This window comes from Manacus candei, unplaced genomic scaffold, assembly GCF_025592945.1.
Source record: "Manacus candei isolate 608988 ecotype Guabito, Panama unplaced genomic scaffold, ASM2559294v1 h1tg000027l, whole genome shotgun sequence".
Lineage (NCBI taxonomy): Eukaryota > Metazoa > Chordata > Aves > Passeriformes > Pipridae > Manacus > Manacus candei.
The window spans coordinates 1,811,741-1,955,919 of NW_026138075.1; the positions used below are offsets into that span (position 1 = coordinate 1,811,741).

General features: G+C 37.7%; 1 protein-coding gene across 1 annotated transcript; it reads left to right on the forward strand.

The window, feature by feature from the left end:
* Positions 1-38,281: 38,281 nt before the first annotated feature.
* On the forward strand, positions 38,282-113,971 carry KCNN2 (potassium calcium-activated channel subfamily N member 2). Its single transcript, XM_051789379.1, has 8 exons — positions 38,282-39,412; positions 39,564-39,659; positions 59,954-60,372; positions 87,213-87,354; positions 100,753-100,863; positions 103,305-103,432; positions 107,970-108,039; positions 109,769-113,971. The coding sequence occupies exons 1-8, from the start codon at positions 38,282-38,284 to the stop codon at positions 110,054-110,056; spliced, it is 2,385 nt and encodes a 794-aa protein (XP_051645339.1). The 3' UTR covers positions 110,057-113,971.
* Positions 113,972-144,179: the final 30,208 nt, after the last annotated feature.

Consider the following 144,179-nt stretch of genomic DNA (forward strand, 5'->3'; position numbering starts at 1 on the left):
GAAAAGGGATCATCTTAGCAAAGACAATCTTCTTAAGGTACATAAGTATTTCTGTATATTTATAAATTATCCTCTGAAAATACATTTCTGAAATAGATTAAAGGAAAAATATTTGCTGTTATTAAAAAAAAAAAGTAACTCCCAAAGATGGGATTTGATTTTGGTAGAAGAAAAGACATTTCAGACCCTGGAGCAGTAGTTTGGCTGGGTGTTCAAATATGAATTTCTAAATGACAGTGAATGAAATACTTTCCATAATGTTGTACTTGCAAAAATCCTCACTTGCATCAGGAACTCCAGGATTTTAGTTGTGTTTAATTTTGTACTAATGTTTAGGCATTCAGCTACAAATAAGCAAAGAAATAAATTCTAACATTCCTTCTACTTTCCTCCTTCAGAATGGACTTTTATAGGTTAGCATCATTGAAGTTTCACAGGAAGATGAAGTTATCCATCAATAGTTCAAATCTTTTAAATAGATAGCCTCTAGATATCAAGGGTGAGGCAAGATTTTCCTTGTGGGAAAGAGATGACCAGAACCTTCAGTTATCATTGTACCTGAGTGAGTGGAGCAAAGCAACATGAACTTATAGAAAATAAAATAAAATTTCTCTAATAGAAATGCTGTGAAAGCATCTATAATAGCACAGCAGAAGAAAGTAAGTAAAAAAATGCAGGTAAAGCTTTTTCTTTATCCAAAATGGGTTTATTTGGGGTTTTTTGTGTTAAAGAATAGCCTCTATAATTCACTTAAAAGGAATAATAAAAATTCTTTGATAGCTAGCTAGCTAACTAGCTAGCTAACTAGCTAACTAGCCAACTGGATAGAAATGCTTTTCTTTCTAATTAAGAAAACATTCTTGGTATAGAGGATAAATAACTTAAATATACAGGAAGACAGTATTAAGAATATGAGAAGATAGTTTTAGGTGACTGAAGAAGTGACATAGTGACACACAGATATGAAATACAGTTCACTTCTTAAATTAACACAAACTAAACTCACCACCTTGAAATTTTCACAGACTCAGAAGTTCAAGGTGGATGAGAGCCAGGCAGTACTCCTTTTTTTTCAAATATAGAATTAGTATTTAGTCACAATTTGGTTTAGAAATGTTTGTTTAAGCTGTTGTAGCACTTTGCAAAGTATTTGAAATTATTTGAAATTTTGAGTTATTTGAAATGCCAGGTACATGTAGTACCTATTCAAAATGGCTGAATTTTCGTAGATTCTTGTCACCGTGGGTTTATTTTTGTTGTTGTTTTCTTCCTTTTATGATTACTGTGGATGACAGACAGGGGATTGGGGAATTTCTGGACTACTTCTATCTTACCTTCTGTAACCAGTGACTAACACCTAGCATCTTCCTCTGGGTAAGAGACAGAAGAGGACCCTTTAGCATGTGAAACAGTGGGTTACATACTCCTTTCGATCAAAGAAACCTCAAGGTGCACACATGATATGTACCAGGACTCCCTCACTTTAGGATGAAAATTAATCTGTTTCATCTGCTTCCTACAGCTTTGAATTGCAGCATTCAGCACTGGAAGTACACAATACAGTGGTCTGGGTAAGAAGCTAAGGATTTTTTAGAAGAGGACGGCTGTAAATGTCCACCGCCTCCCTTATATCTGTTGTGCGTCTAGATCACAGTGGATTTCATTGAGAAATTTCCTAGCTGTAGAGTTTTGCAATAACATGGTTTTAGATTGGCTGTTTAAGCAGATAAATAGAAATTGATGAGAAGGTATTTCTGTGCAATTCTCTGTACTAAGAACCACATGTCTCTTGTGAAGCAAACCTGCTCTTCTATAAAGGCAAAAGGGTGGTTTCTTCTCTCTTCACTTTCCTCCTCCACTGTCCCCATATCACCCAAACTAGTCCCCTTACCATACTGTCAGATCTCATTGTAAGGCTGAGATTCAGCTCTGAGGGAGCTTCACTTCACAGTGTCTGGTCCAGGGGCCATGATCAGGGAGCCTGGTGTGCAGCTGATTCAACTGGGACCTCTGCTCTCAGTAGCTGTTACAATGCTCCCAAACCAAACTATTTCTCTCTCAGCTATTAATCCCATTAGACCTGGCAAAATGAACTAGCTGGAGTCTGTGTATCATGTATATGCTCTTCTCTCCCTTCTTCTGAAGGTGCTAAGTGGGAAAACTAGTTTCAGTTTCAGTGCCTCTGCAAAGCCCGCATGTGCTCACTGCCAGTACTGCAAATCCTTCAGTTTGGTATCCACGCTGCAGGCACATAAAGGGTGCAAACCCATAAGGTGTGGTAGAAGGACAACTCTGTTAACACTTGCTCCTTATGTTATTAGAAAGATCCTCTCCTCCTGCGGTGTATGTATTTCTCAGATAAAATACCTCTGAAGTAGGCTGCAAGGGCTGATGTGGATGAAAGGGACATTGCATGTGTCTTGACATCACTGTGAACGAGTTGTTGCTCTCCATCAGAGTTATCGTAAGGCCAAGAGGGTGTTTGTGACAATTAGATGCACAGAGGGCATGTGATACAGCAGAGCACCTGGGCACCCGGGCTGGGGCAGTGTTATGGCCCTGGGTGGCAATGCACTGCATTCAGCACTCCAGAGACCCCCCACTGCTGCCAGCAGCACCCCAGCTACACCGAGTCCTGATGTTACTGCCCAGTCTCACCCAGATTTGATTTTGTTTCAGTGCAGTTAGAGAATTGCATTGGTGTAATTGGAAGAACAAATTGAAATTGCCTAGGCAAACATCAAAAGTGTGCATAATCCCAAAGACCGAAATAACATGCATGACTGAGCAATGCATATAAACAGAATGCCAAACATATAAAATGTTCAATAAACTAGAAATTGACACTGCCTTTTTGCTATTAGGATTTCTTCTCTTGCTATCATTTTAAGACACTTTAATAACAAAAATAGGTCACACTGGTAACATTTTATACAAAAAGGGATAATACTGCAAAGTCTGACAGTGATCTGAAAAGGAAAGAGTTCCTTACAAGCCCTTTCTTCCTTCTTTACTCGACTGAATCTACTTTATTTTATTCTTATCTGAAAACCTAAAGTGCAAGCATAATCTAGAATCTCCAAAAAATTTTACTCTAGAAACCTTGCTTTCAATTTTTACGAATCAAAGTCCAGAGAAAAAATTTAAAAATTAGGGTTTTTACTGTTTACTGAAGTGATAAGCACTGTATCACCTACATATTCTTTCAAAGTCATTAATTTTTCATGAATATACCAAGTAAATTGCCAATCTTAGCATCTACTGGTATACTTGAAAGTGAAGTAAGGGAAGACAAGATCTGTTGGACATGCCATGGCAGTAAAAATATATTTTAGAAGCTTGTATGCATCAGCATTTCAATAACCATTTCCATGATGCGCCATTGCATTCCATAAATCCACTTATCACTGATAATCTTTTGTTAGGCAATTTCCATTTCAAAGAGTTGGTGTTAAATTTTCATCTCCGTCTTATTCCACCCCTGTATCCTTCACAGAAAACAGTTAAAGGATATTTATTTTGAAACAAAAGATGAAATCAACCAGTGCTATCTTGTGTAACACATTTCCATACACAAGCAGTCAGACAGACAAAAACTTACTCCGCATAATTCTTAAAAGACATAGTTTCATCTTTTTGAAAAATTACTTTATTTTCGTATGTTCAGAGTTCTGGAAGCAACTGAATGTTACGTAATGCACCAAAGAGTGTCCAATCTTCGCAGGCACCTCTGCTTGTGGGATAGATTTTGGTCTCATTTATTTTTACACTAGTGCATTCTGCTTTTCTCTGTGGAGTTTTCATTGGTTTAAATTTAGTGCCACATCCCAGAAGCAAACCCTAAAACCTCCACAGAACCTCACGATATCCTATAGTGATGCCTTTTTTCACAAGAAAAGCTATGTTTAAAAAAAGGATGTATGTGCTCAGCTTTCTTTAGAAGAAGATACTCGGAGGTTCTCTGCTCAGTTTCACCTTAGTCTGCAGGTTCTGAAACTTTTATCAGTCTTCAGCCACCAAACTTCTGTGCAGATAACATTCAGCAGTGTGGATCCCTCCTTTGCTTAAACGTCTTTGGGTACTTCTTGCATCAGTCCTTCAAAAATAATCAGAAAAGAAGCTGGTGGCCTTCTTTTCTCATCAAGCAGCTTGGTGCAAATAGTCTTTCTTTTATCCATGAAGTGATTTGACCTCACACCTCCTACCACTTTGCTTTGTAATTTGCTACATTACAGTGTACTCTCTGGTAGAACTGTTACAGTCATTCCTATGAAGCTGTTCCTTCCAATGCCCAGTCTACAGCAGATGCTCCATTTGCTGTAGAGTATCTCTGGAGTAATTGTTGGAATGGCAGTTCTGTGTATGTGAGTGCACAAACACAGAGTCATTGGGCTTGGATAGGTCTCTGAAATCTTTCTAAAAGGTGTGTTTAAATTTCAACTAATCCCCGCATTCCTGCTTGTACTCGGGTTGATATTCCTTCTGTTTAGACAATGGTTGTTTCAGCCTTTCCTACCTGAAGCTTTATTAGTGACTTATTCCACATAATCTTTGCTAACTCACTTAGCAGAGTTATTTAGCAATAAGGTTCTTCGTTACTCTTCTTCTTGTTGTTAGACATGTCTGTGAGAAACTGAGAGTGAGGCTTTGTTATGCTGGCTCTGAACAATAAGCAGTCAAAATACTCAAATCTTCCAAAACGTGGGGAAAGAGAGACAGCTCTCAAGAGAGTTTGTGTGTTGGCTGGGGACAGCTTGGGTAGCTTCTGCAGTGGTTTCTCTAGGTTAGATTTACCATATGTCATCTCCCTCCATTTTTCGTCCTGTGAGGCTTGTGCACTTGTGTCAGGTGGCATCATCTAATCTTGGCTCCGACTGGGTGGGAGACCCATGCCGACATGTGCTCTGGCTTGCAACAGTGACCCTTTACTTTGTTCCTCAGAGGGCAGCTGTTGCTGCTATAGCTGCTGCTGTCATTTCTCACTCAACTGACTATTGTGCTGCCACTCTGAAACATTTACCCTTGCTCCTTAAAGGGTCAATGTAACAACACACTGCAAGGTCAGATATGTGGATGGGACAATCTCCAAGATGCAGTGCCAAAGAACTTAAGTACTTCATGGTCTATTCACGGTCTAGTAATGTCAGAGCAAGTACCTCAGCAGACACAGGACAAGTCCACGTACACGTTCAGCTCATTTGATCCAGAATTTTATGAAAAGTTTACATTTTAAATAAAAACTCAGGTTTGGTTCTTTTCTTTATTTAGCATGTAGAAATGGAACACCTGATCCCTACAACAGCAATTCATCATGATGGTGTGATGTGGTTGATACGCAGACCATAGAGCAGAAAATGAGGGCCTACAGATTGAGGTGTCCAGTGGGAAAGTATAGTGCAAATGCTGATCAAAGCATCATTTGATGTGTTGGGTTTTTTTATTTACATGCTTGTTTGTTTTTAAGTAAATGAATTGCATTAAGACTAAGCAAAAGGAAGCAGCTGCTCTTTGTGTACCAATTCTTAAATGGTATTGACAAGTTACAGTAAAAGAGAGCTGAAGAATAGAGGAACATTTTGAAAGTCATGGTTTCGTTTTTCAGGAATGTTTTGCTTAGGAAAAACTATTTAATCCAGAAATTATTTACTTATTTTTACTGGTTGGAAGGGGTATTGTGGTATTAATACTTAGTACACACTGTTTGTTTTCTGTGAGTTGAATTCTGTCAATTGCAAGACAGTCTGTATTGAATTACCTCCAGACAGAGATTGAATTACCTTCAGTTAGGTAACTGGAATGAGTTTATCTGTTCATTTGAACCTACTTTCACATCAAGTCCACTAGAATGATAGAGAGTTCTTGGAACTATAAAGATGAGAACAGTTAGAGATGAGACTAGCATTTTGACTAGAACGATAGACATGAGGTTTAGTGGACATCTATTACATCTATTGGATTACAGAGGATCAAATACTGAAATGTGTATATGTGGCTCCTCAGTACCACTTCTTACTACTTGCACCATTGAGAGGATTGTAAACAGTTTTCCTGGCTTTGCCCATGTTCTTTCCCCTTTTTTTTTTTCCCCTGAGGATGTCTAAGTGGGCTAACTTTCAGTTTATTTCTGCTGCTTCTTAGACACCTTCTTCTGAAATCCACCAAGTGAAGGGTGCTTTTTTGCCTACTGAGTCTCTTAACTGGGAAAAATTACACCTAAAGTGTTTAGTGTTTAACTCTAGGGGTGCAGCCATCCTGTGTTGGGCACCGTCAACACACAACACAGAAATCACCCCAGCCCACGAGAATTGTTCAAGTATAACTTGAGGAAATGAGCTAATGCAACAAGCAGGAGAAAGGATATTAAAAAAACAGTAGAATAAAATTGGCTGGTAAAATAAACAATGGTCAAAGCACACCAGCTACTTTTTTGCAGAGCCTATAAATCACTGAACAATGGCTGGAGTGAGTTTAAAAGCATTTGAGGAAAAATAGTTACTGTTGCTGTGGTTTCTGAGCATTTGTGAAAGAATGGATTCCAATTGTATCTACCTCTTTTTCAATAATTCACAGGGTATTACAGTTCATGCCTATTTTATTTAAAAGGCATTTTATTTATTATTTTTGAACCAAATTCCTGATGGCCAAAGCAGCTACTATGTTTACAATTTGGAGGCATAGCTCTGCTGTCAAAAGCTCCAGTAAAAGTATCTGTATTGGAAAACTTTCTGTGAGCCAGTGGTGATTTCTTTCTTTTCTGAAAGAGGCATAACTCAAAACTGCTGTGACTTGTGAATTTGCTATACCTTCTCAAAACACATGGAAAAATTTCAACCTTCAAAAAGGTGGTCTTAAGTTAAACGAAAAAAGTGTTCACTCAGAGGCACAACATTGGAAATTTACCCCGATGAGTATAATGTGCCTCTGCTTCTTCTGGCACCTTCACTGAGAGTGGATTTTGGATGGATAAAGAGTCAGTATGCCCTTTGCTAACGGAAAATTATTATTTTTTTGTAACAAGAGGTATGATAAGAGGTACCATGAAGAACTGTCTTCCATCCCAAATATGCTAATGGTTCAGGACTTGGATGCAGAATACAACTCTCTAATTCCACATCCCATACTTCAATGAAATTGTCACTGTGTTTACTGAGATCTTCCACAATGTCAAGATGATGCCAAAATTTACTGTATACACTGTGTGTTTGATGTAATCAGTTCTCTCTGAACTGTGAGCCTAGTGGCAGGTACAATTCCTACCCCTCACTCCACCTGGGATTTTTATACCATGAACATTAGAAAACTGTAGTCCTGCCAATTTGCTATTATCACTAAGAACAAGACAATATTACTGGTCTTATATTTTTAAAATAGGACTGGTTTTTATCATTAAGCAACTGCTTTTGTCGTGTATTACTCCTAAATTACAACCAGTAGAAACTAGAACTCGAAGTAAAAGTATGATTTCCTGCTGTTTCCCTCCTGACACTTCATGTTCAGGTTCTTCTGAGCTTAAGTGGCTCTATTATCTTGACCACTTCTCTCATACACTCCTGTAGGTGCATTTCATCAGTTATGTGGAAAAAAATCCCTCTCATTTGATTATTTTTTTCCTAAATGGAAGATTATAATAATCAAAATACTTGAAAGCTACTATATACCCTATGGACAGAATCGTAACACAGGAAAGCAGAAGTATGCAGAAATGTTGAGGAATTACATATTTCAGCCTGAGGCTAAGTTTTATTAACTAACCTCTATCAACCTTAAATCTTCAGGCCAGATTATAATAGATATTGCAGCTGATAATCACCAAGGGAACAGTCTAAATTCTACCCCTCCTGCTTTTGCAGTGTATGAACTAATATTTGGGTATTCAGTAATCTTTTATGGGTTTTCTTGTCGTTAGTTTGGTAGGTTTTACTGTTGAATTCAATCTCAAGGGATCATGCGCTTATCAGTTTCCAAGGAGGTAGCAGGTGTAGTCTGTGGAGGATCTGCTATTATGCCATTAAAAACCCTGTATTTTTTTGTTACTGATGCAGTAATGTAATGAGACACAAGAGTCTTGCTTTTCTGTGACAACAATTTATCATTCTTCAGAGAGTATGTAGTTAAAACAAATATGTCTTTTCTCACACATGCACACCTCACAAGGGCCACATTCCCACCCTTTACTAGTATGTTTTATAGCAGCATGCCTCAGAGGATGACTTGAGACTTGTGGAGGGAGTTAAAAAACGTCATTTATAGGGAGGCTGTTGCAGATGTTATAACAATTTTTAAGCAATAAAAGGTGAATAAAATTTCCAGTGATTGTTTGCCTCTAGGATTCCTAAAATCTATGACATATGTGAAGTGTAAACATAGTGTTCTTGGTTTTCATATAGAGAGTCTGAAACACCGATTTTTTTATATGTAGTTTTATTTATATATTTTATCATATATTATATATAACTGTATTTTTAATTATATACATAGATATTTAATATGTATTTATTTTTGCTAATTGTATGAGAGACAAGAAAGGGGAGTGGCTTCTTGAAAAATATTGAACATCGGCAATCTCTTCCTTAGTGAATTGGAAAAAATTGAAAAAAACCCTTCCTGAGTCCTGGCTCTTTTCTTTCATTCTGGAAATATGTGGGACAATTTACTCGCTGAGCAATTTGGAAAAAAACCCCTGAATTTGTACATAAAAGTGCCCTTGGACTGGGAAGAAATCAAAGTCTTTTCATTTCACCCTCCTGTTTCTACCACAGTTGTGTGGCATAGCTCAGTAGAGTAGGTAACTTGAGAGAAACTCCTAACAACTAAATTAAACTCTGGTTCAAGTGCAGTCTCTACCAACTACCACTGAGTCCTGGACAGTTTCCCATGTTGCAGACAAATGCCATAACTTCTCCAGATGAATACATATGTGTATAAAATTAATCCTGGATCTACAGGAGTTTTCATTGTTGTCTGATGCAATTTGTGAGAGGACTTTAATTTAACTTATTTTGGAAAGTAAACTGAGACTTCTTGATCAGTAAGAAGAGAAAAACTCTGTTCTTTCTATAGGAAATAATAGCTATTGGAAATTTTCCATGTCTAGGCTAGTTAGGTGCCAGATTAGCCTTGCAGGAGCTGTAATGATTTGCAAATTTGATTGCTCTGTAACTCTGAATTACAAGTTGGAATTACAAGTGTATCCAACTTTAGCCTGATTTAATGTGTCACTACAGAAAAAAAAATAACAAAACCCAACCAACCAAAAAAACAAACTAACTAACAAAGCCCACAACCCCCCCCCCCAACACGTTTTACTTATTGCAGTAAATTAATTTCTAATAAACTGAGTGCTTTGTTCCATGAAAAGCAGGTAGCCCTGGAACAAAATCAGCAAACAATTTTTAAGTGCAGAGTGAAATAAATAAATAAAATGTGTGACTAACCAAGAATCAGTTCCCATAGTAACATTAACTGCTCGACAACCCTTAAACTGAGCATTCTACAGGATCTGTAAAGACGATGATGACTATTATTATTATGTTTTTGCAGCACTAAACTATTCTAGACCAAGATAGGAACTCCACTGTGCTGATCACATGAAAATATATGTAGTTCCTTAGTACACATAGAATTTTCCAAATTGAAGAAAAGATAGAGTTTGATGAGCAATAGTAGGGCTTCCTAGCTAGCCATATGCACAACATTATGAGCATTTGGCTAAACTTTTTTTTCTCTCTCTTTCCAGTCATAACTCCCTGTGCTCTCTTATAATGTCTTTCAGCTCTCACTGTGGCTGCAAGGGATCTACTTCTAAATTTTGACTCTGTCGTTCTGTCTCATGTGTTTTGCTACTGAAACTTGATGATTTTTAAAATACAAACAAAAATCCAGACAGCTATCTTGCAATTATCTTGGAAAAAGTCTTCTTTCCATGGGGTGCCTTCAGGCACCTTTGTGTTCTTGGTAGTTCTGGCAGCCTGTGGCAGGCTTTGGGCTGCACCACAGCTTTGACATCCTGGAATTAAATTTCTGGGTAAAAAACCAACTTGTACAAAATGAACAAACATAAAACCTACCAGGGCTTTTGAAACAGACTAGACTTCTGTGTACTTGTTGCTAAAATAAACCCCCAAAAACCCAAACAAACCAAACAAACCAACCAATTAAAGAAAAAAAAACAAAACAAAACAACAATTCCAGAGCTTAAATAAATATAGGCTCAGTCTGTAATCAGATAAAGCCAGATATCATATCAGCTTGAATTCTTTCCTCTTTATGGGGGAAAAAAAAAAGAAAAAAATTCAGCAGACTTTTGGTAGCTACTGAATGCACATATTGATGCTATTTTTAGTTGACTAGTGATTACAAGAAGGTTTTCTTTCTTATTTACTTATCTCACAGTTAAAGAATTCTATGTTTTAGGATCATCTTGGAATGAAAACCATAATAAAAAATGAAATGCCAAATATAAAACATGTTAACATACTACATGAGAATGGATATACATGTAAAACTGCTCAAAAGCCATGCAATTTCCCTCTAAGGTTTGATAATTTTCTCCTTCTTGGAGATTTCAAAAAGAAGCTCTAAGGACAGCATTGGTATCAAGTTAGGACTTGAGATTTGGTTTCCTTGTGTACAGTATATTTTCCATAAACCTTCAGCACTCTCTAGGGCACTTCTTGGAGCACTGTGGGAAGGAGTGTTTGTACACTGATGTGCTGTATCACCTAAATACCATAACTAAAGAGGATGAAATCTCCTTGTCCCCATTCTTTGCTACACTGCTGGAGAGCAGCATCTGGGAAGTGGGTTTACCTCCCTGGTTCTCCCTTTTAAACTAAAGTAGTATGGAGCTAGTAGTACAAGCTTAGAGTAATGAAAAGTAATGAGATACAAGCCGTGCACATCACTGCCATGTGCCCCCAGAAAACATTAAACATCCTCTTAAATATAACAAGCACAGAAGGTGGTCGTATGGCTTTTTAGCTTTAGGCTGGCAAAGACTGCTGTTATTTGTTCAATTAATCTTCAGATCCAGACTTCTGGCTATTTCAAACCCATTGTTTTCATGTTCACTGAAAGAAGGAGTTTGTATGCTGGAAAGTTTGGTCCATTGACTCTCATTTGTACTTAATGCAACATCTTTCAGCACTCATGTTAAGCAAAACCTTGTGTGCATGTGCATGGCTTCACAACAGCCTGTGGGGAAAAAGGAAAAGCAGAAAAATTAGTCTGCAACGTTTCACTAGTATGCTGCTGAAAGCTCCTCTAGGTGGTTATGTTTTCATAACTTGGATGGTAGAATTAAAACAGTTAAAAATTTATCAAGTCAAACTTAGATGTTCACTTCAGAAATGCACTGGATTAAAAAACTATTTTCCTTGGATTGTTTGCTACAATCTCTTTGCCAGAACTTAAAACAAATGGATGGAAACAATCTTTCCAGTGTTCATCATTGCCCGTAGGAAAATGAGAACCATATCAATGTTACCAAGTTGCTGAACTGTCTCTGAGAAGAAGGCAGAGGATGATTCCCACAGGTTCTGGATTAGAAACTGAATACTCACTTTGGGCAATAAGATTTTATACCATTGCAGCAATTGACTCAGTAAGCATCTGTCTCTGGTTACCATCCTGCTTTGATGGAAGCATGAGAAAATGCTGATTTTTCCAAGTTGTTATTCAGATATTGACTTTGATAAATTGGTAAATGATTTTCAGGTCTAGAAGCTTAATTTTCCCTCTGCATGCAATAGCAACAAACATACAAACAAAAAAATTAAATTTATTTTTTTTCAACTAGGAATGACTGAGCAATCCTTTATAATTTGCATGTTTCCAGTATTTTCCCTCTGAAACTTTTGAGGGAGCTTTCCCCTCTGTGGGAAACATCAACATTTTGTGATCTGAATTTGGAGCAGACATTAATTTGAAAATGCCAGTAAAATAGGGTGATTTCCTGCTAGCTCTGCTGAACACAGACTCATCATAGAATCATAAAATGGTTTGGGTTGGAAAGGACCTTAAGGAACAACTAGTTTCAACCCCCCTGCCAAGGGCAGGGATACATTCCACTACACCAGTTTTCCTCATGTAACTTTGCCTTAAAGCAATACAATTCCAGGGATGGGAGAACCATGACTTCTTTGGGCAACCCATTGCAGTGCCTCATCACCCTCATGGTAAAGAAATTCTTCCTAATACAAAATCTTTACCCTGATGCTTCTTTCTCCATTCTTTAAATTTGTTTGAATTAGATGCAGTTGTTTGTCAGGCCAGATTTGGAACAAAAACATGTGTGATATGTAAGTAGATTCTTGCTTGTAAGATTCAGATAGTGCTCCTTGTATTCTATGCAATGAGATGGTTTTAAAAACCATCCAAGGGAAACCCCCAAATACAAAGTCCCTAATTAAATCCTTTTTCTATAGCTCCTAGAAATAAATACCTGTCCCTTGACTTTATTCCTCCTCCAATTTATTTTGCTACATGCGTTGCCAATTTTGGGAATTCTCTAAACACGGACAAAGAACTAGGTTTAGAAAGGAGACATTGTTTATTCTGCACAGGGTGCAAGGTGGAAGTTTTCCACGAACCAAGCACGCCAAGGAGTAAAAAGCAAGAGAATTTACACATTGAATTCTACATAACCACCCCAATCTAATACATGGTTACAACTTACCTATTGCATAATTGTTTAGCTTGAGCAGCCTGATGTAATACATGTCACTGCACCTGTGGGGTACTCTTTGAGGGTCTCTGGTGGTCATTTGGGGAGGTGCCTCCTAGTCAGCTTTGAGTAAGTTAAGTTCAGGACACACAGAACCCAAGGCTAAGCGGCAAATAGGATGTGATCTGCAGCTGTGGCTGAAACAGTTGCCAAGAAGGACATAAAATACAAAAGCTTTCCATAAGCATTGAGCAACACCTGCTCTAACACACCTGAGTACACCTTTTTACATTTAAAGGAGGGGTTAAAGGTGAGAATGATACTATCGGGTTCATCTGCAACAGAGATCAAAGGAAGGGCCAGGGACATCGAATTCTGCTAAAAGACTCAGAACTTAAGGATACAGAGAATTCTACTTAAAATGCAGAGAATTCTGTTTAAAGACATCACATGCATCAGTTATTCATTGCTGTTACTCTCTTCATTTTGCAACATGCAAAATGTTTTGCTCTCTGTTTTGACAGCAATATCTGCAATGCACCATGTTCAGATGGTTTTGTGACCATGACACTGTATGAGTTTCGCGTTTTATATTAAATTGCAAAGTGATGGAGTAGTATCATATGACTGTTGCCAACAATGAAAAGATATTGCTTTATAGGCAACTGGATGGAAGGTTAATCTGGTGCTCTGACATGGATCTACTCAGACATTCTCCTTACAGAGAAATCCCAATGGAAGACTGAAAGATTTTTATAATTCGAAAAACATGTTTTTCACTGAAAACACTAGAAATGTTGTTCTTTTGAAATAAAGAAAACAAACCACCAAATTAGGGCACAACAGAAATAAAAAGGGTCTGTATAAGCCTTACAGTCTATTGCTGTCTTGCCAGCCAAATGCTGTTGTTGCTGGAACACCTTCCTCCTGAGATGGCACATGCGTTTGAGAAGGGCCTGGTAGAAGACAAAGCCCTCTCTTTTGCCCCCTGCTCTAGGGAGTTCTGCCCACCTCAATCTTCTTAAAGGAACATAAGGCAAGAGCACAACCAATACTGTCTGTGATGTGCAAAATGATCACACAGTTTTTTTGGGCTTTCCTTTTAATTTTGGGTATGGAGAGGGCCTGTGGCTGGAGGTGTTTATTCCACAATAGTAGTAACAGATCAAGCACTTAACTCTTATGCAGAAAAACTGCAACAGCTGTTTGTTTTTACATGGAATTCCTTTCATAAAATATGAAGAATATATTGGCATTTTAATTTCTACTGTGGTTGCAGACTGATGTAGGCAATAATTAATTAAAATATTCTACTTACTGAAAAGATAGAATCATAGAATCACAGAACAGTTTGGGTTGGAAGGGATCCTAAAGATCATCTAGTTTCAACCCTCCAGCCATGAACAGGAACACCTTTCACCAGATTGAGTTGCTCAAAGCTCCATCTAACCTGGCCTTAAACACTTCCAGGGATGGGTCATCTGCAGCTTCTCTGGGTAACTTGATCCAGTGCCTCACCACCCTCACAGTAAAGAATTTCTCCCTAAAGTCTTATCTAAACCTACTCTTAGTTTGAAACCATTCCCTCTTTTCCTGTCACAATATGCTCTTGTATAAGGTCCCTCTCCATCTTTCTTCTGGGCTCTCTTCAGGTAATGGAAGGCTGCTTTGGTAAAATATAAAAAAAGAAAAAAGAAAGAGACGAATTATGATCCAAAAGCAACTGTGCCTCCTGCTCATTACAAAGAGGGAGTATTTCCAAGGCAGCAAAAATGTCACTCAAGGACTCAAGGGTGTAGAAAATTAATGAAGAAAAGTTTTGGCAGAGAGATTTCAATTTTTACTTTAAACTGCTCAAGTGAGACATCAGTGTACAAAAACCCCAACTGTGAACAAAATTAATGCTTTGCAGCTATGCAAATTTTTACCATGCATAGGAGGATAATAATATGATAAAGTAATTACTCTGCATTGTAATACTGCCAGTGACTGTTGGATCAAAGACAATGAAAAAATCTGATGATGTGTATCACGTTGTGATAAGAATCTATTAATTATCATACACTTTTGTGTGCCAACATGTTCATAGATTATGCAGCTTGCAGGAGTTACAAAAGGCCTGGAACAGTGGTGTATATTCAGGATTTGGTTTCAAATTACTGAATAAGTTGTTGTCCAGAGTGTTAATCTATATTAGGAACTTTCTAAAGCAATTGTCACCTAGGCAATACCCTAGCAAACTGATTTAGAGGTCAAGAATGTCTGGTGCAAGGAGTTTTAATCTTTTCTTCCATGCTTGTACAGAACAACCTACCTGAGAGAAAGAGTGCATGGCACATGTCTGTTTCTTTTCTCCTTCTGTGGTTATGATCAGGAGACCTTCTATGGGGAAAATTCTGCAATGTGGGAAGAGTGAACTGGTCTCTTCTAGACATACAACCCATGAGGACCTCAAAGAGAAATATTTTTCTCTCTGCTTCTCACTTGCTTCACCTGTGGGCTTTGCCTCACTTTAGAAATATGCAGTGGTCTTAGAGGATTCCTGGAGAGGGATGTGCCTCTGGAGCAGCTACATCTTTGAAAATCTGCAGTGAAAACAAACTAGAACCTCACACGGACAACTTGAAACAGGTTTTGACATGTCACATGATAACTAAACTATTTCCACATTTTTATTAATTCATAGATGTATATGCTTTTACACCACAGTCCTGGATTGAGAAGATATATAGCAAGGTTGCTGCAACCAAGTTCTCCTCTTTGGGCAGTTGCAGTTTCCAGTGAGCTGTAGGCATAAAGGGACAGTTGTGCCATTAGTATCACCCTATCATCTTGATTTAGGGATCTGTTAAGTTTCTTTCATTTGGTATATTAGGACAATTTGGGATGTGCATGTAAGACCATGGTCCACTCAGGTTTTTTGAGGTAATTTGTCCTCTGGTATCTATTTCTTCAGAATTGTCTGGCATCTCCATGTTGAAGGCTGATTTCAGATGTGTGAATTAATTTTCTTTATTTTTAAATGCTTTTCTAAAGAAGTAAGATTTTATATTCAGCAGTAACTGGAGAAATTTCTGTATCTAGTATTGCTACGAAAGTCAGGGAGGATGACAAGCCTGAGATTTGAGAGAAGTTTGCCAGTAGTAAGCAGTATCATTCCCTCAGCCAAAGTATGGATCATTCTTGTAAATTGGGACCAGAACTTGTTCTCAGCAATGTTACATGATTCCCTATGGAGGAGGACAAAGAAAAAAAATATTATGAAGATAATTTTGTGATGATAGAAGGGAGAGAGGAGAATTTAGGTGTTTTTTTTACCAGATAGTTTACCTACACCATATTTAAAGTATTTGCAACTTAAAGCTTTTCTGCAGGACTAGGAGAGAAGAAAAAATGAATACACAGCTTTGTTTTCTGTGGGTAGCAGTCCAACTCTATTACTAGAACTAATTATAGTTGAAATAAACAAAAACCACTTGTTACTTTAAATTAGAAACATCAAAAAGAAAGAAATCTATTGTTCCGAGACATTGATGCATTTGGCTCAAGGGGTTATTGCCATCAGCAGACAAAAGCTGAAACATGGCATTGTGCTGTACTGCACGTTGTGCTCCAACAGGCATGTGAACACAATGCTGCTCACATCTGCATAACATGGCATTGGCAAAACACCAGTCCCAAAACACTGAGTACAGAGAACGATCTGTCTTTGTGTGCCTGTAAATGGAACTTAAAATTGTGTCACGTGTGCCATTAAATGGAACTTTCAATTATGTTTCTCCCACAGAGCAACTGATGAAAAAAAACATGGCTGGAACAGTACTGGATTTTAATATTTTTTTAATAAATCTTAATTAAAAGACAAACAATTATGGGTTTGGAGAAGGAATCTTCCCTCCGGTAATGTGTCAGGGAAACAACCACAAGGTAGGTCAGAAAACACAGGATTTTTTGTAGTGAAGCTGGAGAGGTCAGTGAGAGACAGCAGTATTGACTGTGGTAAGAATGACATGTAGATGAGGTCCACAGCAGGAAATGATCTAAGTTGGTGAGCCATTATATACATTGGACCAAGAATATGTCATGAGCTTTTCTAAAAATTGTTAAGTGCAGGAGATGAACACTCAGCTCTCATAGGCAGAACAAATAATATAGCTAGGAGAGACCTTTTGAGATTATCTAGTCCATCCTCAACCTCAGGAACTGTTCTTGAAAGTTTCCTAGTGAAAGTCTTTTACTCTAGAAGATGCTACATTTTTTCTTACATAATACATTCTTGACGCTAACCATCCACACCAGCAAAGATATCTAATCTATATGTAATTCAGGATTATTGTTTTTCTTCTACATCCAGGGGACACAAGGAAATATCTACTAATTTTCTCATTGAAGCGTAGTCCCGAAACTAAATAAATACCCCTGTAATCTCTGACTCCCCCAACCACCCTGCAGTTATTGTTTCCATTTGTTGTTAGACTCCACTGAAAGCTTTCCACTAATATAATAGAGTTTCTAAAGTGTGGAGCTTAAAGCAGAGTATTCCCATTAGTTAGGCTTTTATTCGTATGGGTTCCTTATTCAGTTTGACTACTGATAGTCCTATTAATACCTCAGATGATGCCATATTTAAAAAGTATGAGTTGTTAGAGCCTCTTTAACCTATGAGTCATTTTTTTTTCCCAGCTCCTTTCCTGCAAAGCTGCTGCATAGATATTCTTCAAGCTGAACTTCTGCAGTTGATTATCCCCAGAGAAAAATAATATTGTGCACAGATCATTTCCTTGGCTTGTCAAGATAATTTTGCATGCTCTCTTTCTGCCAAAGTGGGTGCAATCTTTTCCACTTCCAACACACACAAACATATTAAGTGCACGGTCTACTCAAGAGTTTGGAATCATTCATGTGAAAACCCATTTTATATATTTTTACAGTCTAATGGTGAAACTAAGAACTGACTTTGACTTTTCTAATCAGTTCTATATTTGGTTCATGGCAGCTCCCACCTGAACTGCATTTCTGCAGTACATTTATGGAAAGGTCAGGAGAGATAGTCAACCCCCCCCCCCTAAAGTAAGAGATATTGCGTGTAGTGTATTTTGTCTATCTACAAAGCATCCTAAGACTTTTTTAGCCCTTGAGGAGATTGCCTTTAGAGGGCAATGTATTTTCCCTTACTTGTAGCTTTTAGGTGAGAGAAACTGGTGTCAGCAATGCCAGAAGGGAGCCAGAAGGTTAAGACAATTTACTATATGACATCTTGAAGACTATTTCTTCCCAATTTTCTGTGATAGAAAGACAGTGTTGAAGAATGTTCTTTGGCACTCTGCTGGTTTTATATAAGCCTGATGAATGCAGCCTCCAGACACTTATCATGTAAAACTCAATTAGATATGCTCCAAGAAAGAGTTGGAAGAAAGAGATACACTGGGTTGTTGGTGAAAAATATATTTTGGGACATGGGAAGAGGTTATTCAGGTATACATCTCATCCCTAAGTAAGGATTGATCCCACAATAAAATCTCAGTAGAGTGTCTGCTTTCATACCTTCTTGGTAGTTGTATATTTTATGCTTTACCAATATAAATAACTTGTCAGTCTGCACTGGACTCCCTTAGTGTCTATCTGCTCTGCTATCATTTTCCTAGTTGAAAGCCACCAACAAGTTTCAAGGGCTTGGGCACTGAAGTTTTGAAACCAATACTGCTTAAAGCAAACTCCATGGAGTTGCAGGAGCCACTTGCATGTCCTTGCTTCAGGCCCAGGCATGTGTGCACCCATCCCTTTGCAGAGCACTGTTGTGACATAACTGCACCAGAAGGAACAATGGGCAGAAAGGGAGAATTGTGAGCCAGCATTTAAAGACAAGTGCTTCAAGATGCATTGAAAAGAGATGTAATAACTGCTTTTATTTGTGCCTGTCAGGGTAAAGAAATACTAGGAAAGGAGTATAGAGGGTATAAACAGTTTTTTTCCCCATTTTAACTGCATACGATAACTTGTGTTCTGTCTGTGTGCTGGGGCTGGAGTTTCTCTAGGAGACTTGTCACAGACAGGAGAGTTGAGATACCATTGGTTAAAGAAGCGCAGGAAAACTTATTTCTGAATAAATGCAATTCTTCACCTTGAGCTTGACTAGGGCATGCCAGAAAATGCAGAAGATATAAAAGATATCAGAAAGATAACAAAGTTATCCTTGCTCAGTCAAAGACATATAGAGAAGAGAAATTTCACCTCATCAGTGTCTGTCTTAGCAAAATTTCTCTAGCTAAATCACTTCAATGCAACAACCATTTCCATGCGTTGTAAATGTCTGCATTTCTAGCCTGTGTTATGCAGTTTTATTAACCAGTACTGCAATTTGTTTTTTCTAAATCACCACATAAATAAAATATTCAGCTGATGCTCCAACTTTTTAAATACTTCTCTCTGTTCATCAAGCTTCACTAAGTAAACATTTTCTTTGGCTTTCACATACTTATACATATGTGGTTGTAGTAGTGGCACACCTGTGACTAAACAGCAGAAGACACCAAAACTATACAGAAAAGAAAACAGGAAACAGACTTTACCAAATTGGTAGTGATAATAAAGTTCAACTATTACCAACAGGAAAAAAAGTGATTTCTACAGCTGATAATATAGTGTACATGTATAGTAAATTTCAGTAATTGTTAATATACATATTCAAGCTGGTATTATTATTTACTGAAAATTTTAAATGCATTTGCTGTAATTGTTCTATTAAAGAAAACAAACAAACTAACTAACAAACAACCTCACAAAATTCTCAGCTTGTTCTGGTCCAGTGAATTTTGTTCTCTCTAGAAATTGTGGCCTAGCTATTGTGATTGGAAGACAATGCTGGACTGAAACAGAAGGCTTGGAGAGCAGTGAGACCCAGGACATTTTAGCACTAACAAAGCCAGATAGTCTTGAGCTTGCTTCTTTCTGCTGCTCACCTTGAGACCCTAAGTACAAGAAACAATGCTGTGGGACATATCTGAACTTACTGGACAAACAATTTGTACTTCCCAGGTCAAAGTAATGTGCTCTCAACAATTAGCTTATCCAATTTGTGTCTATCACATTAACAGATCTACAACTCTCACAACTCTCATAAGGAAAAAAAAAAAGGCAGTTAGAAGGATGAATATTGCCAAATACACATAAATATTTAAAATTCAGCCCTGGGGATATTACATGAACAAAGACAGATCACTGCTGCTGTTAGCCATCTCATCTGAGTCCCATAAACACATTTTTACAAAACCCTAAAGCTTTTGTTAATGAATCACAAATAAGAGACCTCAGATGAACCATGGATGTTTTGTATTTTGTTTTTTATTAGGGACCAGTCACTGGGAAATGTAGGCAGACTAAATCACTAGAGCAAAATGGCAACAAAGGGAAGCACAAGATTGCAGCTGTATTTTGTTGCAGTGTTGATCATCATCATGGCCAGTCTTCGCGAATGGAGATTTGGGAAAGGTCATTACCCTTCGAGCCTGCCCAGTGGATTTTTTAGGTGAGACACAGTGTGCGCTGAACTGAGCCCACCCTTTAATCCTGAGGTTCATCTGCCGGGGTCGAGCGAGCTTGGACGGTGGCAGCGAGGTCCTCAGGACGTAGGTTTGTTTAGAGTGCCCTTCTCTTAGACGGATGGCCTTACAGGGCTGACGAGCTCCATCTGCCCGGGGGAGTTCCCTGACCGGGAATCCAACCCAGGCCACAGCGGTGAGAGCACTGCATCCTAACCACTAGACCACCAGGGGTCCCCTGCAGTGTTGATATATAGGACATATAGACACACAAGCTGAGAAGGATTTTTATACCCCCTCTTCTCCTTGTCCGTGATATTTTGCCATCAAGAAAACATAAGTATTCTCAAACACTGACTTTCATCTGGGAGGCCTCCAGGGATCTGTTCAGTGCTAATCTACAGGCCCTAACCCACAATCACTTTAGCTTTTGCCTCTACAGGTTTCCTACACTAGAAAATATTGGTCTTGTCTTTGCTGAGCAGCCAATACATAATCACAGAATATTCTGAGCTGGAAGGGACCCACAAAGATCAACAAGTCCAACTCTTAAGTGAATGGCCCATAAGAGATTAAACACACAACCTTGCATTATTATCACTATGCTTTAAACAACTGAACTAATCTCAGGGTCACTTAGACACAGAAATTAGATGTTACTACATCAGCCTCTTTGAGGCAGAATTCTGGTAGGCTTTTACACAACACACATTGTGTTCAAATTCTACAGATCTGGAGTTTTCATGAAATAGAACCACAGACATTGCTTTCTTCAATGCACAGTTGGAAGAGAAGGTGGAGGTGATGCTCTGGATGGTATAGGACAAGTATCAGAGTCTTGGACAGCAAGAATCCCTGTCTCACTGAATCCTGCATAGCTGTATAGTCATGTTCTTTATCTTTTTCTTTCTCGAAGACTCTATTCAGTGCCTTGGTAGGAGAGAGATACAGATAGCAAAATATTAGTTTGGGAAGGTTTCCAAAAGGTAGGAGATGAATTTCTAATCCCAAGATTATGATGTAGATGTAGATGCTGTTCCTGTTTCTGGCTGGCTTCTATACTGGTGTGTGTTCAGGAGAGGTTTCAGGCTCTGAACTGGAGACAGATGCTCACCTTTGCTTACTAACCTGGGGAGTAGGACACATAATGTATGTTTTTTTACACTTCTGTTTAGCTGTTAGCTAGTTCTTCTGGATCCTGTTTGGAAAACAGGATCTGCACAGGGACCCTAAATGGTTAAGGCTGGTTCACTTACCTGAAAGTTATGTTTTTGCAATGCTTAGAACTGTGACACCAGCGTGGCATCATGGTGTAGTATGCTAAATGTAACAGAGAGGCTAAAGACAATTCTGATAGGGATGTTATAGAGGGACTGATATTTCTCCTTACATCTGCTGCAGTTGCATAGGGCAGTTAATAAGCCCAAGACTTGCAAGCCTGCAATGACTTTGGAACCACTGCTTTTCATACATTTTCAAGGCATGATTCTTGAGATTGGATTATCAGTGCCTTCTGAAGCTCAAGAGTCTTTTTAAAGTAGCAAGTATATGTGTCAAGAACTAAGACAGCCAAATTTTAAAGACATTTCTAAAAAAAAATAGTAACTGCTTTAAAAGATACAGAAAAATTAGGTTCTTCAGCAAGGCACTTATGAGGAAGCATACTGATGAACTAAGCAAATGAACAAAAAGTATGCATATACATATGATGGCATAAAACCCCCTACCATACTCTGTTATCCAGATTTCAATTCAATTTATGAAGAAGAGATCTAGAAGAATTATTCAGTTCTCTGATGCCTCAGTAGTTTTCAATTACTCTTCCCCAACTTAAAATCAAAGATTTTGTAACTCATCTGCAAAGTACAAATATTGTGGGAAGCAGTTTTGAAGTAGAAAGATGTCTTTTTCACAATACTGCATGCTGCAAAAGCTGTAATAAATCTAAAATAGATTTTTTTTTTCTCTTTGGCTTAGCCACGTGAGGGAGTACAATAAAACAAAGGGAGTACAAAACAATGTCCTATATATTTACAGATTGATATAAATAGTCCAACTGCAAGTACTGAAGTTCAGTTTCTAGAGTTCCCCTTTATTATTCTTACATTTCCACAGCTACAAGGTAAGCACAACTATTTTTATGTAGATTTCTAATGCTGCTCCTGTTAGATGAAAAAGAATTCAAAGGAGAAAGTAATATATAAAGAGGATTTGACTTGTCTTTCATTAACTGAGTATCTCCACTACAGAGGTATTTCTCTTTTTATAAGATCAGCATTTCTCAACACTGTTCCTTATTTCCTCTTTTTCAATAATCCTTCTATATCTTCTCCTTTCATATAACTGAAATCTATATTGTCAGCTAAAACTCCTTCCTAAATTCATTTAAATGAATAACAGAGATAGAGTGCAATGGAATAGTAATTAAATCCTAAAATCTGAAACTTTTTTTTCTACTCATGATAAAAGAATGTTACGCACTTTTTGTAAAATGAAGAAAAATGTTGCATGAAAATAATTGACGGGCTGTCAATTAAAAAGTGACTCAAGGACCCTACTCCCTCCACCTCCACTGCATTGTTTTTTAATTAAGGCACTCCACAATTACATATGCTTATGTATAAAACTCAAGCTACTATAGACACACAGAGTGACAGGAAAAGGAATTAAAATTACACTGTACTAAAGAGAAGGAGAAACTTTTCTGTGTATCATGCTTGATGAAACTATCACTTTTGATAAAAACCTATTTATGTTTCACTTTGAAATCTAATTGCTCTGATTATCCAGCTCCCTCAGTCATGTGAATATTTGGCCTCCAAAGTCAGAAAAAAAAAGCTTTATAAGTATTTAGTTCTCCAGATTGTTTGCTGGGGGAGTCTCTTCTTTGCCCACTGAAAGGTCAACTAGCCATCTAGCGGGGTATTCCTGCCACATGCCTCACACCCTCACAACAGGCAAAAAAAAAATATGCTGTATTTTCTTGCAAAGTTTGTTTATATTTAGCTATCATTTCTCCTTGTTTTATTTATTTACAGTACGACCTTGGCTGAACAGCAGTAAGATTGTTAAGGGTGCTATGTATCCTCTTAGTACTTACAAAAATAATCTGAAAGTGTATAGGCACAGGAAAAAAACAACTCACTGTTAGAATTAATGGGTTTGAAATGCCTTGATGAAATTACTTGCTATTTTGCCTCAGTAAATGATTTAGTAAATTTTACTTCTGTGCTCTTGCCACAAAAATGTCTATCTTAATGCTTAAAAAAATTACATGGTTGGCTAAAACCCAGTAATGATTATTTACTGCAAAACCAACTTTATTTCAGGGTCTTGTACATTTCTACATTCTGAAGCTCCAAGTGTATTAAATGACCATTGCTAACACCATTGTATTGACTTCTTCAAAGAAATCCATTTTATTTTTAGATAGGGCCCCTCCTAAAGGGGAAGAAAAAAACCTGGTTCTTTCCCAAAATCAAATAAATCCAAGTGTGCATTAATTCTATCTTTTATTATAGTTCTAACTCAGTTTTGCAGTCCTAATGTCAGCTTTTACTAGTCTGTAGTGTCAATTATCTTCCCAGGAACCTTTGTACCATATAGGCCATTTGCCAGCTGTCTGATATTGATGTAGTCTTAAGCAATAGGCTATGTATTCCACAGTTAGCAATTGAACTATTTCATCTTGAAATGCATATATAAATATTGGCAGATGTTCTCTCCTTTATTTGTTTTCCCTATATCCTCTTTTACTGCAAAATCAATATAGAATATATATTCAAATTGTCCATCTGGATCTCTTCTTTATGGGGGACTTGGTGAAAGATGTAAGATCGGGACTCAAGGCTTTGAGGTCCTCCATCACATCTGCTACTTGATTATAAAGATGCTTTCACTTTCATTAGCCATATTCTCAAGTCACTTGGTTTTGGGGATACCCAGCACTAAAATCTTACATGTAATGATCAGCTAAGCACCCAGCTCATATCTATGTCTGCCCAGAAGTGGTCTTAAATATTTTTTCTACCTCTCTCTCACCATCATGGCCACCTTCACTGGACATTTTTGCAACACATTATGTATTTTCTCTCCTTCCCTCACTGCTCTTTTCAAAACAGAAGTGTTGTTACCTGTTCCCACTAATTCATTTATTAAATAATCTTAAGACCTAGAAGGGTCCCCTAGCCTGTGAGAGACCGTGCTACAGGTCTGCATGATAAAATTTTAAATCCCACAGAGCAGGACTCTAATTGCTAGAATATAGGGAAAGGTTTTTTCAATTATTCTTACTGTTGAAGAGAATAATTAAATAGCCATTGCAAAGCTCTGCAGACTAATGGCTGAGGAAGTCATCTGGGACTTGGAAATCTGAATTCCAGACCCTGTACTAATGAGTGTTTAAAGTTCATTCTAAGACTTTTATTTCAGAAAACCCCCCAGGTTAGTAGCTAAAGCATTGAGCTAAGAGATGTACATTAAAGCTTATCACTCAGAGGAAGATGACCCTATTTGTTCTTTGACTTGGCATGGGCTGAGCAGATAAAACATGGCACAGGCACCGCTGCATCCTCTTTGTCCTTCTTCTTCCTCCTCTCCATTTTTGCAGGGAGTGGTGATGAATACTGTGCCTCAGGAAACAATTTGGATCTAGGCTCTATCCTGGGTACTGCATGGTAGCATTTTACTTTCATGAAGTGCCATTGCCCCTCAGATGGCAGTTTCCTGCTGGTTATATCAGGTTCACATTGCTTCTCAGTTTCACAGCTAAGATGACTAACTCTTCCAATGCATTAGGTAAAGTTTCAAGTTGTAATTGGCAGGTAAAGGTTCTGGATTATATTGGTGGCTAGATACCCAAGAACTGTTATAATGCTGAGAAATACAGCATTTACAACTACTGCTGATGTGGGGCACAGCTTTTGAGCCTATAGTTCATGTTACAGAGGTTGATATGCTCTGTGGTATCAGAGTGGTGGGTATTCAGTTGTGAGCAGTTTCACTGGTTAACAATTTTAAGTATATATCATTTATGTTCTACTGTAACAGAGTTCATAATTTTTATGAAATTATTGTAAAGATATCCTCAGGGGAAAGACAATGTAAACCCCAATCAAGAAATTCATCTACTAGAAAATTTTCTGAAAGCAGGAACTTACAATATGCAAGCTACTCAAAACAGGCAAATCTTGGAGGGAGAAGGGTGATGTAGGATATATAATACTTGCTTAGTATAAGTGAGCACCTTTTCAAATTAATTTGTAAAATTAAGAAAATACTGTTACAAAGATAAGATTGTAAACTAATCCTAGTCTGAATTCTGTTCTAATAGTTTCTTCTTTTGCCAGTGGTACTGTGTGGTTCACTGACCCTTTAAAATTTCTCAGGTGTCAGGATTATTATTACATTTTCATCCCAGTTTGGTCATGCAGTTAGTGTTCAATTGGATCACTGGAAAAAACTGACTGGAGACATGCAATTAAGTGGCCAAAAATCACCTCTTAAAAACTTCACTTTGAGATATTCAGAGAATGGAGGGATTCAGAGAAAAACAAGAAAACGTAAAAGGATGTTTTAACTGAAGGTATAAAAATGCTGATATTCCCCTTGACTAAGAAAATAATTTTACTTAGAATATTGTAAAAATGGGATATTTACATCCATGATGGACTGGACATAGTATTGCAATAAATGTTATTCCTACATGCAGGAGCTGTAGGGAAAAAATGCAAGCAGTCAATTAATGTTTCTGCATTATTATTAGCTGTTTATTTAGAGATAAAGGCCTATTGTTGTTATACCTCTTAGAGTTCATCAGTGATCTCTTTCTTTCATGTTCTTTCAGTTAGTCAAAATGAACAGGATTCTCTTCAGTGAAATAGACATAAAGGGATAACTTTAGTAATGGAAATTTCTAGAATTATACAAAAAATTGTTATTAAGTAGCTCTATTCTTGGAGATTCCTAGAAAGCTATATTGCCAGGCAACTATACAAAGCTAAATTAAGGATTTGCTTTCTCTAAGAAGTAGACATAGTCTTATGCTTTGAATCTCCTTGCTTGTTTCATTCGTGAGCATGTTCATGCAATAACTGTATTCATGCAATCTCTTTACACCGAAATACAAGAGTAGTACAGCAGCTGGAAAAACTCAGTATTATTAAGCGGTTCTTTAAATTTGTCCTTGAAAGTTCTTCTCTTCTAACATGTCTTACTTGTGTCCCTTATAATATTGTTACTGAGAAAGTACTCTCTAATTTTCCAGTGCATCTGATTTTATTATTAAATGCCTGTTTTCTTATATTTTCCTTCTATCTGAATTAGCATAATTCCAGTTAATGTATCTTGTTTGTATTATTTTAGAAAAAGAAGTGCTCTTTACAGACAGAGGAATCACCTGAGTTTGCTTGCACTAGCACTGTGACACTATTTTCCTTAGCCTGGATTACTTGCACCTTTCTTCTGCCTAGTATTGAAAAATAAAAGCTTGTACTAGAATTAAGAAGGAGTACAAAATATGCTAGCACAAAAGTAATTGACTTAGTTTTCAGAATTGCTAAGCACCTGTTCCAATTGTCAGTTTGGCAAAGTGTATCAGCCAAAAAGTTCCAAAAGATCTGTCACACTGCCTCCAAGTGTTTGACATAACTTGCTGGGTGCCTGAGTCATATTCTTCACAGGTATAGAAGAAACAAATCTGTCTTCTTGACTGCACTGCTCTGTGATAAGTACATTTAGAAAAACTTGGACATTCATAAGCCTCCTGAAGAGTAAAGTGGGTTAATCTTGCTCATAGTATTTGCACATGCCTTAACAGGATAAAGGATGTTAGAGTGAGCTCATCATTACTAATAATTAGAGTTCTTTGCTTGGACTTTATAGATAAACTTGACAGCAAATGACATAAAAGCTAGGAACTTTAGGAAACTACTGCTTTAATGTAGCAATAAATGAACAATTTTTAATCTTCTTTTACAAAGTCACACTGCAGGTAGCTCAGTGAAAAGCTTTAGAACACTGTCACAAATAAAATGCATACAAAAGTAATAGGATGAAGAATAACAAGAATAACTTAGTAACTCTGAAGACACTGCAGTAGCCTTCTCTCAAATGCTGTGCTGGACATTCCCTTTCAAGAAGGGAAGTTCTAAAGGTAGCCAAGAAAGGGATAATTTCCATTGGCCAAGCATAGAAAACACTTGTGAAAGAAAAAACTACATGCACTTCTTATTTCTTAGCTTTTTTGAATGGTCTTCTCTTGTAAAACACACTGTTGTAAGAATAGTCCTTTTTAAATAAAAGAGCTTAAAAATAAAATACAACAGGAACAAAAGAAACAGGACCTGTGTCTTCTTTCTTTTACCAGATAAGTTAGCAGCGAGTAAATGAAACACTATAAATGGGATTATTCAAAATTTATAATGGGATTCTTTTTTCCTAAAATGTGAACTTTTGCAAATTACTGTCTTAGTAAGTCTGAGTTTTAAATAAGAGAGATTAGAAGGCAGATGGTGTATCAATTTAGATTTATAACTAGTGTTTCATATAAGAAACCTTGGAAGGGAGATCCAACCAATTATATCATAGCCATCACTGTCAAAACTACTACAGGGCACAGCTGAGACAACCAAAGCTCTGCCTACCCTGTCAGCCTGCTGCATAGTGCAAATGCACTGAAAAGGGGCTCCTACCAGCAGCAGAGCTATGTTGGTCCCTGGCTGGACTGATACAGCCACAATTATCAGCCTTCTGTTACCCACATCATTTAAAGTCAGAGTGGACGCATTCCCTAGTTTCCTACCCTTGTAAACACTCTCTTATTAGCTCCCATCAGGGAAAGGATAGTTGCCTAAAACTGGAGCCAGGGCACTGCCTTCTCCCCACAGATTACAAGGAGGGGAAGTCCTGGTGCTTACAGGCCTTATTTGCCTTCTGTATCTGAGCATGAGAGGCATGACACATCAGCCATCTCCTCCATGTGCTGAGGACCTAGATCAAGTCTGTAAAAATTACAAGATCTTCTCACTAGCAGGGCTGTTCTTTAAAGATCAAGTACCTTACATCAGCAAGACATTTTTTGTTGTTTGGGACTTAGGCCAAAATGGTATTTGTATTCTACATGGAGAAAATCTGTTCCCAGAATTTATCACTGGCTTTTAATTACTAGTATTCTTGCATTTTAAGAAAGTCTGTGATGGTAACACATGAAATATAGACAATTTCTTTTGTATGCATTTTGTATTTCTGGCCAAAACATCTCATCTTCTTCTTGTAATTACACTTTTCAATTCCTGTGTCTCAGATATTTTTTTTTAAACATCTGTTGTCACATCTATTTTGGAATTGCAGCTTTTTTTATCCCTCATTACTATTCTTTCCACCTTTCTGCCATAGTTCCAGTACTCCTTCACAGTGACTGCTGTCTTGTTTCCATTTCTAGCTCTGCTGCTATGAGTTACTTTTATATTACAGATCAGAGACCAATAAGCAATACTGATCCACTTGAGTGGCTTTTAGCTGCTTACAAACAAATCGTTTATGAGCATACTAGTGGGCATTTTCATGCAAGGTCACACTTTGCCTCTTAATAAACAGAAGTGACACTCTTCCCTCCAGTGTGCAACCACTTCTGTTGTGTTAGCACCTAACTTCCCCATCTGCTTGCAGCCCTGACGTCACATAAGTACACATGCAGGTGCAAACACACCGGCCGAGTTTGTGCCTACCATCCAGCAGCCACTGTTTTGCAAATGTAAATCACCACATTTCATTAGAAAATGACACCTGTAATTATACATCTTTTTATTAATGCTTCTGGTACATGATGTAGATTTATCATCCTCACCTAGAATCTGCAATTACACCTTTCACTGTCCACTAGGACAGTTTCCAAGAGTAAACACTTGAGCTATGTCTACAAAATATATGTTTACACCTGCAAAGAGATACTTTTGTAGAAAGACATGAGCAAACATTCACTGGCATACACATTTGGTCTGTGCAAATACTTGCCTGTAGAAATGACAGCATTACACTCGAAACAGTTGAATAAGGTTACCGGGGTAAAACTGTGAATAATTTATTTTTCAACAGAGTGATTAGGTAATTTATGTTCATATCAAAACAGATTTAGAAATTCTTTTTTATGTCTGATGAAACCAGAAACTGTCAATACATTAAACAAACAAACAAAAAAAGTGTTTAGTTTTTGCAATAAAGGGAAAATACATAATACAAAATTTCATAGTAGGTGCCATTATTGTCTCCCTTATTCAGTAATGCTATTGCTAGACTAAGTCACTGAGCACATTGCAAACTTTTAATCTTCTGGATCTGTCTGGGAGATCCAGTCCCACAGGACAGCACAAAGTGTTTTGAGCAGACATTCTTTTGCCACCCTTTTGGTATTTTTCTGCATTGGATACATAGCTACTCATCAGTGCAGGAGCAGAAAGGATAGTGTTCACCTTCAAGGCTTGGTTGCCAGACTTCAAGGGCATGAATGCATTCTGTGGTTTTTTTTTTGTTTAACATTAAATTTAATAATCTCAGAAGGAGATAGGCAAAACCTTCTGTTCTAATCCCATCATGCAGAGAAGGGAACATGAAAAGGGTGTGAAATGGGAGCACTGATTAATAGTTGATTGTTTGAGAAAGCAGAAATGGGCTTTGTTGATTTATTTTCGTGAATATACAAAGTCAAACCTTTTATAATGTGGCTTTTTTTTTTTTCATTAATGCCATTTCATTAATTTTTTCATTATAAATAAAGCTGTGGATATTTGCATCAAAAATATAGTCTTTTTCCTTTTTCTGTTATGCAAAACATGCTCATAAAGCGTAAATAATAAAAATATTTGTGAAGTTGAAAAAGAAATTGCCAAAGCTGAAGTTGCTTTCCAGAGTTAGTAAAGATCACATGCAGATACTTCAGATCATTTTAAACTAGCAGCCATGTAGCAGCTTCACGTCTTGGAATGACAGTCCTATCAGTTATGTAGCATGTGCATGTGAAGGGCAGCAGGACAAAAACTTATACAAACTGATAGATGTATGTAAGCTGAATGACAAGTGAGTATGATGGCATTGGCTTGTAGTGACACTTCCTTTTCTTACACATATAACAAGAGAGATGAAATGCTGAATTTAATATGCAAGACTAATCTGCATGACTAGGTTAGGGTTTTGTAAAGTATAAGCAATTCTTGAGTGTCAGAATAAACTTAGAGATTGTCAGATATTTCTAGCAAATACTATATGAGCCCCAAGACTTCAGGGCATTGCTGAAAGTAGCTTTAGGATCTGTGGTTCAAAGTGTGTGCTCCCCTGAGCATTCAAATGTTGTTACTGCACTGAAGCAGATGTAAAGTCTGATCATGAGAGTCTGTAGATGGCTAACTGGTTCCTGTGTCTTCTCCAAAGAGGACAGCACTAGTGAATATTTGCACATTGCTCTTGGAGAGATGTCTCTTAAAGGGCCTCACTGCACCTCCTAGGAGGGTATTCTGTTTCTACTCTGGTGACAATGACTGATTTTTGGCTAGATTCATGTATCTTGTGTACTCTCATTCTGAATGACCCAATGAATCACCTCAAATTTCATGGGTAGGCAATTGCAGGGGGAGGGATTGGTTGTTCCTTCCCTCAGCTACATTACAACTTTATTTTTAGGACCTGCTCTCTGAGATGGAATACGTGTGTGAGTTCATCCAGGATGGCAGAAAAGAAAATCACTTTTTCTTCCTTACTATGTTTATATGAAGAATAAACACCCACCCAGACACATTTAGCTTACATTTAAGAGGAGAACACAAGGACTGATGGTATTCAAAAGAAAATGATTATGCTCCTACCCCATAAGGAGAGCACTCTAAATACTAGAGTCATTGGTTAAGTGTTGGGCTTCCTCAGTTCATACTCCTGACTAGCTCAAGCTCTGCACACTGGGTTGCTAACCCCTGTAATCCACATGCTTGAACTCTGCAGTGGGGATAAAGTGCCTAGAAACCAGGCAGGTGGAGGTGCAGGTAGGTGTTGCTTCTCCAGCCTTCAGAAAACATGGCTTGCTGAATACTGGAATTCTGTCCTTGAAAAGAACTTTCGTTGCCAAGTAGTATATGACAATTTGATGACTTGTTGCTCTCAACACTGTCACCTGTATTGGTGTTTCCTGAGTCAGTACAGGAAGATCTCTTACCTATGTGCCTTGATCATTCTGCAGTAATGATCACAAATGGGAAAATATATTCCTACTATGCCCTGTGGGAGGTTCTCTTCTCCAGAGGATAGGCTTTTGTGGGACAGAAAAAATAGTTTTATGCAGACCAGCTTGAACACTCATATATTTTTGATATTATTGAATTAAATCTGAGAAAGAACTTTCAGGACAGATTTTATAACAGTTACAGCAGAGGTTTCATATTTAAGTGAGAAGACCTTTTCAATTTCAAACTTAGTTTTGATCTTCTGAAAATATGAAGAATCTAAAATGCTGGTCAGGGTAAAAAAAACAAAGTCCATATATTTCCCATTTTTGCATCAGACTACCCTAATGTAGAATATATTCTGAATGTGTGAAGATATGGAGAATAATAATTTTTTTTTATAGTAGTTTTTCTGTTGAGAAACAGTCTGGTTATCCTAACTGTTTAAAGCAGTCTACAGTGTTATACCTATTTTAGATGTCACTTTGCTAAAGCAAGAGCTACTAATCTCATATAAGGGGTTGTAGAGATGTCTTTTACCCATCCAGAAGGAATGAATTTCAATTATATAGAAAAGTTTCTGAATAGGGTAAGACTTTATGGGCTATGTGGAAAGTCTTAAGCCGTTTCTCCTTAAAGAGTTTTGATAATTAAAACTGCCTAGTCTTTTCCTCAAACACACAGTTAACTTTTGGTCGAGTAGTATGGAAATATAAAGGATGAAGTAGAGAAGAATTATACTTCAGAGAATGAAAATTTTATAAAACTTCCCAGCACTTCCTGGAAAATCACTTAAAATAGTTATTTGGTTTCTGAGTTGCAACCTGGAGCACAGGTTGCTTGAGTAACTCCCTACTTTGACAAATTCTTCCCTGTCTTCTACCACCTGACCCAGAGGTGGTGTCACATAACATAAGCATCCTGTTTCCTCTGCAGCAGAGAAGAGTGAGAAGGAGGGGTAATGTGAAGGGAAGAGGAGAAAAGAAAGTACTGCAGACAGGCCTGGTTAGAGAGGAAGGAGTGAGATAGTCTGTCAGTGCCTTCCCCTTTCCTCTTCCCAAACTTGTTTCTTCAATCAGCCATCTCATAAACTAGAAAAACAACCACACAAATACAATTCAGTGTATACTGACTAGGAAGTGGGACAGCAGGAAACATAAAACTGAATATTGGTTTTTATATTTTCCCTGCTTCCATTTGTTCTGCAAGTGCATAAACTTTCCAGACTTATTAGAGAGGTGATTTCTGCAAGCAGGACCACAACATACATTGACATTTGTGTGCATTATGAATGCATCCAAAAAGCCTTAGGTGTGATGATGACAGCAATAAATGAACAGACTTCTGTGACAACAGATTTGAATGTGCTGTGGAAATTGTAGAGTCTTTCAGGACTGCAGAAACAAATAAAAAAGCTCCCAGTAAACAAACCAAACAACCAACCTTACATTTTATACATTTCCAATTGGGAGGGCTGCTGACTGGAAAAATCTGCAAAGCATTTAAGATTTGAAAGCATGATACACACCAAATACTTGTCAACTCATAAAAGCAAAGTCTATCTTTCACATTTTGCCTAGTGAGGGACCTTGTTATTAAGTAATCAAGAATGAATTTTCCAAAGGCAACAATACTAGTCCAAATCTACAGTAACTCTGTTCTCATGAAAAAATGGAAGCACTGATGATAAAGTACCAATAAAAAAATCCTTTATTTTTAAAACATGGGTAAATGAAATTTAATTATTTAGAATCGATTGCTACATAAATCACAAATGACATATTTTACTGAGAGAAAAAGCACTGCTAATATCCTCAATCTGTGCACTACCAACTTTGCAAGGCGTGCAAAGTAATCTTTTTTTTCAATGTAAGCACTGTCTCACTGGATGCAATAAGTCAAAGTTCTTCAAATACTGCATTCTGCAAAGTTAAAAGTAAATTCTCACTCTTGATAATCCCCCACACACTCAAAGTCACTCTGTGCTTTTGCGTAGGCTGAAACAGAAAAAGCTGCATGATGTTAGCATTTCAGTAATTGTACTGAGTTAAAGTTCTGTTACAAAACTGCACCAATTGGTGAGAATAATAAAAAGCAGTCTGATTAAACATAATGTAAGAGTCACCTGTGGAGCACCTGTATCACCTGGTCAGAGTAGTATCAATATTGATGCAATTAGTTAGTAAGAAATTCTTTGTAGGTGGCAGTATCCCTTGATATGACAAAAAAGCAAAGGCAAGAAAGGAAGTCGTTAGGTCTGTGTGACCTTCAAGTACTATAAAAATATCCAGAAAAGATGGGAAAGTGAATTAAGCGAAGAAATAGTTTTACCAGGTATTTTGTGGACTGCATTCAGTATTTTCAACATGTATAATAACAATAAAAAAAAAAAAAAAAAAAAAAAGAAACCCTTCATTCCTTAATGCCCCTTGACTGGAGGAAATGCATGAGGCAATTCTTGATATTTCTGAAGCTGCACCCCTATGAATGAAGACACCCTCACTTTTGAAAACTTTGGTTACTGTTTTACAGCTGTCATCAAACCAGTGTCCTTAGGTTTTGTATCCTATACATCCCAGGTAATAGATGAAGGTTTTGAATTGGAGTGAACCTGCGTTTCCATAGGTGATATTTCTGGGGAAGCAGAAGAAAGTGTAGATTAGTCAAACTGTATAAAATCAAAAGTAGAAACAGTAAGGCAGGCATCCTCCTGACACATACCTGTACCATCTGCATGGAGTCATGGTATTTATTCTCCTTTCCCCACTACTGTGGAACATTATCAAAAGATCTTTGAAATGAGCACAGGTCCAGTAGGGGCGGGATTCCAGTTAGGGTATATAATTACACGACACCAGAAGTTGCTGGGCTGAATGTTAGAGGCATCTGGTGTGTAAAAGCCTTGTCAGATGGCACGGAGAAGGTAGTTTACACATGGGGCTCATATGGTTAGTTTCCATGCCCAGCATCTTGGCAGCTGTACGGCAGTCATTTGGTGTAGTCTCACTATGCATTTTTATTGCTGCATGGATACCCTTGAATGATCTTATGTTACCCTATTGCTGCTGGTGTTACCTCTGCTTTTATTAATGTGACTCTGCTTTAACTGAATGGTATCTTTCTGTGTATATATTAAGCTGTATACCTAATAGCTTTTTTTTGAACCGGTCAAGGCTTTTTCCTTTAATGTTATCTAAAAACTCTTAGGTCTAGTGCAGAATATGCTTTGAGAAAGGAATTTCCTTGACATTTTTTCCCTATTCCTTTTTTTCCTTTCTGTTACTATCTTTCTACATTTTTTTACCTTTTTATGAGTGCAGAATTCTCAGTTACCTTAACAGGAGTCTGGCATTAGTAGGGACAATAGGGTAACAGCAAAAGGAGCTTTCTAATATCTTTTATTGTAGCCCGTAGGTGCCGTATCTCCATTACGTGTTGCTGTGTGAGCTTTTCAAATGACTAGCCAATAGCTGTCACTTTAAATATTTCATAGTGATTTTTTTACTCTCAAAAATACAATTTTTCTTGTGCCTGTTGTGTTTCCTGTCCTGCTATTGGTAGTTTTGCTCAATACTGCTCAACGTTCTTGCAATTACTTCTTCTTGCAATTGCAATACTGTTCTTGCAATTAGAGTTTAGACAAAAAAAAAAATCTGTTTTTCAAATATCTCCAGTGAGCATAAAGAATCAAGTGAGATCTGCAGTAACTATCTCTCTCTTACTTTATATTAAGGTGTGCGTGCACATGCGTGTAGACACAGAAATGCTTATGTGTAAAACCAACCTTTCTGGCAAAGCAGAAGCAGGACCTATAATAATCAGTAAGAGCAGTTCCATCCAGCATACAGTGAGAAGATAGGACATAAAAGCAAAGCTCCCAACCCCAACCAGATAATGTTTCTTCCACGGGGGGTTCACTGTTACCAGTTTAGCATGATTTAGCAGTTCTGAGCTGCCACACTAATTAATTTGTGGTGCAAAAGAATGTAACAATTCAGCTCATGTGAAGAATAGATTTTATTTCTGAAAACAAATACACTCATTTTTTAAAGGAAACTTCAAAATTATGTTACAAGGGAAGATGTTAGAATAAATAGCACTTTTCTATTCTGTCCCATTAATCAGCATCACAGAGAGGAAGGTTTACTTCTTTAGCTCTGAAAATGCAAATTCTCAACAATTGTTAATTTATACCTTGAAATTGTGATGAGATATCCCAGGTTGCACAATGGAACTCAAGTAAAATCCAAGCTGATCAGTTTTATAACAAGCTGTGTGATGAGTATGACCTCTTGTGTTAAACATGGGAATATTCATTTGTTTATTCACAGAATGAAACAAGTAAGTAGATCGAATATCTAAAAGCTAGTAACAGCACTGCCCTTGTATTTCTACAAATAAACAGGACAGCAGCAGTAGAGGTATTAAAATTGGCACTTATGACTTTTACATATGAACGAGAAAAATAAATGCAATGATTTCCTCATATAGAACTAAGTTATCTTATATTTTAGTGTTCCAATACTTTAAAAAGATATTTTTTTCCTTCTTCAGAATTCTAATATAAGATTGTATGATCAGAATAGATGAAGTTACAGGACAGAGCCTTGGTGACTTCTAAATAAAACATGGAGATTTACAAATTTCTTAAAAAGCTTTCCACAGTAAACTAGTTCACAAGGACTTTACCTTCTGGTAAAGAGAAAGCTTAAAGGAAAGTATCTTTAAGCAAACATTAAGGACACAGTATGAACAGAAAAGGAAAAATGAAACTTAGGTCTACCTAATCTTTAACTAATTCACAGAACTCATATTTTGAAAGCATGCTTCAGCATCGTTTTTATGTACAGAGTGACAAAAGCCCGAGTTCCCTGAGATTTTAATTTTCTAAGATCCATGCACTTCATGTGTGTTTGAAAACACAGGCAAAATATAACCAATGAGATGGAATAACAATAGTGAGTTTTTTCAAACAAACAGTGCAGTATCTGAAGCTGTATTAAACAGCATGGTCATTCTTAAAAATAAAAGCACCTTTTTTGCTTGGTCATCGGTGCTGTGGGGAACTGAGTGCAATCAGAGCACCCAAATACACTTTAGTGCAATTTCAAAATTAAAGTGTTTTATCATTCATGCAATAAGGTGTGTGTAGATTTTTATTCAAAACTCTGTTATTAGACAAATTTTGAATTATCACAAGGCATTATGATGTTGTGTATCACAAATACTCCTTTTTATGGGTGCTTTTTCAAAATAACCTACACTATTTAAACATAGTCAAGTTTAAATTTTGGTCAGTCTCTAAATAATCTATCTATGTTGTAAAACCATGATATTTACTACACTAGTGAGAGTGGTGTGATTGTGTACGTGCTATGTGCGCTTGCTTTAAAAGGTACACTTTGATTAGGAATTAAGTCATTTAAGTTTCATAATACAGCATAGTTAAAAACTTTGTTAATGGCAGTGCCTCACTCATACTTCTAAACTACAAGTCACTCAAGGGTTTCAAAAGAAATTGAGTATCATGGGAGATACAGAAATTAGAAGGATCTTAGAAAAGCTTAGTTGGATTTAATCTTGAACATTACTGAGAAGTTAAAGACGTAAGAAAAACCTTCCATGCTATCAAATTTTGCAGCTAATTTTCAAGCTGTAAAGATAGTGCTGCCCAACTGTGCGTGGGGGGAAACAAACAAAACCAACAACAACAAAACCAAAACAAACAAAACCCCAAACCAAAACAAAAAAACCCACACAACTCCCCCCCCCCCAACACCACGCTGTTATCATCTGGCCTAGGTGACAGGCACAGCTGTAACACGCTTACCGTTCTACTCATTCTTCCCTTAAAAAAAATCTTCCCTTAAATAAACGCAGGAAAGAGACTTTACCTGGTGCAGACATTGCTCTGCCAAAGGGAGTTGCAAAAACGGATTATTCAGTGAGAGTCTAGGAGGAAAAGGAAGGGGAAGAGGCAAAATGTACTGCACCGACACTGCATGCCCGGGAACCGGAGCCGGAGGGCAACGCAGACAATCCGTGGCCCCGGTCCCGTTTCACGGGAGAGCTCCTACCGAGTCGCCGGAGCGGCTCTACAGCCCCAAACCACCCCCGGCCTCTCCCGGGCGCTGACAGTCCGGCGGCGGCTTTCCCTTCTCCCGCGGAGGGGAGAAGCAGCAGCCGGCCGAGGCCGTGTGTCTTTGGGACAGGCTCAGGATGTGCCGGGAAGGGTTTCCCGCTCCCCGCCGGGGCCGCGGCTCCTTCCAGCTCCGGCGGCGGCGCGTCTCGGTCGGCGGGAGCGGAGCGAGCCTGACGCTGTGTTTTGCAGGGCGGCGGCGGCTCTGCTGGACAGCTCCGGAGCGCGACGCGGCGCCCATGTTCCGGAGGCGGCGCAGATGTAAGCGGGGAGCCGGGGAGAGCCGCCGCGGAGCCCCTTTCCCGACGGGCGGGGGCGATCCCAGCAGCGAGCGCGCTCCCCAACCCGGGAAGCCTAGTGTTGCCCCGGCGCGGGCTGAGGCAGCCCTTTCCCGCGGGAAGGGGGACCCCCGCAGGAGGGGGGCGCGGGCAGCCCTTACCCGCGGGAAGCGGGATCCCCGTGGGAGGGGGGCGCGGGCAGCCCTTACCCACGAGAAGAGGGATCCCAGCGGGCGGGGGACGCGGGCAGCCCCTACCTGCGGGAAGCGGGATCCCCGCGGGCGGGGGGCGCGGGTAGCCCTTACCCACGAGAAGCGGGATCCCCGCGGGCGGGGGGCGCGGGATCCCCGCGGGCGGGGGGCGCGGGCAGCCCTTTCCCGCGGGAAGCGGGATCCCCGCGGGCGGGGGGGTCCCCGCGCCGCTCACGCGCGGCCGGTCCCGCCCCTGCAGGTGACGTGATGCCCGTTGTTTTGGTGCGCCCGACCAATCGGACACGCCGGCTGGATTCTACGGGAGCCGGGATGGGCCCGTCGTGGCGGCAGCAGGACGCTCCCCTGCCGACCATCACGCATTGCGCACGGTGCACCACCGCCCGGTCCTCCTGCGGCTTTAACGGCCCGCGAATGGACGCGCCGCGCCACTTCCCGGCGGGCTTCGGCCCCGACCAGCAGCAGCAGCAGCAGCGCCCGCCGGTGCCGGCGCCGCCGCACTGCCAGCAGCACGGCCAAGACAAGCAGAGCCTCCTCCAGCAGCAGCAGCAGCAACAGCAGCAGCAGAGCCCATGCCTCCAGTGCAACAACTGCGCCTACTACGGGGCTGCTGCGGCAGCCGCGGGGGATAACCTGCCCCTGCTGCTCCGCGCCTCCTCGCCCCTCTCCGGCGCCTTCCGGACGCACTCCTCGCCGCTCTCCTCCGCCGCGTCCTCCCGGCAGGGCAGCCAGCTGAACGTCAACGAGCTCACCCCCTCCAGCCATGCCGGCGCTCTCAGGCAGCCTCACCAGTATTCCCAGTACCACCAGTGCCATAGCCTGCAGCAGCAGCAGGCAGTCAGCCCCAGCAGCAGTGTCAGCAGCGGCAGCACCCACCACCACCACCACCATCATCACCACCACCATCACCAGCAGCAGCGCCGGGAGAGCAACCCCTTCACCGAAATAGCCATGAGCAGCTGCAGGTACAACGGCGGCGTCATGCGGCCCCTCAGCAACCTCAGTTCGTCCCGCAGGAACCTGCACGACCTGGACTCCGAGTCGCAGCCGCTGCAGCCGCCGCTCGCCAGCCCCGCTGCCGCCGCCACCGCCGGCAGCCCTGCCGCCCCGGAGATCGTGGTCTCCAAGCCCGAGCACAACAACTCCAACAACCTGGCGCTCTACAGCTCCGCCGGCCCCGGCCCCGGCCCGGGCAGCACCAACAACGGCGGAGGCAAGTCCAGCAAGAAGAAGAACCAGAACATCGGCTACAAGCTGGGGCACCGCCGAGCGCTCTTCGAGAAGCGCAAGCGCCTCAGCGACTACGCGCTCATCTTCGGCATGTTCGGCATCGTCGTCATGGTCATCGAGACTGAACTCTCCTGGGGCGCCTACACCAAGGTACCAGCCCTGGCGGCAGCGGGTCCCACCGCCCGACGGTGCGGACACCGTGGGACGGTGGGTGCCGCCGGTCCCCTCCCCGGGGTGGCCGTGGGGCGGACCGGCCCCAGCGCGTGGGTCTCTGAGGGACGGCGGTGTCTTTCTCTTGCAGGAGTCGCTGTATTCCCTTGCTCTGAAATGCCTTATTAGCCTGTCTACGATTATCCTGCTTGGGCTCATCATCGTGTACCATGCAAGGGAAATCCAGGTAAGGTTTCCTTGTGTGGATCAGGAAAAGTTCCGGGTTTAGATGGGGGTGTGAGGCAGTTTGTCCAGGAGTGCAGTGGTGGTAAGTACTGGGCATATCCCACTGGTTCAGAAAGCATAAGTAGTCTCTGCATGCCTGCCGAAGTTGGTGAATGGACCTCAGCCCTGGAGACAGGGCAAGATAAAGTGGGATACAAGCCAGGGAAACTCTGCTCGCTCCGAAGTTCTCCCTGCTAGGGACTGTTGCCTGCAGTTATACTATAGGATCACTTTGCCCTGAGGTTATAACATGCTTTCTAGGTGACGTGCCTGCTGTCTCCTGTAGCAGATGTACAGCAACAATCTTTTATTTCCCAATGACTCAATTTCGTGCTGTGCGTTTTCTCTCGACAGCATGGTGAATGGTTTTCACTGTGCAAGGTATGTAATCTTCACTGCACTGTCGCCGATATGAGGGTCTAGGAGAGTGTTTAAGAGGAGGGGGAAGACTGATGTTTGACTTGTTTTATTTAATGATGCAGAGTCTCTAGGAATGTGACCAAAGAAAAGTGTCAGGAAGGGTAGGGCTAAAGGTAAGAGGAACATAATGATTAAAGCTGTAAAATAAATCTTACAAATACTGTCACAGGTTCTGTCCAAGTGACTTAATTCTAATTTCAGTTTTATTTTTTTTTTGACCAAGACATTAAAATTTGGTATTTCAGCTCAACTGAAACATGCAACAGACAGATTTCAAAGTTTTAAAGAGAAAAATACCTTGTTATCTTTTGCTTTTTCAGTGGTTTTTCCAGTACTTTTTACAGTGCTTTTTACAGTGCTTTTGCTTTTTCGGATTAGAGATCCCTTGAGCTGAAAACTGAAATGTCAGATTTCAAGGGCAAAGAAGACTTTTACCCTGATTAATACTAATCAGTTAAAAAAAAAAAAGATAAATTAAGAATTGTATAGTACCCTGCTTCTGTGCAAATGAATGCTGTAATTTCAATGTGAAATGGTACCATAGTCCCCTACTTAGGGTAATGTTATAGAAGTATTATGTTGCCAGATCGGATCCTGTTGTGCAGACCTTGCACATGCAAAACTTCTTTTACTGGCTCAGAACCCAGTTTCTCTGCATTAATATCAAAGATATTGAAAACTGTTTAATGATATTGTACTCAGTAAGCAAGTGTTTTGAAGAGAGAGCGTATTTATAAACTACAGAAGTACTCATGAAGAGGTCTCTTCATCTATATAAAAATAAATAAGTAGCACTGCTGAAGTGTGGGAGCCTTCTCTGGTGTATCATCCCACAAGTGGTGCTTCAGGCATGAAGAGCAAAGCTGAAAACAATTCCTCTGTGAATGTTTGAATTAGTCTATGCATTTTCCAGAAACCTTAAATTGAAAATTTTATGGAAGATAACCAAATAGTTGTAGGTCCCTTTAAGCATCAGCATATACTAAGTAGTTACTTCAAGATTCAATTCATTGCTGTTTTTTTTCAGATAGAGTTACAAATTTTCATTATCTTATGAATTAGATCTCTTAGGGATCAGAAAGAAATAATAATAAAGAACTAAAGTTGTCATTCCGCTTTGTTTTTTTTTAACTGACTGTTTTAAAGAACTTCCTCATGTATGCAACTACATGAAAGGAGCTACACAATCATGTGACTTAATCATGATTAATGTAGTTTTCAGTGCTGCCTGACTGTATAGAACACAAGTATACCTGCCTGTAAAAGAGCAATACCCCATGTTTTAGAATGAGAGACACCAAAAACTGCAGTAGTCATGACAGGGCCTGAAGTGAGCTGCAACTTCAAGGGGTTCTGTCATTCGTGTTGAAAATGAAAGGAAGTTCTCTGTTTCGAGGAGCTTGTTAGAAGGAAAGCACATAGTACTTCCCTTAGCTATTAGATGTCTGCTCCGTTTTGAATTTACGCTTGGTCTGTTTTTCTGCATACACTTGACTTTTAAAAAATAAGGTGAAGAGTATGTAGAGCAAAAGCTACCTCCATCCGACAGTTGTAAAATTTATGTTACATTTGAGACCTGAAAAAAAGAAGTACCTTAAAAATACTTTGGCTTAGTGACTTATCTAATCTTCACCAGGCAAAAGAAAACAGTGGGTAAATCTGGTAATGTAATGTTTGTTAAATAACCTTTAAAGCTGACTGTTTTCTGAAGGCAGACATGCCTTTAGTTCAAGTAAACACCTTGCTATGTGCAGTAGAATGAATGAGGTTTGTAGAATAGAGCCCACAGATGGTTGGTTGTGTCCAGGAGGACTATTTGCACCAGCTATTTGTCAGTCCCATTCCAGTTCAAATATTCCTTTCTGATTATTGTCTTCTGATTATTGTCTGAAACATATTTAAGCATTTTTTGTGGTGTAAATAGGCAGGAATTCATTGAGAGAGGAGAATTTGTTCCATGGAAGAGAAGAAGATTGCTGTATTTTGCTTGTGGGTGTGGTGACTTTCATACTCTGGTAGAAGCAAACCAGTCTAAGCATAAGTAAAGTTTTCTACAAAGCATGAGGCAAAAAAAAAAATGCTAGGAAACAAAGAGCTGACACTTTAGTAATTATTTCTGATTGCTGGATGAATATAGAGAAACCTCTGGTGACCTCAAATGCTGGTGAGTGGAAATCAGCTTTTTCGTTCTTTTCAGGAGTCTGTGACCATGATTTATTGGTAGGGAGATCAAACAACCATACTGCAGAGATGTCCATGGACCAGTGCCCATAGCGGCGTAGCAGGTGGCTTTAGTCTTCCCATTGATACAACGTGGCTTGAACATTTTGCTTTGAAAACAGTGAGCCGGTCAGTTAAACCAGACTCCAGAGTTTGCCTGTCCCAGACCTGCTGCGCTTTTTAAAGACACTGGAAGGGAAGTTTATAAAGGCTTGCTAATATTCTTCCCAAGCCGACAGTGATATAGCGACGTGAGACAAGTGAGTTTTCTTCTTCGCCTTTTCCCGCGGTTGATGTGCGGTGCAGGAGCTGGAGCACTCCCAGTATCCCGGCGGTTTCCGCGCCGCCTGTTCAGCACCGCGGACAGCTCCGCGCGGAGCGCCCGGCCCGGGCGGCACATCCCTCCCTTTCTGCCTCTCCTTCAAAACCTGTTCGCTGCACAGTTCTGCTTATGGGCTCTCTGGAACGTACAGGGCTCTGCATCTGGCAGACTATAGTCTCCAGAAGGGTGGTAGCTGCAGTATTTAGACAACTGTAGGAATGTTGCATAGTCTTGTAAAATACTGTAAATGTTAAAATATTTTTATCAAATAGGTTTTCAGTGATAGCAGTGTACTATTCTGTATAGGTCTAACAATTTAATAAATGTAAGTTACTGTTAAGAATACAATAGAAGTCAGATGAAACCAGTTGGGTTCAAGGGCTAATTCATAGCTTACCTTACTGTTTCCAGAAGAGAGCATAAAATTACAAGCAAGTTTGCTTCACATCCTTCCCCCTTCTGGAAAAAAAATCCTAATGAGCAACAGCAACAGAGCTGAAATTCAAGATAGTGACAACCCCAAAATGTGTGTTCTCTTTTTGTTACGTTGTTGTCATGCCTATAATACTGTTAAAAACATCACCCCTGAAAGGTAATGAAATATGCATTGCTCTCACTCCAAGCTTGTATGGTTGTTGATTCAGTTCTTCAGAGGAAGTGCTTTGTGTTTGAAAGATCAATGGGAAAAATGTAATTATCCTAATGAAAAATCATCATTATCCCAGCCTAGAACAGGTATTTCTCTGACTGTTACTCCAGTTGAGAGTTTGAAGAGGTGAAGGACAGAAGAGCTAAAAAGACAACATGATCCAATTATCATAATAATTTTTGATGTATAAATTATCCAATTCATGCATAAACAGTTTGTTACTTAATAGTATTTTGCGTAATTAAAGCAGAGGCAGAATATAACATAATTAAAATTGTAAAATCTGTAGAACTTACTGTTCCATTCCACAGTTCTCTAGTGCAATATACTGTTAGATCCATACATAAAATTGAATTTAAGAAAGTTTAGGGTGGCAGTTCACATGGTAAAGCTACAGTTTTTCTACTTTTATTAAAAAATGGACCTCTTTACCTGTCTCTAGTACTGCTGGAGGTAGAAAAGCTTTTTAACTATGCACCCCTGAAGTTCCACTGGCGCTGTCTTATATTATTCAGAGCAAAAGATTAAAATCAAAATTCTGCAAGATTGCCAGTAGAAGGTCTTTAATGTCTTTTACTGAGCATTCCACCTAATAGTTATTGAGAGATGGTGGTCAGTGGAAGAATATATCTGGAACGCTTCTCTTTTAGTGCTGGATTGCTTAGTGTATCCCTTATGTAAATAAACATACCGCCTGTCCTGAATAATAGTAACCTGAGTAATGCTAACCTGTACTTTCTTGGACAGCATCTGAGCCTCTTTTCCTTCTCCCTAATGCAGATTTTGTCACTCATGCAGAACCATGATAGTTGTTGCTATTTGTTAGAAGTGAATAGAAATCAATAGAATTTTTTTTTAATGTCAGTTGAAATTTTTAACCACTTCTAAAATGTATTGCTAGTTCATACTTAGGTAGAATTCCTGTGGAAAGTCTTGCAAACTCCAAGGTTAAGGTTAAGCTATTGCTTTCACAGCAGAACCTCCCAGGGCTCCAGGGAGAGAGCACCTTCAATCCCTAGATGATTCTGAAGTGATGGGAAAACATGCTACTGATAGGTTTGGACACTCCCAGTCTTCATTACCTTTATAAAAAATTATCTCAGCTGAGAGCCCAAATGTCTTTCTGAAGAATCAGAGTCTTCTTCTCCCTGTGCCTGAAAACTTGTAAAAATGGAACAGGCAGTATCAGGTAACAGCTAAGAATGGTAATAAATACATATCTTGACCTGTTTATTGTGCACATAACCCCATAATGCATGATGGTATTAAACACTGTTTACAGGAGCTTCATTATCTTAGTAGCATCATTGGAAAGTTTTGCAGTAAAAATTTTGCACTCATGAACCAAAGTTAAGCTCCCTTACAGTTTCTTTTCATAAGAAGTTATGGATATTCTACATCTTATTAGCTGTCTTGCTGGCAATCTGTTGACTTTGTGCTAAGTCCAACTTACATTTGCTTAGGTATAGTGAAGCACCAGAGATTGCTCACACAGGCTGTAGATCTTCTGCTGCAGAAATGAATGAGTTAGAGCACAGAGAGCAAGTCTGGTGAAAAACTGGTGAAAACCAAGAAATAAACCTTAAGTGGTGTTTATCCTGATCTGAAGTCTTTTGAGAATTAGTGATTATTTTTTTTTCTATTTATTTTAATTGGTCTTGGATCAGGCAACAGCAAAACTCATTGCGTAGCAGTTGATCCAGGACACAGTAACTTTATGTACAGACTCAAAAATTCTCTTTTACCGATCAGGTTTACATTTCATATACGCCGTGAACAGCAGAAAATCATATAGGAATCCAAGGACACCATGTTTGTCAAATTAACACCATATCTGTCAAATTAACACTTCAGAGTTTTTGTGGAAATGCTTAGTTTTAATTCTGTTCAGTACATTTTTGATGTGTAGATCCTGTTGATGTAGGTGAACTTACAGCTGCCCAGTGTTTCTGAGATGTAGCACTTTAATGCATATGGCATGGAAGACAGGCTGGAAAATCCTTTAATAATGACCAACCTCAGAAGGGGCATTAAAGTTACATGTGTATTATACCTCCATTTCCAACAGGCTTCATTAGAACATAGGAGGCCAGTCACACTAAGTGATTGGCCTGGCCGTACCTAGCATTATCAATTCATATCTGGCATGGTTCTGAGCATTTTTTAATGAGACTGTTGGGAGTTTATCAAGACATAGTAGTGCACTATGAAGTGTGAGAAGGTGTGTTATTGCCCGTATTAGAGGAGAGAGAACATTTCTAACCAGAGGTAAGATTCTGGGTTTGTATAAATTGTATAGCTCAGGTGAAAGCAAAAGATACTGCTGTATACAATCTTGGAGGCATTCTGCATGCCCATCTTACTGTGAAAGTGTTGTCCATGCCAGATCTTTCAACTGTGAGGCCTTCAGATAAGAAAATTCTATCAGGTACTTGACTGCAGTTTTGTTTTGCCTGAGTTTTAAGTGAAAGTGTGCCAAAACTGACAAGTGTAAATTAATGCTTTTTGATTCTGGTTCTGGTTTGTATATGATCTACTAAATGAAGTATCTTGGGCTTTGAGTTTGATTTGAGACATACTTCTCATATGTTTTGAGCAAAGATCAGAACAGGAATGGCTGCTGTTTAAGACTTGGGGCAATTAAAAAGCTCTGTGGAAGCTTCTATGCAACTTCAATCAATCGTTTTCCCCCTTGATGATGAAAGTGTTGTTGTTACACTCCCTTACTAGAGGATGAAATACTACTCTGAGCCTATGAAGCTCCTTTTAAAATATGAATTGTCCGTAAAAGAAGAGTCTGTAATTGATCTTGTAATTAGCTTTCAGGTAAGCTGGATGTATTGGTCACTATAAAAAGTTTCCACAGCTCTGTTGTATGGAAAAGAGAAAAGTTACACATGATGAGAACACACACAAATAGGATTTAATATACCTTTTTTCATGCATGGGTTTTTTTGTTTGTTTATTTAATAACATAAAGTATGTTACATTGAAAAACATGAATGGAAAAAGTTCCATTCAAAAAATATGATATGAGAAATACCTATGTCTCAGTGTATTTTTGATTAGGTTGTGTAAAATTACTTTGTCCCATTATTTTAATGAAAGCCACATTAAGAAATTTCTTCTTATATCTGTTGAAAGGTCAGGAGAGACTGTCATGAGAACATGCTTTACAGCTTAGAAATAATTCTTTTGTAAATGGAGTGGTGAAACAGGAACATTTTATACTTTAAAAGGAACCCAGGCTTTTGCAAACTGAATTGTTCAGTTAATATCATACATATTTTCATAGTTGCAGGGTGTCACATATTTGTAACTTACCTTTTCCTCTTGAACAGTTTGTGCAAATGTGCTTTTTCATCTGTGTGAAAACAGTCCTTAATAAACATTGTTTTGTGTTGGCATTTTAAATGCTAAAGGGTGTGAATATTAGATACTTCATGAACGAGTGAAGAGAAGTGAGTTCAGAAAAGCAATGTGTGCATCTTCTAAGGTATTTCTTTATCTTTAATTTTGGTGGAGGCTGACAGATCTTTTGGAAGTAGATTCTTTTAGAGGAAATACTAAACCTTTTCATGACAAATGGAAACATCTCTGTTAATTCTATGTAAAGTAAAGTCAAAGGGTAAGCCTCAAATAACTTTATATTTTAAAGTCACTGTTCTTAGTCTTTTTAAGGGTAATGTGCTCTGGCATTTGGTTTTTTGTTTTGTTTTGTTTTCTGTAAAGAAACATATTAAAACAAAAACATTTTGTATCCAAATGGCATCTTCTAAACTTCTGTGCATGCTAATATTGTGCAGCTTTCCAGATGAATAGGGTAGAACTGGGTTCTGTGTTATGTACCTGACCAACAGCTATATATTGGATACACTGTTTATTGAATTCTAATTGAACACAGTCACGAAGTTACTGAAGGCTGCAGGAGCCATCAAGGTCAGAAGTAGAGAGTTAAAAGACTGTACATATGTGACTCTTAAGTATAATTTGTCTTGCAAAACCACTGCTTGTAAAAGAGCATATTTGAAATAAAAAATAATTGAAAAGTAAATATATATGAACTCATATCCACAGATATTGCCAGCTGTGGATAAAGAGCTTCCTGAGCTTTCTTATCTGTATTCTGCAATAAATATTGTTCCTGGTAGTATTTCAGAATGTAGCTGTGTATCTTCCATAAGCAGTTATATATCAGTTCTGTGGTTTGATGGGTAGATGTAAGATAGCCTGAAAAAAGGAAATGATTCTACAACAAATATTTATGTTCTAGTTTTCATTGTCAAAGGGAATTACCTGGACAAGTCCTCACATTTTTTCTGTCACTTAAATGATATTTTTACAAAAGGGAACACTGAGACCAAGAGTTCAAATGCTGTGGAAGTAATTTGGGGATGGCTTTGTAGCTAGATTTGGAGCTTAGGCTTGCCTATCTTCTAGTCTTATGTTCAGATCAGTCATTTGTCATGTAAATAAGACACTGTAATTGCCATCCAGCTATGCCTATAACTTTCAAGAATTATATGCCTGCTTTAGCGGATGTTCCAAAAATTGCAATGTAAAATGAATGCAGTGCTCCAGAAAGTGTTCTAATGAGATACTATTGGAAATCTTTATGAAGCCTTTTATCCCTGTTAAAGTTGCTTATTCCAGCTTTCATAGCTCTGCAGCTTCTGTAGGGAAAGGTGTATAGAGACATTCACACCTACTTCTACCCATGACCTCTCATGGTAGTGACTTTCACTAGAATAATACATTATGAAGCACTTTTTCATATTCAGTCATTTAACAAAACTGAGATCCATTCTAGGTAATGACTAATATATCTTGTTTTGTGAAGATTGTTATGCTTTTAAGAATATGATCTGTTGCAGCCAGAGAATGAGGCATGTCTTTAAAAATGAAAATAGCATAGTAACTTTGATTCAGTCTGCACCATTGCATCAAGAAAATCCACATACATAGAACTCTGATTTCAGTCTGGGAACCTGGAGAAATACTGAATGTCCAAGTGTGGCTAGACAGCATAAAATAAATTATCTCCTACCTAAACAAATAATAAAAATTACTAGAAATAATGATTCCCAAGCATTCACTGATAACATCTAAGTTTAATAAAGGATTCATCAAAATTGTTCTTACTTTTCTGATACAATAGTAATTACCATTTTTATGCCAGTCATACACAATTGAGCTGTATTTTGGCTTCAGAAAAGGATCTGTATTTGTGAGTATCTAGTGGGATTTTTAGACCATTTCAATTTAGAGCATCCTTATTATATGTTAAGAATTTGATCCTCAACACCCTTATTAATAAAATATTTTGTCAGGAAGACTTGAAAGCTCTTAAACAGACATTTATTTATGAATAAGCTAAGGATGCTGTTAACCCACTTTCCCTTTGCCCATTGAACTACTCTCTCCAGTAGCCATAAAATTCAGTCTTGGCCATGCAGCTACTACACCCAGATTGTAGTGAGTTCCTTTTATTGTAGACTCCTTTGTAGTATACTACCTATGAGCTGTGCTTGGGTTCTGCATAATGAATGGGCTGATACAACAGCAATTCTCGTCCAAATTAGAGTGTAGCTGTAAAGGTGCCCTGTGGCAGCTGCTGCAGAGCATAATCCTTATCCGAATGATATCAAAGGTAAGTGGCTTCACACTAAGGTCACCTGCTTATTTTGTCCTCATTCAGGTTTAGACTTCATGGTAAAAGCCAATAATTTGCATTCTGTTGTGATTTTCACATTATGATAGTTTAGAATAACTAGATCTTTATGCGTTAAGATAGGACAAGTGCTGGATCTGATGTATTGCCAGTTCAGTTTCAATATAGTTTCAAGACAGTTTAATGGCAAAATATGTAAAAAAGATATTGATAGAAGACTACCCATGGCTAGTCTGACTTTCAGATTTGGTTGTCAGATAGGAAAATGTTTGGTTCTCAATCTTTATGTGCAGCCATATATGAGTAGGCATTTGTCTACCTCCCACAACAGAATGGGATGCAATGGAGCAATTTAGCAGTTGCTAAATTGTCAGCTAGCAGACCATTCTTTTCCCTTATCATTTGGCACTTGGAAGGAAAATAAAAAAGATTCTTTTATATCAAGCCTTTGATCAGAGATGTCATCTCATCCAAAATTAATAATTCTTGTGTTTCACCAGTGACTTGTCTATGTATGTTGTGGCCGATAGCATCCTGTGTTAACTGCTGGACATCAGAATTTTTGCTGCTGTGGTCTGTCCTACTAAGCATGAGGGTTGTAAAACTAAAGCTTTCTAAAACATTTTGAATAGCAATTTTATGTTTAAATTGTGGATGATAAGGGGGTTGGCAGCAATCAGTGCAAACTTGTTTCATGTATCTAGTTTTCAGACATCTTAAAAAACCCAATAGCTTTGAGGATGGAGCATCTTTTACCTGATAGCTGCTGTAAACTCAACAGATTTGATGAAACTGTAATATTCAAATAATTAATGGGCAGCAAAAAGAACTTTGTGTGCTAAGACATATGCTAAGATTTTTTATTTTCCTGAGGAAGCAGCTGTAGTCATAATTAGTAGTGATCAAGTAAAACCATATTTAACCCATAAAGAAATACAGGTAAACACCTGTAAATATACTCATGCCTATGTTTATTAACCTGATGTTGAAAGCTGCCCTTTATAAAGATACTTTAACTTAATCTTTGAAGCAGTTTTTATCTGCTGTATGGTTTAGCCAGAAGCCCACTTTAGGCCTTCATTAATAAAAGGTATTACATCCATGGCTGCTTTGTTGCTGCCCCCTCACAATTTTACTTGCAAGGATGAATTACGGCGGCATTTCTTGCAGGAATCGTAGAATCATTTACGTTGAATAAGATTGAATGCCTCAGAACACTTGGCATTAGTGCATGACTATGTTTATCAGGATTTTTAAATACACGAGTACTTCTAACTCCATTCCACTTTTCCTTCTGCACAATATACTTTCCCTTATTTAAGTGGTCATGCTCTAGGACAACAAATATTTAGATTTTTGTATTTATGTATTGTTATGAACATACACTTAAATGAAGTTCCTGGTTAAACTGTTTCTGACACAGTAAGAACATTTTACAGGGATTTTATAATTCCTGTGATGCTGGTGTGTACTCACCGATTGTCATTCAAATAAAAATGTAATCAATTTAAAAAAAAAAATCAAACTTACTGAAGTACTCCTGAAGTATACTTGAAGTATTTATGTCACAAGTATACACTAAAGGAGAAACTGAGATTCTTGTGTATGTGATGTTTTGGTACCAGTCATTCCTTAAAAACAGGTTCCTTAGTTTGAAGCTTAGGCTTAGTACTGTTGTACTCCTTTGGCAGAATGAATGAACTAACTCATCTTATCTAGCCTCTCATCCAATGTTTCTTCCTTTAACTTCTGTTTCCCTTGCAAAAATATTGCCAATTCTTCAGAAAATACATCCTTCTTTTTAACTGGTTCCAGTGTTCTTAGGAGTAATGAAACCGAGCATCCCTGAAGAGAGTGAGAGGTTTCTCGCAGTGGCAGATGGCAACTGTTTTGGGAGATGGTGTTTCTTTGTGCAGTGATCTGTAGAACAAATTATTTTTAGTACTAAATGAAGAAAAACAAATCCTAAAGGAAAAATTGTAAAATAATTATTTAAAATTAATAGTATAAATATATTGGAATGTAGATGGTTCTCCCCAGTGAATTTTGTTTCTGCAAGAATATAGTATGAGAATTACTTTATTTCTGAGGTACTTGTAATGGAGAAAAACATAACACAGACCACTGTGTTTCTTAGTAAATACATTCTAAACATTAGTTCTGCAAAATAGCAGTTATTTTATAGGCAGATGTGCTATATTCTTTATATATGAAGTTTTGGAACTGCTGCTTCAGTGCAAAACTAAAATCATCCCTTATTTTGAAATCAGTGTTTTCATCCTCATGCTACCACGTTCAGTGTAGTAGTTGAAGCAGACCTAAAAGACTAGAAGAAATTTTTGAAGAGTTTTTTGCTGTTGTTGTTAGAGATTATTGTATTAGCATGGTTGTTTTTTCAGTGTGGTCATTTGTTTATATCTGTGAAAGTGGACCTAAGGAATGCATTTACTATTTCTTTGCAACCTTCCCTTTTAGGTGTAATAAATAGTTAATGTTCTGGTGCACTCTTTTAGCAGGGAAAGTGAGCCAGAGCAGGCCAGCAGAAGCAGAGGGTAGTGTGGGTTGGCAGCTGGTGGAAGCTGAACTCTCTGACAAGTTGTGGTGTGGTTAGGTTACATGCTGAAATGTTTCCTGAGGGCTGGCTACATCCCAATAACCTTGCTCAGTCCTTAGGTTCTTGCAGGGGTGTGTGGGGAGAGAAAGGGGGGCGGGGGGAAATAGGGAAAGCTGATATTGAAAACTAGGTATCTTTTCCATCCCATGGTCAATTGTAAGAAGTGGTCTAGTGAGTTGCTCTGGATCACTCAGTGTATTCTTTAGTAACTATATCTGTTACGTAGTAACATATATATTCTTTTTATTTTCTTTGTTATTTCTACTCTGCTTTTTAAATGACAGAATAATAAATAGTATGAAAAAGATGAATGCTATTTTAGTGAACTGGTCCCATTTTCCCAGTTTGTATGTTTATGCAGGAGAATTATCTTAAATCACAGAATCAGAGAGTCACAGAATAGTTAGGTTTGGAAGACACCTCTGGAGATTCCCCTGCCAAGGCAGGGTCACCTAGAGCATGTGACACAGGAACATGGAATGTCTCCAGAGAGGGAGACTCCTAGGCAGCTTGTTCCGGTGCTCTACCACCCCCAATGTAAAGTAATTCTTCCTCATGTTGAGGTGGAGCTTGCTGTGCTTTAGTTTATGGCTATTACTCCTTATCCCGTCACTAGGCACCACTGAAAAGACTCTGGCACCATCCTCTCAACATCCACCTCTGAGGCATGTATTGGTGAGATCCCCTCTCTTCTCCAGACTAAACAGGCCCAGCTCCCACAGTCTCTCCTCATAAGGGAGATGCACCAGACCCCTCATCATCTCTGTGGTCTCTGCTGGACCCTCTTCAATAGCTCCTTGTATTTCTTGAACTGTGAAGACCAGAATGGAACACAGTGTTCAGATGTGGCCTCACTAGGGCTGAGCAGAAAAGGAGGGTCACCTCCCTCAACCTGCTGGCCACACTGTTCCCGAAGCACCCCAAGATCCCATTGGCCCTTCTGGCTGCAAGGCCACACTGCCGCCTCTTGGTCACCTTGTCATCCACCAAGATTCCCATATCCTCCAGTTGGTCAGCCCCAAACCTGTACTGGTACTTGGGGTTATTTCTCCGTGGGTACAGGACCCTACACTTGCCTTTATTGAACTTCATTAGGTTTCTCTCCACCCAGCTCTCCAGCCTATCAAGGTCCTGCAGAATGGCAGCACAGCCTTCAGGTGTATCGCCACTCCCACCAGTTTTTTGTTCCTTCTCTGTTATTCTTCTTGCACTTAAGTTACATTCAGAGCTTTATTAAGTCGTGTTGCTTCTGTATCTGACTGGAGAACATTTTTGACTGTCAACCCCAGGCACAAAACGTTTGGGAACTGCTGATGCTGGATGGAAGCCTTCTATGTGTGGTAACTTAAGGAGCTTATTCTCATTGTATTTTAAGCAACTGGAGTGGGTAGGATCTGGTGTAATGAAATAGCTGTTAAATTAAGAGTATTTTAAAAATTAAGAAATATCTTTCATAGAAATTGACTGAGTAGAAACTCATGATCCAGTCAGTTTAACTGAGTTGCTTACTGGTTATTCTGCTGAATATCTCAAATGAATATAGTAACCACGAGTGGTGGACTTTTATTTATGGAGCTCCGATCTGTTTAAAGGTTAATAAAAATTCCTGTAACTAAATATCTCTCTGTTGATTACTGATCTGAGGAAGCTCAGCTGTGGTTATTCAAGCAGGAGTCCAAACTGAATTGTACTAGGAGATCATCCTGTGAAATACTTTTTTAATAATGAAAGTGAAAAAAAAGGTTTTATATTAATTTTGTTTACAATCAACTCTGTTAGTAATAGTGAGCTCATTATCTAATTACTTTGATTTTTTTTTTAATATAAGCTTGTGATGATTTCCTAGTTCAATCCATAATTATCTCACCTAGTTCAATCCATAATTATCTCAGGAGGTTCTTCTTCTCCATAGCATTTGAAAACAAATCCTGATATGTTGGAATGTCTTTTTCTTTTTCCCCCTTTCTAGTCCTTGGATTTCAGTTCTTAGTACTATTACTGGCATAGAAAGTTAATGGCATTTTCAGGAGCATCTCACCTTCTTTATGTCCCTGGAGCACATATATATACATGGACAGACCTGTATGAAATGAAATTACATACGTCCCAGCAATTGCTGAGTGCTGTAATGGTCTTTTGACATTTGTCAGGGGTGTAAGATCAAAGCGTGTAGTTGTTTGAGATGAAGAGTAGAGCTGAAAATCTGGCCAGTGCCGTTTAAGAATATTGAGGGATGCTTCTGAATACCTTTAGAGAGAAAAAGCTATAGAAAAAAGTACTGTCAGTATGTGGTTTAAACTAGAAGGGAAATATGGGTAGGCAGAATTTAACTGTGTGGGCTCATGCAGATTTTAACCCTTTGTTAGTTTATTTGATCATAAATTCTTTTCTTTCTAAAAGGTCTCCATTTTTTTATAATTTTCTGAGGGACAGAGACAGACAAATCTGTTAAGAGCATTGTTTAACACATATCTGTTTTTCGAAATGGTTAAGGTTATGTGTGACTTGTCAGAGTAACCAAGATGTGTAGTTCAGATGTATTTTAATGTGAAGGTTTTGGTAATGCACTTCTGAAAATACAGTTCACAAAGACTATAAATGCTCTGAGCCTCTTTTACATATCCCTTCCTGAGATGGCATTGTTTAAATGCAGTATTTGAGACAAGTGTTTTGAGCCTTTTTAGCCACCATAACACATTAACATGAAGTTTCCTTTACATGCATTGATGTACACAGTGTTTATAGCAAAATATTAATAATTCTGAAAAACTGATTTTGCAAAGAGATGCAAATTTAAATAAATATACTATGCAAATAATAATTTTTGTATTGAAACTACAAGACTTTTTCAATCTGCTGTTTAAATTGGCATGTTTATAGTCAGCAGGGGTATATGTGTTTTTATGCTAGTGTACCTGTAGAAGTAGTAGAGCAGTCTAGCTTCCTCATTTGAATGAATTAAGCATATTTCATTCAATAGATAGGTATATCCACAAGTTCTTGTTGATCAATTTCTAGTGACCTACTAGAAAGTTTGACTTCAACTCTAGGTGTGAGAAACATTCTGGCAAATACAAGGTAGCTAATCCCTCATGTAGTTTTGTCAAAAAAGATATTGTTTGCCTTCTGGGTTTTGTATGTAGAGGACATTTGATGCCTCATGACTTTACATATGTATTAAACCCACTAACATCTGTGATCTGTGGCATTGTATTCAGGATGAGGAGTACAGGAGCTGCCAGGAATTCCTGCAGGCTCTCCAAGGTCAAGCACAGGCCTTTAGGTAATTTTGCAGACTATTGGATTATGTGCCTTCTGATGATGTAAGAAAGTAATTTTCATCCTCTAGTTAGAGGCAACTGTGCTAAAGGCCTGAGATACCAATCTCCCATCATCATAGGGTCTTAAATAATTTTTACTTAATGGGGAGTTTTGGGACAATGACTTGGCTATTTGGAGTAGGGAGACAAAAGCAATATCTTCTTCCTCCTTGAGTACCATAATGGCTTTCTTTTAGTTGTGTAAATGGTATTTTGGGCACTCCAAACTATAGAAAAATGACTTCTCAAAAGTTTGGGTAAGTCAGCAGCCCCAGAGGGTATATTTTGCTACTCTAAATTGTAGTCCCATCAGTTCTTTTATAAGGTTTAAGTGACTCCAGTATTTGACAATTTTAAATTTTGATTCTTAAATTAAACAATTGCAACAATTTGCTTGTAAGTAACGTTGGTTCCATTTCTCCAAGGAATGCTTCCAGGACTACAGCTGATGCTGCTTTATCACTTTGTTGCTTCCTTTTTACTTCTGTACTAATGTATCCCCACAGTATTAGACCAGGGTAGCGCTACAGTTTTCAAACTTATTGTTTTACCTATAAAGGCTTTTTTAAAACAGGAAGATAAGCTTCCTTGTTCTTTGCATTCATTAACAACCTGTGGTAGCATGCTATGAAAGTTTTTATTTACTAATGATTTAGAAAATTAACTTCTCTCCTTTTGTTTCTGTCCTTCATGGAGTCTGATCTAATTTATCATTGAGTTCAATCTGTATACTTTGAATATGTTTCTCTTTTTTTTCTATGGTATTACATGAAAGGTACACATACCATATAAATATCTATGATATTATATTTATTTTATGCTTTTAATGTGTGGGATTACAAATATCAAGTTTATTTGAAGTTAAAGATTACATAAAATATGCATACATTACATGCATATATGCATACATAGATTACATGCATACATTACATGCATACATTACATAATTCCAAGTGAAAATAACTAGAATTTTTCATACAGAGTGCAGACTAAGTAAAGGGATATGAGAGTTCTGTATTTGAAGAACCTTGCAGTACACTGATGAAGTACTTGAATTAGATTTTAACACTGAAAAATTACACGAAATTTGAAAGCTATAAATTGGCATAACATCTTTAACCTTGACTGGAGTTTGTCCTTCTCTGTGCAGGACTCAAATGTATAGGAAAAGTTGTCTCACTCTTTTATTATGTTCTCTTTTTATTGCTAACATCGTACTCAATTCAAATGGGGAGTAGTATCTTGAAATTAATGCATGGTTATTATAACAGGATTAACTGAAAGCATCTAAGACTGTGTGTAAATAACCTTTAAATTGTGCTGTTCAGCTGTCCTTTCTCATTTCCATTCATTTATGTTCCTCACTTTCCAAACTAGAAGTACCTAGCCAAGGACACAGCCGCACACAAATACCTCTGTATCTTCCAAATTAAAAGGGAAACTTGCGTTTAGAAGATTGCATAATTGAAAGTATATAAAATGGACGTGAAATCCTGTACTAATTTCTGTGTCATTTTCTTATGTCTGAACTTAATTGTTATTCAGAGTGTGTGTTAGAGGCCCATACATGTTCTAGAGTGTTTGATATCCATCATAGTTTGAACTTAGATGCAAAGAATTGTAAGGAAATCTACCTCATAAATGTGATTTTGAAATATTAATATTTTCATGGAATAGAAATTTTTGTACTGGATCTGTGGTCCTTTGTAATTTCTGGTATTTTCTGCCTTTCATGTTTTCACCTCCTAAATCTCATTATATGACAGCTGAAGATATTATCACTTTAAAATACTATTTTCCTTAGAAGAAATTGGCTCAGCTAAGGTCAAGGGAGGTTGATAAAGATCTTCTGTGTCTGTAAGCATAACCTCTTCCACTGAGCACTGCAGAGAAACTTCTTTCTGTGTAGCATGTTGGGTTTCCTTCTCCTGACAGGTGAATATGTTATCAAGTATATATTCCATAATGACATCTCAAAGTTTTTAAAAAACTGAGTCATAAAATAACATTTTCTTCTGTGAAAATTGTAAGATCAAATTTTAATGCCTGTGTTTAACTCAACATTCTTCTATTCTCATCTTTTAAACTGAACCAGTACTGAAGGTATCATTTTTCTTGAATTGACTTTCTGCATATAGAATTCTTTTTTTAAATCTGTGAAGATGGTAAGTAAAAAGGGAGGAGAAAAGACCATCACCTTTTTCACCAGATTTTAAAACTTTTTAACTCTGCCAGTTTGACATGTATTTGATATGTATCTTAGAATTGAAATATTTAAATCTGTTGTTAATTTATTCTTTTCTCTGGAAACCCACACAGCATTTGAGACATTTGATATTCTCTCTCTTTTTCAGTCAAGCTGGTTTCAGTCAATCTGTATTCTGGGTGTTCTAAATACTTTGATCTCTTTGTAACTGATGTAGCACTTCTGTGATCTGACTGACAGAATTTATGGGCTAATTACAAGAATCAAATGCACTGGAGCCTTATAGTACTTTGAAAGTTTGGCCCTTAATACCAAATAGTGCATTTGCTAAGTGTAAATCAGCAGTGTTTTGGTAAGACAGACAAACATACATACATAAATCGGCCTTCCAGTGTCAATTCATCTATCTAGTATGCGAAGTTTGCGGAGAGACCAGAGGTGAAAGAAAGTATATGTGCTTATGTTGTATACATTGAATGTGTTTCTTTAGCTTAATTCAACACAGAGTGTCTTTGTCTTCAATAATATTGCAGTGAAAGTAGGAATTGTATCTTAAGTGTGGTGGCTTGACCTTGGCTAGACCCCCACCCAGCCACTCTTTTGCTCTCCCTTCTCAACAGGACAAGGAGAGAAAATAAGATGAAAAAGTTTGTGAATTGAAATAAAAATGGGGAGATCCCTTACCAATTACTGGCACTGGAAAAACAGTCGCAACTTGGGGGAAATTAATTTATTGACATTTAAAAGTAGAGTAAGATGGTGAGAAATAATGGCAAAAACTAAACCACGCTGCCCTGCCCCACTCTCTCCAAGATGAACATCTTCATTCCCAACTCCTTTATCTTCCCCTGCATGAGTACAGGGGTTATGGGGAATGGGAATCTGTCCATGACAGTTTCTCCTTGCCACTCCTTTCTCCTCATGCTTTTTGTGTGGTCCAGTGTGGGTCCTCTCCATGGTCTGCAGCCCTTCAGGGTAAATCTGCCCCAGCATGAATCCTCCATGGGCATCAGTTCTTGTAAGGAGAATCTTCTGCAGTGTGGGCTCTCTGCAGGTGAGGTGATAGTTCCTTTGGGAAATATCCACCTTGCTCTGGAGTGGTCCTCTCCATGGGCTTCAGGGAAATACCTCCTTCATCATGGTCACCTCCAAAGCCTGCAGGCTGCCTGGAGCGCCTCCTCCCTTTCTTCTCTGACCTTGGCATTTCCAGCATTGTTTCTCACACTTTTTGCTCTCACTCCTCACTGCCTGGGCAGCATTTTGCCCTTTCTTAAATATGCTTTCACAGAAGCACCACAAGCTTCAATGGTGAACTCAGCTATGTCCTGCAATGGGTACGTTGCAGAGCAGCCCCTGACCTCTTTTTGCTGACACCCAACCTGCAACCACCCCCAGTACCAAAATCTTGTCACTGACACTGACTGTAGTAAGATGGAGGGAAAGAACATAAAAAACAAGTCCACAAAGACATACATTTATTTTGGTTTGTTGTACTCCTTACTATGGTTAACTTCTTTATTTCTTTTGGTATCAGTTCCACTATGATAAAGTTAATTTAAGGTTATCACTACTCTAAACAATTTCAGTAGAGCAATTTTATGAAAAACAAACTAAATGTATAGTGAGGAGGATGTAGAGTGTGTTTTTGATCGCTAAAAAAGACATACAGAGAAATCAGACTTGTATTTTTAAATTCCTGAAAGATGGAAAGGGGCAGAGAGCAGTGCAGATGAGTGTCTTTTCCGCTGCGTATATAGTGTTTAGCATGCTGAAAGTACTTTTCTTCCATTAGGGAGTACATTGTGTTCTTTACCTTCTCACCCATCATTTTTAAATAATCTAATTTTAAAAATCCTGCAAAAGTATTTTTATTTCCTATTAACTATTTGCTGAACAGCCTTGTTTAGATTCTAACTGTAGTTGATGAGAAAGTCTTTTTCTGTCATTGAGATTGTATCTTCTTTTTACATATGGGTTATATTCCTTCCTAAAAAGTTACCTATTTGCAAGTTCTTGCATATCTCAACACTCTATTAGTGACAGGTGTTGTTTGATTAACTATTTATTTAGTAAATCATCAGGAACATAATTTACTAAACAGTGTGAAATGTTTAGAACCTTTATTCATGGATGGCAAGGTGAAGGCCTTGACTGTGCAACAACCAACATGTGCATTTAATTTTCAGCTAATGGTGGACATCACCCAGCTGCCTGGGCTACTCTGATATTTGCTGGACATTGCTTTTCATATTTTCACCATGAGATATCATTTTGAGTATTTGTGCACTTTCTGACATAGTTTTACACTTTACATGATTCACTATTGGTGCCTTGAAGACAGCTTGGATGGTTCTATAAAAGCTGTAATATCACCTTGGCTGAAATGTGGATATGCTGTTGTGCAGGCTTAACATTGTATCTTTGAAAGTATTTTTAATTTGTATTTTAGATATCCATTCTGAAAACACTTAAATAAGTCTCAGTTTTATGAACTTAGAGTAAACAATTGATTCTGAATGAACAAGGCTTAGTCCAGAATTTTATTTTATCAAAAATTACAATTAAACAAAATATGAAGAATTCTTAGTAAATAATATATGAAAATTTAGCATCACATGCAGTCTTAAAAATAGGTCTTGAAAAAAATTCTTTTTGTCTTAACCAGAGTTATCTTTCTCTTCATAGTGATGTAGTAATGTCATTTTCTGAAATGGCGTACTTTTTTCTTTTTTAGTGGTCATTGGCAGCTCTGAAAACTATGGTGTTTTAAAATGGAATTATAACAACTTTTGTTAATGATGTACTAAAGTCAACCTTATATTTTATTATTTCAGTTGTTCATGGTGGACAATGGAGCAGATGACTGGAGAATAGCCATGACTTATGAGCGTATTTTCTTTATCTGCTTGGAAATACTGGTGTGTGCTATACATCCCATACCTGGGAATTATACGTTCACATGGACAGCCCGGCTCGCCTTTTCTTACGCTCCATCCACAACAACAGCTGATGTGGATATTATTTTATCTATACCAATGTTCTTAAGACTATATCTTATTGCCAGAGTTATGCTTTTGCATAGCAAACTTTTCACTGATGCCTCATCTAGAAGCATTGGAGCATTAAATAAGATAAACTTCAATACCCGTTTTGTTATGAAGACTCTAATGACAATATGTCCAGGAACTGTACTGTTGGTTTTTAGTATCTCATTATGGATAATTGCTGCATGGACTGTCCGAGCTTGTGAAAGGTAAGGTTGTTTTGTTTGTTTAGTTCTTTCTGTCTGTATTTCTGTTTTTCCCTATTGTTTTGTCTCTTAAGTTTTGAATTCTTGGGACCTAAATATTTATTAGAATGGGGCTCTCTAGTCCTTCGTATTTTGAGTGGTGGGTGGTTTGTATTCTGTGACAGAGATTGTCAGGAGTGGTTTGCCTTTTAGTCTGAAGGCCTTCTGCAGAGAGGTTTGTGACCCACTGTTTACTGTAGAATTACAATTTGATTTCAGTGTTTTGATATAACTTAAAACAGTGGAGAGATATCATAAAATGTATTTAAGAGTAGTTGTTGATATTTTGCATTGATACCAATTTTCATTTATTTTGTTTGTAATATAAATCTAGTGAGGATAAAACACGGGGGTTGTAATTTGAGTTTTATTGTGCTGTTAAAAAAAACTTGCAAAATACTTTTGAGAGGTTGGCAAGATCAGTAAAGGAGAACAGGCAGAACACTTGCAGTAATATAACTCTTTCTTTCCTCCTCTGAAAATCAGAAAAAGTGCTTTTGAGAGTCAGACTTCTGTTCATTTCATCTAGTTTTCCAACCTCCCCTTTCCAGAGACTTCAGTGTAGGTGCAGAATAAATGGCTATCAGTGTTGACACCTTGAAATTGAGTTTCTCAAACACAGCTTTAACAAAAAAAGAAATGAGCTTCTGATTGCATAGAATTGCTTAGGAATATGAGATCAGTTAACTCTTAAGACAATTAGGATGATTCTCTATGGAAGATTTAATGCCTGGGACAGGTCCTGGATCCTGGAATGGATTTTCCTTACTGAAGCTGGAAGATCATCAACATATTTAAAGCATTTCTGCTGCTGGTTGTTGTCTGTTTTATTTTTCCTGTTCCTTTCCGTGTCTGCCCATTTTAGAAGCAGTTTAGGGGAGTTACTTGTGACAGCAAGCTGATTTAAATGAGCAGTTAAATTGCACACCAACTGTTCTGCTTTTGTTACTTTTGTAAATTACTTCTTGCATTACTTCTCAACTTGTTAAAAAGAAAAATATCTGATCTTATAAACCGAGTGTAGAAATCATGTTGTTGTAGTTTTATTGTTAAAATTGCCAGAATTGTGGAGTGTAGTTTGTTACAGTAGATGCTTTATGTCAATGTCTTTACATCATATTACAGCAAATCTAATAATTTAAGAGTATTCTGAAAACCCCATGTTAAGAATAACATAATTTCAAAACATTCCCCATGGTGCAGCAGAGGAGCACCCTAGATTTTGACTCAATCTATAGTAACTGTGTTTTAATAAGCACGTTCTTATTTCAGATGTAATTGACTTCTGCAAAGTATCTCCTCTTTGTCTCATATTCTTTGCTTCTGTTCCTGCCAGGTTTTTTTAATAGAATTACTGCTCAGGAATTCCCGAGTGTCTGCTCCGGCATTTCCCAGACTGTCACTTCTTAAGTGATTTTGAATAACTTAAGCATCCATTGCTATCACACTTATACATGTAACTGGTGGTGATAGTTTTTATTATTCAGCATTAAATAATTGTTGTGTTATTAACTTTTTAATACATGTGCATTCAAAATAAGCTTATAAAACTTGTGCCTCTCACAGGGAAAATTACTGAAAAATAACAACTTCTGTTTGATACACATTTGTAAAACATATTTATTTCTCTTATATAAGGATGGCTGGACAAGAAGGTGTAGTATATAAGTAATACTAAAAATAAAAGAAACAAAAACCACCTCACCCATTTTCCAGTCAGGGAGAGTGAAGGCAACACTCTCATAAAGTTTTGATTTTGTGTGTTTATTCGTATTTGGAAAGTGACACAATTCTGCATCACTGTGATCCTGGGAAGAAGGTTATTTATTTGGTCAGATAAACTGAACTCGGGGTTGCAAAAAGCTGAATTTTCTTCAACTCTCTGCTAAACTAGTAATGGATTTTCCACATTTTACTTTGCAGTTGCTGTTCTTGAAGTGACTGTAATGGTTTGGATGGTAGGCTGGATAGCTACAGACTCCTCTAAAACTGAAACAAAAAAACAACTGAAAGCAAGTTAAATATAGATGTGAGCATCAGATTAGTATGTCCCTAGCATAATTACCTTCTGTGAGTGGAGTCCAGTCCAAGGTTATTTTCCTTCACATTTAAAAAAAATGATTAATTTTATGTTTCAAAAACACAAAATGCGATGTATTTTCGCCTTGGGAATTAGATACTTATGTCATTCATGCTAGCTGCACAGCCAATTTTGCATGTTTTGACTCATATTTTTCCTCTGAGGGAAAAATGTTTGCGTTTACCAAATGAATGATACTGGCTGTGGATACCAGTTAATTGTTAGTCCATCAGAAACAGCTAAATCCATGGCCCATAGAGAAGTACCTTTTAAAAAAAAAGCTTTCAGAGGAAAACCCGAAACCCTGACACATTGGAATGCTCTTAACACTCTGCCAATTGAAACTAAACATCCCTTTTTTGCCTAGCTGGGGACAGATACAATAGCCATTTATCATGAGAAAGGACAAATATGGCCACTCAATCCTTTCTGTGCTGTGTAGAGATCATAGTCCTTAGAAGATGTCTCCCAAGATCTTAGTGGCTTTGATTTGCTCAGTAGTTAAAAGTTTAGTTTACAAAAATAAAGTACATTTTTTTTCAACTGCTCTTAAGTTGATCTTTTTCTTAGCTTTAAGTAGAGGTTTTTGGGTTTTTTTTTTTGCAATAGACTATTTTATGCACATAAAATTATCCTGAAAATAAATGTTATCATTGAAAGGAGTATTTACTGTTCCACTTGAGAATATATAGGAAAACATAATGAATTTTGATACATTTAACAGAAATTAGGAATTTGGTTTGATGAGGGATGATTTACATTAATGAAATCTGATGGTGTTAAATGTTTCTCTGCATCACTCTATCACCAAGCTTACCAACTTTCTATTGTATAGAAGCTTTACATAAAAGTTTACCCTTGTGATTTTAGCATTTCTTTGGTGTATTAAATCATTTAGCTGACCATCCAAATTGGAACAGGATGATGGTGATAATATTTAATAGGTTAAAGTATTGGAATTTTTTAATTTCAATAGAAAATTGAAATGTGACAATTGAATAGGAAAGATTCTCATTCTATTCCATGTTCTCAGTGAGGAGGGAAATTGAAGTAGGCAGTGCCCTTTACTGTGAAGTTGTGTGTGCTCAGCAAAAGCTGTTGCTGCTAAATGACAGCCTGATTTTGAGATTGCTCTTCTATTGAAAGTCAGGCTTTTCTTATTGCGGGCTGTCCTGGGAATAGGAAGGGAAATTTGGAAGCACTGATTTTCATAGTGAGGAAGGTAACATGAAAGAGCATCATTATCCATCTCTCTGAAGACAACCCTATAGAGACAGGTCATGGGTTGAGCCAGGCAAGTCGACTGCCTGAAAAAAGACTTCACTGCTTTAATGGTCATCTGACTGATCACTTGATATACACTGAACTAAGACAGGGCATGTGTCTTTCTCAGTGCCTTAATGTCTGTATTGTTAGCTCCCAGAATGCTAATTATAGCAAGTGACAGTTTGGGTTGGTGAGCAAGGTATTTTCCAGAACTTCAGTATAAGGTCATCCATGAGGGCAGAATGTGGTACAGATAATGGTGGTGGACAGCCAACTGAGTATAAGTGGGTTGCTAGGGCTGCAGAGTGATCTAGCTGAGGAAATCTCTAAAGAAAAGGTAGGGAAAGCATGAAATGTTGGATACACAGTGCCAGAAGCTCTTACTGGTTTATTGCTCAAATTTTTATGTCTGTTTTGAGGGGAAGATTACATTTCATAGGTTTTAATATCTACCTTCTTATTGCCAGCATCCATATATTGTTGTCTGTCATATAAGGGCTTCATAATGAAAATCTAAATTTTTTGTTAGATCTAACTCAATAGATTTTTGACTATGTTACTTTCATATATGAATTATAAGCCCTGCAAGCAACTTACTTTTAGCAGTCTCCCACACAGATCTTGTTGCTGAAAATAGCTCTGTGCGTGGTCATCAGTTGTTTATAGCAGTAGAAACAGAAAAGTTTGATTTCTTAAGAAAAAGAAAGTTAATATGTATAGCATTATGTCATTGAAAAAGCTGACAAATTTGCTTCACTCTTCTGTAGAACTGTCTCTGCTGTGAGAAGTGTACTGCTTTTCTAGGTGGAAGGTAGTTGCTCACGTTGATCTGTTATTTTTCCTGTGTGAAGGAAGAAAGAACCTTGTTTTCTGTATGCATGGCAATAATGTGCCCATGTATCAAGGCAGTATGAACTACATGTGCCCACGTTACACTGTTGTACATCCAGGCAGCTCATATCACATGCCCAGAGTTACTGTGGATTTGCAGCAGCAGAGCTGAAAACAGAACTGGATTTTCTTCTTCTGCAGAGAGCACGTTTTTGGCACCATCTTTGGTTCTATTTGCACCTCTCTCTAACTTCTGGCAGTGAAGTCGATTCAGATTGAGTGGTTTGTTTAGTCAGCATTTCTTTCTTCTGTCAGGTTATGCTGTGTATTCTTTCCTTGTTTTAACAAAAACAAACTCAAACAAACAAAAAAAAACACACAGAAAAAAAATCCATCAGTGTGTGAAGGTGAAATCCTTTTCTGCTTTTTGCTCATCCTCCTTTTCTACAAATAAATATCTATCTTATTTGTTGGAAATATGATGCCATCACAAAGTTTCCAGTAAGCAGGTCACACGTGACAACTGGGAGGCAAATGGTAAGAACTCATTTGATACAAGCAAGTGGATACACTGACACTTTCAGTTGTAATTCATTCAGGAAAAAATGTTTCTTAGCTATCTAATTTTCTCTCAATATTTATTTCAGTTCTTTGCTTGTCTTGAGGACCTTATCTGACATTGTACACTGCACACATACTCTCAAGGCCACACTCCTGTGGAAATTGCTTTTAGCATTCTCTGCAGTGCAATTATGAAGATTCTTTTTCTTCATTGAAAACAAAAAACAAAATAAACAAACAAACAAAACCCCCACCACCACCAAATAAAAACAACCCAAGCCTGGATATTTAATTTTAAACCTATTTTTAGCCTCAGAAGGTCAGAAACAATGACATATTATTTTTATTTTTTTTCAGTCTCATGACTGTCAACAGATCAAATAGTGTTTGTGTGTGGACAGTGCTGGCTGTTTATCATGGTTCTTTACCTTCACTTGGCTCTAGGCTCTCTAAAACTAAATGTGCTACTTGCAGTCGGGTTTCTCCAGTGGTGGCAAAAGTTAGCTGTTAAATATTCAAAACAACAGTGAGCAATGATGACCCATCATCATCCTGACTTGCACCTGTGCCATGAATGAATGGTTCTCTGCCTACAAGTTTTCATTCCTGGTTTTGCAAACTGAGTGTAGATTAACTGTAAATGTTAGGTTACTGTTTTATATTTAAGTCTCAAAGCAATTAATAACTAAAACCAGATGTAACAAAAACTGCATTTTTGTTGCAATTGTTATCAATATACATCAAATCTATTGTTTTTTCCAACAATGAAGGCAACAAGGGAGTCTGTCACAGAAGTTCTGCTGCTGCTTCAAGACAGAACAGTTTATGTACATTTAAGGGAGGAACCACAAGCACCTATTCTAATGCATGTAGAGTTTGATGGCTGTTCTTTTAAATTTATGTTTTACTTTCCTTTGGAGTAATGCTGTTTGTGTATTCTCAGCAAAATAATTTTGGGAGTATAAGTAAGCATGTACTCTTCAGGTTTGTTTGGGTTATTAAAATTAACCTTATTGATATGGAAAGTAGCAATAGCTTGTGCAATGTCAGTGGATATAGTCATTCTTTCACAAAAATGTATCAAGGTAGATTGGTGGGTCTCTAGTCCAAAAATAGCAGACCTAACTCTGAGGAAAATAGTGCAAAAGAAAAAAAGTTAAAAAACAAGTGAAAAAAATCTCCTTGCTTACTGAAAAAAAAGATTTTATATCTGTTTTTCAGGGTCATCTAACTAGACTAGGAAAACTTTTTTTAGGTTAAATTCCATCTTTTTTTTACAAAGGATTTATATGTACAATGGTTGTAGAGCAGAATGAAGTGGAAAAGCTCATGTAGAGTTCCAAGAATGGTGAACAAAGTAAGAACTATTTCTGTAAATAGAAAAGTCAGAAGAGAATGAAAATAGTTACAGAGGAGTACTTACCTGTTATTAAAGACAAAATTATTTCTTTTTTTATTAATCTTCAATCTATAAAACATAATTCAGGGAAGAATCTTTGTTCTGGTCAGTAAGAATGATTGTACACATTCCACATTCCTTCAGATAGGAAAGCAATTTATGGAGGTTTTTTTATCATTATTTCTTTACTGGATCCAAAGTTACATCCTCGGATCCTTGTATTTTTAAATGTGGTAGATAGTTTTATTCCCTAATTTTAATCAGCACTTTAAACTATTCAGAATATTTTACTTCAAAATGAGTCAGAGCTATTTCCCATAATACTTCAAAAGCAGTCCTTAGAAAAAAGGTCATATTGAAGCAAAAAACAATTTCTTGTCACTCAAAATATAATTTGTTGCTCCAATAGTTTAATGTGTTTGAAAAATGCGCCCTGAAATGTGGATTTAAGCTTTACTATTGATTTTCTTTTGCTTCTTGATCTGATGAGCAGGGCACAGTGAGAAGTTCAGTCCATGGTTGTCACTTCAGTGCTAATAAACAGCCAATGTGCTGACTGAACTCTGACCTTAATTATTGAAGAATTGCTTTTATTGGGAATTTACAATTCTATGCTAGAAATTCAAAACTATAAGGTCAATAACAGTATATAGATAGTGTTGAGGAATGGCACAGTTTAGGGGAATTAGAGGTTTTATGGAGGGAAATATAAGTAGGTGCTTTTCAATATTTTATATGTTCTTTATTTTCCTTTTCTGTGATCCTTACCTGCTTAACTTGTTGTCTCAAACATTCAGGTTTTGGGTTTTTTTGCTTGGGTAGTTTTTTTTCTTGAAGAGTTCGAAACTCTTTCTTGAAGGGTTCAAAATCAGCTTTAGTTTTTACTACAGCTGTTCTTGAGAAAGTAGGTGATTTGCAGCAAATTGGTAATAAATATTGCAGAGACATCACACTAGTGGCCAACCCATGCTTACAACTTTTGCATATAGTTAACACATATATGGGAAGTACAGCAGATCTTTACTAACTATAGAGCTTTACATATTTATAGGTTATTTTAGTTTTTATCTGGTAATTTGTACTGTTTTTTATGCAGAGCTGAAAAGCCTTATATAGGAACTACTTGTTCATATGATCCCAAACAGTGTCACCTTCAGTACAATTCAACTATGTACAAAAAACCATAATCCTTACGGAACCATTTGATATTTAAATCTGTGACAAAGTTTAACAGCAGTTACAGAGAGCTCTAACTTTTTATCATGCTGCAGACCAGTGACCAGTGAGGGAGAATGTCCCATCACTAGGGCATTATTGAGGATATATCCCTTCTTTGGTATTATTGAGGATATATCCCTTCTTTGGCATTAATGAGGATATCTTGAGGTGAGAAATGGCATCTTCTTTCTCTTAGTGGTAGTAGAAAAGGGCACAGTTCTGCCTGCATGACTTGATCTGTCTTGCTGAGTGTAAGAAATTAGTGCTGCAGGAAATAAGCACTACCAAACCGGAGTGATGTGTATGGCAAGGATTAGGGAGTCTTACCTTGACATGATACCCCCTGCAGTAGTCTGTGAGAGGGGCATGCTTGTCACATGCAACTGTCTCTGAAGAGTCAGGCCAAAGGTTGTGTCTATCACTTTTTTTTTCAGTTCCAAGAAACTCACCCTTAGTATTTGTATTTCTTTTTTAAGTGCTTTTGTATATTAAAAAAAGATTGTTAGTCAAAGGAGGAGTGTCAGAGTGGTAGAAGGAAGTACGTTTTGCCTTCTAAATTCATTGCAAGTGACAAGGCTCTTCCCTGTTTTGGCACAAAACCCCAGGAATTCTCATATCCTGATATTAGTATTTTGGAAAAACTTCAGTGATATTTCTGGACTGAAATCCAGACTCCTTTTCATTTTATTTATACTGATGGTCCTGGTTAAACCCCAGCTGGCAACTCAGCCTCCCAGAGCCATTTGCTCAATTTCCCCCAGTGGGATACCCTTCATTCAAACATTTGTAGTGTGTTTTAGACATTTGTATTTGGGCAGCTGAATCAGAAAAAATGCATTAGGGTTTTAAAAGGTGTTTGTTCTCCTTTTTCCTCCTCACTATCAGTGGGGTGCGTCTGTGTTCCTGGGATCTCACTGTTCTCAGTTGTGCAGTGCTCACTAAGAATGATTTTGGAGTTAGGGTCATGATGCATCACTTTCTTCATATTTTAACTGTGCAAGTGTTGGTGTGTATTATCACCTACATTTGTGTTTCTGAAAACCATGTTTTATACTAGTTCAGAGCTTATAGGCTGATCAATCAAGAACATTCCTCAATTAGAAAACAGAACGTGAATCTACTTGCAGTTGCTTTTCTCTAAAACTGATTGATATCCAGTATTTCTTTTTAAGCCTTGTTCTGTGGTAAATGAAATCCATGGGCAGAATTCCTATGGGTTTCTGCAAGAGTGGTTCACTGAATTGAAGTATATTAATGGAAAACTCAAGCTATCAGTGCAATGTGAATTGGACAAGCATCTTGGATTATTTAAGTTGCAAGCTCCTGTGTTGGGGGTTGTCTTTGAACTGTGTTTGCACGCTGCTTAGCACAGTGCTATCAAAGAATAGCACTTACATATATGATATTGCAGTACTAATGAATGTAATACTTTCTATTGAGGAAAAAAAGGAGCTAAACACTTCTGAAAGTTGGTGGCATTCAAATGAAGATGAATGCCTAGAGCAGTTCAAGAGGAACTGTTCAGTTTTGATCAATGCTGACCGTGCTGACAGCTCGTGCTGAGAACACTGCCCAGGCAGGAATCACGCCCTGCTAGCTGGCTTGTTTCCCCTGCCTACTCACTGCCCATGTGGAGCAGTTTGAGGTGAGAGCCTGTCAGGTCTCACTTGCAGAGAGGAAGATATGTTCATGTTAGTTTGGTGGTGGTGCCTTAAAGTCCACTACCTAGTAGGATCAATGGCCTTGTGCTGCTGTTAGGTGTGTGCACAGCACTGCGCTGCAGTCGTACATCAGGCTAAGCTGGAAAGGCCTGGCACTAAACAGAGGTCTCTGTACTGTGCTTTCCTGTAGGGTGTTTGTGACACGTGGCTTAAGTGCATCTTCTATTGCCAGGCTTGACAGCAAAAGAGACCAATCCCTAATCACTGGGAAGGTGCAATGAAGGTAAAAAGTACCGCAAATGTTCCAGAGTAGCAGCTACCTAAATAAGAACACACACAGTAATAGAGGGTGGCAGTGGCCTGGGGCTATAGCCTGGTTTGAAACCTGGTGCAGAATCTGTGGAAGCCCGTGGGCTTGCATTAGCTTAAAGACCTTCAGTGATGGGGCTAAAATGACTGGGTCCTGTCTGTGTAATCATGCAAATCATGACAAGTTGTTGGGATGAGCTTTGGGTACAAATTTAAGTATCAGTAATTAAGTGTCAGTAATTGTATAGAGCTCGGAAACAGGTTTTGCAATAGTGGGAAATAGGGGTGCATGATAGAAAAAAATCTGCAGCACTCTTACTGTCATGAATGTGCATGAAAATCAATGTTATCATCACCTCAGAATGTCTATCTGAGTGCACTTCTGTGTAAGAGAAAAGAAAAAGAGAGAGAAGAATATCTGCCAATAACTGTGAATAACATAGCTGTTTTTTTGAGGGGAAGGGTTGTTTGTTTTCAAAAGTTTTATTCAATCCATTAATTCACTAAATACTGATAACTTTGACTTGCAAAAGACTACTTAAAAGGTGAAAAATAGCAGTAAAAAACAGTGTATGCTGTCTTTGAAGCAATAAAACATATTGTGATACATAAACAAGAAATGGCAGAGTTATAAAATCTGTAGCTGTAGAACAGAAGATTTTTATTAATATTAATGTTAATGTAGTGTTCTATGATAAACTTGATTACCTGGAAGTGTGAACAAATTATTCACTTAATATAAAGTGAATGGAATTAATATTGTGTGTATGCCAGAACTGCAAGACTGTCTGTCCCTTGTCTTAGGAATGCAATGATGTATTTTTCACCAATGCTTATTTTGTTACAATAGTGTAATAAAGCAGGCCATAATAATGCTAAAGAATATTCTTAATAATTATAAACCTGAGTAGATACAAATGTAGTTCCACAGTATTTGTTTTGTCTCATTAGACTGGCTGCATTAAAAATATTTTGAGTTTTAGGCAACCTTGGCATCAAAGCAGAAAGGTTTTAAAAACCTAGGAATTGAGAGTTGTGTGTAAGACTGAATAAATGAATTTAATCTTTCAAAGATTGGGATTGTATATAAGATTGGGATATTAAAGTCTCTCTTTTCCAGACCCATCTCTGCAATTCAAGTGTTTTCACTTCCTACATTTGTGCTTCAATTTCCTTATCTGTAATGCTGTAGTCCCTCTTTTGGGGCAGATAATTCAGGCATCTTCAAAAGGAACTCTACAAGCAGGGTGTGTGCAGCTTGAAAGTGCAAAACAGATATTACTTACTAGTAAGTAAACCACCCAAAAGCTAAACTGAAATTTAGTGAATTACTAGAACAAATATTAGGACATTCACCATCCCATTAAGAAACCAAAGAGACTTTGCTGACCATGCAGGAGTGAGCTGGCAGTGAAGGTCTGGCCTCTGCAGCTCCCTTTGTACTGCTGCATTGCCACCTCTTGCCATGCTGCTGAGGTACTGAAGGTTGGAAGGTCCTCCCCGGCCCCAGTCAGACCAGCCAGCCTGACTGGCCTTCTATTTTGTTGTTGGGCGGGGTTTGTTTTGTTTTTGTTTGTTTGTTTGTTTGTTTTGTAGTTCTGGTTTTTTGTTGTTTGGTTTCGGTTGGTTGGTTGGTTGGTTTGGGAGTTTTTTTAGGGCTTTATACCTTTCATCATTGGGAATGATGAGCTACAGACCATACCTCTCAAGGAGAGGGGTAGTAGTTCCTTTTAGTTTAAGCAAAATTTAGTGAGTATTACCCAAGGCACTGCTCGGTTATGCATAGCCATTCTGGAACATGGTTAAACATTTGCATCTTGCTACTTGAGCACAGTAGCTGAACTGTGATTTTATTTCACCCTTGTATCTTTGGCTGTGTGTTCCATTATAGGATCAGAGGCAGACTAAGACATAAGGGACACAGTTTCAAAGTAATGTACTTCTATCTTTGTACAGCAGAGCAAACAGTTAAGCAGAGATGTGACTAAAAATCTTGAAAAGTTTGGGACTCAGCTATCAAAACCTGTATGATTGAACTGTAACTTGGTGATCTCATGCTCTATAAACTAGTTAGTTTGTGCCATGGAAATCCATGTTCTGGAATGGATACTGATTGGATAACTGGGTAAATTGTCAAGGAGTTAACAGTTCTGTGATATGGAAGTATTATTTTTCATAAGACTTTAACCAATGCCTAATTATTATCTTTAAAGTCTATGATCCTTTTAATAAATACGGGAGAGAGACCTAACAGGAGTGCTTTGTCTTTGCTTGCAGAAAGAGCTATGAGCCAGTAATGCTTTTCTGCCCATAGTTTCCTTTCTTTTAGCTGTCCCATGTGATCTGGATGTTTTTTAAATGAAATGAAACATCAAATAGTCAAAGTACATTGTTGCCTTAGCTGCTGTAAAAATATTTAACAGATGAATTTTTTTGAAGAAGGAAGAAACAATATCTTAGTCTCATTGCAACTTAATGCTGATTGAGGAGAGAAGAGGATTTTGACTGAGCATGTTTTCCTTTTCTGGCTTGTTTTCTACTGCTGTTGCCTCTCTCGTAGGTATAGGATAGATATAGGACATGAATTCTAGGGCCCCCTGGTGGTCTAGTGGTTAGGATGTGGCGCTCTCACCACTGCGGCCCGGGTTCAATTCCCAGTCAGGGGACTTCCCTGGGCAGATGGAGCTCATCAGCCCTGTAAGGCCATCCATCTAAGAGAAGGTCACTCTAAACAAACCTACGTCCTGAGGACCTCGCTGCCACCGTCCAAGCTCGCTCAGCCCCGGCAGATGAACCTCAGGATTAAAGGGTGGGCTCAGGTCAGCGCACACTGTGTCTCACCTAAAAAATCCACTGCACAGGCTTGAAGGGTAATGACCTTTCCCAAATCTTCGTTCACGAAGACTGGCCATGAAAGGACATGAATTCTAAAGGGAAGATGCTACTCCCTTGGTTAGCTCTGGCAAAAAGTATGGCAGAGCATGGAAGGTATTTTGGTTAATAATCAGTCATGTCAGAAGGATCATCAGCTTTGTTTTGAATTCAGTAGTTGGCTCTAGTACATCTGAGGGAGAAACTTAAACATGGGTTTGTAATACATTGGTACACCAACTGCTGGGCTTGCAGTGGGATAGGAGACTGTTGAGTTTACTCTGGTGCAGGTGCTGTTTGGAAAGTGCACCATCAAGCTTCAGTCTTACTTTTGGTGGGTAGAGGGATGACATTAATTTTTTTCCTGTGTCCTTCAGTCACTATGTTCTTTGTTGTTATTGAATAACCTAAATTTACCAGTTTGTAGACACTCTAGTTTAATTGGCCTGACCTGAGAATTGTCTGGAATGTTTTTCTTTCTGACCTTAGTATCGGTCCAGGGGCTGGACTACATGTTTTTGGGCATGCAATAGTACATGTGGGAAACAACTTTGCAAATTATTTATATTAAGTAATAGCCTTCTGATAAAAACAGTTTATCTTTCCACTACATTTCAGAAAGAAGATAGTGAATGTTCTCATTCCTTAGGTTAAAGGTGACCTCTTATTATTTCATAAAGAATGCAATGGATGTAACTGGCAAAGCTTCTCACAGTCTGAAATTAGAGATGTGACATTGCCTGAAATTGAACAGAGATTTCAGATCAAGTATTCATGCCCAAATATCTTTTCCTTTTAACTCTGTTTTTAGTCATTCATCTTTTCAGAAAATCATCATACACCTTCAGACTAATGAGCTTCTAAAATGTAAGCCCGACTGTTTAAACTTTGATGTTAAATTGCAGTCTTTCACAGCTGCTTTTTTTCCAAGGTTTTCAAAGGGAAATTATATGTTACATTTAGTTAATTCCCAAGCCTGCAAGCATTTAAAAAAGGTTATGCATGGTAATTCTTGATAATGCTGCTTTAAGACTGGTATTTGCTCCTTGCAAGCAGATCACATCGGTGTTGCCTTCCTCATTCTTTGTGTACTGGGAGGCAGAAGACCTGCTGACGCAATCAGTGTACCACAGCAGGACACTGTTGTCCTTTGGTGATTGTATTTCTGATGTCAAGGAGTGTGATATCACTTGATTTTTAGAAAATGAGTTCTAGCACAGATAATAGGCCAAGAAGCAGATGCTGTGTTCTGGTGTTCTAGTGTGTGCTGGAGACACAGTAATCTCTACTACACCTTCTATCAGTTCATTTTCATTTTTTTTGAAGGAAAATAAACATTTAGACTAGAATAATGTTAGCACAGTTTTAGTAGGAGCAACCCTAACACTTTGCTGTTATTGAGGTCAGTGGCAGTAGCATTCTTGATAGTATAGAACACTGAAGCAAATGTTTTAGTGTACCAACAAAAGTATGCTAAATATATGCAAATAATTTATAAAGTCATAAAAGCGTTAAACGATGCAAATTTTAGTGACAAATTGCATTATTTAGTGATATAGAAGATGTTCTGTTTGTTGGAAATAGAGAGCATGAAATAGAGAATCCGTCCTACAGATCTCTTGTGACCTTGACCAAAGTCATTTATGTCTATTTCATGCAGAGAATTATGTTTACTGCTGTTGTTTGATGTGATGTCCCTGTTCTGAATAACAAAATGGCTTGACCTTAGGGAGCAGAAAGTGTTATTAAACTCTATTCACAGTGCTGATGCTTTTATATTGTTTCAAATTATTGTACAGGTAGAGATACAATCTAGCTACACTCACTTTGAGGAACAAGGTGAGAGGTGTGAAAATAGAGGAAATGTTGTTATTTCTGCTTGCTTACATTTTTCTTTCATATGCTTTTGGGAAAGATATTCAAAAAACATAAGCCATTCCCTGCAGAGGTCTGTGTGGCTGTACCGCAGCTCCACACCTACTTCTTCAGTCATAACTCCAGAACCTAAAGGAGAAATTGACTGAAGCTGGATGGCATGGAAAACCAAGACTGTATATCTCATTATCCAGGGATTTTTAACCCATATACTTAGAATTCTTTCTCCTCTTTCCTTTTGGGGGACTCCTGACTGAGTTTCTGAAACTCAAAGGGTGCAATCTAAAGAAAACCAAGATTTTTTTCTTTTAAAGGTGAAAGATAATTTTACTTTTAGTCACATAATTTCTTGAGTTCTCTAAGAGGTAACACTCAAATGTAGTCAAACAAATAGAGGAAAACTTTTCAGTGTATGCATATGTACACACATATATATATATATCATATACTTGTTTATAAATTTTTACAATGAAACTTTTGTAGCTGCAAAGATATAATTTACGTATTAAGTGGCCTGTACTCCTCTAAAATGAGACAAACATCTTCAGTTCAGTGTCTAGTTTTATTCTTTGTTTTCCAAACCAAGCATTTTCTGCTGAGATCTCCGACGTCTTTATTCTTTAATGTCATGGATTTTTGCTAATAGAATAAGATGTCTTTGACCTGTAAGCTGGTTTCCATTACTCATTTAAAATGAGGGGGAAAATACCCAAAACAAATATACCCTTTTTGGTGTCTTTTGTGATGCTTTCAAACTGTAATTTCAGATACTGTTTATGAAGCAGAACAGGTGAAGCAGTTAAGATACCAGAAAAGTTCAAAAGTACCTGGTTCTAGCTCTCCAGTCCCATTTGGAGTTCTTAAAAATGCCTCAATTGGTTTGAGTTTCTGTTGTAAATGTGAAGTCCTGCAGAAAGCCTATTGTGCCAAATAAGTGAAAGGAGGAGGATTAATACTCCATAAGGGCAGCATTCTTCTTCCTAGAACTAGATCTGCTCACGTGTATTATACATCCCTGTGTTTATCACATCTGTGAACTCATCTCAGTTCTGGGGCCAAGAGAGCACTGTAAATTAGATTTCAAGTTTGTTTTACATTTCTTCTTGCTGTTTGTACTCCTTGTTGCAGTTCAGTACTAATTATGTTGACAGCCTTTATGAACCATTCCACAGTCTGAAAAAAGAGCAATTAGTTAAAATTAAATCTAGTTTTCATAGCAAGTTACAGACAGCAGGCCCAAATTCAAATGTTCCCATTCTACACATCCTTAGTTAAGCATGACCCTTGATTATGTGCTTGCCTGTCTAAATCTTGACCAAAGAACTGAGTTTAAGTGTGAAAGTCACATAGATAACTCACATAGATTCACATGGACTTTGCCAGTGGCTAAACAATAGGCAGTAGATAATTTCTGGTTTATTAAAGGATTTTTCCAACATGTTTAACATATCAATTCCAAGACACATTTCAAGTGTAGGTAGTGCAAAAGGTAAATTCAGTTACCACACTATCCAGACTTCTCCCCTCCATTGCAAAATAGAGTGACAATTTGTAACTGCTCTTCCTTGCTGAAAATGTCTTCTGCTCAGACTCCTTCAGAATTTCATTTTTTTCTTCAGTGCTTTATTGAAATCTATAGAAATGCAGTCATAAAGTTTTAACTGAAGGTTAAGATATTAGGCAACAAAATGGTTTTGGTAAAAATGAATTAGTCAGTAGAAAGTATCCTCTCCTGTTCATGGTCTTTAGAAAAAATACTACAAGTTTCTTTTTGTTTGGCAAATATTTGTCATTATAATCAGAATGATCCCTACTGAAACTATTCTGTTCTGAAAGCAAATAGCAAATAAACTAAAAATGCAAAATTATCAAAATCATAAACCTTGATTTAAATTTTTTTAATGACAGAATTGGGAAGAAAGTACAAGGTTCAGACTTCATGTAATCTCACATTCACATTATTACAGAATTTGATGATAACATGCCAAGACCTAAAGCAGAGTAAAGAAAACTGTAATTGCATTTAGCATATTTAACATATTATGGTGGAGGTCTCTTAAGCATTTTCTTTTTGGGTACATTTAGCTGGGCAATACATCTGTCTTCAAATGTGCCACTGCAGAGGTCAAGCAAATGAGAATGATATTCCTTTGTTATAATCACCAGAGTTAAGCATGACATGCGTACTATTTTTGAAAACCTTTCTGAAACAATGGTATTATCTTGCATTTGGCTTGAGAAACTTGTGACAGAAATCCATCCCATAGTTGATCTGTGTACACACTCCACTGTAAGATGTACGACAACACAGAGTCACAAAAATGTCTTCCACATCGATAGCCTTTCTCAATCACTGCAAATGAACATCTCTAGATTAATCACAATAATTTATCCCAAACTATTTTCCTAACCTTCTAATCGGTTTGATGAAAAGAAGAAAATTGAAAAAGGGAGAACCCGTTTTTTCCCTTAAATATTGATAACCTCATGCTGAAGTTTCATACGTAAAAAAATAAGTGGAAAATATTTGTGTTACAAGTGCTTTCCTTGTTTCATTTGCCATATGGCAATATATAGTTATTTTTTATACTTTATGTTTCATAACTTTAAATGTACTAACTGGGCCCAGTACTTCATTAATGAACAGTTAATGAGATTTGGTACAACTTGCAACTGACTCTCAAAAGTACACAGACTTTGCGTTTGGAATTATCTTTATAAATATTTGGTAAAATCTAGCTAGTTTCAAGCAGTGTGATTTAAAGAAGTTAAATTCTAAAAACAGTCTTTCCCTTTAATAAAGGAAATTAAAATATATTCAAGGAACAACTTCACTTTAGCTGATTTAAGTTAAGCATATGACTCCAGCAGTGTTCATGATACGGGGTGTGAGGCTACTCCAAATCTGAGGCAATCAATGAAATCTTTTGATTGACCTGACCACAGGCTTCTGCTCTGATTCAAACTTAGTAAATTCTGTCTAGATTTTAAAAAATCTTTTCTTATAAGCTGCTGTGCTATATAAACCAGCTTTATTCTCCAATTTATGCAGAATTTATGGTTTGATTAATCTGGTATTTTGTTATTTTATTTCCAAGGGAAAGGAAATTGGCATGGGCTTTTATTTTTTTTTTTTATTTTATTTTATTTTTGCCATCTGTTTCTAGTGTCCATTACATTAGAGAACATGCTTATGTTGATAAAATTGTTGATATCCTCATGAAAATTGGACTAATAGAAAAAGAGAGGAGGCTTTATGGCCATGAACTTGTACTTTGTTCCTTTTTGTACAAGGCAATACATCAGCTTCTGCTGTAGAAAACCAAGATATTTAAAAATAGTAATTTGCGTGATGATAAATGAAATTAGTTCTATAAGAGAAAAATAACTTGAGTGCTCAGTTTGTCAGAAAGTCTTCCTGAAGAATTCAGCATCATCTTTGCTGTATAATTTCCCCTCCTCCTTTTTTGTCCACCCACTAAAAGGCTAACTTTTACCTAATTCTGATGGTTTATGACAGAAAAAAAAAAAAAAGGTGGGCTTCATTTGAAGTGTATAATGATTAATTCTATTTCTAATTTCTAAAACTTCTATTTCTGAAGTTTTTCTTTAGCAAATTATTTAAATATCATTTGATTCTGATGATTTCAATTAAAAAAAAAACAAACCCAAACCAAAACAAACCCTAAATCTTTCCTCCTTCCATAGGAAGTTTATGTATAAAATAGTAACAGGGTATCTCCAGATGTGCAAAATGCAAAATGCAAGATAAGTGAAAATTTTAGGGGGGATAGAAGTACTTGCTAGCAAATATAATGAATGATTCACTGTAGACCTCATTAAGAAACACTTCGATTTTGAATGATTCATATTTCTATCATAACACAGCTTTAACCAGTGCTGTTGTATACTTTGAAAAATTAAAGCAAACCTTAAAAATAAAATTCCTTCTTATCGTATTGACAAATCTCAAAGATTAGCCTGTGTAAAAAATAGTGGCTACAGAAAGGAAATACACACGCCTATATATCTTAAATAAGACTAAAAGGTGCTGAAAAATAGTTTTCCCTCAAGCTTGCTTGTGTCACTTCAGTTTCCTTCTTTCATATTCATCTATTTTAATAGTATATTAAATGTGTATTTATAGTAACTTCTTTTGCAGAACCATTTTTGATAAAGATGATATACAGAACTACAGAAAGAACAGGTCTTGGATATTTCATTTTATTTCTAATAGTCAATGTGTTTGCAGTCTCTATCCTTTCTGGATTACTTGTTGAATTTTGCTTTGAAAGCAGAGTTAATGTTTACTCAAAAGAGTGTTTGTCAAGGACAAGTTCCCTTTACCAGCTCCTATCCTAAACCCTTCAGATAGTATCTCTCTCCACTGAATTAGAGTCATGCTCTCTCCATTTTGAATTTAATTTAGAGTTCAAGTAGCTTCAGAAATGTATTTTGAGATACTTTCACAGCCTGTATCCTAACAGGTGGAATAGTGAGATGAAAATGTTGTTGCACTTGAGAAGAACCTTAAAGCAAGTTTACTCCCCATGGTCAATGCTCTCTCATTAAGCTGCTAAAGAGACAAAAGGGTGTCAACAGCTCTTTATCCTGGGCCGTGTGGAAAGCCTGATCGATTGCTTGTTCACTAAAAATTTTTCCTTGTTGCTTCACATATGGATGCTGAGGCATTTAAGAGGCTATTTTGCTGCCTCAGGACATGTGGCTATATTTGGCAAAATGAAGAATTTTGGTGTTATGCAATTTTTGGATGTCTAATTTAAGAGATTTATTTTTAAACCTGCATGTCATTATAAAGGACTTTGAGTTCATTTGTTTTTAGTTGGAGCTTTGAGCATGCAGGCTAATCAGACCATGAAGTATGGAGCGGAAGGTGAAGACCACCAAAATAATGATAGGCTGTAACAAAGATCTTAACTTCATGCAGGGAGTCTGTCAGAGACCTATAAAAAATTAAAATGTGATATTTCATTTCCAAAAAATGAGGCCCCAAATGGTATGACAATAATGTATTTTGTGCTGTGGGCACTATGAACCTGGAGCAGAGTTCCACTTTGCATTGAAAAAGGTACTAGTGTGGTTTTTTTGTGAAGACTAAGAAGTCACATATGATGGAATTTGTGGAGCACATTGTAATATGTGCGCCAAAGTTTGTGAATAAAAGTTGTTCCGGACCATACTGTTTTGGTGCTGATTGGTAGTCCTGATCCAGCAGCTAACAACAACCACTAGAGCCTGAGTTTGCCTCTTAACATTTGAGCTATATGAAGAATTGAGCTGTGTGACCATGGAGTCTGGACATGTATATAGGAGTTGGAAAAGGCTAGAGAGGTGAGCTTTTAAAATCCAAAGGCAACCTCTTGAAACATGACAACTCTTTTTATTGTTGACAGCATGTTATCAAATGTAAATACCTGAGAAAAGCTGAATTCCTGAGCCTTCTGTATAGCCTGAAGAAGACAGATCTATCTGAAAGATGATCTGAATATAATAAAATGGTTTTGTCCAAATACTTAAAAATTAAGCAAAATTTTTGCACAAAGAGTGATTAATATATGATTTTTGAAATGGGAAGAATCAGTCATGTAACCTTCATGACAGCTGCTACTGTTAGTCATAGTTTTCATCTCTGAGAGACACAAAGATATTCATACTGGCCTTACTTTCAGTTCCATTTCTCTTGTGTACATTTTATTAAAATAAGCCACGTTTAGGCACAGTGAACCTGGTTGGTTTTCAAAACAGTCAAATTATATGTTTAAAAAAACTTGCTGCAGGCAAAGCTCATTCAGGTTTCTAGGAGTTAAGGATTGTTTAGGACTTTTTGTAGAGCTTTCTGAGATCTTTAGCATTATTCATTATTCTACTGAGTCACAACAAGCACGTTGGAAGTAAATATATGTTATAGTTAAGTTTAAATTCCCAAACAAACATTTCATTATGTTTCTACATGTTGAAGAGTAGAAGAATAACGTTATATGTTTTTTTGAGTTTGATAAGCTTATCAATTTTATTAGGATGCTTCTTGAGATAATTAACAATATTCATTCCAGAAAAGCTTTATTGAAATCTGAAATGTGAGATAAAGACAAAGTCAAAGTAAGAATTTTGAAATGGATAATCATGCAAATACTAAATGGGAACATTTTGAAAGATAATCTGTGGAAATAAAAAAAAAAACCAACAGACAAAAAAACCCCAAAACAAAACAACAAACAAACAAAAAAAACCAAAAAAACAAACCAAACCAAACTCAAAAAAACCCCAAAACACTACACCGGAACTCCTAGTCCCCCTGTTGTCAATTTTACTTCAGTTATGCCACTGCAGAAACAAAATAGCTTGCAACTGATGAAAAGAACACAGTAGGAAGTAAGAATATGCCTGTATTGGGGGATATATACAAAAGAGGGTGGGATGGGTTGAGGGTGCTGGTTGTATTTCTTAATTGAGGCAAGAAAAAATTCTCTTTAAACCAACTGTGTGAAAATTTCAATAAGACGTATTAATGTTTTCATGTAGTCTAAGACCTTCTGAAGCAGTAGTTATCACTTTATTCACAGGATTACTTTTTTGTACATTGATACTGAATTCTCCTTTCTTTGCCTTTATTCTTTTTAGTGGATTGCTGTCTGTAACAAATGTAAAGCTTTCCAAATTTCCCAATACTCATAGAATTGATTCCAAAGATTCTACCTAGCACTCAAACTATTGCTGAATGCAAGTTAAAAAAACTCCAAGAACATAAGGTACTTCTAAGAAACTTCAGCAACCTTGTGCTTGTAGCTGAATGGCTTCTTTTGGGAAGATGGGGTATCTTTCCATCTACTATGGCTGCAGACAGATATAAGGATTTAGCAGAACATCATCTCTCTACACACCAGGAAGACAAAGCAAGACCCTCACCAGTTGAGGACAAAGAATAGCTTGACATCCTTTGAAAAGATGGCAGTTAATTCCTTGTTTCACTACTGGTAGGTTACCCATTGCCCAAAGCACTGACAGGGGGGTATGGCAGCAGCTAGGAGTTTTAGTAATTTTGTCCTCCCCCTTATGTTTAAACTACAATTTATATTCAAGAATAATGATAAAATTTCTTAAAACATGCCATCTCACCCTTCTGATTTTGTGTGATTTCTCTCTTCTCTGTTCTCTTTTCTTTTAGATTATTTTTTCATCCATCTTACTAACATAGTAACTTATGCTAGTAATGTAATGATGCTTCATATTCCTTGGGGTTTTTTTAGCTTTCTATAAACAGCAAGCAAATACTTGTAGCAGAAAAATCATGAAGATTTTTGACCATGGTAGAAGCAATCCAGAGAGCTTACTCTCATCCATTACTTTTGGTTGGGTTCACAACTGCTACTGATGTGAGTCGATCTGTTTGAAATCCAGTAATTTTTTTGTGGCGTTCTGTACTTTCATGAAGCAGTTTTTGTGAAAAGAACATTTTTGCTCATGTTCATAAATATTTGGGGGACGTCAACAGATATTTCATAAAAAGACTGGGACAAGAGTGCATTTCTTCAAGCTGCCCTTCTGATCCTAAACCTGACAAGGCAGGCAAAAATTCTGCCATCATACTAGGAGTCAGTGCCACTGTTCTTTCCTAGTGCTGCTGAGGTTTTCTTTTTTTGTTGTTGTTGTTTTTTTTTGTTTTAAACAGGAGAAAGTAAAAAGAAATAAAAAGTCCTGTCTGTTATCATCACTGTATTAACAGCTAAAAAGCTGCCAGTTCCTGCCATATAACTAAGACTAAAGAGGCACTTAGTAATGGAATGGCCTGATATTGTGGGGGAGCTCTAATAGCTGATTAGGTCAATCAGTGTCTCAACAGCATCTTCACAAGTTTCTGGTGTAATGGACTGAGCCTGTTTCCAACTGTTACTAGTCTAAAAGTTTTTAAGGTTTGACAAAACAAAATTCAGCCTGGATTGCCATTCCAGTACAGGCCAGGAATTTCTTAATTATTATGGTAAAAGCAGGCCATTTTCTTTCCTACAAAAAGGGTCATCTTTTCAAATATTTTTTAGTTCTTTCCTTGACTTGTTCAAGAAAGCAAAAACAAAGATGGAAAGTAATCAGAGGCTGTCCATGGAGGCAAGACAAACTGAAATGAAGCTGCTAAGTGTGAATTGATGCATCAGTGGTCAAGCTTAATGTTGTACTTGATTTATTCTTATTCATCACTTTTTAAGATGAATGTGTTTTAGATGTCAAGATGTGAATGTTGGGATGATTGTGTGCAGCTAAAAAGATGATGTTTACCAAATTAAATGAAACAACATCACATACAAACATGGTTCTGGAAGGGAAGCAGTACTGAAAATCGTGATACCAATAGTGATACCAGAAGTAAAGGAGTACTGTCTGTTGCAGAAACTGAAATACTTCTTTGACAACCAAAGCCACTGCAGTATTGTCAGATGAGGAATATATTTATGTTTCTCTGAGATGAGTTGTAAAACTCCCACTCAATTTGGCATAAGAAGGAATCAAGCAATGCTATTTTTGCACAAATATAGTCATTCAGCTATTTTTGGTTTAAATTACAGTAGTGTCAGGACTTATATATGCTAGTTGGTGAGAACTGGATAGTGGTGTTTCACAGGATGATGATTACCTGGTGAGTAGTGTGGTCCAGCTGCAACACCACCTGAGTTAGTATATTTCTTATTAGAAAAGGAGTGTGATAAATAATTCTTATGCCTGTGTGACCACTTCAGCCAGTGGTTTTTCTGCTTTAGGGCAATATATCGATTTTCTAAATGACCCTTATTTCTGCTGCCATGTAAGGCTGTGTGTCTATAGCTGCAATTTTAACTAGCTCTTATCTTCAAGTGACTCACTGTATTTCTAGTGCAAGTTTTTATTGACTAAGAATAGTGGACTTTAACTATTTAAATCAATATAATTGTAGTGATTCTAGTTTTAAAAATCCAAATCTTAATAAAAATAAAAATCTTTATCAAATCTTCTGTTTTGGAATTTGTTTCAATTTCAGTGACAGATTTGCTTTCTGTCACTGAAAGAAAATCTTTGTTTCTTTTTCCTTGCTTCCTGAGCTTGGGTTTCCAATCTGTTCATAGTACAGTGCTTTCCTGTCAGATCTCAGAACTCTCAGATACAGAGTGAATGGATAGTTTAGGAAAACTACAGGTGAATTCTGAAATGTATTACATCCAAGCTGCCTTTCACAGTCCAGCTGGAATTTGGAGATGTAGTGGCATATGATGACTGGCAGTGAGTGAGACAGCTCTGCTCCAGCTGTTTGTGTGGATGCCTTTTCTCCTCACGATAGCATCCACTGCAACTGACTCTACTGGGGATAGTCTCAATAGTGAAGTGAAAGATACAGTGGTAGGAATTACTTTTCTCGGGTCTTCTGGTGACTTCAGTGCCACACATTAGAGCTGCAATTATAGAAACACATGGGAAAGTTTAACTTCTACTCTCTCCATTTTACTATTCCCTGTATAAATTGAGAAGTTCAGTCTTTAGTGATGGGATAACTTTGAAAGCAAGTAATTAAAGGCAGTGGATTGATTTCTTTCCCCCTCCTCAAAACAAACTTACATGCCTCCAGTTTTAATTTTTAGCCATTTCCATGACTGTACAAATAAGATGCTGTAATTAATACTTTCTGAAGAAATTGCTTTTCGTGCTTTGATATAGATGTAATCATTTTCTACCTGACTGTGGACACAGGGCAGCAGAAAACTCTCTTGTCTTTGCTTATTCAGGCTTAAATCCCAAGTGGTAGTAGTGCCTAGTGACGGAGCACTTGGAAATGTATGCTGGCACAGTTGTAATCTTATGAAAATCAGAACGATGTAAACATGCACCAGAATTTCTGATCACAGAGATTCAAAAATCATGACTGAAGTTGGAAAAATATACAAGACAAAAGTAAACTACCTTCCTGTAAATCTGGCAAAGAAATTATGGGATTCTCAGGAGAGTGACACCCTTTTAGATTGTCTCTATTTTGCTTATGGATTTTTAACTTGAGAAGACACCCCTCCAACTTTCCCTGTACAGTGCAAGAGAAAGTTTTTAGATTTTGTTGAAAGATTAAATTAGGCAAATTAGGTAATTTACATGCTTTGTCATGCTTGAGCAGTTGAGGCAACAGGGAGGGCACAAAGTACCCTTCGTTTCTTAGTCAAAGTCATTCATAAGTATTGCTGATGATTTTTAAAGTAAGCATGCAACATTTAATTGCTGAACTAGACCCTTAAAGTCACAACCAGGTGAAATATTCAGAGTAGGAAATCCAGCAGTCCTGAGCTAACAAGATGAAAACATTTGAACAGGTCTTTGAAGTGTGGTACCTAATATGGATGCAGATGGCTTTAACAAGCAGTTTATCTAGGAAACCTTAATTGTCTCTGTGTCTCCAATGAAACTTGAAAAACTTCTCATGTGCCTTTTAAAATTTAACCCTGTGTCACCTTTTTAAGAAGAATCTTTGTGTATGTTGGCTTGTATGTTTTCTGAAATGAGTAAAGGATCATAAGTGAATAAAGACTCCATTATCTTTTCCCTTTATTGTTCAAGGCTTAAGAGAGATGTTTTGGCATTCTTTGTGTGAAACTGGTATTTTTTTCTGGAACTCAGTGAGCTGTCTTTGAATGTTCTGTTTTCAGTCTTATTAAGATGTCCATAATTATCACTGTGTAGTGCTGAAATTTTGTAAGGATGTTAACTATTTGGACAAAATGTAGAAAAAGTCAAAAGCATTGCATTGCATTTTCATCATCACAGAAAAACCTGTTTTTTATCAGAAGTATGAAAATGGCTGGGTTCAAAATCCAAAGAGAGGCATTACATAAATGTATTATAAATATTTATGTGAGCATTTACTACTATTTAACTGAGTTGCTAGCCTTAGAAGAATGTTTTGTGGCTTTAGTGCCCTTCTGTGAAGCTCATCCAGACCCTATGGGTCATATCACTTGCATAATGCTCTGTAGGGAGTAGCATGATTAGATACATATGCTTTCTTCTTGCCTCCTGGATGAGATGACTGTGTTTTTCTCCCTGTATCCATATATTTCACAGCCATTATTCGCTAAGTTTGTTAAGTGGAGACTAAAATCCATAACATTGAATGCACACTGGAAAAAAAAAACAATGTCCGATTGTTTTTTGTTGTGCAGAGTGCTGTGATCATAAGCTATATCAAGTTTACTGTCAGTTTTTTTACTAGTCTTGTTGCTGTTGTGGTTGTCATTATTTGTGTCACTGTCATCTTTAGGAATCCAAACGTGGGCTTCTTCAACATTGTTCTAGGTTTTGTTTGAAGCAGAACAAAAAATCTTCAGAAGCTTGTATAAAGTATGTGAGAGACAACACTGATACCAAGAGAGATAAAAGTCCATGTGAAATATGGAACAGACTGGTTTGGAGTGATTGCTGTGGTCTATGGTAGTCGAAGAGTTCTTACGATTTGTGATTATCAGGGCATAGGTGGGACTTTGAAGACAGAGTTTTGCAGACATTTATAGTGAATATCTTACAAGTGATAGAATAAGGAATTTCTTGAGAGAGCCTGTGTGCTCGTTCTGCGTTCTTGCTCCGTCACAGAGACTGTGGTCCAGAAAGGAGGAAAACAAGCAATTATTTAAGTTGGGGAAAGCAGGTTGTTTACAGATTTGTGAACTAATTTGTTAATGACCCTCTGTGACCCACTGTAAGACATGGATTTAGGAACTGGGTAAAGTAATACCCTTGGGGAATCTAACAGCATGTAATTAACCTGAGGCTTCTCAGCAGCTGCAGGGGTGATTGCAACCTTGAGTCTGCAGTGGCTGCCACAGAGGTTCTCTGTGGGAAAGCTGCTCTGTCCAGGGAGCAAAATTCCACCTATCTTAGGCCGTTAGGCACTTTTCCTCCACAGAGTTAGTGGTGACAACAGGTTTTTAGACGTAAAATGTGTCCTTATATCTTCACAATCTATTAGGTATGTATGTTATGTGAAGACAAGGTTATTAATCTGAATTTAGTTTCAATATTGTAGTGGAATATGTTCATTTGTCGCTTCAAAGAAAACAAGACAACAAATGGCACATAATGAAATTTCACTTAATAGCTGACCTAACACAAAAGGGTGGCTTTGCTATATTTAAGGTAAAGATCTTTTGATGATGAGAAATATGATAGCATATTTTTCTATTTATCTTGAACATGTAGATGGCAAGGGTAGGCCATAGGTTGTCTAAGACAGCATTTATGTAATACCTCATGATTAGATTTTTGATCATAGACTTGCATTTAGGCCAAGGAGATGAAGATGTGCACTGCTGTCTGCTTGTGCTCATAGCCTTCTCTCACTTTCATAATTGCCTCAGACTGCTACTGTAGTAGACTGTTGTCTTATGCTACTGAAGAGTATTAGCAGGACCTGTACTCCCAATGAAGGCATTCTATTAAAAAATTAGATTTCAGCTTTTTTAATGATAGTAACCAAATCCTGAATTATAAACCATCACAAGTATCTCTACTGCTGATTCTATTTTTATAACTTCTGATTCTTTACTGCTGATGTAATTGCATTTGAGTTTTATTTAATTCCTTAGAGCTGCTTTTAAGAAGGAGATATAATACAAGAATGATCAGATGACAAGTTAATGCAATTTCTTTCTGGCAGCATGAAAGTTTAATAATTGTTTTCACGATGAAGAAATTGTTTTCTTCTTCTTTTCAGATACCACGATCAACAGGATGTTACTAGCAACTTCCTTGGGGCAATGTGGTTGATTTCAATAACTTTTCTATCCATTGGATATGGGGATATGGTACCTAATACATACTGTGGGAAAGGAGTCTGTTTACTTACTGGAATCATGGTGAGTGAATTTATTCATTGCATATGAGATTACATTTGCTGCAATTAATCCCACAACTTTTTGTAGTCAAAAAGAAACATTTATTTACTGTCTTGCAGAGTATAAATACTTACTCAGACCATTCCCATAGTCTTTCATTCCTGGTCATGGAATGGAGTTTTCTTCTTCTTTAGGTAAAATTTAACAGCTGCATAATGAAATACAGAGAAACAAATTCCACCCTGACTTAATTCATAGCTTCAGAAATCGCAGTAGATTCTTTCATTAAATGTTAAGGTATCATATCATCTTGATCATCTTTGGACATGTGTAATTGAACAAATACTAATAATGAATCTTCAGTTCTGACTTTCCTTTCTTAAAATTAAGTTATTTGTAAACAAAGAAACATGATGGTGGTGAAACTCCTAAAGCCTTTTGCTTGAGCATAGTTTTCTAATCAATTTCTTACAAGTCTTATACTATCCATAGCATTCCATTGCTGTAAGTGGATTTAAGTTGTGCAGTTTGCACCGTAAGAGGTTTTGCTACCATTGATATCATTCAGCAGTTAGACCATGCAAACTCAATATTTCATGTCAAGGTTTAATTTTTCGGTATTACTCTATTTGGTCAAAGTTAGGCAGGGAGTAAGCCAAAGTATTACAATGTCTGGGAAATTTACACATATCTGCAGTAAATTAGAAGTAAACAAGTTCAGGACTCTGCCACCTTTATTTATATCAACTTCTGTATAAATGTCCCTGTCAATGAGAGAGGCAGAATGATTGTCATGTAACACTGTATATAACAATAAGATACATACTTACATCTGAATTTTGTCTGTTGTAATTAATGCAGTTCCAATATCTACCTCTGTTAAAACACTTGTATTGGGATTATGGCTGACCACAGATGGTATCAAATCATTGCCCCTTTTGAACAGACGTTTTGGTAAAATTTTTTCTGTAAGTGTGTATTTTACGTCCAGAGACTAAAATAGACAAATGCATTTTCTTAATGTTTATAAAGATTTTTATTTAAATGCTTTTTAAAAAAAAAAACACCAAAGTGATTGGTTTCAGGTCTTTGACTTTATTGAGAAAGACTTGCAGTAAATTTTGCCAATGGTGGCAGATGCATATCTCCTTAAATACAGTTTACACTGCAGTTGGAAAGTACAGGCTGAAAGCAGAATGACTCAGAAGGCTTTTGTAAAGGCCGTTGGCTGAGCTCAAATCTGCCATCTTCTGGGGTATTTGGCTTTGCTTGTCTTTCTTAGATTTTGATGCCAGAGAGAATAAAATGTGCTCATAAGTTCATTAGGAAAAATATGGAGAAGCAGTGTATATTGCCACAGGGACATGCAGAATGGGGACAGAACCCTGTTATAAAGCTTTCCTTCTTCCCAGGCACTGTTAATTAAGAAGCAAATACTTGAAAGTACAGGTATAAGATCATTTTTTTCCACTAAAATTATTCAAGACTTTGCAGAATTTCATTATGAACAAGTATTACACAGAAATCTAGGATCTTTCAAAGCCCTGCAGAAGTGCAATGAGAATAGTAGTATTGGTAATAATCATCTATGGGTTTCACACAAATGCATTTCTGCTAGTGCAAATGGATAGTAGCAGCTGGACTGTTGTTTTAAATATCTGTGGATCAGCTTATGATTTTATTATGATGAAAACAAAGTAAAAATAAAATTAGAAAAACATAGTACATATTTTTGCAAATTTTATTCTATACACATGTGAATGAAGGACACAGAAGTTGAAATAATAAAATGGATTTTTCATTTCAGTTATGATAGCACTACTTGGATTCAGATTATTTCTGGCAGTTGCTTCCGTGAACAACTAAAGTACAAATTTATATATACTACTTTTTATACTATTTTCACACATGGCATTGCTTTTTCACAACTGATAGACCTGTAAAATGTATGGATGATACTCACTCACCTTTGTGTCTGTGATTGTTTTTTCTTAGTGATCATAAATTCTGCAGCTGCTTTGGATGCACAAAGTCTCCAGTCTGTCATGGTAATGAGTTTGGGATAAATACCTCCAGAGACAGATAGCATTCTTAACAAAAAAATGAGCCAAGTAGCTAGTATGTGATGATAGAGCCTCACCTCTAATTGCATTAATGTCTTCTTTGACAAAAAAATTATGGAGCAATAGGAAAAAGTCAGATGATAAAATTACTCGGGGGGGGGGTTGTTTGTTTTGTTTTGTTTTTATAAAGGATCTGAGAGATACAAAGTATGAAACAGTGAACATAATAATGAACTCTCTTCCAGCCTAACCTGCAATACCAAAAAGCTTATAGGTCTTCAATATCATTCTTTAAAACCAGCTACTCTTCTGAAACTTGTACAGTAACTAATTAATGTTTGTTGTGAAAAATATAAGATCCTAAAAGAACAAACCTAGTGATTTTTATTTCATAGGAGTGATTGATGGTCTAATTAAAAGATACATGAGGGTAACTGTTGAATGTATGTAGCAAAATGCAACTGTATATGTGATTTTAAGAAGAAAAGTGTAGTTCCCTAGAATCTGAAGTAGCAAATACATTGTTGGATTAGTGTAACCAATAAAAAATACCATTGAGTGTTTGCTTTTGGGTAAGGTCCCTGTTAAAAAGGATAGAAGGCAGAATAAATAGAAATACTTGTGAATACAGGAGTAGTTACACAGACCACTGAAGAGTTAATATTGGTTTCTCAGAACTGATGGCCCATGGAGGCCTTGCTTTGGAAAAGAAGAGCCCAGGTGCCCTGGCTGTCCTCCCACTTTGGCCTCAGGAATTGCTTTCTGTGCAATGTAAATGGAGGACTCAGGCTGAACTCTGCCTTGTACTTCAACCTGGGAAGTGGACTTTGTGCAGTTTGCTGGTGGCACCAGGTTGAACTGGCTTTTGGAACTGTAACTACTGCTCTCTTGAGGCACTGGTTCAAGTGGCAATCTTTGGAATTCTACAAATGTGCACTGCTGGTAAAAAATCTTTACACATATTCAGATTATACCAAAAGGAAAAATACTTTGAGAACTGTTGAGAGTAAGAGAGCAAAGAAGTCTGATTAATGTACTAGAAAAACGGGGGGAAAAAAGTCCTGTGAACAAAGAAGGCAAATAGTGAGAAAATATTGTCATGTTGAACAGTTTACTTTCTGATCTTGCAAAGCGGTTAAATATGTGAAATTTTCATGAAAATACTGGCACAGCACAATACAAAGATGGGTTAATGCAGAGATGCTTTACAGACAAGCAAGTGAGAGTGAACTGGATACCTCAGCTCGATTACCAATAAGTATTTTTCCAATGACACTTCACTAGGCAGCAGTAGTAGACAATGGCCCAGTTGGAATATAAATCAAATAGCACGTGTCCTCTGCCCTCTGTATACATTGGGTAGGTCTGCAAGGCTGTGATGGATGGATAGAAATATGGCTGCTCTCACTGTTGTTAGGACAGGATAGAGAGGGAGTGGTGAGACCCATGGCTGCACGTTGTGCAGCTCATTGGGGTTATGTCTGCCCACTGAAGACACTGTGCCTGGTGGTCAGTGCACACCCAGGTAGGTCTCTCAGATCCTCATCAGCAGGGGGATCTCAGCTACAGGTGGAGCAACTTTGCTTGTCCAGTTGCTAAGCACAACTGCTTGTATAGGCAGCACTTCCACCTTCTTAATGGCTTTTTGGAGTTAAGGCTGTGGAGTGCTTTGCAAAATTTTCCTTGCTTTATGAGGAGTATAATGAAATCAGCAAAAATTTAAAGATGGTCAGTAGAAATTGGGGAGGGGGGGGCAAGTGTGAGAGGATATGGAACAATACATAATTATGGCCTGTGAGATGGACAATTTTTATAGACCTTTGTAAGCTTTTATAGTTATGCAAGATAAAATAATGGCAATCCATTCTTCCAATTCCAGATAAAAGGATCTGTTGCAAGGTTTGAGAGGACATTTCTCCTTTTATACATACAGCATTATGTGGTGAGATGGTGCATTTAACTTATGATGCAAAGCTTAGGATGCAGAATCTTCCTGCAGAACCACCTGTAAACAGTTAGAAGCAGACCTGTAGGTCAAGCCTGTGTTGCTACAAATAAAATGAATGAGCTGCAATTGTCCTGTCACAGGGTGCACAAGTTGTTTTGATGAAGATTGCTTTAAATAAAATAGCTGTTATTTCAAAGTATCTGCCTTGCTAATGCTGAAATTACAGTTTAATTGCTTCTGTTATTGAAATGAACTTCAAAGAGATTGTTAGGCCTATGAAAGAAGCAAATAAATAAGGAAAGGTCCTTAAATTTATGCAGTAAAGGCAGACAAGATTAGAGTTTTTTTCTTGCAAAAATTTTAAGTCTCATCTTTTAACTACAGGATTTGAATACCACGAATGTAGATGAAGAATTCTTATTAGAGTAACTGTAATGCAGTCAATATGCACAGTCTGGATTTAGGGATAGTACTTTTTATTAGTTCTAAATTTTGAATCAAAAATTAATCAGATCTCATTTAAAATGTTCTAATGCTGTGAGTTTTAATGTCCATTCAAAGTATTTATTTAGTTCTAAACAATAACAGTTTCTTTCCTATGAATCATGAAAAAGTGGTGAGGATGAGGTGTTTCCTCTGTGAGAATAGGGGGCTCTTCATTTAAGGTTAAATGATGGTGTTTGTGTATACAGTTTTATTGCAGACAGCCTGATCTTACCAACAAATACAAAGAACTATCCAGAAGAGGAACATGGCACCTAGAGTGGCATAATTTTTAACTGTATGACTTTTGTAAGTAGCAAAATCTGAACTGTATCATCTTTGAAATTTACTAGTTACTAGACTGTAAGAAAAAGAGGGAAAGAAAAAAGGAGATTCTAACTGAATAGTTAACATGGTCTGCATGTCTTCTGGAATAAGTCCTGAAAAAGAGAAAAAGAAGGTAAACATCAGATTTTAGCAATCAAATATTTTTAATTATTTTATAGAACTTTCTATGGAGAATGTACAAAAAGTTCATAAATTATTTTGCATAATAATGCCTAAAACATTGTGCAGTTTTATGAAAACTTTTATTTACATTGTTTAATTGGCAAAACATAGTTGTTTGTGAAACACAGAAATGTATTTTGAATTACACTCTAAAAGCTGAAAAGGTATGATCAATTCCAGTCAAAACAATGTGGTGAATAGTTTTGTGGATGAGAAGAGTTTCAAAAATCTAGAACACTGCTCAATTTTTACTTCCCTGAAAATATAGAAAATATGAAAAGCTTTTCCTAGAAATTGATAGCATCTCAGTTCCACGTCTCAGATATATGTTAGAATTAATTTCAGTTAGTTTTGATAATTCAGTAATAAATATAAGTGACATCAGGCTTTAGAACAGATTGTGTTTATTCCTTCTAACATATTACAACCTACATAGACAGTGTGTTGTGCAGAAATTTATTATGGAAAAGAAAATTAATGATGCCTTAATTCTTAGGGATGAAGCTGTTAAAAGTTGGGCTGCTCAGACATTCTTCAGCTCCTCTACTATTATTGTTCCAGCACAACAAATTGTAAAAATAGAAACTTTTGTGACGAAAAGTGTTGTTTGGGATTATTTTATGTCCATGGCTTGTTGGAATGAAATTTTTAACTGAAGTAAAGAAAAATAAAGTATTAAAATTGAGTTGAGAAGCTCCAAAACGTGATCCCTAAAGTAGTGGTCATTAGGGCGGTGTTCTGAAATGTGAGAGGATGGCAGAGACTCTGCCTCTGTTTGAGTAAACAAAATCTCCTGAAAGTTTTAACCCTCATTTAGAATTAGAAAAATTAAAGGAAAAAAACTTCCTCAGAAGGTCTTTAATTTGTACCAGTAGAGCAGGGAAGTTTCTGAGCTGTCAGAGGACAAGGGAACTGTTTCACTTAGATCTAGCTATGGATGCATTTCAGCAAATTCAAAGGCAGCTAGTTCCTGGCTGGAATGAGCAGCAGTTGTCCCATGATATCTTTGTTTATGTTGATGTGACTGGAGCTGATTACTCTTACAGCAAGACTTCTGCTTTGTTTTGGAAAAATATAATTTCATCTACAGTAGCTTCAGATTTAATACATTAATTTTCATATATTTTTACACGTAGTCTTACGAAACTTTTGTGTGTACAACATAGGTGTTGGACAAGAACATCACTGGTAGCCATCATCCCTTGTAGGCTCGTGAGCCTGCTCATTTAGGGAAGTCGAACTTCACCTCCTTGCTCAGCAAAAAGGTTTTTTGCACACTGGCATAAACTGTTTTGATCTCCAGGAATTTTTTAGCTGTTAGGACCACTGAAGGGTTTCCGGAAGCCCAGACACCAGGGAACATTCAATTGTCAGGCTGCTCTGAGTTAACACTACTATCATTTATAGGTTCCCCTGTAGAATAGATATTGTCATCATCTTGTAAATCATCATGTCCTGTGCTGAACCACATGTCTTTCCTAGTACTCAGCTTGCATTACTTCAGAAGTGTAATTCACCCCCACTACCCATTACTGTGTGTGAGAGTATTTAATCAATTTCACATTTATACATAACATTTAATGCTCTTCATAATTTTTATTTTTGAAACATTGCTAAAAACCTTATGTAATAATTAGAAGTAAAGGAATCTGGTCATCTGCTGTTGTACAGATCAGAAGTTTAAACGTTGAAATAAAATTCTAGATGTGTTGCAGACAAACACTGCTGAAGACAATAGTAGCCAGGCAACTATTGAACTATTGAAAGTATAAATAATGCAAAACTATTTTAGGTCACCCTTTTGGCTGAGATGGCATAGTTGTTGTCCTATTACTCATGTTACTTTGTTTCAGTCTTGCAAGGTTACACATCTCTCCCAGTAAACAATGACACATGCAAAACCACATTTATACAGCACCATTTCCCTAGACTCTGTCTGTCCTGTGGATGGATTCCTCCCTCAACTTTTGCTTTGCTTATTTTGGAGAGCTTTTTTTTTACTTCAAGGAACATTTTTTTTTTATTATTATTTATCCCCTCCCCTGGTGGTACTGTATGTCCACCTTTTAGAGATCCAAACGAACAAAATACCCATTTAAATTCTTACAGGATTTTCATTTTATGCAGAGCAGCAGGAGGAATGTTGTGCCTTTTCTGGTGCAGAGATAAATTTCCCACCAGAACCATATGTCTGCAAAGCGGACCTTCTCTGTCCCTCAGTGGATCCCAAGGGAAGTGAGCAAGAAATGTGGCAACTGCCTTCTTTCAGCTACAGGCAAGTATAGCAGGACATTTTTCTGACACCTACACCACTAAAGACTGCACTTCGCTTCCAGTCCAGTAAAACAAAGCTGTCAGGAGACTTTCAACTGAGTCACTGATACACAGTGTTGCTTCCCTCCTCACCAATAGCACCCTTCAGGCATGTATATAACCTTCAGGTGTTTGCACAAATGGCTCAATTCAGTGTTGTCTTGTAAAGGTATTTTGGAACCTTATCAAAGAAAGAACCAAGTGAAAATGCCAGAGGCATTTACTTAGAGGAGTACAGTGTTTCTCTACTGACCACGTGCTGCTTTCGGTACTAAGTGAAAATGCAGCCAGTGCTAAACTTTATTTGTCTTACATAAACCTTTAGTTGGACAGTTGGAAGCACCTCTCTGGTTGTCGCTAAAACTGGGCTTTTACCAAAATGCTAGATGTAAATACTAGACCGCTTAAGTCTGAACCCTGCAGTTTTGCAGTCACAGTATTGCACCAGTGTGTACCCTCAGTCTTGGCGGTTGTGAGTGGTAGTAAAGGCGTGATCTTGATCCAGATTTTGTAGCCTCACTCTCATCCTGTACTTTGGGAAATACCAGCTTTTTCCTTCTGTCTGCCGTGGCTGTGTCTACTGTGGTTTACCATAGTGTAAAATTCTCTTTAGCAACTCTACATTAGTAAGCTTTGGTGTGATTCTGCTGATAGCAGCAGAAAGCTCAGGGTGGGCTGCATGAGTGAAGAGAACAGAGGACTGTGATTGGACTGCAAAAGGCATCTCAGCTGATATATAGTATGTTGAAACATAATTTTGGCGATCAACGGCAGGATCTGAAGGAGAAAAAACCACAATGTCAAGTCTAGTATGATGTATACACTGCAATTTGATAATATAGATCTACCATCTTTATTTATTTATTTATGTTATTGTAGCACTTCAGGACTCTTAAGACTTGATCCAACTGATACCAGTACTGTATCATCATGGCTAGGCTTCGTGAATGAAGATTTAGGAAGGTTCTATTCATGTTTGTTACAGGCACGCTGGTGGCTAATGAGGCCAATGCGACACAGGCATGTCCGATTGCAAAAGGCACAGCAGAAAGACTCCTTAGGTGGTATATTCTGCAAGGCACGATTCTTTCTGCGTTGTCTTTTCACCAGTACTGTATAAAGACAGCAGAAATACATAGTCCAAATTCCTGAACAGTTTACTATCCCCATAGAGCGAGTAGAGTGGGGAACAAGGAGGGTTCACGTACAATCAGAATAAGTGATCTTGGCATACCAGAATCTGATGTACCTTCAGTGGCTGTGCAAGGCCTTGTAGTAATATCCTAGAAAAGAAGGGCAGGAATTTGAAAGAAAACTATATATTATATTTGTTTATGTTTCTAGGGAGCTTTTCCTGAGTAAATAGGACTTTGTTTGAAAGAGCTTATTAAAGCTCAAATCCGTGAGGAGCCATAAGACATTGCAACTGAGGGCAAATGTTCTGTATGTGATGCCATAGAGAAGGGCAGATGCCATAGAGAAGGGCAGATGAATACAGTGCAGAGTAACGTAGTAAAAATGACAGGCAAAGGAAATAACCATTGTAGCAATTTCTGATGTATCTAAGAGATAATTTGCTTTTTTAAAGCAGCTGAGAGTTGCATAATTTAGAACTAAGTGCCAAGAGGAGACACTGTGCGGATAGATAGGGAAAGTTGTAGTTCATGATGCTGGAGAGTAAAGTGAAAGATAACACCAAGTAATAGTTGTGCTTTTTTATGAGGAGCATGTTTAAGCATTTTGTTCAAATTTTGCTAAATTTAAAGTATAACTTAAATACAATTAATTTCACCTTTCTTCTCTTTCACTTTACAAATAGCATGGACTTGATACCAAGAAGCTGATGTCTGATGATGTCATTTTCTTTCCCCTCAATTTAGTCCATCCTTCCATTCATTTTTTTTAAGGAAAATGATTAGCCTACTACTGTTTAACAAGTACCTCAGTATGTATGTGAGTCAGATGTCCACATACACTTCTACTTACACTTCTATCAGGTAAACTTGCTTTGGATTATGGGCATTAAAGAGGGTACTGAAGGATGGCTTTCACAGACTATTACTTGCCTGCATGAGCATTTGAACTTTAGGCATCGTTTGTCCTGAACAGGAGCAACATATTTAGACTTAAAGATGCAAATAATGTCCTCAGATTGTTTGCAGACACCTCAAAGTGTTTTCATAAAGGAAAACAGCTGAACAGACTGACAGTCAAGGGGAGTTTTGTCCTGTTTAAATGATTGTAAACTTTATGCTACAAGATTGTACTGCTCACAGATGCAAGTTTTATGTCACCATCAGAGATATGGTGCCACTGTGCAGTCCAGAGTTTGTTGCTTTGCTCAGCTGGAAGACTGAGGATGTATAATATGTTTATTTTCAGACTTCTTGCTTTTCCTGTATACTAATATGCAACATTTCCCATCAAGCAAGAAATACTATGCATTCAGGGTGAGATTCATGTGCTTCATGTTCCAATCCTTGCAAATAGGAAATAAGCATTGCTCAACTCATCAGTGGAGTCCTGATCTTGTAGTTTTTAGGAAACCTGTTTTTAATAATCTTTAAGGGCTTCTCTTGCATTAGTAGATAAATTGGTTCAGCTTGTGCATGATTTCTGAAAAATAGAAAAATTCAGGTACATCAGCTTTTAAAACTGATGATTGCTGGCAAACACTTGACCATAGAGTACTTGATGGTCGTCAGATTAATGGATGGTCAATTCTGTTATTGCCTGTTTCCATTAAATGGAGCAAATGAGCAATATAGTCAAACCTTAACTTTGGTTTGACCAATTTGCTTACACTGCATGTATTGGAATAATTTCTGTCCTAGGTGCCCTTAAAATCAGGCAGCTTACCAAGTCAAAATACTCAAGTTATTGTAGTATTGCACTACAATAACTCTGTAATGCAAGAGGTGGACAGAGGACTGACTGAGGACTGCAAATTTCAAATAGACTTAATTGCTGCTTTGATACTCAAAAATATACGCATTCCTCCCTTTTTTATTTTCTTCATATTATATATAATTCCCCTGAAAGTTAAGCAAGAGCTTAATACAGTGATTTACTGTATTATTTACTTCAAAACAGGAAAAAAGAAATGATGTTGGAAATTATAAAATGCAGTAATCAGATATAAGACTTTGTGGAATTTTATTCTCTAAAAAATCCTTCTTGTAGTTGAAATAATTATTATGGTACTTTTACTTACACTAAATAATTTTAATAAATAATTAACTGGTCCACTACATAGTATGGATACAAGAAAAAACCTGAGCATATGAGCTGAGCTACTGATTTTCACATGAATCAGGATATTCAAAAAACTTGGAAAGTATTTTTCTTACAGTGCTACCATTTTAAAGTAACTGTATCACTTTTATTTAGTTTCTGCAATTTTGAGTCATTCTTACTGTCTTAGTATTTTTAACAATGCTGAGCTCCTGAGGAAGAGGCATATAATATGAAAGACCACTGTAACATAAAGTATTAACTACCATTATGGAGTTTAAGTGGAATTTCCATAATTTTGTATCCTGTTATGAGATTAATTTTTTTTTCCTTCAAGGTACTGCAAAATGTAAACATGCAGATAGTATAATACTTCCTACTTTTACAGAAATACAAAGAGAACTCATTTGCATATCCTGAGATCCCATCATGTACCACAAAACCAAGAGGTTTAACCTGAATCTAGAGTACCTTGCCATCGCAATAAGCTGTTCTGGAGATGAGGAAGATAGGAGTGCATGTACACCATAAAGGTGGTTGTCATAGCTTATCCATGACAGTATTGTGCTGCTGCAGGCAGTATATTTCACATGAGACGTAAAGCTACTCTTTTTAACAGCGTTGGGCCCTCACGACTGTGTCACTCTGAAAAAGGAGGAGGGTTAATCACAAAATCTGGAACACTTTCACCTCAAACCAAACTCCTTTTGCCGGTCACCATTTCTCTAACCTTTTTGAGGGGGACTGGGAAAGGATACTCTAGTATTTCTCTCCCCCAGTTAATTTGCATAAACAGCTGTTTTGTGCCAGTGGGGTCTGTATTAATAAGCCGTGCCATTTTAGTGCTCTTGCTGTAAGCATGCAGAACTCCAGTCATGTCGTTAAATCAGCATCTGGCCCTGATTCTCCTGGCATACTGGACCAAAAGGTATCTGCTTTTATCTTCATTTTGTTTGTGTTTTATGGGATAATTTATTCATTTATTTGCACACAAAGAAGTCTTCTGCACATTAGCGTTTCCCGTGACAGGAAGAAGACCTGAAGAGTGCTGTCTGTTTCCTGGGGAGGTAGTGCATATGTCAGAGCATGCCCTGCCCAGTCCTGTTCCCAGAAGGCTCAGTGGATTCCTGCAGTGCTTAGCCTTGAGCCACTTGGACTGTCTTCTTCCTTTTTAACTGTTAATGGGAACTGGAGAAGCAAAGGAACTTTTAGCCCCATTATGACTTGTCTCATGGGGCGAGCAAGACTTCAAGTAACTTGCCATGAAATTCTATTTACACAGGATTGGAGAAGAGAGGGAGAGAGAACTGCTAAGCTAGAAGGCTTAGTATTGAGGACAGGAGAGAAGCAGGAAATGCAGCAAAATTACAAGGGACTCATTTGAGGGAATGCTGAGAGCTGTTGCAGCAAGAAGCCTTGGTAGGTGACAACTAATTGCAGAGGATTAGGTGCTTGTGAGGGAGCAGATGGATTTCTTGGAACAATCTACCAGGGGAATGGAGAATAATTAATTGGAGGCTTTCACAAAATTCATTGTGTGCCTCAGTAAGTGCACAGAGAGACAAGATTCATTTTTTTGAGGACACTATGTGAATAAGGGTTTCCAATGAGTTAATTATTTTGCAGTCTTTATGTGTTTGTTAATGGATTTTGTATTTTGGAAGCTAGATTAAGAGATTTCTTCTATATTTTCTGGAGATAGTAAGGCAGTTATAGAGGTGGGACACAGAGAGAAAATAGATTTTTGGGAGAAATACAGAATGAGTAGAAGAAAGCTCTGTGAATGAAAATGTGGTAGACCTCAATGTGCAGTGAGAGATTGCTTTATATTTAAGTGTAACTAACACAAGTGCAATGACAACTAGATTGGACTGAATCTGCAGGTTAAACACAGCCTTATATATTCAATGAGATTTTTATGCCTTTTTAAAATCAACTTGTAAAAATTTGTTTATAAAAAAATAAATACTCAGGCAGCAGAATTTATAAATAATTGAAAGTAAATTATGCCTCTAGATGTGTATAATATACACTGCTTCTTACTACCTGGCTCATTTCAGCCTCCTTTCTTTTTCACCACTCCAAAAAAAAAAAAAAAAAAGTAAATTTTTGATGCTGATAAAGACAACTGTCATTTCAAAGGGACAGGAACCTACTGGCATTGTCCTGCTGGGAACATGCATGTCCATGTGTGTACATGAATGTGCATACATATAGACAGCGTAAATTAAAAACCTGGTATTTTCTCCATCCAAGTTTTGAAGAAATGGTCTCATGTATGTGTGCTATTTTAAATGTTAATAAGATAAGCAGAAATAGTATAGGAAAAGATTGCTGAAGGACTCATAGAACAACAGGAAAACACACTAAGGTGATTAAATACTAATTTTATTATTATTTTTAGGACCTAAAATCCTATGAAAACTTTTCTTTTTGTGTATGTGTGCTAAATACTAATCTAATCTTATTTCTTCATTAGCAATTGCTGTAACCTTGAGGAAATTTTTAAGAACAGCATTTATTTACTAATATTCTGGGGTTTAAAAGTTGTTTTGATCACCCCCCTTGTTTATGCATTAGAAATGGGACGTGTTCAAATTTTCAACCTCCGCAGAAAAAAAAAAAAAAAAAGTAGAACTTTCAAATGGTGTTGCTCACTAATTATTTTGGTGCTTTGACAGTTTACCAACCTGTAATTACTGACTTTTCATATTACTCTGAAATGAAATAGCTGTAGCATGTTCACTGTATTTACCAGAGATGAATCACCTGATGCCTACCATACTTCTACAGCAAAGGAGAAACTTGCTCTCAAAACTCTGCAAAATACAGTAGTAACACCTTGGGGGTTTGTTTTATTGTTTCCAGGGTGCTGGGTGCACTGCACTGGTGGTAGCTGTGGTGGCAAGGAAGTTAGAACTTACCAAAGCTGAAAAACATGTGCATAATTTCATGATGGACACCCAGCTAACTAAAAGAGTAAGTCACACTTTATATTCACAACTGAAAAGGAAATGTGTATTAATTTATTTCTGCATTTGTTTTAAGTAGTCTCCTGCTCAATTCTCCTGATGAACTTTTCATGAGTGGGATTTTGAAAGAGTAGAAATTGAATACCTTGAGTTTTTCTCTGAATTGAGGACAACTCAGAGAAAACTGAATTCTCAGAAACTTTAGAGGATTTGAATATTCTTTAGAGGTTTCTTGTAGCTAGAAGATAGTTGGTGTAACCATCAGTTAAGTGCAGTGAAACTAGGCTATTATATTAAACTAAAACCTTTTGTGTGGCATATAAGAAGAATATAACTCTTTTTTTAGCTAAAATAGATGAAATGTCCAATACATCCAAGAACTTCAAGCTATGAGACATGTTCTAAGGAAACAATATATTCAGGGTTTGTGAGGAAGATTGCTTTTTTTGCATTCAACACAGGTTTATTTAGCAGCATATAGTACTAGAGGGCCCTGAAAGATGTTTGTATATAATATTTTTAGAAGAGATTATTTTTAAAAAAATAGAAATCATTAGTATTTATAAAAATATTTTAAATTAAAAAAATGCAGCAGTATTTACTTAAATAAGACAGGTCAGTGTTGAGAGAACAAGAAAATGAGTAGTGACTGCACAGTCCACTCAACGTGTTTAATCTTCATTATTGAGAAGAGCCAATGTGGAGGCAAAGGTCAGTATACCCACAATGGTAACTCAGCAGAGTTTCTTCTTACTGGTGGGTGCAGAGGGATGTCAGTGCCTGAGATGGAGACAACAGTTCTGCTCCAGGTGAGGAGGGTGGCTGCCTCCTCAGCACAGCTCCCTCAGTGCTGTGGAGAGCTCTGTCATGTCTCTAACATGCTGTGTTTCTCAGCACACTGCTCTGGTTGTACTGGCTCTCTCATTTCTGTGCTGGTTACCACTAGCAGCCTGGATCTCTTAGCAGTGACAGTGGGGAAAGACTAAGGATGGGTGGGAAGGCAGGTGTATAGGTATATAGGGTGTCTGACATGAGGTGTTTTTCTCATCTTGTTGAGTTACACTCCTACTACAGTCGGTTAAGACTGCAGATATTAGACTGCAGAACACAATTTGTCCCTTCCTAACAGTCATTTTTCTAGTGTAATCTGGCAGCTGAGCTCAAAATGTCTTTCAGAAGAAAAGCAGATTTTGTAGAGATTGGCTGTATCTTGAGTCTGGTGCTCATTTGTGACTTTTGAAGTTTATTTTATTCGACTGTTCTTCATAAAAATCTAAATATCAATCTAATGTGTTATCCAAGTGGTGCTTTGGTAGCTTCAGACTCATGAAACTTGAAGCACATAGAAAACAAACCAAGTAAACAAATCTGAGAGGCGCATTGGGTCACAAGTAGTTGTGCAGGTGCTGGAGAGCTTTCTTCACGGCCTGGAGACAGCCATACCTTATGGAAGTGCAAGGGCTTGTTAGAGATTGTGAGGAGCTCTCTAAAACATGAGTGTGCTCCCACTAAAGAGAGGACCAAGGTTCTCCAACACTTACAGGAACCCACTTACAGGTGGGGACCTCTTGCTGGGAAGAGCTATTACATGACATTCCTGCAGTGCCTTTACTTAGATGCTGACTTAGCTCTGACACTGCAGTGACTGGAATGATGTAAAGCTAGAGACAGAGAAAATAAAGATGAATAATAAAAACATTTTTGCTTTGCAAGTTACCTAGTCGTTCTGCCATTAATCAACATTTCATTGAAATTATTTGTCTATTGTTTTCAAGCATTACTGAAATTTTTGGAGGGCCTAAAAAGGAAATGTAGGTACTCTTACCTTTAACATTTTATGGAAAGCCACATTTAAAAAAAAAATGAAATCACTTATGAAATATAACTTTGTCCACATTAATTGACAAGATATTTTTTCATCTTCTCACAGAGTAATAAAAAAGAAACGAGATAAACATAAAAAACCAACCAACCAACCAACCAACCAAAAAAAAACCCCTAACCTGTTTAAACAGCTCTGGAAGCTTAAAAGACTATTGTATTCCTAAAAGAATTAAGAGGTACTAACCACAGAATAAGAAAGAGAGAAATGTTATGGTCCTATTAAATACAGTTATTTTCCATACAGATAATGCATTAGTATTTCTTCACTGTAATTTATATTGCCATAAACACCAAACAGTGCTAAGTCTCTGAAGAGGGAAAAATTATTCTGGGATGCAAAAAGATTTGATCCCAATATCACATCTATAAGTAATAAGGAAATCACTCAGCAGTCCCCTTAATCCAGTTATTGCTTGCTCCCCTCACTGCTACAGCTTCTTGATGTACCTACTTCCCACAGTTAAGGCAACATGTTAAGAGCTTTAGAAAGAGGTTATACCAGAAAAGTGGAAACATAACACAATACTACTTTTGTCAGCTTGGTGTTTTTCTTTTATTAAACAGGTGAAAAATGCAGCGGCCAATGTACTCAGGGAAACATGGTTAATTTATAAAAACACAAAGCTGGTTAAAAAGATAGACCATGCAAAAGTAAGGAAACATCAGCGCAAATTCTTGCAAGCTATTCATCAGTAAGTACTATTTTGCTTTCATTTTCCTGTCAAGGTGGTTGCTCTGTTAGTTTCCTTTTCCCTCATAGTCACTCTTAGTCCCCATGTCCCATCCTGCCTCTCTTTTCTCTCCCCCCACCATTCCCTTCCCTTTGTAGAAGATTGTTGATTTTTCTGTTAAGAATAAGGCAAAGATAATGTTTTACTATATTACCTGCCTACAGTGAATAAAAGGTATACTGACTGTTTATCTCCATATAAACTTGTTCATGTTTTTTAAGAAGTTTCCCATGCTTCTTGAGTTATCTAAGACTTTTTTTATTCTTTGCCACTAAAACTATCCTTTTTTGTTATTCATTTGGTTACAGGTAGTAAGATGCAAGCTACAATAGACAGAAGAAAATAAAAAACAATTTCTTTGTAGTAGGTGTTTTCGTATTTTAAAACCAGAATATGTGATAGAAGAGAGTCCATGAGCCCAGCATCATTGCACAGCCTAATAGAATTTAGTTCTGTCTCTCCATCTCTCCACTATGTATTCTCAGTGCATAAGATCAGATGTTGGTATGTCAGCTATGACTCCTATCATCTGTTCTAGAAAATGGGGAGTATATGCCAACAGTCATGTGACCTTTCAGCACCTCTGGCATTATTGAAATGAGTTCTTCCCTCTACTTGAGGGAGTGAAAACGAGCCTGAGACCTAAAACAAGTAGGATTAAGCTGTACCATGGTATTGCCAGACTATAAGTATTTATCTAACATTTATTGTACGTATTTGTCATAAAGAACATCAAAATCATCAGAATTGCACAATGGTTCAATTACTCTTCCTTGAACTACGTAGGAGGAAAAGACAAACAAAAAAAAGAGACTTCCATCTCCAGGAACCAGGATTCTTGAGGAATGGTCAGGACCTCTTTGTCTGTTCTGTTGTCCCCATCTGTGACAGCCATTTGTACAGCCTATGAAATTAGCTCCCATGAAATACAGGGGAGATGTAGATAAATTAAGTAAATTTAATTTCAAACTCATGGTTTGATAACTTTTAAGTATCAATCTGTGTCTAAGCCAACTAGTGAAGAGGTGGAAGCAAGCATCCATCATGAAATGAACATCTATGTGTCATCTTGCAGGGAAAACAGGAAGGAAAGGCCACGTTAACACATTTCATATTAGTATATTTAGGGTAACTCTTTCTTTCTCTGTTTCATAGCAATCTTTTAAAGCAAAGGGTAGCTCAGCTTAAAGTGTGAAGTATTCTATAAACCTTGATTACTGTTATATTTAACAAACTTGCAGGATTAGATGCCACTGTGCTATAGTGGAAATACTTCAAGAAATAAAAATGCAACAAAAGTTGAGGCATTTTTATGTGGATGTAAAAGGTATATTTTCCCAGTTTGGTCATCCTGCTTAGCTTATAAGGACTGGGAAGCGGAGTGGAGTGGCAGGGGTTCTGGGAGAGAGGATGGCATGTCCTGTGCATCCTTTGCTGGACTTGAATCCTTGATTGCAAAGGTTATTTCTTAACATTCTAACTTGGCTATTTATTTTGTCTGTATGTGTGTCTGCCTGTGTGTCTGTGTGTGTATGCATACATATGTTCGGAGAAGAATCTAAAAAGCACAGCAGGCTTGATCTCCAGCTTTATATATCATTCAAGAGCTCTGCAGGATGTAAAGTGTTGTTCTGCACCTCCCTTAAAAATTAGTTGATTAGGTGGGGTGAAGAAGGTGGCAGCAGTAATTTTTCCTGTCTGTGACAGCTAGTCTTTGAACAGCTATGTTAATCACTTCCCTCTTTCCTTTAGCACTTTGGATGCTAACCCCAAAACCTTTGTATTTAGGAGAACAAGTTAACAAAAGAGAATTTTCTCAATATGCTGAAGGATGCACCATGGATGAAAACATTGCTCTAGCAGTTTGTTTTCTTCCTGATGTAGCTGAGTAGATGGATGCAAATTAATATTTTATCCCCTTGCGTCTCTGAACATTTTGACTTATGATTTTCTGTCTTTCTATCTGGATTCTTAAGTTTTGTTTGGTCCCTCTCCTTCATCTTTCCAACCATTTCACTGAAGACCGAAATAAAAAGAGTGACACTGCAGGGCCAGTTTCTAAAAGAAACCAGAACAGATCATGGTAACAGTCTCAAAGTCATGGTCACAACTCTAAAATGCCTTCAGCTGGTCTGAGTCTTTTTTGCTTCTCATGCACACTAGATAACATGAAGGTGTAATCATTTAATGGTAACATTAAAAGGCATGTTATGTAATGTATGAATAAGAAAATCTGCAGATGATAATTAATGGGAAGGTTTGAAGATATTGCAAGTTCCTTCATCATGAATGCAAGTGAGTTAGACTCTTCAGACAGCTGACTGAAAGAAGTAGGACCCTCTAGGATTTTCCTCCTGCTGAATCGAGCCCACTGTGCTCATCTGGTTGTTTTAGTATATTTTACACTTTGTTTTCTTTTGTTTTGTCTTTTTTTTTTTCAACAAAATGAAAATAGAGCTCGGAAGTAAGTTGTATAAGCTGTTCCTTTCTAAATTTGCAGAATTTACCACTGTCTGCATGCAAAAAATAGAGTTTTTATTTGTGAACTTCAGTGGTCTGATTGCTACCATGGAAATGCGATCCAGAGTCATGATCTTTTTCTGTGATAAGTGATGTTCATCAAATCAAAATTTTCTCTTAATGAATTTAAGAGTGAAAGTCCGATGGTTTTCTTGAAATCCGGCTGCTGCAGCTAAAGACTTGCCATTACCTATAAGTTCTTACAGCCTGTGATAGGTCTTGGGTTTGTTACCATGGAGAATTATCATGTTGTTGTCAACTGGTACATGTATTACTACAATAACAGTGGATTTCCTGGAATTTGAAAATTAAAATGTCAAACAAATGAGTCAATGATTCTTAAGAAAAGCGGAAAAAACATGTTCTGCAAATTATTTAAGAGATGCTCACCAAAACACTGGGGTTGTCATTCTCCAGTCAAATCCTTTTGTGCTCACCTTTGAGTAATTATTCTGTTCTGAGACTGTAATGATATAATTCCATGCCTTGGAGACTCCTCCATAATTTTGCTTTAGAAAAACTCCATCTTATAGCCTCTGAAGGCACCATTCCTACAGTTTGCATTTATGTTGTGCTCTGAAAGAAGCTTCCAGGGGAGGAAGAGCATATGACATTCAAGTAACAAGCCATTGAAATGCCAGTTTTATATGAACAGTTCATTTCTACCTTAACAGAGTTATTTCCATTTGTTTTAAAAATATATTTTTTGATTATATTTCTCTCTCCACAACTTATTTTCTCATGGCAGTTAGTCTAGATATGAAAGGAAATACTTGTAAACTAAAGATATGAACAGAAACTTTCTAATTTTGGAATATCTTCAATAAAGCTTTCTTTAAACTAGCTTTCAGAGTAATACCATCACTGAGAAATGGGCAGAGAATGAATTGGCAACCCACTTGCTGCCAAACTTACTTCCATTTGACAGCTAACCAAATTGTTATCTTGGTTGGCCTTTGACATCCTAGTTGACTGAAATGGTTTCTTATCACACATTGTTTATAAAATTATATGTTGTTTTTGAAAAATGGTATTTTCTGCTTAGAACAGCCACCAGAAAAGTCATTGAAAGTCCAAGTATTTGTCTGTTCTGAAATGCTGAACAAATGACTCGTACTTAAGGCAGAAATTGCTTATTTGTGGAAATCACATCTACAAACCACTCCTGTGGTAGTTAATTTGGAGAATATGGGCTTTGTATCAGGGAACACATGAGAAAGGTCATGTGTTGATGTCTTTCAAAGAATGTGCATAACTAATAATAGTGCAGATGGGTACTTGTCAAAGAAAAAATATACCCTTGCTGCTTCTTTCATAGTTTTCAGTGTTGTAGTTTAAATTGTGCATTGCAAAGGAATGTCTGATGTAAATTGAAAATGTAATCATATTTAGATTCACAAATTATCTAAGAAAATCAAATGTATTGGCAAGTATGTTGGTTATTTAGCTGCTGGTAAGATGGAAGTTCTATTTAAAGTAAGGAGAAACTCACTTATCACTGTATTTCCATCAGGTTCAAACACCTGCTAACCCAATCCATTTCCGACAGAACAGGGCTAATACCTGTATCTAGTCATGTAGGCATGGGAAGATTCTTGATTGCTACAACAATAATGACAAAAAAACAGTTGTTCTATGTTTCTTCCTATATCTACTTGTCACGATACTGAGGCTTTGGGGAATGTTTTGGCTTTCTTTCATGTAGTCTGGATAAACTGTTATCTCCTTTTTTGAATTCAACTTTGACCATGGCAAATGGTATTCTCAAGGACATCACATCTCCTTGCTCTTTCCTTTTTTGCGGTGTTGAAGAAGCATGCTTCTCATTGTAGCAGGCACATGACCAATTCTGACTCTACACAAAGTAGTCAAGGCATTGTCCGTGCAATTATTTGCTCCTGTAAGTTTGTGCATGCTCTTTAGAAATCCTAGTATTGCAACATACAAAAAATATCTGACTTAAAATTCTACTTTTTAGATTAAGAAGTGTAAAAATGGAACAAAGGAAACTGAACGATCAAGCCAACACTTTGGTGGACCTGGCAAAGGTTAGTAGGCAGTTACTGTTGTTTTAACATTCATCCTTTCAAAATTAAGAGTTTGTAAGTGAAAATGTTATGCATTATACATACAAATAGTGTTAACAAGGTTGTTATTTGTAGCAAATGAAAATATGTGTGTGTTTTGTGGTAGCACCTACTGAATGAAATATCTTATTTATGGTTAATTCATGGTGAATACACTGTATTTATTTATTTTTTTTGTACATTTGAAAAAGACTTCACAATTGAGAGGCTTATCGTAAGAGCTCCTGAAGTGACTGCAGTGGTCATGGTAAATGCTGAACTGTGAGTGGGCTGTAGTGCTGTAGTGCTGTGTAGTAAAGAGATTTGCCATCTGGTGATAGTGACTGTGCTGTGAGCGACTGTGGTATATAGCCCCCACCTAGACTGGAATTAGAGCTTTTCTATTCCTGTTGTCTTAAGTAGCAATGACTTTCGATAAGTTTAAGCCTGCATTTATTTAAGTTTTTACAATGAGTAATAGCTGCCTACTTTGCCAATCCATCATAAGACTTTATTAATTTTTTTTAAACCATTTGATTTGAGGTAAAAGAGGCTATTCAGTTTCAGGCTGCTTGTTTATTGTTGCCGGGATTTGTCATTAATATAAAATAATAACTAGACAGCTAGAGGTCTGAGCTGATAGCTTTTCAGATTTCTCATTAGACCTCAATATTTAATGGTTACTGTGATCTTAATATGAGGCATTAACAAGGGTTTCTCGTACACCTTTTCATTTACATCGAAATCCTCCTTGACTCAAAGTGCATCAAAGCAGAGATTAAACTCTCAGTTTTCATTACTCTCTTGCTATGCAGAACCACCTGACACTTCAGTTTGTGAAAATATAATTCAGTCTAATGCTTCTGGCAACTAATAATGACTTTTAAGATACTATTTATTGTAGACTGTTTCTCTTTCAAGGGTTATGCTAGCATCCTGAAACAGAAGGCAGAGAAATGGGTTATCAACACTCCCGTGAAACTGAAGTGCTTTACACTTCAGACAGTCAGTCATTCAATTAATTTTCCTTCCCTTTGGATGGTTTATAAACTTCAACCAGTTTGACTACTGAATTACATCCAGTTTTAATCCTAGTTTAATTAAGCTGAAGTCTCAGTCTATGAGGCAGAAATTCAGTCATTATTTTTAAGCAACTACAACTCTCTGTGAAATAGTACATTTCAGATTATGTTTTTACTGACCACTATGGCTTTTAAAAATGCACTCTATATACTTGCTGTAACCAAACAGTGTTTTTTGGAGGGAAGATAGATTGAGGAATGCAGAAAAAAAGAAGCTTATAATTGAGTTTTTACTCCTTGTGCTACCTTTCAAAAACAATCCACTCAGCTACTCCTGCTGCCAATTCAAGAAAACCTGCACAGTTTGAGGAGAGAGTAAATAAATAACATTTGTGTTCTACTTAGAAGAATGTGTTTAAAACCCGAGTCAAGAACAGTCAAAGATGAAGCACAGCTTTGGAGCTATCAGTCTGCTGGTGGCTTACATAACTGACTGCTCAGAAAGCTTAGGCTGGTGCACTGCCAAGCACCTGACTTTCAAAAAAGTGTTTGGTCTTTCCTTTATTGCATTTAGACTTTGACATCTAGAATGCTACTCAAAATTTATTGCATTTATGCTCAACAGATTTAGTGGAAAGTTTATTCTACTGTAGTTTAATCTACTTTTATTTACATCCTTCTACTTTCAGACTCAAAACATCATGTATGACATGATTTCTGACTTAAATGAAAGAAGCGAAGATTTTGAGAAGAGAATTGTTACTCTGGAAACTAAACTGGAAACTTTAATTGGTAGCATTCAAGCTCTCCCTGGACTGATTAGCCAGACAATCAGCCAGCAACAGAGGGAATTCCTCGAGGCTCAAATACAAAATTATGATAAGCATGTTGCCTACAGTGCTGAACGATCACGATCTTTGTCAAGAAGAAGGAGATCATCCTCCACAGCACCACCAACTTCATCAGAGAGTAGCTAGAAGAGAATAAGTTAACTGCAAATAAAGACTTTTTGCCATCATATGGTCAATATTTTAGCTTTTATTGTAAAGCCCTATGGTTCTAGCCAGTGTTATCTGGGTTCTGATGTCAGAATCCTGGAAACCTGAATACATTTTAGGCCAAAATGAGTGAAAACTCTTCTTTTTTCCCCCTCCTCCTCTCAGATGCACAGTGAATGCACCTATTATCGCTATATTAGATTGTTCTTCCTGTAATTTCACTAACTTTTTGTTTATGCACTTCAAACAAGCTTTACTACTAAAGTACATAATATAATAAAAAGGTTAATTTCTGCACATAGTTGCTTGGTTACTTGGACTTAACAACCAAAAAAAAAGCTCACAATCAAAAGGCTTAATTATGAACTTTTAAGGAAAAAAAAAGTGAAGCTTAATAATTATTTCTTAGTATGAAAGCTAATTGTCTAAACTTTGCTTGCAGTGGAGGGGGAAAAAAATCAATATTAATCTAAAAGTGTGCTGTATCTGTATAGTAATTTTAAAAGGTCACTGACAGCTTCGATTTCTGAAGTGATTAATTAAAAATATAATTTATCCTAGAAAATAAATCATGAAGTGATCTATGGGGATTTTTAATCTTAGGGCTTTTGTTTACCATGCATTGTTACGCACACACAGACATAGATTATACATATATACTTATGTATATAAAATTGTTTAAGCAATGCCTGTGGCAATGATCTTTTAAACTGACTATTTGTAAAGCTACTGGCATGCAAGAAGCACAGGCAAAATTCCTGCTTATCTATTCAGAGTCTCACAATTATGCCAGGTAAGTATGTCCAGATCAAAAGCATCACTTTCAAGCCTGAAGTCTCCTAATAATGCTCTTTGGGTTTTGAAAGTGTTAGGTTGCTACTTTCTTCACTCCCTTCTTTGTGTTTAATGTTTCTGGAGTGAATGATTGACACACAGACTTGCAGTATACACAATTGTGTGATAGTAGCACAGTGTTCTGTATACATTATATTTGGGTAATCCCCATGGTTCTTGCTATGCAGTCAAGCTTAGCAAAACACTTTTAGCAATATTTCCAAAAATTCTTGTAAAAAGCCAGCAGTAGACAGGAGTTATGGCACTCTGGTATCTGTAGTACTTTACTTTCATGAACAAAAAATAAGGTCTCCTACTTTTATTAGAAAAAAAACACAAATCAAAACACAAACTAACCACAAAGCATAGTGTAGGCACTTGTGAAAAGGCTCTGACTGACTTATCTTCTGGTTTATACCCAGAGTAGCAAAACTAGGTAAGCTTAAATGCCCAGCGTATGCAACTTGCATTCACAATTCCTAGTTAGGAAATTATTTGACTTTATGAAATATTTTTTAGTACTTGCTATTTATGAAATATGCTAGTCCAGTCTGCCCCTCCCCCAATTTACAGACAAGGGTGACACTGTACCTAAACAAGTAGACTTGTCTGATTGTTTCCAAGGAATACTATGTCTACCTAGAAGTAACTAACTTGCACGTTGAAGGAATTGCAGATTGCTCTGTGAGACACTGTGAGTTCTGGTCAGTAAGAACAGGCAGGAGAGAGTAATGCAGGAAGTCATGCCAGAGCCTTGCCGGACAAGACAGAAGAGCTGTTCTCTCCAGCAACTGTAATTTCCCAAACTAAATACATAATCTGAAAAACAGCAAACACTTTATGTCCATTTAAATTAAAGGATCTCCTTTTTCTGGTGCTATAAATGTATAACTGATGAATGTAAGTGACATCCAGAGGCATTGCTTGTTTATGAAAAGGACAAGAATTTCTCCAACACTTGTTATGTCCTTGAGAAAGATTATGACTTTGCAGTATTTTCCCACCTAGAGCAGGACAGTTGCATGTCTTTGGTGTGCCTTATTTACAGACTGTGGTATTTTGTGACTGGAAATAACAAGCAGTATGCATAGTATTTGCTGTTCTGCTTTTGTTTTTATGAAGTTCATTTCCAGAAGAAAAGTTGGATATTATATAGTGCTAATACTTTTCTCGTCCAGTCCTTAACTAGATGAGATTGTAAATGGTCATGTGGCCACTTGCTTTACACTGCTGGCAGGTTTAGAAGTAGTGATTAATAATATTGGAATTTTAATACTAAAGTTTTAGTATTCTTTTTTCTCTCTTTTTTTGTGTGTGTTTAATTTAGAATACTTTTCCTGGCATTGAATGTGAAATACACTTGCTGTAGCTTGAATACATTCCCATTTGTCCTGTCAGCTTGAACTAGCTCTATCATTGTTTACAACATCTTTTGTAGAACCCTTTTTTTTTTTCCTCCTCTGAATTGCACAACAGGATTTTTTAAGAACTTTTTTAAGAATTTTCAAAGGTCCACTTTGAAAATTCATGTCAGTCTTTCAATTTGAATTAGGTTCCAGCTATAAGTATTGAGCTGGCTATTTCTGTTGTGAAAGACCAGTTGTCATCTTTGACCTCTCAATTTCTTTTACACACTAGGACTCAGGAGCCTGAACTTACTAAATTCTTGCAACAGCTTTATGCACCCGTGAGATGCATCAGGACTATCCGCATCAGTGGTGTTCTGTAACAACCTGCCAGATTATTTTGGATTTCTGTCTTTGTTTATAAAGCAAACAAGAAGTGATGACACCATGGAATACTCCAGTTCCACGTCTTAATTTACCTTAAAACTCACTACAAATATTTTATCTGTGTTTGCAGTACAGGTGATTCTTTTCTTGTACTACCTGGTTTTAGAAAATGCTTAAGTGGTACATGTGAATCCACTACCTGAAAAGACAGATATAAACTTCTATTATGAAAAGCACAAAGCAATTTAGTTTGATTTTCTTAGTCCTGTCACAAAATTCCTTTTCATCTTTCCTTGTTTAACTTTTGTAGTACCACAAATTCCATTGCTGATTTTTTATTTCCAAAACCTACTCCTTTACTGTTGTTAGAGTATGAGCTCACTAAAAGGAAAGCATAGCATTATGACAGATCTTGGAAACTGCTGTATAGTTAAATGTTGATTTTTCTCTGAAAGATTGTTTATAAATGACAAGGACTCTTTTTCAAAGCATATGGCATATTTACCATGTTACAGTTGTAAAGCTTCATGCACCTCTTGCCTTAGTTTCACCAGTAGGAAAATTCAGCTTTCAGTTGCTATTATACTCCTCCTTTTCACTGCATTCCAGACACTGATTCCATTTATCAGTTTCTTTGGAGTCTGACAGAGACTGAGCAAAGATACCTTGCTTGTAAGGACTGAAATGCAAGATCACAAATAGGCCTATTCACTATGCTTAAAACTCAGTGCATTGATTTAAACAGTGCTTTTTAGTTACATTTAGGTTTTTTGCAGGATCAGAATAACACATTCATATGTATTATGCTTGCAAATGCTCTGCAGTTCTTAATAATGTGAATCATTAGCTATTGTAAGCCTGCAGACCTTTCCAGATAGACTTGTGCAACTCAGCCTGACTTTTCTTCCTGCTGCTCGGTAGGGAAGGATCTGATATGGAGAGAGGTTCACTATCTAAAAGTTAAGCATCCAGGTTAGGAGCTCTAAATGCCTTCTGGAAGTCCATACCTTTCCTTGTGAGCTATTTAAAAACCAGGGCTCCCCAGACTGAGTCTGAATCACTGTCATCATTAGAGGTCAAAAATAGGTGACAGGCATACTGTTTTACAGATTGTAAAACTCTTTCCATGTCAGATCATATGTGAACATTCGAACTGATATGCCGCACACTAAAAGCATATCAAAGCATAAAAGAATAAACTGTTTAAATGTGTCTAAAATTCAGAATAAAACTTATTACCCATATCAATACTAAAAATGAAAATTGTCTGCAAGCTCTTTTCTCCTAACTAAAAGTTATGAAAAATTTTAATAAATTTTATGAACGTAAGGAAGATTTTTCTGATTAGTGTGTTCTCTCCGTCTGCCAAACTTTTTGTTGTTCATACCCCTTCATTAATTATTAAAGTCCTTGAAGTCTTTCTGCCTATTTAATCCACATTCAAAATACTTATTAAGAGGTGAGAAGCAACAAATTAAAATGGGGAGGGTAGGAAAGAGCTAACACTGCTGTGCCTCATTTTCAGAAACCCACCTCTGCATCAGCATATCTAACAGCTTCGATAGGAACATACACAAATTTTAGCCACTCCTGGCTACCTAGATATGAGCCAGCTGTAGCCTGGGAAGAGCAGTGCCATATCAGTACAGTCCTGAGATGGGGCTTACACCCATTCAGAGCCAACCATTTTTTTATGTGGAAATTTATGTGTAAGGAACTTTATATATGCATGATAAAATTAACCTGCATCTGTCCATTAGGGCTTATGAATCTGGTCTTATATCTGCTAGAATAAATGCAGAGAAGACTGAGCTGTAATGTGAATTAGCCTTTTTACCCTAAACCTTTTAAGGAGTATCTGTAAGGATCTTTTCTCTCTCCATGACTGAGAGAATAAAGAAAAAGAGATGCTTAGGAGATGCTTTGCAGTCAGGTGTACATAGGTATGGTTCTGACCTGCCTGAGTGCCTCACTGCACATCAGCTCTGGTCTAGAAACCACAGGGTTTTACTCATTCCAGAAAGAACGGGTTTCTCTCACTATAGTTTGAGTAAGCACAGCACTGAGCAAATAAGTCCCATCTCTCAAGAGCAGCCTGGTGTGCAAGATGATCACAATAAATAGGAGAGTTGTGTTAATTTATGTCACTCTGCTCAAGACCCATGGCTTAAGCACAGCACCAAGCCCAGTGCAGACACTTGACTCCCTGCCAAGAATTGCTTGCAGCTGGACAGTACAGCACATGGATGGAGCAGGTGCAGCATAGTCTGGACTAGGGTATGTAGACATGCTAAAATGGAGGCAGTTCCCAGAATTAGCATCATCATACTGCTGTGTACTATATACCTTTATTACAGTGATATAGTTGAGGCTCTATTGGATCAATAATATTCAGCCCTTTACATGAAGAAGATTCTCCTACAGAGGAGTGCAAATCCTTTCTGCTTACTGGAGGATATGCAACACAGCTCCAGTGAAAGAAAAAATATAAATCACAGTCTCAAACCTGTTGCAATCTAACATGGCAAGTAGCCAAATCAGATGGAGAAGTGAAGCATAAAAAGCTTTAGGCTGACTTCCCTTTCTTTTAAATTCGCTTAAACCCATTAGTATCTTCAAATATTGTGGAGAATCTATACTGTTTTCAATTATACATGAAACAAGCTACAAGCATTTAGTTAGATTAAAAGGTTCTACTTTAAAACTGTGCCTATTCTGACCTATTGTTCCCTTTCTAACCTGAATTTCCAAGTAGCTTGAATCTAAAGAGGAGATGTATGTTCTCTTATGTGGATTACAACAAAGCAAAAGAGCATCTCCAGTCCAGATAAATGACTAAACACCATGTAGCACCAGCAACAATAATGAAGGTAAAAAGTTTGAGTAGGTGCATTGTCCAGCTGGAGGTGTCAGCACTTAGAAGAGGTTTAAGTGAAGCCTCACTCCAGGTCTGAAATTCATGTGAATCAATGAAAAGTAAGAGACTGTGCAATTATATTTCCTGACAATGAATAATAGGGACACACTGTATGTGTTTAATACTATCTATCACCTTATACGGAGAAGCTGTCAAACTATTAGAGAAATATGAGGGCTGCTCATCACACAGGTATAAAGCAAGTCTTTTACAAGTCTTTTACAAAGAACTCCAAACTCTTACAGAAATATGAAGAAAACCTGAAAGAGACTGTGCTGGATTATTGTCTCAAAAGACAGGCACCTACCCTCCAGATAAGTTGCAAGAGATGAGGTTTCAAGTGGTCTCAAGCAATGATCAAACAAAAAGTGTACCTCGGGAGCAGTTTGGAACTTGCAGAACTTCAGTATACAATGTGCTGGGAAGCACAAATCTGCACAAAATGAAGTGTGGCAGTGCTCTGTTACTGAGTCCAGACTCCTGATGGAAAAGTCAGAACTGTCCAGTGATACACACTTGAACGTGACATGTGTAGGAGAACAAGAAGTCTATCTTAGAATCACTCCTAAACTTATCCTGCAGTTTTAAATAGTGTGGCATGCTAGATAACACTGTAGTAACAATCAGAGCTCCAAGATTTTATTGTTGCAAACATGACTTAGCACACATGCATGTGCTTTGATTAAGAGGCCTCTCTTAATGTTCATGCTACTCCCTCCATTGCTCCAGCCCACCTTCAACCCTTCACTTTATGCATTTTCCTCCAGCAGCTGCTGAAGGCTGGTGACCATTACTGCCTCTGCACCCCTGGTACACAGCTGCCAGTGCTGATCTGAAAGGTGAGGTGGCCCTGAGCTGGAGAGAGCAGGTAGCAAGACCCAACCTGAAGGTGGTTGTGGCCCCTCAGCAGGACATCAACATGTAACCCCTGTTCTTCCTCCCGCATCACTGTATCACAGCATTCTTCTGTGTCTTAAATGGTATTACAGACTGAAAAAAGCTTTTCCTATCACATCTTGAGCATGGTAAGACCTCACTTGTGACAGGCTGTGCTACCACTGTGAAGAAAGCATGAGGTCTGCTGCTCCATTGTGAGCACAGAACAATGTTGTGCCACTTAACAGGCCTCTCTCAGACAATGATGTGCTTTCAAGATCAAAACCAACAGCACTCCACTAGCAGCAGCTATTAGGATTCAAGGAGAAAGTAAACTAAGAAGGGTGTTCTGGCTTGGCAATGAGATTTAGGAACTTGTCTTCTAAGTGACTAAACATTAAATCTACTTCCAAAAAATTAAAAGTGAGGGGAAGGGGGCAGGAGGGGCAGGAAATGGTGCAAGGAGGGATGTCAATTGGGTCAATTTGTGTTGGTTGGAGTTCAGAGTCTCACTTGTGTTGCATGATGGTGGGTCAAAATATGCAGATTCTCTTCTTACCACACGAGATCAGAAGACAGTCCTGAGGCTAAAATGTGCTAGCAAACCACCTATGGAAACCACTGGCTTCCTCTGCAACTGAGCTTTCAGTCAGTGTGTCTAGTAATGGTGGATCAAACACATTACAAGTTCAGTGGTTTCAGCTTGTTTGAAAGCACTTCCTGCTGCAGGGCTCAGTAGCCTTGGAGGAATGCATTGACTTTAGGCTGCTCAGCTGGCACCAGCAGCCATGCCAGAAAACATCTGTGTCCATTGATTTCACCTGGTCAGCAGGTGCTGTAACACCTTTTGCTGGCAGCTCAGTACATCAACCCCAGTCAGGTCTGGAGAGAAGAAGCTTTCCCATGATTTCCCAAGCTGCTTTGGAAGATGATGGAAGAATAGCTGGAAGAGTTTCTGCTCTTTCAGACTTTTGAGTTACATCTACACACAGAGGAAGCTGTTCAGTTAACAAAAGCACAGTGGTAAGAATTTAGGTACATAAGAAATAGACTGCTTTTACAGAACTTCTATATTCGGGATTGTATTTCCTGCCCTGTTTTCTCCAGCACATAAAATGTATTTAGTAATTCAGTTATTTTTAATTTGAAGCAATTGCTGTAATACAGCAGCATGAAATATGTGGATTTTCAGAATTTCAGATACTCTCTTCAGTTGAAGGGAATCAGAAGAGAGATGGGCAAGAAGCAGGTAGGCTTTGCAAATAATTTTTGCTATGAATTTCAGAGACATAAAAATAGGACTGAGAGGGTTTGACACTCAGCAGGCAGAGCCTACAAACACTCTATTATTAGTGGTCTGTGGGTACAACTGAGTTTCCCTTTGGAGGCCATGTTCACGTCTGCCATGGGGAAGAAGTGGGCCATACCTGCAGATGATGCAACAGTGTCTGGTGTCTGGTAGCAGCACAAGGGCATCTGTTTGTTGTCACACTTCACCCTTGTGAACATCTACTTCCCCTGTCATCTTTCTCCTGCAGACTTGCAGCTGTAACATACAATATTCAAAGAGGACTAGACAAAAAAAAAAAAATGGGTAGCTAGACTGTTACCATAGAAAATATTTGTCTTAGCTGTTTAACATTTACCTTCTTTTTCCTCTGCATTAAAAAGATTGAGAAAGAAGAAATATGAAGAACAGTATTGGTTTTTTTCAGAAGAAAGAGCTTATTTCCATGACATTTATATATTAAGCTTTTTCTAACTGACAAGCAGATTGGCAAAGTCTTTTTTTTCAAGCTGTTTACACCCTCCCCCCACCTTTGATCTTTGTTTAGTGGATGTAAAGAAGACCTTGTCAGATGCAGAGGCCTCTTGTGACCTTCTAAGTTGGTGGAGAAAACACCTCTTGTGTGAATGAAACAGCAAGATACTAGCTGGTGACATTTGAATGCATGATTCAGGATATGAAGTTCTCCCTGCCATGACTCATTCTATTTGCCCTCCAAGGAGCTACAGAATAGCACACCTCACACTTCACAAGTTGTTTCACAGTCGTTTGAACAGTTCTGGCTGAGTTCAGCTGAGTGCATGATAAATAGGCTGAGTGCAAGATAAATAGGCTGAGCAGTAAGGCTAGGTGCAAGGCAGCTGCACAAAGGAGCAAACAATGTGGTGATTTGATCTTATGAATGAAGAAACGTTTTCACACTACTCTGTTTAATTCACTTAAAGAGAGCCAGAAGCTTTCCTGAAGCTGCATATGTGTTATTCCTCCAAGTATTTTGCAAGGTGACTGTCAGAACATCTTGATGGCAATAAATTCATTTATGTTTCAAGCCCTGTCATTTCTGCAACGTAACTCCCACAGAAGAGAAGTCTCTGGTAACAATGAAGTTATTTATCTGAAGTAATCTATTGGAAATACCACTCTTCACTGAGATTTTCTTTCTAAACCCTCAGGGATGGATGTACATCACCTGCATCTGTAAATAGACATTTCCTTTTTTTTCTGGGGTGGGGGGGAGGCGAACATTTAAATTAACCCCAAAGCAGGGTAGCAATGACAATCATGGGAAAAAAAAAGGTTTTTCATTTCTGCAAGGTTTAGTTGCCTAATTTTTGCTAAATGCTCAAATGATTCAAATATAAAGGTACTTAGAGCAAACACTGGCAAGCAGATTTCTTCTCCTGCTCCTTTCTGGACCGTGCTGTAATGGCCACCCATTCATCAGCTTCATTCTTCCAGTGGCAGTATGCTCTCCCCTAGAAAGCAGGAAAGCTAGGCTTATATCCCTGTAGAAAGTAGTAAGTACATATTTCCCTACAGCCTTTTCTTGTCTTACTGGCTGGGAAGAAGCCCTGGCAACTTGATGCTTTGCTCCTTCCTCTGTGAGTTAGAGGTAGTCTAAAATTTGCATCAGGCAATGCCATGCAAGTGTAACCTTATTAAAAAACGAAGCTGTCTCTGGTGGGATTTGAAAGCAAAAAAGATAGAGAACAGCTCAATGATGCAAGTGCCAGGAACAGTTTGAGTACTAATGCCATTGTTAAATGCTTCAAAAGAAGGTAGTCCTAGGCTTTTTCTATCCCTAACTTAGTTTTGTGGGAGAGAAAGGGGGGTTGAAAAAAAAAAAAAAAGAACCTATAGCATTTTTAAAAGAGGAAGCAGAAAGATAATTGCTTTAAAAGTTCTTCCATAACAGAAAGAATGAATATTTCTTTTTCCCCCCACAGACAGTGTAATGATTCTGTACTTTGGAGACTAATCCAATTGGGATCCACCACTGAAGATGGGCAGTTTCACCAGTTACTCTATGAACTTTGGTGCTTTTACTTATGATAGCTGCAGTGCCCTGTTGGCATTCAGATACACTTACAATGTTTCCAACACAAGAGGTTGCCAATACTTGTGTCTTTATGAGGAAAATAAACACTGACCTGGGCCAACATAAATTGCTGTTTACCTGTCCAAGCACTATACCTGAGCACAGTAATATCCCACAAATCAACACTACCAAAATGCATCCCATCAGCGTGCAGATCATCGGAGCAGAAACTTCTGCCTGGTGTTTGTATGGTGCCTGGACACATGATGCTGCTTCTTGACTATAGCTGCTTCTGTAGCTGGCAGAACCTGACCATCCTGCTGGCCTGCCCACTCATACTTCTTATAACAGCGCTGCAGCCCTTGGAGACACTAAGATGGTCCATCTTAGAATCAGGCCCATCAGGGTTTTTTAGCCACTTTTCCACTACAGTATTAGATACTGAGTTAAGATGTTGTTAACATAAGCCAGTGCCTAAATTCCAGATATCAATACGGTAATTAGAAATTTTGTGAAACTTTCCTACAGTAAAGAAACAGAGGCATTTACATGAATCAGCAAAGAGAATGTGCCATACTCTACATTTTTGTTGCTCTAGGAAAGCAGATTGGCTTAAAACGTCACAGAGATGGCTGCTAAAAATTCCACTATGGAGCATTGACTTTAACAATAAAGGATGTGGTTTTGGTTGTTGGTTTTTTTTTTTATGTAATGTTCCACATATAGAAATGTTAAAGTTGTTTTTTACTACACTCTTGATGCCACATGGGCAAAACCCAGCAAGCTGGTTAAAGTTAGATCATATACTATTTAGGTAATGGTTATAGGAAAGGTTAGTCTGATTAAGGTTAAAATTGCTTAGACAGAACAGTTAGAACAACTGAGTCACTAGACTCAAGACACTAAAGACATTAACTCCCATTTTAGTTCTGGTTTCTCACAGAAGGATTTGAGTGCCTGTATTCCTATGAGTGATGAACTGGCATATAAAGAGCCTCCTATTCAGCTGTGAGGAGTTGAGTGATGTACCCAGTGCACCCAGAGTAGTTCTGCTTGCTAAATGCCTAAATCCTTTCCCACCTCCCCAGTTTACCTCCTCATCTTTGTGTATCTGGACAGTTTCTTCCAACCATCTTTCCAGCTTGGTCCCCCAAAGCACCATCTTTGCACAATGGTTTAGTTCTTGTTATTTTCCAACATGCTTTGAATGCCAAATCAAGGTCTGAGTATTCCACTAGATGGCTTGACTAACTTGGGAGAAGGTATAAAAACTACAAGTTGAGTGGCACCCAAATGTCTTCGAGAGGCCTGGTTCCAAAATATTTTTAAAATTATTTTTTAAACCTCATTTTTCCTCAGTTAAATGGGGTCTCTCTCAACTTCCAAGGCATAACATAGGGGTATAATATAGGAATTTTTGCGGTAGACACACAAACAAAAATGCTAGAAGAATACTTGATTATACACTAGAACAAGGGGGAAATGATAAACCAACGCTGTTATTGCTGTTTACATCTCTCTTAAAACATTGCAAGAATTTAATGATATGTAAAATGCTGCTAGTGATTTCTTTTACAAGAGGTTCAACAATTTTAGAGGTAATCTGTAAGATGTAACCTTTTGGGGCGCTAACCAGTCACTTAAAAAGTATCACATGGGGATTTGCTGGTGAAATATTTATGCAACATTATTGTTTTCAACTGTACTAAACTCTAAAAGAAGTACATGAGATAAGTTGATATGTTGTGCTTCTCCCTTTTTTCAGATTTGCATTATTTCAATATTCTTTTAATTACTGGTGAGAGATGAGTGTGGTGGTTTGAAGAAAAAATAGTCTATGCTTAAAATATAGATTGTCCTTTTAAACATCCTGCTGCACTGCTGATGACCTGCTTTCTTTTGGACTTCCACACACTTGTCAGTTGTATTTTCTTTAAGCAGTGACAAACACATAGAAATCTAGCACCAGTACCAGCGGCACATCAGCTGATCTGGGGTCATGATTTTGTTACTCACCACCTCACTTTTCCTCCCAGACGAGAAAACTAAAAATTCATTGGACTACAGAATATTTACATTCATGTAACTTCAGATGTTCCTTATCAGTTCTATAACAAAGATAACCAAAAAAAGAAGTCTAGTATTCCTGTAACACAGAGTGGTAGGGGTAGAATTACAGAAAGATTTTACAAGTTATTCATTAAAAGCAAAACTACAAAAAATCCAACAGAAATATTTTGGAATCAAAATCAGTCTAGGTTGATTATAGTCTTTTAAACAGATTTCAACAAGCTATAGGCAAAACTCTTAATGATTTAACAGGATCAGAAAGAGAAAATACTGCACCTCACCTCTTGGTCAGCTGCGAGACCCAGTGCTGTTTTGCCTGTAGCAGCTACAGCTTTCCAACTCTGAATATATTTATTGGTTTCTGTGAAATAATCCTTCCAGTTTTTATTGAACAACAGCATCCACTCTCAGATCTGCTGAGAGTCTTGTTAACACAAGTACTGTCAGCACTCTACAACTGAACTCCTCCTTTACTCTTCTCTCGAGGGTCTCTCTTGTTTCCACATGTTGGAAAGGGTTAAATTTAGTAGCAGCTGCCCACTTGCTAACTAGAAATACTCCCAGTGGATTTTCAACTGGTTGTTATTGGCCTCTGAGAAAGTCAGGTAATGCCCGGAGGAGAATACTAGAACCTCAAATAACACCCTATATAAGTAGGTTCAACTTTGGGCCTTACTGTATTATAAACAAAGACAATGCAGCCATTCCCTGACAGTAATGGAGAGAAAATGAGTAAAAATTAAAAGAAAACAGTGCACCCAATCTTCTATTTATATTATATATATATATATATACACACATACATATACATATATGCACACTCTCAATCTAAATCAGTAAAGAATTATTACTTAAAGGAATAAATAATTTAAATTGAATATTGATCTTTCTAAAACACCTGTCATTGTTGACAGATAACACACCACTGTTACTATATAAATTCATCTTCTTGGTTTGCATTAACAGTTTCTTAAGTCCCATAAAAATTTTGCATATTTTCACACTAGATGTTCATGACATGTTATGTCTTCAAAAGGAATGAAGCTGTTTTGCTCCATGTTTGTTCCCCAGGAGGACCAAATGGAAGTACCCCACTATTGCAGCTTCTGGTGAATAACAGCCATTAAGGAAAAGCAAATCAAATCTTTGTCTGTTTTGTGGCACAGAGTTCCCAGAAGCTGCGCAGTCATCTAACTGCAGAGGTCTGGAGGATGGGAGAAATAGTTCAACATCACATCAGCTTCTAACACTAGATTTCATTCCGTATGGGCAGAAAGACAAAACAAAAATAAGTGGAGCCTTTCCAATGTATTCATGGAAAATACAGTGGTTCAAGAGTATGCTGGTAAGGGCACAGGATTGGATTGTTGCTGGAGATGCTGGCTTGTTGCATTAAGGGCATAGAAATTTGGCAGAAAATAAAATCCCTTGTGTTTTAGCTGGTCCTCAGAGATCAGAGGGGCTGGTGCTGCTGGGCTTCATTTCTGATTATACCCATTATCAGCCTGGTTGAGTTCAATAAGAACTTGCACAATCACAGAGTGGCAAAAGGTAAAATAAACACTCTGGCACTCTTCCACCCACTGAGGCAGCAGTGGCGGCTCTCCGACCTTCATCAGAGGGTTTTTGTGCTGATCTTATCAGCGTCAGTGGACGAGATTTACAACAAGATTTCTTTTGTGTGATTAAGGAAGAGTGTGGCTATTGGCTGCTACAGAGGCCTGGTGCTCTTTTGTGCCTCACTGAAACAGCATCGGGCTGTGAGGCCTCCATTTCACCCAAACATCATTCAGTTGTTCAGTCTTCCCAAAGCCCAGTGCAGGACAAGTGAGAAGCCAGCTCATCTTTTTCTCAACCAGACTCATCAGCTCTTCACCAACTTAAAGCAACTCCATTTCAAGTCTGACAATTTACCATGTGGCTCAGTCCCTGCTTTGCAGTGCAAATAAGACTAACATTCTCCTACAAATCAAACAATGGTAGTTTATACTTTTGTTGGACATATTTCAGCCACATACTCTCAATTCAGCAGAAGTCTATCTCACTTTTTATAAGTCATGAAGGAGAACAAGAGTTTTTAATTAAATACTTTGTCCTCAATGAAAAAAATAATTTCCCTGAAAACATATTTGGCCAACTTCCCCCTGGAGAGCATGTATCCCTTCCTGCACCAAATTTAATCAAACCATTGTGGAGCAGTATTTATTTATAGATAGACTGAGTTAGAAAGGCAGGGCACTATAGACTCCTAGCATCTGTAGACATGGTCAGACCCATAATGCAAACTTACAATTATAACTCATTTGCTCTTAGCTATAGATAAGTTGTGACACATATTACATTTTTTTGAGAAGTGAAGAAAGTGGTGGTACTACTCAAATCAGCAAATTTTGTTAGTGAGGAAATGAAACCACAGGATGCAACAGGATGCAACAGGATGCAACTCACAGGATGCAACTATGCTTAGCATTATTTTCCTCACCCCCTAGAACAGTTACCACCTTACTCTGTCAGTTTTGTCATTGTTCAAAAGCCCAGAGCTTTTTAATTTACAGTTTAGTACAGCTTATAGTACTTTTTTCCCTTAAGGTACTTTTTTTCACCTAATGGAGGTATTTATACATTGTTCAGGTTTTTTCCTTCACTTCAGTAACAGCAGAGTACTTCTGTTGCTGTTGTTTGAGGTGTACAAATACACATTTGTTTGCACAAATCTGTTCATCTTTGCAGTTACCTTATTTGCTCTGCTTCAAACTACTTGACATCTACCAGAGCACTACACAGAAAGCAGCATAATAAAGCAACATAATAAAGCAGCATAATAAAACAACAATCCTGAAATTAATAGGTGTGACCATCAGATGCAATTCTTCTTCACTTTTGTCTGTTTTCTTTTCCTTATTACTAGTACTGTGGATGATATTTATTTGCAATAGGATAAAATAAGGATCGGGGTTGTCTTGTGTTTATGGTGTAACTGAACACAGCGACACAATCCCTACTCTCTCATGAATGTGTTTCAGTCTATGCAAGTTTAAAAGCATGGGAGAAACTCGTCCATCAAATTTGCCACATGAACCTATGACAGAATTTCGAGGTCTCAGCCAAGACTGGACCCTTAAGCTCGTAGGCCACCTGCTGCGTTACCAGTATTTCTGCCAGCAACCTCTTGGCAGTTCTTTGCTAAGCACATGGAATCTGCATATCATATTTCAGAGACATAACCTTTCAAACAGATTGCCTGCAAATCCTTGACACCTAGCTTTGGCAGTCAGGTTCCCACAGGATAAACAAGGAAATGCAGAACTCTCACATAACCAAAGCTTTTGCCATGACAGATTCTGCCTTTTTCTTTATATTTTTTTAAAGAGCCGATATGTCAGTGCATCAATTTTATTAGTACCATTTTTGCACTATATTGAGATAGCGTCTTCAGCCCAAGATATTTTTTGTCCAAAGTAACCTCCTTGACCCTAGTAAGTTATTGTGCAAAAAATCTAAACACTTCTACTAAGGCTTTGGATTTTTATATCCCTGTTTATGGAATTCTCCTTTCACTTTTCATATTATGTTGGTTTCACAGTTTGAGGTCTCTCTACAAAGCCACTGTAATATCCTTGGCCATGGCAACTGAACTGGAAGGATACCAAATACGTAAGAATTTGAAGCCTGCTGTCATTCTAAAATTAAGAAAGGTAAATAAAAAGCTAAGAATGTAGACAACTTGTTTGCAAGACTTAAGCTGAAAGAAAATGTATTTCTAAAACTAATTTACCAGAATATTTCATCTTTGCTGTTTTTCTTCTGTTCTTTAATTTCTGTCCCTTTCTGGAATTTCTCTCTTTGCTTTGGAACTCTTGCCCAAGAACTTCAGTCCTTACTGTATTGTACAGTTACTTCCCTCTGAGGGAAGGCAACCCTTGGGAGGAGAACAAACAAGCTTCAGACTTTTCTGGAGAATTTAGCAGAGTCTAAAACAAAAGTGCTTGTAGCAACAGATGAAGCTGGAAAAGGAAAGAGGGGAGCCCACGTTAATTAAAAGAATGTTGCCAGTTAGACAAGAGTAATGTTGGAAACCCTCAACACAATTCACGAGGACTGACCAATAAGCATCTCCATGAGTGGAGGGACCACAAAAAATGGTTGCCCAAAGAAATCTGAAGATCCAGCTCTTGCAAGGGTTTCTCCATGCCACAGTGCTCCCATAAGAGGTATAGTAATAGATTGTCTCTTTGTCCTGCTGCTAAGGTCCTAGAAGTTTTGTTAAAATGTTTGGTTTTACTTTTGTACTATAAGATTAATTTTTCTCTAAAATTAGCCAACACTTTTTAAGAGGAAAGGAGGGACTGATTAATTGTATAATCCTACATGCCTCACTGCTTTAGGAAGCCAGGTCAAAGCACTTTATATACTATTCACAAAGATACTAATCTTTACTAAAACTAGCTAACCAGTTAGCTACTGCACAGTTGGTAGGACAGGACTGTGAATCACTACCTGAGTAACAGAATCTGATTTCCTTACAACAGCAAAGAATTCTAAAATGGATGTCTCTGCAAAGTTCCTTTCTTCTGCAGACATTTGTTACTTAAATCAGCTGGCTGACCTGTGGCAATGATGCACTTTTCACCTTTCAGACACAGCTAGGGGGTGCCTGTATAGAAATAAAAAAAGGAATTTTTGCCTATTGACTTCTGACATATGCTTCATGCATAAACTACAGGACTACTTAGTACTGTCAGTTCCTTGGGAGCTGTAGTCCATGGGATCTGGAATACATCAGACCCTCACTAGCTTATAATACAGCTTTTCAGACTAGAGTTTTCTAAGCCAAATAAATGCTGAAGCACACCAGCATTTTCTTGTGTACAGATAAAGAAGTCTACTTTCTGCTGTCAACCCACTTTTACCACTGATGTTTTGATTTCATCTCAGTATAATGTAATATTAGCTATAAATTCTGTTTTATAAGGTTAGTGTGTTCACTGTTATGGTAGGACACCTCACCCCATGCCTGCTAAAGATCGCAGAATCACAGAAAACATGAAGGAGAGGTAGTTATGCAGTTGTCTTCAGCCTGACAACAAAATCAAAGATTTTCATTCCTTTCTCCCTCATCTACACTCTGCCAGATACCCCAAACATGTGCTTTCATAGGAGAAGAAAGCCCACCACGTAGTGCTCTCCTAGACGATTTTATTCAATAAATGTCTTCAATAACTTTGTCTTCATCTTTGTGATGTGCGTCACTCCACACACATAACTGGAAAAAATTTACAGGTGTTACTGCTAATTCTCAACCTTTTGTGCACATCTGGGCAGCCCTGTCCATGACTACTTTGCAGAGTAAGTCTACAGCTCTGAAGACACTAATCAGGTGTTACTCCAAGGCAGAGGTTGTACATTGCATTTGTACATGCAAGATCTAAAACAGACGGAAATTCTTCTCCCCCAAAATCAGTTAGCATTAGCTCTTCCCTGGAAATAAATATCTTGCAAATATTACTTTGGCACATCAGTTATCAAGTTTCCTTTTTAGGACTCTTTTTGCTTAAGAGCTTTTACTAAAGAGCCCAGTTCATTAAATCTGAACACCTGTCTAGCTTTTATGTGCCATGGATTGAAAGAAAAAGAAATTGACGGGATGATGCTATGCGAAAAATAATTGTAGAGAAAAAAGATGCCAATAAAGAAACCAAGTTCTTGGTGAATATAAGGTACACCCTGATTTTCCTAAACACAATAAATAAACTTCAAAGTTTTCATGCTGTTAGCAGGACTTTGTACACAGTGAAGTAGTCATACATTTCTACATGTAAGTTTGTGGAGAAATATTGACTTCTTCATGTTGGCCTTAAAAGACTCTACATAAATTCATACACCAGTACATAAATAGGCAGCTTACTTTTAGAGCTTGGAGAATGCATTGCCTTCTATGAAATTTCCTGATACTTCACATATTGTAATATTTGGATAATACTTTGCATCCCTAAACAACAGTTACCCTCCTGAATTTTGAGCATTCTATCTGTTTAAACTAGATATTTTATGTGTTCTGTGAACAAGTGAAACTGCTGCCTGTGCTGTAAATGAAAACACTATTGTCTAGTTTGATCAGCCAACTTCAACATATTTGACTGCACTCTCCAAAAAACTAAAGTTGAACTGTATTTGAATCATCTGCTGCTGTTGTTGCAGATACTGAGTGCCCATTCTCTTAAATTGGTTGCATGTTATTTGAGACCCTATATCCATCTCATTCTGTAGAGATTTACAAAAGAAAATAGGAAGGGCTAGGGGAAATGGTAGTTTGTTATTTTTTTCTCCAGAGCAAATCCAGGACAACCAGAAAGCAAGAGGCAGGGTTGTTTAGCACTACAGCACATAAAGAAGACAGACATCTTCTGCATGATCTCTTGAAATGGGAGGTTTCTACTGTCTGCTAACAAAATTAGTTGCAGAAAGAGGAAAGACCAACTGTCCCTCCAGACACTTCAATGAATCCTGGAGGTAAATGGCTGAGTGGACAGTAAGAGAAAACAAAAGGAAAAAATAATCAGGTCTTCTTGAATTGATGCAGAACTGGTTTTCTTGAGTAAGCTAATGCTAAAAGGAAAATATGTAGTTCATATTAGGAATATATTAAGTAAGAATGTTGAGTATACTATTGTAAAGCAAATTTAAGTAATATACTGCAAAATAAATCTTAACTACAGTCTCCCTTTTAAAGAGCAAGGGAGCACTTCTTCTCAAGTGAAGCATTACCTTGGCAGATGGAGAGCAGGATACAAGGCTGGCTACAACCAGGAATTAATGTGAAGGTCTCGTGATGGCAAACAAAATAGGGAACAACTGTGCTTGTTTCTCATGTGGCCTCTCGTCCCCCTAAAACATTACTGTCAAAGACAACCTCAGACAGTATCACATATATCCAAAGACACCCAGCTTGTGCTCTTTAGTGTCTGACACCAGTATAGAATATGGTGTCCCAGACAGGTTTCTTTCAAAATGTTACGAATTCAAGTAATAATTTCCTTTAAATTTAGGGAAATCCCATTTAGGATGAAAAGCAGCTTATTTTTAGTTTCTAAACAGTCTGCTTCAGAAGAAATAAATATGAACCAAAATCTTTATGCTCCCTATATGAGATAATGAAGAAAAATGTAACAGAGTGCTTTCAGGCATAAGACCTTTGTGAATGGGGAGGGACAAAAATAAAGAGGGCAAAACCAAAACACTGCACTTCCAAAATTGCATCTCAAGAAGTGTAGGTCAGAAATATGGATTTCTTACAAAGGTGCAGAAATCACAATTTTAAAAGATATACTTATTACTGAATGCAGTTCTGTCTTCCTAAATGCATAACTACCTTGGTCTAAGCTTGTTTATGTAATGATATTTCTGGCCATGATTACACTGGAATAATAATTCAATTCTGGCTACATTGGCAGTGAATTCCTTTGGAGACTGCCTTCTAGCAGAAAGTAGACTTTGTTTTTTTGGCCAGTACCACTAAACAGTGGAGGGTCCCTGTGAAGAGTTAAGCCTTCCACAGTCATGTGCCCAACAACAACTGGATGAGTGGTAGGGATGAACAAAATATGTAACTGGGTTTGGTTGCCTTGGACAGTAGCAGTGTTTCTGTCATGATCTGCATCCTCACAGGAAGACACAGCAGTTCTCCATAGATGTGGGACTTCAGTGGATACCCCTGCTGAGCAATACAGCTTCTGGTGCTGGGGTTACCTAATCAACATAGCTTCCACATGGGTTAACTGCCTTGTACTTACATAAACTGTAGACTGCACATCAACAACGAGGAAGTCAGCTAAATAACAGACCTCATGAGTGAGTAATATGTCTTGATCCTTCACCTCTGGCCATGTTATGAATCTTAGGCAAAACCCATAAGTTTTGGTTTGGCTACAGCCCTCAGCACCATTTCTCTCAAAAGCCACAGATCTAGAAGGAAGGACTAAGAGGCTGAACGTTAGTGGAAAATTTCTAAAGAGTATTGTGATTTTGGTGGCAACCATTAAACCATTGATAATGGCCATTTCACTCCCCTTTAAGAATGGGGAAGCACTCAAGAAGATTGAATGAAATAGCATGACTGCTTCTTTAGGATAGATAACACTGAAGAGTTGAAAAGTTGGGGTTTTTTAAATAAAAGTCTGTCTTTTTGCAGCCAAAATACTGAACAATCTGAACTATTTTGTTTTACCACATGAAAGTTCTTTTACAGGTTTGTGAAGAGTCTGGTTTATGATTGAGGTCATCAAATGTCAACAGGACTTATTTTTCTGAAACTAAGGTCACAGCTGGAAGGTAAAGGGTTGTTGAAAAGACAAACTGTCACATAAAGAAGATTAAAAGCTCATTAACAATATGCAGATATTAATACTGTGACCACTTTCTAAACTGTCTTCAGTCTATGACAAGGAATCCTTTTGACCAAGTATTGCTTTATCTTTTCTTTTACCTACAGGCAAGTAGTTGTGTTGGATACAATGAAAGATATGAGAACACAAACATGGTATGTGAAATCAGCACCTATCCCAAGGAAGCTTAACTCAATTTTAAAAAGACTGGGGAGGAGATGTGTGGATATGGGCAGTGAGGGGGATGTTCATAATCATGAGGTGTAAAAACTTTCCCTGAGTGACCACACCCATGAAAAGAATACTGCAATTTAAATACTATAGTACCTAAAAATCTTTTTAAATTTACAAATCCATAGCCCTGTAGCACACATTCATTTCTGCCAGTAGACTGAAATTCCAGAACAGTTTATCATGGGCAAACTTACTGTTGAAAGCACAAGGCTGTCTTCCAGCAGCTGCCTGACTACCACTTACAACAGCCTTCTAGACCAGAAAACAGCCTGGTTGGAGATGCAACTACTTCTTTAAACTAAGTATTAACAGCATATCCATTTGGGGAAGGGAAAACTTAAATTAGATTGCTATAAATACTGTCAATACCGGTGTCATAATAGGAAGTTCAATTAGCTCAGACTGGTCACAAAATCATAATTTGAAAATGAGATAATGATGCAACACATTATTTTTTTTTCTAAATTTGCCATCCTGTCAGTAACTCTGAGGGGAAGCTCAGCAGTGTCAGAATACAGGAGTCTTTTCTGGTAAAATGCAGCAGCTGTTTGTAAGGGCTTATTGAAATTACCATGAAATTTGAACTGTATTGGAGGGAAGACTGTGAAACAAAATAGCCCGTAATGAGCAGCTGTGTCTGAGGAGTTCAACTTCAGTGCTTTTAAACTGCAAGCTCCTCACAGAGAGCTTTTTCCGGCCTCAGGAAAGAATTCTTTCAATACCAGGGTCAGAGGAATTTTTACAGATTCCCTGAGCCAGAGAGCTTATTTATCTGTTTTGATTTCTTGCTAAGGCACCAGACTTTCAAGCACTGATAGCCACCCTCTCACTGGTGATTGAAGCAGCCAACTCACTATCAGGGAGACAACACTTAATCTATTTTTAAAAGTCTAGGATTGCTTACAATGCAAGTTAAACCACCTTATGTTCCATCCCCTCTGCTACAGAGGACAGAACCAAGAAGTCGTCTAAATGTTGCTTTTCCCTAATGAGGTGAAAAATAGACAACTATATTGCAAAGGATTGCCAAATTCTGAGCCATTTTTTGTGTGTGCTGCCACTACATATTCACACAGAATCACAGCACACATTACTTTACAGAAGTTTCCAGAACTAATACAAATAGGAAACTTTTTGACTCATAGACCATAATATTAGTTTTTTAGTACTGGCAAGAAATTAACTTCTGTAAAAAAATGTGCAAAATCTAAAGTGGGCAGCTGGGGAAAGGCCCTCAGAACTTCTTAATGGGACATCTGCAGGGACAAAATGCACCCAGATCCCAGGAAGAGCCACCCAAGAGCAGCTGTTGCACTCTGAGCAGTAGCTAGCCCATCTGACATAGCTTCTCTCTTCTGTAACTGCTGGCACATATAGGGCAAGTGGAGATACATAACCAATTTTAAAAAAGCCCACAGAGAATATAAAGCCATTTAGTGCCCAAACAACAAATTTTTGCGCAGCGAAATAATACCATGTGTGTAAACAAGGGTTGCACAAATTTTGCCATATTTGAACAAGTGGGGTTAGCTATGCCTGGGTAGAGCAAACCGGCACTTTTGGGCCCAACCTTGATTCAGTGTGTTCAAGAAGCATAGCACTTAAAAGGGATATGAACAAACCTTGCAGGTCTGCACAGCCCCCAAGACTCCAGTATTAGTCCTCCCTCTGCCCTTTTCCAGCTCTCAACTCAAACAAGCAGCTCTTGTTTGGATTGAGGCAGCAAAGAAGCAGAATGAGGGTGCTTAGCTCTCTCCCTATACCTGTGGTAAGCTCCCCAACCCTCTCATCCCACCAACCAGAAAGAGGGCACTCAGTTGAACCTGCTAAGTTCCTCAGCACTCCTCAGAGAAGAGGTTGGCGTGCTGTCTGCAGCCCTGTTGCCAGTCTCACACCTGTCATTTGCCATATAACAGGACAAGAGTTGGCTCACTAACATGAGGGCTGCATCTGCTCCTGGTTGGATTTATAGGAAGATGTCATTTAGACAGGTCTGTCAGTACCCAACCTTGGTTCATCACAGTACTCAAAGCTAAAAAATTCACTGTCAAATAATAAGAGGTAGCACACTGACAGAAGAAAAGAAGATAGATTTTTTTTCTTAACCAATTTAAAACAAATCTGATTTCACCCTTACACACAGAGAGCTGTCAGTGTAATATGCTTCTAAACCCTGACCTTTCTACTTTCTTGGTCATTTTGGTACTATATCAGGTCAAAAAGGAGAGAGGAAACTGAAAAATGGGAATTCACTCTTGGGAACTGTCAAGATTATTTGAGTATAATATAGGAGGTGTTTTCCCCATGTATAAGATGTCCCATCTGAACAATTCACAGCCTTTCGCACTCCGTTCTCACAACATTGCACATATCTGCCAATGTGGATGTCTCAAACTCACATGATACCAAACAGAGTTAACATGATAGCACAGCATTATGATCAAGGCAAAGCATTGCCTCTTTTCAAATACCCACATAAAACCTCCACCCCCATTACTGCAGCTGCTCTGTTCCATTCCTTTCTGATATTTGTTTTGCTAGAAGAAGTAGTGCCAGAAGGAGGAATGAAATGGAAGGGTTCAGAGGAAGACTATGTGACTGCCACTTTCATTTTTGGAACTGGAGAGCAGACTCAGTAGGAGTAGGAACAGGGAATCACAGATCTCCATTTGGTGGCATGTTGTACTGGAATCAAGGCAGTCAGCCAAGACAAGGTTAAGGGTTTTCCATTTCTAATACTTTCTGCATTACAATCCTCCTTCGAGAATATAATTTCATAACACATTCTTATTCTGCTTACTTCTAACTGAGCATTTGAAAGAAATCAACTTTAATAGCCTGCTTGATAAGTTGCTATTTGCAGTATGTTTTCCAGGTCCATAACCTATATATAGCACAATTTGTTGAAAGATGAGTCTGAAAGAGAACCCATAAATTATCATATTACCATGAACCTGAAGCTATTTAAATTTAAAAATTAAGTGAGAGGAAGTTTTTTCAAAATACTTTAGGACGTCAGAGCCCTGTGTGAATGCAATCTGCCACCCTGCTTCTCAGGGTTTAGCTGCCTGTGTTCAAGGTTGGGTCTGCCATAGTGCAGCCACACAGCCTTGGATGAAACTTCCCTGTAAACAGCTATGCTGTGAGAAAGAGCTGTGTGATGACTCACGTAGCACCTCTCCCCCCTTGGCTCAGGAGATACATTAAAGCTTAGGCTCTCACTCCTCGGTCATTGCTTGAGCCTCTTGCAGACACACGCTTCTCTCTGCCCGCCTCACTGTCACCCTTGGCCCTCAGGGCTTGTGGAGCAGCTGGTCCCTGACAAAGATTGTCTTAAAAAAAACCACCAACTTTTCAACCAGAGACATATCAAGTGTCAGCAACACAAGCTTATCTGGAGGATGCACTAGGCTACTCCTTCTGCAGTTGATTTTGCGCTTTCTTTCAGGGATGGCCTCCCTGAAATGTTCTGAGCAGCTGCTCTTGTGTCCTCCCTTGACTACTTTCTTTTGCAACACTAACAAGAAGGCAGCGTGCCAGGGTCAGAAAGCAGGACAGCCTGGTGGGTTCCTCCAGGATTTGTTCATGTTTAAGTGGGGGTAAAGGTGGGGAAATCCATGAAAGCAGATCTTTCTTCTCACCCATCCTGTAAAACTGCATGCCAATCAGCCTGTGCAGTATGCATGGGATCCCAGGGGTACTCAAAAACAGAAATCAGGATGTATTGGATGATGTATAATTCTCAAATTATATCTGCTTCTGAGGAGGGATATTCCTTCCTCACATATTTGTTCTGCTCTGCTGCACTGCAGCCCCTAGGCATCAAACTATTGTCATTTCAGTTCTGTTTCCAGAACATGTCAGAAATTTCTGAAAATGCTCACTGAGAAATGGTTTCAATCATTCCAGTGAATTAAGTGCCCATTCAGGGACTTTCATTTCTTCAGCTTGTGAGGATTGTCTATGCAGGAGAGTCAGGCTAACATAGAGCACTTTCAAAGTGCTGTTGATTTTTATCAGGTGCTTGTTACTTTGCTGTTCACTTTCATACAGCACAAGAAAAAAAATCAAATGTTGTCTGGGTCACAGAATCTTTGCTTGTTTTTGTGGTTCTAAGAAATAATTTCTCACTGAACAGGAGGAGTAGAAAACACTCTCAGTCTTCTCTCACCCAACAGTTGTATTTAGATATGGGGAATTGTTTCTTTAAACAATCCCCACATAATCTTTACAAATACATAATATCACATTGCAAATTGCATATGATTTTCTTGAGCAAATTGCTACGTATCTTTTTAGCATGTAAACTATGCAGCAAAAAGGTTTTTATAGCAAGCATGTAGTTTTTTGCTTTTTAAAAATGTGACATCTTATTCCATAACCACGCAAATTTCTGCAAGCTGCTCGTATATACATACAGCTACTTTGAGCTATTTCATCTTTCAAATTAAACCTTTTTTACTCTAATTTCCTTCAGGAATAGAAATTTTTATCATACAATACTAAATTTTCAGACAGTGCAGTTCTTTATGTATTGTATTATGTATTGTATTATATTTAAGCATTGATTTGTCCACATACCACTCATACTTGCATTCCAAAAGAAAACTGTTTGAGATGTTAGGAAGAAATTCTTTACAGAGAGGGTTATCAGGTATTGGAACGGCCTACCCAGAGAGGTGGTGGATTCGCCATCCCTGGAGGTTTTTAAAAAGAGATTGGACGTGGCCCTTAGTGCCATGATATAGTAATTGGAGTTGGATCAGGGGTTGGACTTGATGATCTTGGAGGTCTTTTCCAACCCAATCTATTCTATGATTCTATGATTCTATGTTTAGCAATGTAATTGGTAAAATTACGCTAGTTTAATAGTACACAGGTTACAATGCTCTTCTGTCATATATATCAGTTTTTTCAGTATTTATCAGTGTTTTGGGCAAGATTCCATTTTCAAAAACTGATGTATGCAGACAGTAGTCCAGCTGGCAGCAGCATTGGACTGTAAGGCCTGCCACTACTGCTCCTTATCCAGAAGTCACTCAATGGTATTGAAAGCAGTTCTTAGTTTGATAATCTTTCTATTCTTTTCCACCCCATCATATTGATTTTCATTTAACAAAATCATCTTGTCTGCTCTCATACCTTACTCTGTCCCAGTTTATGTGCATTCTCAGCAAATTATTCTGGAAAGTACCCACCACACTACTGCAAAAATTAACAAAAAGTGCCTTTCCTCAACACTGCCACTAAGTCTTACACGTGCTGCATTGACCACAGACTGGTTACTAGTCATTAATTTTTCTTCATTGGATTACCTAGCAGGACAAGCAAGGGTTACTCTCCAGGTGTTTTTAAGTTGTCATTACAGAGCAAGTGACTTTGGCATTGCTCCTGTCCCAAAACTTGGCAGCCGAAAAATTAGCTTCTTGACAAAATCTCCAAGTCCTCATGAGGATATTTCAAGACTGCACATTTCAGTTTCATGAAAATTAAGAAACACGAGATCAGACCCACCAAAAAAAACCCCCAAATGTCCAAGACAGCAAAGCCAGAAAATTTTCATGTTTGTTAATATTGCTGAGCACAGTTATTACATAGTCTTTCCAAACCCATTCTGAAAATCTCTGTTGCCATCTAAAGTTAATTAAGTGGCTGCAGAACTAAACCAAATGGTACCCCTCTATTACATTAAAGCATTGCCTTTTCTCACTTTAATTAGCCAAAGAACTTGCAGAGTAAGGCAGAATAAATAGCATATAGAATTAAAAATACTGACCAAGTTTATTCAACACGCAAATAGAGTTGAATATAGCACAAAAGATGTAAAGGGAACAAGCATTTAAGGAAGGCTCTTCTCTTCCTTTCCTCAACCTGTGCTTTAAAATGCAGAGCACAAACTACTGCCCCCCCAAACAGTGGGGCATTTTTTTCAGAACTTTCTACACTTTCCCTTGATTATGCAGAGCCTCAGAACCACTGAGAGTCTATGTTTCTGGTCAGACTCTCTGTGGCATACATGCCAAAAGAAGCCAGGGAGCTGTAAGCTAGTCAGGAATGGATTCCTACCTACAAATAAGGTAGATATATGTCTTGTTCCTTGAAGATATATCCTTTAACTTTGAAATCTGCCAGGATCAAACTTCTTCCCCAGCAGAAAGAAAAAATCAAACCAGAGCAAACAATACAAATTACAAAAAAAATAACCAACAAAAAAGAAAACAAAAAAACAACGTAGAAACACCTTTCTCCACAGCTATATATATAGTTTCTGCTTGTTGTTTGAGATACTCACTATTCTTTTCCTTGATAATTATAATATACTACTAGTAATTTCTATCAGAAGCTACTATTGCCTTTTGGGAACAAAATTCCTGAGGAGACAGGGAATGGGAAAAAGGGAAGAAGAGCAATTGTCTGATACAGTCTGATACAGTGGCAAACTTTACTACTAAGAATGGAGAACTTTTTATTTTCCAGGACATGAAAAAACCTGCTACAGGAAATTACTCAGGCACCATTTGTCTCCACTATTTAATTCAAAAAGTTACCAAATACATTTTTCATGCCCTTAACATTTATTTTTTGAGAATTTAACATTTGATTATTAAAACCGTGGGATAGAATGAATAAAGATAATGCAGTTCTGAAAGTGCCAGAAGTCTGAGGTGCATCAGTATGATTCCACATTAGTTTTCTTTTCTGTTTGTGCTACTAGAATGTTTCATCTCTTCTTGACATTACCAAAAAGATAAGAAAGACTCGGAAGAAGGAAGGCTTGAAGAGATTCAGTCAATAAAGGAGGCAAAATAATGGTTAGCTGATGATTTTCACTTAATATTTTGTGATCTGTCTGTCTCCAGTCCTCCACGCAGTTACAAGCAAGGCATACAGCTGAACGGGAAGGTGCAGTTAACACCTATTATCACATTATACAAGGAAGCATTCAAAATTCTGTTACTGTTTGAGGAACTTTACCTATATTTCAACCAAGGCAATTTTCTTCATAACTTTGACAGTAAGGACCTTCTTACTTTCTTCCTACTCACCAACACATAAGGGTGGCTTTATTTCTACTTGTGTTTACCTCCAATTACCTGGCTGTGCAAGAATAAATCTGCCTCTGTACTTCAACACCTGACACCGGTAGGAGAAATAGCATATGGGCACTGAATTCAATACAACAGCAAATCAGTGGTAGAAAGCCACTGTAGGAGCACAAAGACCTGAGTCTGTGTATGCTCATATAATTCATTTCAGTTTTTCGGGTTTCTTTGCAGAAATGCACAGGCTTATGCCTCAAAAAGGCCATTTGTCCTTAACACTTGGTAAAAGCGAGCCCCATTCTGAGTTTCATGAACTTAGCAGGAAACAACCTCAAGTCTTGGGTCCTTATCATACACCTCTACATACACAGCTTCTTGGTATGTGCTGTATGGTACAGATTCACCCTTTGCAGAAATTAGCACTGATCTTTTACCAGTTCAGTTTCTAGTCTGTGCAGAAAAATTGTTTAGAATTGCTCATAGCCCTCCCAGATGTTAAAACTGAGGTGACTTGATATCTAAACCTTTATCTTTTCTCATACTAGACTGCATATATCCAGAATTAGGCTTTGAAATATAAATGCCTACATAGAAGAACTCAGCATTTCAGGATATTTCCTGTTCCATACCTTCTGAGGTATGAACGTTACCAAGTTTTCTCTGGACCTGGGCTTCTGCTGTTCTTGAAGGCTACTTAGATTATGAGCACAGCTTTCCTCTGAAACTTATCTTTAGTATTGCATGCTACACTGCTTTCAGCCTACATAAAATGTAAGAATAGCTCAAATACAAGGTATTTTTTACACTGAGATGCAGTCATCATTGCAGAGACCACAGGTTGTGTTAGGTTAATGGATTACAGCAGGAAATCATCCTGCATCATCCTTTTGAATTAAGGGTTTCAAAGAGTGTTGAAATCTTACACAATTCAGATAATATTTTAAAATAAAAATGAAGAATGAGAGCAATGCAGTCTTTAACAACAAATTCACACTAGTGAACTAGAGGCAGGCCACTATCTAATCCCATGAAAGAAAAAAATTCTACCTCTTTTCAAATACATTTGACATTTGCACAAGAATAACTATCTCTTTCAAGGCAGGGTAAAGTTAATGTGTAAACATTAGGTTTGAGTGAGAAGACCTAGATGTGAATCTGGTGGCATTGAATCCATGGATAGCAGTGCAAGAAATACAGTGCCTTTAGCTCTTGAACTCACAGTGTTGGGTCCAAAAACATTGCAGACATGTAGTGTAGTCCTGTCGTGGTATAAACCGTTCTGGGGAGAACACATTCTCACAAAAAGATCAGTTTTGCTTAAGCAAGCTTCAGCCTAGTTTTGTGCTGGCTAATAAAAGAAAGACAAGATTTTGACTTTTCTGTTTTCTTTGCCACATCATTTGGCAAGTTCTACAGAAGTGTGATCACATGCCATGTGTGTTTCAGGTCAGATTTTCATCAAAGAGTGACTTGGTACTGTGCCGATCCTGTTTTATGATTGTGAAAGCTGGAGCTGAAAACAGAAAAAATGTTTATAAGAGCCAACCTTACATTCCTGAGTAAATTCTGTTCCATGTATAGCACATGCAAAGCTATTGGGACATAAACAATTCCATCATCTTCATTAAATATCTTTCCACAGCTTTTGGTTTTGTAACTATAGCAGTTCTTTTCTCTCGGGTCTTCTGCATTAACATTAGTTAACACATGACTGTTTTATTTCTACTTAAGGAAAACCGACAACAGCTCCATGTCCTGGCATTTTAAAAGTCAGTGTCTCACATGCTGTCCCCTTCTGCCACAATTTAACTGCCTGTATTGAAGGTCAGCTCTGCAAAGGTACAACTTTGAGTGGAACTGCTGGGAACACAGCTGTGTTTTCCCGGAAAGAGAAGAGTGAGCTGTGTGATGACTTGCTGATCACCTCTCCCTCCCTGGCTTGGGAGCTGCATGTCAGCTCAGGCAACCCTTTGTCATCCCAGACATGTTGTCTTGACTTCCTGGCTGCTCCTGGAATTTTCTCGTCAGTGAAGCTGCTGTAGTGGCCACATACCCCTTGGCCACCCTGATTACTGTTCAAGCCCTACGCTGCTCTGTTTGTTGGGATGTGGTGGGTCTGTATATGGGCTGATGTGGGCATAATCCTGCCAACTTCCTTACCATCCTCAGCTTTGACAATATCCTAGCCTTGTCAATCTCATCATCTACCCTAGAGTTAGCCAGTGTTTCTGGTTTTATTTTAGCTATTTTCAGCTTTTAGACTGTGTCCTTCTGTTGCCCTTTTTAATCTATGTTTCAGGAGTCTTAGGGGAGGTTGTTTCTTTTTATTACAAGTTCCAGTAAATTAGGATTTTACACTACTTACAACAGTAGTAGTAGAGTTTGTGAAGTTAATTCTTCCTATTTAGGGAGGTGAGGTAACCAAATATTTTTGCATTAAAACTTTTTACCCTCTAGTTGAACACTGACAGTCATCTAGAGACAAGAAAAACACATGCTCCCCAGTTAATTTTGTTCATAGTGGACACTAGATTTCTGGATTTCTCCTGCATCACATGGAGTGATTTGTGACAGTTCTCTGATGAGAATTTGCCTTTGCCTTAGCATATTGTAACTCTTGATACCATGAAAGCAAATATTAGTCTCACGTACCTGAAGTGTCTCTTGTTTTTACAATGCTATAGCCTTACAATGAGCACCATACAAATCCCACAGCATCATTCAGCATAAAGTAGGTCTCTTCAGTTGTAAGTGTTCATTTAGTTCTTCTAGCAATTTACTCACAATGCTTAAACATTTTTTTTGCTGTTCTCTAATGTTTTAATAGCATCCTTTACAGGGATATTCTTCATTCCATGGTAAGCAAGTCACCACTACCATTGATCTCATCTTCTAGACTACCCAGTAGCCTCAAGACTAGTCAGTGTTTGAAGAAACAGCAAAGGGCTGCAGAAAGGGGTACTAAGCAGCTTTTTTAAAAGAATTCAGTAGAGAATTGATTACAGCTCTATGACTTCTATTCAGCTTTTTATCACAATAATAACTCTATTAGGTAAACTCTTCTCTTGAATAGTTCTATGAGACAGATTTTATTTTTGTTTATTCAGTACTTTATTAAAATTATTGGGCATTATTTTGGGAGAAATGGCTATGATACAATAGCATTTGATACTGCAATGAACATGAAGTAAAGCAAATTACCTTTCTTACCTCTCCCTTGGGGAAGGTAGGAGCTAGATATGCGATGCGGAACTCTGTAGAGCAAAAGACATTCTTCCTTTTTAATTTTTTTGGTCTTGTACCAAAATAGTGGTTTTGTCCACATGAGAGTTGAAGTTCTTTTAAGCTCACCATAAATTCCCAGAGTAAGAAACAACACTGAAATTTAGGACTCAGCACTTAAGTGCTGAAAGTGCACAGTTCATCCTCATAGCACAACAGTCATACAGGGATTGTAGGAAGATTTGAGAAATGCCATCTTGACGTTTGCCATAAAAATAAAATGAACACATCAGAAATATGCCAACCCAAAATGAAAATATATTCCTTTTTCCATTCACATCTTCAAAGGTGCAAGGGACATACAGAAGGAGCCAGATGTTCCCACAGACCATGCTGCTTATTTTATAGGTATACTGGTACCTACTCTTGTAGCCCTTAGGGTCTTCAGCTCTCATTCAGATCTTCACTTGTGCAAACTGCTCCTATGTGTTCTTGCAGGGCCTTGTCCTTCCCTTCGCATTGAACACTTGCCTGAGAGGACTCGTATTGGCCATAAGCTGCAGCCAGCTGGAAATGAGAGTTCCTCAAGCTGCTGCTGATGCCCAGTCACTTTCTTCTTTGCCTGGCTTCTCTTCTGCCCCATACACCAACAAACTCCTATCCCTGACATTGTCTAGTTGAATAACAGGCTAACTTAAATTTTACTTAATTTTAAATATGCTGTTTCAGGAGTGTGATATTTGATATGTGATGTAAAATGGTTTTCTCTACCCTGGTATGTTACGTGGTTGAACTGATTACTTTAAGGCCATACTTTTATTCATATATGATTCTTTACACCCTACTCATGCCACCACTTTGTGTCATGGATTTCACAAATCTCAGGAAAAAGTTGTCTTGCAGTTCAAAGTGCTCACATAGAACATAGCATGATTCTTTCCCAGCAATTACATCCCTTTTCCTCAGGACATTGTAGTAAAACAGATCCCTGATGCAACAAAAAAAAAAAAAAATCAAATTTTTGGTATTACTGTAGGAGGAGATTTTTTTAAGGGTTTGCTTAAACCCATAAGCAATACAAAATGCTCATGAAAATCCTTGAAGATCTTCAGGATACTTACCTTTTGCTACATCAAAAGAATATCAAACTCTGAGAGCATACAAACATCTAAGAAAAGAGGAATGCACAAAAATTACTGGGTTAGGAGGTCTTCACCACATAGAAACAAGAAGTACAAAGGAGAATGAGACATTTTATTTACTTTTTAAAATCAGTAGGGCAGTCATTCCCATATAAAGACTACTGGAAGTCCTAGAGACATGTGCTCAATGAAGTAAATGTTCATATATTTGTATAATTTTTTTAATATATTTAGCCGAATCACAAATCTGGAAAAGCTGGAAAAATCAGAAAATTCTGAATTTCAAAATAGTAATGCTATTTCTAGCTATTTCTGAAAGACTTAACAAGCTTACACCAAAGAAAGAAGGGAAGAAGAAGAAGAAATGTTACAATTTAAAAGGAGTACAGGCATGAAATTATTTTGCTTGCTATTCACAACAAGAACACTTTTGTTGTTAAGACTCAGGAACAAGAAGTTGAAAAGTCAGAGAACCTGAGTACTAAAGCAGCTAAAAGATTTATTATGGCAGCAAAGGTAAATTGCCAATGCATGTATATGCAAGACTAATGAGTAGTGTAGTTTCAGTTTCTACACAGAGGCAAATTCTGTCTAAGCAGCTTTACTATGGTCATGTGCAAAATAAAACATTTATTTCTAGGATATTCCCTTGTAGGGAAATAGAGGCAAAGTGGAGCAATTAAGAAAGAAAACTAAAATCACAGGTTTAAAAGAACTTGGGGGGAAGTTGACCTAACAGAAAATAAGAACTCCTGGCCCAGAAATACATATGTCTGATAATATAGATATTGAGGCAGGGTGCAGGAGCCACACTGCTAAAAAAGTACATTTCTCACCCCCTTCCTTCAATTCCTTTGTAAGGAATACTAAGAAGCATCCAGGTTTCAGGTCTGCACTGTCATTTCCGTAGCAGCTGCTGCAGTGGGGACTTCAGGAGTGGGTGCTCAGAGAGAGAGGCAAAAAGGAGGAAACACACAAGCCTTGTCCCTCTTGTTCCACAGATTCAGTCACATGTTTAGGCCTGAGTCATCTATTCTTCTGCTCTCTCCTCCTCCGTATCCTTTCTTATTCATGTAGACTCCTCCTTCTCATAAATCTAGCTACTGTCAGCATCTTCCTCAGCATTTGAGTTTTCATCCTACTTCTCACGTTCAGATAGTCCTGTGTATCAAACACCCATATATGGCTAACACCTTTCATCTCCTTCTCTTTCTTCCCTTTTTGACTAGAAATGGTGAAGTTGTCCACAAAATAACCTGCTTCTTCCTGTACCTTCATGCCAGTTGTCTGCAATGCAAGAACAGCAAAATGACTGGGCCTCTCCAGCGGCAGCAGCAAGGCAGAGCTCAAGTCTGGGGTGAACTGGGCTGGAGCTGAGTGTCAAGATTAGCATCCAGCTACTTGGAGTAGAGAACCTGTAGAAAGGCACATACAGAAACCTCAGAAGAGGTCTGGAAACTGCACAGAATCCAAGATCCAGGATGGAGCAGAGTCCTGTACTGCTCCAAGGCTCCAGCGTCTCTGAAAGGATGGCCCAAACCACAGCCTGCATCATTCACTACTGTGCCTCTTCTTCAGGATACACCTTGTTACTATTACTAATTTTGAGAAACTGGTAAAACTGTAGCTGACTTCTAGAACAAAGTTATCTTAAAAATTAGCATGCTCCTACATATGATTGAATGGGGGAAGTTTCCCTTGTTTGTTATTTTTATTTGTACAGTGAAACATTGGACCACAAGAGTGAAAGGCAGTGGTGTGCATATCACGAGTCACACAGCACTAAACAGGAATGTGGGATCCTGTGCTTGGGCATTTAAAATTAGGTTGCACGGAACACTACTTATACACTTTGTAAAAAAAACTTTGTACTGCCAGTGTAATAAAATAACGTACAGTTTTTTCCTGAAGTTGCTGGGATCTTTTGGTCTTTTTTCAAGGACCTAGTCCTTGGTATGCTCCACAGGCTATTCAACAAGCTGGAAAAAATGAATAGGTTTAGCAAACCTGTTCTTACATAACCAGTGTCCTGTTGCTGGTTTGTTGTGCTTCATGTCACTAGGGAATTCAAGGAAATCCTTATCACAGGAGGAAGTCATTAGAGGAAAATTCAACCGTCATTATATTTTTTATTCTAAGTTACATGACAAAACAGCCAGAAGCCAACAATTTTTTAAAAAATGTAACATCCTGAAGTAATTAAGTGAATTTGAGGCTTTAGTTTTGTATTATAGAAAGAAAATAAATAGTGTATTGTCAATTAAACTCCAGTTAAAGCCGGGAACAATGCCCTGAACATTTTTAAAGAAAAGACTGAGGGGTAG

Coding starts and splice junctions, on each gene's coding strand:
- KCNN2 (XM_051789379.1), top strand. CDS start 38,282: ATGCCCGTTGTTTTGGTGCGCCCGACCAATCGGACACGCCGGCTGGAT. Junction 103,433..107,969: donor TTCTTGCAAGCTATTCATCA/GTAAGTACTATT, acceptor TCTACTTTTTAG/ATTAAGAAGTGTAAAAATGG. Junction 108,040..109,768: donor CTTTGGTGGACCTGGCAAAG/GTTAGTAGGCAG, acceptor TTCTACTTTCAG/ACTCAAAACATCATGTATGA.